Source organism: Arvicola amphibius, chromosome 2 (genome assembly GCF_903992535.2).
Source record: "Arvicola amphibius chromosome 2, mArvAmp1.2, whole genome shotgun sequence".
NCBI classification, from domain to species: Eukaryota; Metazoa; Chordata; class Mammalia; order Rodentia; family Cricetidae; genus Arvicola; species Arvicola amphibius.
Window position 1 is genome coordinate 92,621,274 of NC_052048.2, and position 136,520 is coordinate 92,757,793.

A 136,520-nucleotide genomic window follows, 5' to 3' on the forward strand; every position below is an offset into this window, starting at 1 on the left:
GAGCAGTAAGATAGAAACCTGCTCAGGTAAAGGACACTACACACCCCAGATGTGAGAGATAATCACCATGAATTTGCTCTGCACCCTTCTTCCCCATTCAGCTCACTATGACAAATGGCTCCAGTCCCCTTTGCAAGATGGAAGAGTCATAACATAGGTATGCCATATGGTCAGACCTTTCTGCCTTTACTTCATTCCTAGATCAATACATAGGTGTAATGTTCAGGTCAAGGAGTTAGGAAGTGTAGTGACGAGGCGAGCATGCAGTTAGCTTTTCATCAACACCACTAAAGTGTTTGGTGGCAGGACCTCTGAAAGAGCTGCAGAGTTTTGCAGCTAAAGCTGAGTCAGGAAGCCTCTCTTAGATGAGAGCACTTGCTTGCCTCTGGCAAGCAGAGCAGACCCGAGAAATTGCTGCTACCAAGAAAATATGCTTTACTCTATTCTTTCCCAAGCTTTCTCAAGCTTTCTGTGGATTCGGTTATCCACGTGTGGGTGCCAGGGAAGGAGTGTGAGACCCTCGAGGGTGTTAACTACAAACCAGCCAATAGTTCGACCACCTACACACATTCCCTTCTACAGACCATGCCAGATTTCAGTAAGCGGATTAGAAAGATCATTCCTCTGTGTACCATGGTGAGCTAACGATAGCCAAGGATGCCTAAGCATAGGCTAGACCACAGTGCTTATTTCCAGAACCCAGCCTGCCCCATATGGGGACGAAAAGCCTTGCCAAGTGGCCCTCGTCTCCGGAGGAGCACACCACGCCTTCTGGGAGGTGATTTGGTGCAAGGCTTCGCTGCAGTGCTCATGTTGATGCAAGGCTTCGCTGCAGTGCAAGGCTTTGCTGCACTGTTGGCATTGATACAAGGCTTCACTGCAGTGCTGGAGTTGATGCAAGGCTTCGCTGCAGTGCTCGCGTTGATGCAAGGCTTTGTTGCAGTGCTCGCGTTGATGCAAGGCTTCGCTGCAGTGCTCACATTGATGCAAGGCTTCGCTGCAGTGCTGGCGTTGATACAAGGCTTCGTTGCAGTGCTGGCGTTGATGCAAGGCTTCGCTGCAGTGCTCGCCTTGGAACCCAGAGTGTTGCCCATGCCAGGCATGTGCTCTACCACTGAGCAACATCCCAGCCTGTGGCACCGAAACTAGGAAGGTCAGATCTTTCACGACTGTGCCTGGCGAAGAGCTGCTCCAGATCTCTGCTTCTTTATGTTGCTGTCTGATGGGCATTTCACACCATGCTGGGCTGTGTAGTTGCTCATAATCCACTGCTTTTCTAGAGAGATTGAAGCCATCTTGCCACCACAGGTCAAAGATGCCCAATAATAACAATACCAGACAAAGAAATTAGGGTAACAACAAACACACTGGTCACAATTTAGCTGCAGCTGAATGAAATAAGTTCCTCTGTGTATGTGTGTCTTTTGTGGAGACTTGTCTGTTAGCTTGGTTTTTTAGATCCATTTATTTCTGATGTCTGACTTTTAAAAAAAAAGCCCTTGTCTACAAATTCAATTATATATGCTATTTCAAGATTTTAAATTGGTTCTTCTCCCACCATTCTGAAATGTAGTGTCTAACTTCTTCATCTGGCAATTTTTAATTGGATATAAAGTATTGAGACATTGACCTTTTTTGGATACTGGCTATTCATTAATTTCAAAATTCTTCTTGTGCTTCATTTGAGATGAAATTATTTGGCAACAATTTGATCCTTTGAGAGTTGCTGTTAAGCTTTAATACTCTGAAACAAAGCAGTCTTCAATCTAGGACAGTGGTTCTCAACACACAGGCTGCAACCCCTTTGGGGATCACATATCAGATATTTACATTCCAATTCATAACAGTAGCAAAATTACAGTTGTGAAGTAGCAATGAAATACTCTTATGGTTGGGGGTCACCACAATGTGAGTAACTGTATGAAAGGGTCACAGCACTAGGAAGGTTGAGGACCACTGGTATAGGACCACACACATCCAAAGCATACAGGCCTGAACATTTACACAGCTATGGAAATTGAGGTTTTCACTGTGGTTGCTGAGGCTGTCACCTCTTCCCAGCTCTGGGTGAGCTTTGGGAATCCTTTACCTTTCCTGGATCATCCTACTTCTGCCTCTTATGGTTGCCTCACCAGTATCTGCCAATCATCCTGCACTTCTAACATCCCCAGGGCATGCCTTCGCATAGATGGAAGTGTGTGCTTAGAATGTATACTCAGGTGTCTCCAGACTCCCAGCTCTGATCTGGTCGCAAGGAGACATGTGTCTTTGGAGGCCATTCTCATGTGCGGCAAGTAGAGCCTCAAGCTGGACGGTCCTCATAAGTCTCACGTCTCTCCTGTACCTCAGTCATGGCTCTCCTGTACCGCCTGATGCCCCATGTCCAGTCACTGCTCCATGCACATTCCCAGGTTCTGCTTTGTCTGCTGCTTCAGATGGAAAGGGAAATCCTATCTCATCCCTCTAGCTTGGCCTGAAGCAGGAGTGTACATCGATTTTCTTAGGTACATGTCTTTTTGATTTATTTTTCTGGTTGCCTTAGATATTGCAACATAGATCTATAAGTTGTTGCTGTTAACAGTCAAGAAAAATTATACTTTGAAATGAATGTTAAGGAGCCTTACAACTATGTATTTTCTTCCATTCCTCTGCTTCTCAGTGTTCTTATTGTATATATCTTCTCTGTATGTCGCGTGCCACAATATATTACTATGAGTATTTTTAACTGTTGATACTTACTAAAGCATTTTAAAATAACTTTTTAAAAGGGACTTTTATATTTGTTTAGATTGGGGGGGCTTTTTATTCTATTTTTTATATGCATTGGAGGGAGTTAGGTCCACTGAAACTTGAGTTACAGACAATTGTAAGCTGCCATGTGGATGCTGGGAAGAGCAGTCAGTGCTCTTAACCACCAAGCTGTCTCTCCAACCCCTCTTTATTCTTTTTTTTAAAGTTTATTTATTTATGTGTATGTCTGTATGCCTGAATGTATGTGTATCATTTACATGCAGAAGCCCGGGCGATCAGAGAGGCATACCATCCCTTGAAATGAGGGTTACAGATGGTTGTGAGGCACATGTGGATGCTGGAAAACCAACCCCAGCCCTCCCACAAGAACGGTAAGTGTCTTAACCATTGAGCCATCTCTCCAAATCAAGCTTTTTATTCTTAACTTTAGTTCTAGGGTTTAATCTTATCATTTTGAGGCAATTTATCTGGTTTTTTTTCAAGGTTGTTTTGTTTTAAAGCTATGAATTTTTGGATGCCTGTTTGTCTCCATTTCAGAAGATGCTTTCATGGGGTATAAGCTGAGAGGATTTTCCGCCTGTTCAGAACTACTGCCTGGTACTTTGGGTATGAAATCTTCCTGAGGAAAAGACAGAGTCACTCCTGTCATCGTTCTTTGCTGCTTTAATTAATTACATTTGACATTTTTTTTGTTTTGTTTTCCTGTAATTTCCCATGTTTTCATTCTGTGTTCAGGTACTGATTTTTTTGTATTTAACTAGCTTAGGGTTGACTTTTTTGTTTTGTTTTTTTTTTATTTCTTTCTTTTTGTTTTGTCTTTAGTCCATTCCAATCACACTTCTCCTTCCACCACTATTCCCACCCACCTCTACCCTGCCACCTCCCTCTCCCCAAGATACTCTCCTCCTCCATTTCCCTCAGGAAAAAAGTAAACTTCTGAGGGATATCACCTGAATACAGCATAACAAGATACAGTAAGACCAGACACAAACCCTCATATTACAGCTGGGCAAGGAAACCCAATAGGAGGAAAGTGGTCCCAAGAGCAGACAAAAGAGTCAGAGACACCCCCACTCCCTCTGTTAGAAGTACCACAAAAACACCAAGCTAACAATCATAAGGCATATAAAGAGGACCTAACGCAGATCTAGCAGGCCCTGTGATTGCCGCTTCAATCTCTGTGAGCCCCTATGAACCCTGATTAGTTTATTCTGTGGGCTGTGTTTTCCTAGTGTCTTCAATCTGTCAGAATGGCTGAGAGCGCTGTGTTCAGAGTTGACTTTTTGAAGGACATTGAGCACCAACGTCCTTCATAATTTTCTTTTAAGTTCTAGACCATTTGCCTTCACAATTTTTTTTCTGCATTATTCTTTATCTTCTTCTGGGATTCCAATCCCTATGCAGTAAAACTTTTTCTACTTCCCAGCAGATTTCAATAAGCCTAGTCTTTATTTTTAATATTAGATTAATCATTTGAGAATTTCACACATGCAGCATCTGTGTAAATCATATTCATCCTGTTTTTAATTCTGGTCTTTGAATATCATTTTGGCTACTTTAAATTCTTCTGTCTTCAAGTTCACTGGTCTTTTTCTCTGTTTGGTCTGTTTTGCTCTTAGAAAGGTCTATCAGATCCCTTACTGTTTACATTGTTTCTTTTGTTCCTGGCAACCCCACTTGGCTTAAAACTATCCTTTATACTTCTATGTTGTTGCGGTCACATTAGTAGTTTGTGTGCTTTTCTACTGGACTCTTTAGTCTTTTTATCCTCTGATGTGGAATTCCCCTCGACATGCTGTGAATACCATTGGTTAATAAAGTAACTGACTTGGGCCTGTGCAGAGCAGAACAGAGCTAGGTGGGGAAAACTAAACTGAATGCTGGGAGAAAGAAAGGTGGAGTCAAAGAGACACCGCCACGTAGCCACAGCTGGAACAGACATGTCAGAAACTTGCTGATAAGCCACAGCCACGTGGCGGTACACAGACTAATAGAAATGGGTTAAATTAAGATGTCAGAGTTAACCAATAAGAAGCTAGTGCTAATGGGCCAAGCAGTGATTTAATTAATACAGTTTCTCTGTGGTTATTTCAAGGCTCAGCAGCCGGGAACAAACAAGAGGCCTTCCTACAACAGTCATCGATATCTTTGAGACTTAGTCTGACATTTAATCATCTGTGCTATTTCCTTTTCTGCCTTTGCTGGCTGTGATATTTTCTTGCATTTTCATGTATCTTGCAACCTTTGGTCATATGGCAGACATTTTACCTAAAGTCATCAGCTCTTAGCTCCAGAGGAGAACACACCTTTTCTTCTGTATGTTTTTACAGTAAAGGCCTGAGTCAATGCCAATTGTTTCTTATATGAACTTTGGCTTTGTTCCAGCCTGAGTATGATCTGGCTCACTCCCTATATGGCATCAGTTATTCTGAGAGTGACTTCAGACTCTGCCTTTTTCTGGACTTGGGTTTTGAAGCTGACACAATTCTAGAGGGCTTTTTAAGATTTATAATTGAGTAGAAAGATTCCAAACTGTGTGGAAACTTTTTTTGCTGTGTAGTGTGTCCACCAGATTTATGAATTCTGAGGGGGTTCTCTTTGCTCTTCAGCCCTTGTTTTCTGTGGATTAAGGGTTTGTTTATCCCTGCTGGCCCTGCTCAGGTCTTCAGAAAACAGCTTCACTGTATCCAGTGAATGCCTTATACTTGGTTTACATGTCATCTATTGCTTTGGCCTGTGCTGCCTGAGAACTAGCTCATTAATTCTTTCAGCTCTTTTATCGTGTTTTTCCCCAATGGTGGGCACGTGCCTCTTTCTACCCCCCACAGATGTACTATGTACCTCATGATACTCTCAGGTTCTTGACCTGCCTGGAGCTGTTGGCCCACTCTCTCTAAGAATTCAGTGAAGGCCTGTTGTTAACATCTGCCACAGCTCATGACTAATCTGTATAGCTGCCATATATTGAAATTCTGTTCAAATTTCAGCAAGATTGTCTCTATTGTAAACTAGCTAATATAAAAAGATTTTTATTATTTGAGAATTCTACGCATTTATATAATAGTTTGGATCAAATCCACATCCTATTCATTCTGCTTTCAATCCCTCTCAATATCATATATCTCTCCCTACTTCACATGCTCATTCTTTAAGAAGAAAAAAACTTACTGAGTCTTCCTCATGTTGCCTAATGGATGTGGCTATAGGACCATCTTCTGAAATGTGGATGGACCATATCCACCATATCCCTCCTACAGCAGCCACCACTTGCCAATACCTCCTCAGCTGGGGCTGAGGCATTGTGGATTCTTCCCCCACCCACACTGGGATTAGGGCTGGCTTGATCTTGTGGCGGATTTGTGTGTACACTCACAGTCACTGTGAGTTCATTTGTGCAACAAATCTGTCATGTCTACAAAGTACTGTTTCTTCAGATATCCATAAGGTCTGACTTTTATTCCTCCCAGAAATCTATAAGGGGCATGGTGAGCTAAGGGCCTCTTACATTTTCTACAGAATCGGTCTTTTCTAGACTTTAATCAATTCAACTGATCATATGTCACGATACATACATTTTATGTATATGTATACAATTTAGCTGATCATATATCAATGTACATGTATTTGTATATTAAGCAGCTATAGGCCTTTCAGTTGCTTGGTTTGTAAGGTGTGGACATTTCCTTGTAGGTTTATACAATGAAGAAGGAATAGGAGTCCATACATGTGCTTTTTCTTTTTCTTTTCTTCCTGACTTACCCACAATGTCTAGCTATTTCAGCAGGTCTACAAAAGGAATATATTCAAAAGGAATATACTCATAATAACTTTATGTTGCCAGGCAGAAAAATCAATGCTGCCATAAGACCATCCCCAAGGAGCAGGAATGCTGCTGTAGAGTGCAGTGCCTAGTAGTGTTGGGTCCTAAGTCTAATCCTTACTGCCAGAAAGAGACAGACAGATGGAAAGAGATGTGTACCCCAGTTTCATTTTAGACTTTTCTCTACGGCCAACGTGAATGAGTTCTTGAACAAGTAGAGTCAGATAGGACTTATTCCAATAAACATCTTCCTCACCTACATACATAAATGACATTTTGTGGACCTTGAAATTGTATTTACTACTATATCCTCACTTTCTGGGCAGTATATGGCAGAGAAAAAGCACTTAAGAATCACCAGTTAAATAACTGTTTGACCATTGAACTCCTGAAGACAGATAGGAAAGGGAAAGGGTCACATATATCAAACATCTACTTTGTCTTCAAAATTGTTTCACACACTTTATATCTACATTGTTTTACTTAATCTTTAAACAGTTCTGCTGGGGTTGGGGGGCGCTGGAGAGATGGCTCAGTGGTTAAGAGTACTGACTGGTCTTCCAGAGGTCCTGAGTTCAATTCCAAGCACCCACAAGGCAGTACAGAACTGTCTGTAACTCCAGTTCCAGGGATCTTACACCCATGGACATTACATATGAAAAAATAGTTCTACCAGACACTATTATAATACTTTGATGAACAGGGTGCTAGAGCTTCAAGCCTGTCATGTCAGCAAGCACACAGCTCCACAGAAGCGCACCAGCTTCTGGATCCTTTCCCATTCTAACACTCTGCCTTTTATAAGACACAGCCTCAACCGACTGAGAAAAGTAAGGAGCTGCAATTCTGGAACCTTCCCCCTAATATAGTGAGACATCTTTTCTCAATTGTAATCCTAGTCTGCATCTGAGAAGAAAAAAGGCAAGCATGCACATTTGGATTCTGTTTATTCATTGGCATCCAGAATAATAATAGAATTCAATTTAATGCCAATGCATATGAGTGAATCAAAACACAATTACAATTCTAAATGTCATGCATGTGTCAAAATACACAAATAAAGCCTGAGGCTCATGGTCCAGCAGTTAAAAACTCCTGCTGCTCTTGTAGAGGACTGGGTTTTAGTTCGTAGCACTCATATGATGGCTCATGCCTGCTCACAAGTCCAGTCCAGGAGTTCTGATGTTGTCTTCTGGTCTCCTCAAGTTCTGCATAGACATAGTGCATTTTATACAAGCACACAAAATACTCATACATAAAAAATAAAAATAAATACCTTTTTAAAGGTGAGAATAGAAGAACACACTTTTTAAATAAATGGAATGAAATAAAATAAAAACTTTGGAGGTTAGAAAGATGTCTAACAACTAAAGAGGACTGCTGTCAATATTCCATCTCCAAGACCGACCTGGTGGAAGGAGAGAACTGAAAACCATGACACATTTGCACATGCATGAGTGTATGCACGCAGACACTACAAAACTATAATAAAAAAACATATAAATAAACGTAATTGTTAAACATTTAAGTGCTTCAGTTGTTCTGAAAAGTCTCCATGCACATTTGTAGTTTGACTATATTTATTTTTTAAGGTTTTGTTCACTTAATAATTTTATGTGTATAGGTGCTTTGTCTGTATATATTTCTGAGTATTATGTGTGTGTCTGGAGCCTATAAACGCCAAAAGAGGATCTCAGATCCCCTGAGACAAGAGTTAAAGATAGCTCTGTGGGTACTAGAAACCAAACCTGGTCAGTTCCTCTGGAAAAGCATCCAGTTCTCTTAACCACCGAGCCATCTTTTCAGGCCCAGCTGTGTTATATTGATAGAAGTTTCTGGTTTTATCAAGTCAACCAAGCGTGCACTTCACACAGGAAAGTGAACATAAACTATCATTTCCAAAATCTAGTAACTTTTTATAACTCTTACATAGATGGCTTATGGCATGTTTGCACTAAAGAGATGCTAAAAAGTGTTTTAATATATTGAAATGTGATATTTGATAGTTTTAAACTTCATATAATTCTTTTTTCTTGAAGTAAATGCATTTTAAAATTTTCATAATAACATTTTCTTCATTTTTTAAAATATTTATGTACTTTTATTTTATGTACATATGCATCTATTTCTTTGATACACGTGACTGTGGGTACTCTCTGAGTCCAAAAGAGGTATCTGGCCCATTGGCACTAGATTAACAAGCAGTTGTGATCTGGGCATCAAACTTGGATCTTCTGCAATAGCAGCAAGCACTGTTAACTGCTGAGCCACCTCTCCAACTCCCATATCACAATATCTCTTTTTTTCAAAACAGTTACATGTTGAAAGTTTTAACCTTCCTATAAATAGCCCATTTCTCTATTTTTACTAAATCTATTTCCATCAGAGTGTTACCATTCCAAGCGAATATCCTCCTAATTTTCAGGAGTACCATAAAAGTATGATCAAGCGGTAGTAGTGAAGGAACCTAAATGTCTCAGAGAGGAAAGGGGGCCAACTCTCAACAGCAATCACAGGAGGTCGAACAATAAAACATCCAAAGGTTCTTGTTGCCTAGCCAAGAGTGCCTGAGGAATATATATATATCACTGTGAGAGATAGCTGACAGCACTTACCATGTGGAAATATTTTTTTCTGCCATTACCACTCAGTTTGCTCCACTTAGGCAATTCAACCCACTTCATCTTTGCCTTGATTCCCAGGAAACTCAGTATCAGATTCTAGAGAGAGCTCTTGAGCCTGCTAAATATTGCCTTGCACACACATATATTCATGGCATGCTGAAAACTATATGGAGAAATACGTATTAAAATATACATGATTATACAAATGGCCAGTACACGAATGAAAACATTTAATATCATTAATCTTTAGGGAAATGCACATAAAACACAATTAGAATAACTTCACACCCACTAAGTTCGTTACAATTTTGAAAAGTGGAAAAGGAGTAAAATTTTAAGAAATTTGAATTTTCATGAGTCAATGATGGGAATAGAAAATTGTGCAGTCACTTGAGAAAGCAGTTTAGTATTCCACAATAAGTTGTCATGTGACTCAGCAACTGTGTGGTTTCAGGAGATTTAAAAGCATAAGACCACACAAAATGAATATATGAATATTCACAGCATCATTATCCTAGCAGTCAAAAGGTGGAAAAGAACTGATCATCATCATTCAACCGTCCATCTATAAGAAAAAAATATGAATCTCCTCATTCCACAGAGTATCCGCGAATAAAGAAATGAAGTAGGATTCAGAGGACACCATGGATAAACCTTAGCACATTATGCTGGATCAGTGTAACAAAACACAAAAGGCCACGTATTACCTGATGCCAGCTATATGAAATGCCTGCGATGGTCACATGTGTTGAGCTAGAACTCAGATTAGTGGTACTAGGTTACCAGAGGAAGGGCAAAGTGTGATGACTAACAGGTACAGATTTCCTTAAAAATTTTGGAGGAATTGGGTAGTAATGGCTTTGAAAGCTTGTGAATATAGAATAAAACACACACACACCATGGGTAAGAGGAATTCTTTCAAAATAGCGAGTGAATTTTTCAGAATGTGAATTTTAATTGAACTTAAAATACAAACACACACATGCATGCATGTATGCATGCACACATACAAAGGCATGTATGCATGCACGTGCACACATACATCCAGTGTGAGTCCCTGAAAAAGCTGGTATGCTTTATTTCAACCTCAGGTTTGTGGGGTTTGTCCTTGGCATTCAATTGACTTTGTCAGTTATTGGTGCTTAATTATGCCCCACCATATAAAGAAACCACATTCATGTATTCTTCCCCGGTCAATATGCCTCAGGGCTGGTTTCCGGCATGGCAGTCCTACAAGTAACTTGGTTCTATACCTTCCTGTATATGTACTTGACTGAACACATGTCAGCACTCCCACAGTGTTGCACCGAGGAGTGGAACTGGGAAATTTGCTATTCAGATTCTGTTGATTCTATGCTTGTCCTTGTAAGAGATAATCAGCAAATTCTCAGAGAACCAAGACAGTGATGGAAGCATCCTGAGGCACCCATGAAGCAATGGGATACGCCTTAGCAATGGAAGCCAAGGAGAAATGGTTGGCTCTGGGAACCTGAGCTAGAAAAAAAATGATCTCGGCTGGATGCAAAAGCCAACAGAGGAATTCAAGAGCAACAAAGGGTGCAGTGGGATCCCCCAAGGATAGCGTGAAGCTTAGGAGCAATGGGGTCAAGAAACAGGACCTAGTATTCTAGGGGAGGGCGGGAACAGAGCCTTAAAGCACGAGTGACTTGCCTTCTTCGCTGGCAGAGAGCAGGGTGGAAACCGAAGGAGTATTTAAAGAGACCGATTCTATTGCAGTCCCTGAAATACACTTTGAACAAAACTTTCTTCCAGACTGAGCACTTGCGTTGGCGTTGGCTTCATTACAAATTTCCATGGTCTTCCCCACCTCCACCCCCCCCCCCACACACACACACACATTTGGTACAAGAAAGGACTATCCATAGAGAGGATATGGCTTCTGGTACTATTCCTTTTAAAAATAACTCAAACACCTCATTATAAGAGTTGACTTTGGCATGGTCCCCACGACAGCTTGACTCGCTGCGATGGGGTGCGGCATCTTTGGAAAACCGACACCCTTGAAACCTAGCACCCCGGCACTTTTGGCTGGTTCCTATCTAAGCGTGATGAATTCTTCTGGAACTAGCATGCAAAATCCATTAGTTCTGGCACTAAAGGAACACAGAAGCGAGGTGGATGATCCTGGGAAGACCAACATCTCCTCTGAGGTGGGGGTGGGAGGTGATAATACAACAAAATGGTTAAAGGGATGTGGGCTGACTGGGGTTTACTCTATCACACCCCAGGGAAATTCAATCATTGTCAGAATCCAAAGATTATTGAAATGTGGCTCCTTCTTCCCTCAAAGGCCTGACATTTAAATGAGAGAGGAGGCAAACTCTCAGTGAGCTCCAGAATGATGCAAAATGGCATAAATCCGAATGCAAAAGACAAGCAGCAGGCTGTGGCTATAAACATGAGCGAGCTTCCTCCCTCACTCAGAATGACAAATGCGAGCCTCCTAAGAAAGGAAAATTATCTCGAATAATGAATGGAATTCTACAAATAGAAGGAATCTAAATAGCAAGAGAAAATGCCAGGATGTCAAATCATATACCATATACATCTCCAAAGAGCCCATCCTTCTGCTTATGGATGGTACAGGTGTGCATGCACACATTTGCAGTCAAGGTCAACATGAGCTGCTGTTCCTTGGAACCCATCTACCTTGTTTTTTGAGGTAAGATTATTCCCTTGGATTCGGGATTCACCAATTCAGCTAGGCTGGCTGACCAGTGATCCCCCAGAAGCTCCAGTCTCAACTTCTCTGCACTGGGATTACAGACAAATGTTGCCACCCCAGTTTTCTTGTGGGTGTTGGGGATGGGACTCAAGACCCTGTGCTTAGACAACAGACACTTTGATGACTGAGCCACCACTCCAGTCCTAGAGCAATGATTCTCAAAGTATTGCTTCAGAGCAGCAAGCACCACGAGTATCACTGAACTCTTGGTTAGAAATGTGAAGTTTCCAGGCCCCATCACTGACTCAGAAACACTGGGTATAGGGTGGGAAGGTAGACCCTCCTAAGCCCTTGGGGTGACTAAGATTGCTTTTTGAGATCATACTGCATGGAGAGCAGCATACATGGCGTGATGCAATGTGAGATGAGACTAGAAAACATGGCGAATCTGAATTGTGGGGAGCAAATTTGCAAACTCAGGGATTGGGGTTTTCAGAGGGATTGGGGGTTTCAGGGATATAGGCATTAGGAAGCCACTGTGTAATTTTGAGCTAAGGAGAAATATGATCAGAATGATACACTTCAAAAGGAAAGTTTGGGAGTAAATAGAAACATCAAGAAAGGAAATTAGGTGCAGAGAGAAAATATCTAGATTTTTCCTAGATACACTGGAAAGTCCCTGAACAAAAATGTATGCTTCAGTTCAGAGACATGAGCATAAAAGTCAACATTATCCTTATGAGAGAATAACTTTAAATGAGCAAGTAGCCAGTTTGGAACTGCAATAAAAAATCTCAGACCTTGGCATTGTTGTCTTAGCAATAAAAGAAGGCATTCTAGAACCTACCCAGTGCCCTACATTTCCGTAAGTGCCTTACATACATTATCTCATACAATTAACAGTTACATGGAAGGATTAGAAACTTCCCGACGCTGTGCATAGAAGCAACAAAAGTAGAGACCTTAAAAACTCAAATTGAGGGGGTCAGTAAAATATCTACCTTGGAACTGTAACAAAACTTGTCTTTTTTCTGGCATACCATGCAGCTGATATTATACCTAACTTCTCTCTTGGAGCTTTCTTTGATGGCAGCCAACCCTTAGAATGGTACAAACCCACACATCCTCCACCAAATTTATAATGCCTCTTCAAAAATAATTATGAGCATGCACTAATCATTATGCCAGCCATAGAAGCAGCTTTCCCAAACTGTTTCATTTCTGAACCTTAACTTCTTCCCATGTTAAAACTAGCTACAGACAATGTTTCATGCTTCAATGACCTGGTGGACCCTGATGATACAGATATATGGGACTTTGAAGATCATGTGATATAATGCCATCTTCACTTTCTAGACATAGAAAAGAAACCAAAAGGAAGAAATTTATTTGGAGTATTTATAGAATTTAAATTGGATTTCCTAATCCAGAGACCTTTCCATCTCCCCGTAATCTGCATTGTAATCTCATTATTCATTATTATCCAACACAATAAACTTCTAAAACAGCAGCTGACACACAAGAAGTATAAAATAAAATATTTCTGACTGGATAAATGAAATTTTCATCAATGAATCTCATTCAGTTCTTTCTGGCTAAGTCGTTCACCCATCATTTTTCTAATTGTTTTTATTGAGCTATATATTTTTCTCCATTCCATTCCCTTCCCTTCCTCTCCCCTCCTCTTCTACCTTCTCCCATGGTCCCTATGCTCCCAATTTACTCAGGAGATGTTGTCTTTTTCTACTTCCCATGTATATTAGATCCATGTATGTCTCTCTTAGGTTTCTCTTTGTTGTCTAGGTTCTCTGGGATTGTGATTTATAGGCTGGTTTTCTTTGCTTTATGTCTAAAATCCATTTATGAGTGAGTATATATGATAATTGTCTTTCTGGGTCTGGGTTACCTCACTCAATATGATGTCTTCTAGCTCCATCCATTTGCCTGAGAATTTCAAGATTTTTTTTTCTGTTGTGTAGCACTCCATTGTGTAAATGTACCACATTTTCCTAATCCATTCTTTAGTCGAGGGCATTTAGATTGTTTCCAGGTTCTGGCTATGACAAATAATGCTGCTATGAACATAGTTGAGTACATGTCCTTGTGGTACAATTGAGCATCCTTTGAATATATACCCAAAAATGGTATTGCTGTCAACACAACATTTCTTTTTTCATACTATATAACCTGGCTGGTCTTTCTTTCTGTTACAAAGAGGCAACTCTCATTCTTTAGATTTAAAAAGTAGCCCATTTTGGGCCAAGAAAAAAATCAGAGAAACATCACCCTTCACGATAGCCACAAATAGCTTAAAATATCTTGGAGTAACTCTAACCAAACAAGTGGACGACTTGTATGACAAGAACTTTAAATCTTTGAAGAAAAAAATGAAAAAGACACCAGAAAGTGGAAAGATCCCCCATGCTCTTGGGTAGGTAGAATTAACATAGTAAAAATGACTATCTTACCAAAAGCAACCTACAGGTTCAATGCAATACCCCGCAAAAATTATTCACAGACCTCGAAAGAATGGTACTCAACTGCATATGGAAAAGCAAAAGACCCAGAATAGCCAAAACAATCTTGTACAATAAAGGAACTTCTGGAGGAATCACAATTCCTGACTTCAAACTCTACTACAGAGCTACAGTACTGAAAACAGCCTGGTATTAACATAAAAACAGACAGGAGGACCAATGGAACCAAATCAAAGACCCAGATATTAATCCAAACAACTTCGGACACCTGATTTTGGACAAAGAAGCAAAAAATATCAAATGAAAAAAGAAATCATATTTAACAAATGGTGCTGGCATACATGATATCAACATGTAGAAGAATGAAAATACATCCATATCTGTCATCATGCACAAAACTCAAGTTCAAATGGATCAAAGATCTTAACATAAAGTCAGCCATACTGAATCTCATAGAAGAGAAAGTGGGAAGTATACTTGAATTCATTGGCACAGGAGACCACTTCCTAAAGACAACCCCAGTGGCACAGACACTGAGAGAAACAATTAATAAATGGGACATCCTGAAACCAAAAAAAAAAAAAAAAAAAAAAAAAAAAACTTTTTTAAAGCAAAAAACAAGGTCAACAAGACAAACGGTAGCCTACAGAATAGGAAAAGATCTTCACCAACCCCACAGCAGACAGAGGGCTGATCTCCAAAATATACAAAGAGCTCAAGAAATTGGTCATCAAAAGAACGATTAATCCAATAAAAAAAATGGAGTACAGACCTAAACAGAGAACTTTCAACAGAGGAATCTAAAATGGCTGAAGGACACTTAAAGAAATGCTCAACATCCTTAGTCATCAGAGAAATGCAAATCAAAACAACTCTGAGATTCCATCTTACACCTGTAAGAATGGCCAAGATCAAAAACACTGAACACAACTTATGCTGGAGAGGATGTGGGATAAAGGGAACACTCCTGCATTGCTGGTGGGAGTGCAAGCTGGTACAGCCCCTTTGGATATCAGTATGGTGATTTCTCAGAAAATTAGGAAACAACCTTTTTCAAGACCCAGCAATACCACTTTGGGGTATATATTCAAAGGATGTTCAATTGTACCACAAGGATATGTGCTCAACTATATTCATAGCAGCATTATTTGTCATAGCCAGAACCTGGAAACAACCTAAATGCCCTTGAGTGAAGAACGAATTAGGAAAATATGGTACATTTACACAATGGAGTGCTACACAACAGAAAAAAAAAAATCTTGAAATTCTCAGGCAAATGGATGGAGCTAGAAGACATCATATTGAGTGAGGTAACCCAGACCCAGAAAGACAATTATCATATATATACTCACTCATAAGTGGTTTTTAGACATAAAGCAAAGAAAACCAGCCTATAAATCACAATCCCAGAGAACCTAGACAACAAAGAGAACCCTAAGAGAGACATACATAGATCTAATCTACATGGGAAACAGAAAAAGACAAGATCTCCTGAGTAAATTAAGAGCATGGGGATCATGGGAGGGGATTGAGGGGGAGGGAAGAGGCAGGGAGGAGAGCAGAGAAAAATGTAGAGCTCAATAAAATCAATTTAAAAATAGTTCATTTTATTTCTACATATAAAAAAAGTCTCAGGGCTGCAGAGTTGTCGCCATGGTTAAAAGCAAATGTTGTTACCAAGTACCCGGGATGGGTTCCCAGCACCCACCTTGCTGTTCCTAACCACCTGCTACTCCAGCTGCACAGTAGCCAACATCCTCTTCTGGCCTCTGCAGATGCTGCATGCATATGGTGCCCATTTATGCGTGCGAAACATGCACACACACAAAATGAAAAATAAATTTCAAGAAGTCTCTCCTTCGAGTAACTTTGGAGACTGCATAATGATGTATGCGATTCTTTTAAAGAAAAGTGATACTGTTTACAAGTGCCCACAGCGAAATGAAACGCAGCATGATAAACAAGTGCTCAGGGGTCTACATGAAGAAATACTGTGTTTATCAACTTGATTACTTGTGAGTAGGTTCTTCCAAAGGGCCTAAAACCTAAGCTCCCTCCGGGCGGAGTCAACATCTTTGCTGGCAACAGCTTACACACATGTTTACACAGCTACACTGTTTGAACTGCATTCATTATAGTAACTCATTAACTGCAATGTTCAGAAAAATAGTCTCACTTATCTGACTTTTCTGAGGAAGCAAAGAAAAAAATCTTCTCAAGTTTTCCTTCTTAAAAGGGCTGGAGGCAGGTTTGGATATTACAGTGTGATTAGAATCTAATAAGCAATACATTAATTCTGCAGGGTTGTGTGGCTGTATGGCATGTGAGAATCCTCATCCTGAATATCTACTGGGTTTTTTTTTCCTTCTTTTTCTTCTTTACCTTCCTTCTAGCCATTCACCTGAGCAATACTCCTGAGCTGATATTGTCTGGCAGATCCTAGACTGGAGATGTGTCCATCTGTGTCTGCCTTGCTTCATTCCCTTGCTACTCCAACCCGGTCCAAATCCTTGCAGCCATTCTGGCCATGGCATGACACCCATAAGAAGGTGGAAGAGTAGGTGCTCCCAGTGAAGACAATTCGGTTTAGACACGCTTGGCCTGTGTTTTCTGAGAATCTAGCTGCCCTAGATTTTTTTTCTATTGTGGTTAAGAGAATGACCGAAAACCTCTTGGGGAAAGGCTTCTTTGACTTAATTATCCCATCACAGAGAGAAGCCAAGGCAGGAACTCTACTGGGTCAGGAACCTGAAATCAAGAACTGAAGCAGAGACTATAGCAGAATGTTCCTTATTGGCTTTTTCCCCGTGGCTAGCTCAGCCTGTTTACTATGCAGCCTAGGGCCACCCACCCAGGGGTGTCACTGCCCACAGTGATCCGAGCTCTCCCAAATCAATCATTAATTAAGAAACTGCCCTACAGCCTTGCCTTCATGACAGTCAGATAGAGGCACATTCTCAATTGAAGTCTTTTCTTCTCAGATGACTCTAGCTTGTGTCAAGTTGACAAAACATTAACACACTGCCCATAAGATAAAGTCTAAATATAAAGAGGATTAGACCTGAGCAAATAGCTTCTCAGCAATTAAAAAAGAGCATGTGCTGCTTTTATAGAGGACAGGGGTTCAGTTTCCAGCATCTCCATGGTAGTTCACAACCATCTAAAGCCCCTTTCCTAGGAGATCTGACACCCTCTTCTGACCTCCCCAGGAACCAGGCACATATGAGATGAGCATATACATGCAGGCAGAAGACTCGTATATGTAAAGATAATGAAATAAACGGGCATTAAATCTTGTTTTAAGGGCCTGGAGAGATGGGTCAGTGGTTAAGAGCACTGTCTGTTCTTACAGAGGTCCTGGGTTCAATTCCCAGTAACCACATAGTGGCTCACAACCATCTGTAATGAGATCTGGCGCCTTCTTCTGGCGTGCGGGCATACATGGAGGCAGAATATTGTATACATAATAAATAAATAAATCTTTAAAAAATATCTTGTTTTAAAGACTAGACTCATCCTCAAGTGACTCTGCAGGAGACTCTAGGTAAGGAAACGACTAGCCCTGGAAGTTCTGTGCAAAGAAGCCAAGGAGGTCCTGAGAAGAGGTGCCTGAGCTAGACTGAGATTTCTTCTCTGGGAGAAGGGTTGGAAAAGCTTCTTGGATGGGACAGCAATGATGAGGGAGTTATCTGGGTGCAAAGACAAGGTGGGGACAGTGTTCCGGCAAAGGAAAGAGCTGGGGAAAGCTTGAAGTCCATTAAGGCAATTCTTCTTGGCCTGGAAAAGTGATAGGATCTCAGGAGTTCCCGGTCATAGACGTGCCCTGTGCCATAGCCCAGGGGATATACAACGCTTAGGCTATTTTTGCTCCTTGAAAAACATATCTTGGACCAGAGAAAAGGCTAGCTGATTCCTTTGTGGATGGCCAAAGCGGAATTCTCAAAGGAAGCCTAAGGACCACTTGCCTCGAAACTGTATTAGTTTGTTGTTGTTTTTTAAAGTTGTCCCCACAAAGCACTATATACCTAATGTCATGTTCTTTACTTTGTTGCTCAAATTGTGCCAGCTTTGGCTATCGAGAGGTTTTTCCATTCATACCCAACACCATTGTGTGTGTGTGTGTATGTACAGGTATGTAAATGTTCCCATGGGAGGTGTTCACATATATGTTTGAGCATGGGAAAGATCGGAGGTCAGATGTCACCCTCATTTACTCTTCCACTTGTATTTTGGTACAAGGTTCTTCACTGAATGTGGAGGTTGCTTCAGCTGCATCCACGGGCCAGGAAGCCCCAGAGATTCCTCTGTGTCTGCCACTCTCATGATAGAATTACAGGGCTGGACCATTGAAACTGATTTTATATGGGTGCTGGAGAGTTCGCTTTGGTTCTCATGTTTGCTCAGCAAGCGAATTACCCCACAGGGCCATCTCCTTAGCCCTATCCTGTCCTTTTAACACCTGATGAATGGGATTGTTTATGTCTGTTTCGCTCTGTGTTTTGATTGTAATGGTGGTAACAAGGGCACACACATTTGTCAGATTTAAAGACCGTACATTACTAAAGAACAGGCCTTAATGGATTAAATTATATCTCAATTTTAAATAAAATCAGAACTATGAAATGCCAGTAAGTTAACACAGACTAATGCCTTGATGTACAGACAAATAGAAGAGAACATATGGTATGTTCTAACTACTGGAAATGATGCAGGCACAGGCAAGGGGATGAAATTAAAACAATTTTGACAATCACTTCAAGAAAACTAATCTGCCTCTTGTTGTTTCTTTTTAATAACATTTTATATGACTTTGTAAAAGTAAAATCAATTTATTTATGAAAACTATAATGTTGTATATTCACATTATAGACTTTGTAAATAGCTATTTATCTAGTATCTTTGCATATCTAATGCATCTAGCCAATGTGTAAAGCAGTACAGATTTTACACATAAACAGAATCAAGTCTTCATTTTAAACACTAGTTTAAAGTCTTCCTGTTTGCGGGGGTGACTTCAGACCCATAGAAGACTATGATATCCTGTTAGACTATTAAAGCTAACTCAAGCTCATTATCTTACCAGAATATGAAATTACATTTTTTCCTCTGAGATGGGTATTTAATAATGTATTTTTATATCTAACCTTGAGATGATATATATGTGTGTGTTAAATATATATATATATATAGATGTTAAATGAGAGTTAAAGAGTATCATTTATTTTTATCATGCGTAGACACATTGTAAGAATGGGAACCTATTTCCAGAAACAGGTTTGTATCTACGAAGGACACCCTCTGCTTTATTCTTCTTCTCCTTGACACAGCGAGCAAATATTTACTGGGTGTCTAAGGTCCAAGGAAAGATGCTCAGTCCTAAAGAGCCTGCATGAACAAAAAGGTGCTAGCCAGGGGACTCAGCCTAGTATATATTCAGACAGAGAGCAAGATAGACATAGCCTCTCTGCCCCCCCCCACACACACACGTGCGCATGTGCACACACACACACACACACACATATACACACAGAGAGATGGGGGAAGCCACAGAGCATGATGTACAAATGAGAATAACAGATAAGGACTAAAGAAAGCAAATCAATAGCAACCCCATGGTGGGACTCTGTTATTGGGCGGGGGTCGGGGTGGTGTCAACAGGGCTCAGTGGAAAAGAATCATTCTTGCGGAGGACCTGAGTTGGGTTCCCAGCACCCATCTGATGTTTGCAATCATTTGTAACTCCAGATCCAAGGGAACCAATGCCCTCTTCTGATCTGTTTGGGGCACCTGTACTCTATGTACAAACCCACACATAGACAGAGACAGATGCACATGATTAAAAACTGAACTTTTAAAAGAAATTCTATTCCAGCAGTCAGATCCATTGGATCAATAATAAAAATTAACATATCGAAGAAATACTTGGTAAATAAAATTACTAGAGATTTTCTGAAAATATTTTAGTTTGGTTTTGGTTGTTGTTGTTTAATTTAACTTGTGTAGGAGACTGAGCTGACACCACGCAGGGAGAACTGCAGCAGCAAAGGTGAGATAAAATTCTGTCATTTTAATGAGAGCTGCATGCATTGGGGGTATTACACAGCTCGACGAGCACATCGGACATAAGGTACAAAGGAATATAAGGGATATAGGACATTAGGTTTGCTAGCATTTGGAAGCTGACTACAGAGGAATTCCCATGCCATAATAACAGCCTTGGACAACTCGGCGTGTAATCCAGAGCTAATAGAGATCCTTCAGCCAACTGACTTTAGGAAACCAACACAACGTGGAAAGAGACGCGACTCTGAACGTCTCATAGCCTCGTGGGTATTGGCAGAGCCCGGAACAGGAAGCTTGGCCCTCCCTGCGCATGCACAATGATCTGGAGACGTGCTACAGCCACTCATGAGTCACACTCAGTAGAGCCAGCCTCTGCCCACACATGAAGTCTGGCTCCGTCCCAGAGGAGAGTCACATCTCCAAGTCACCCCTCGGCTGATGGTTCACAGGCCCGGCAAAGAACAGCCCTTAGTCAGGATGATCAGTTCTAGCCTTGTTCCTCCCAGGGACTGACTGTTTGAAACGCCAACTACTGGGTTTGAAGAATGAACTCAAGCATCTCTCCTAAACAAACAATTCCCTGAGAAGTGAGGTGAGAGGAAGGCAGGCATCCTTACCTTCCCGTAGTCCTTGGGCTTGGGGAAAGTTGCTTATAGATGCAAGTTCTCTGCATCCATCAAGATTTGTTTGTTAGAAGTGTGGGACCCACTCTCTGGGTAGCAATCCATCCTCTCACATGAGGGAGGTGGGAGTATTTAAGCAGCCTTTTGTGAATCCATCTGGAAGCAAACAATTCTCTCACGACTTATTTCAAAAGTTTGAATTCTTCTGTGTCAGGATTTTCCTTTTAAGTGGCAGAAGATGGACAGGGCTGTATACTGTCAATTGCGAAGCACTCTTAAGACCAAAAGTTGACCCAAATGAATGAACATAGCTCCCATGTTCTTGAATCAGAAGGATCAATACCTTTAAGATTACGTAGTTTCCTGTATTCATCTATATGCTAAATATAATCCCATTTCAGAAACCCAAGGAGGCCGGGCGGTGGTGGCGCACGCCTTTAATCCCAGCACTCGGGAGGCAGAGGCAGGCGGATCTCTGTGAGTTCGAGACCAGCCTGGTCTACAAGAGCTAGTTCCAGGACAGGCTCCAAAAGCTACAGAGAAACCCTGTCTCGAAAAAAAACCAAAAAAAAAAAAAAAAAAAAAAGAAACCCACCCACGGAGAAGCCAGATATGGCAGTATATATCAGTAATCTTAGCACTTGGGAAGTAAAAGCAAAAAAAAAAAAAAAATCAGAAGGTTGTTGTCTTCCTAGGCTACACAGCAACGTCAAGGTCAGTCTGGGCTACATGACACTCTGACTCAAAACAAAGCAAAAGAGAATCTCAGAAGAGGTTTTATTTGTCTAAACTGTAAGGCTAGCTCTAATAAATAGAGTAACATAAAAGTTATGTGCACCGCCATAAGAGTTTTGAAGAAAAGAAGCAGGCTACAGCATCTACCTAAACTGATCTTAAGACTTACTAGAGCCGGGAGGTGGTGGCGCACACCTTTAATCCCAGCACTTGGGAGGCAGAGAAAGACAGATTTCTCTGAATTTGAGGCCAGCCTGGCCTACAAGAGCTAGTCCCAGGACAGGCTCCAAAGCTACAGAGAAACCCAGTCTCGGGGGAAAAAAAAAAAAAACCCATAAACAAAAACAAAAGACTTACTCTAATGCCACAATTGTTAAGGGATTAAGATATTGGCACAAGCATAGCAACAGCACATAACAGAAGGTCCATAAAAAGCCACACATGACAAAGACAAAGTTATGTAAGACACAGTGTCTGCTTTCAAGAGGTTTTAAGTCTACTAGAGATTATGAGTGAACTAAAAACGATAATGTAGTGTAATAAATGCTACCAGAAGCCGGATAGGGAGCCTCTTACACACCAGAAAGAACCCGGGAAGTTTCACTAGAATAGCTGAATGAAAGAGCGATTGAATTTGCCAGAAGACAGGGTGAGACAGCCGCGTTCTGGAGAGCAACATATGGGCAAGAGAAGAGGCGCAAACGGGCACAAGACGGTTGGGTAAAAATCACACGTTGCTATACAAAGCGCTGCAGGGAGTGGAAAGAGATTGCAGGGGAATGTGAGAGCTACCACACCAGCATCACTGAGCTAAAGGGAGACTGGGATTTGTTCCACAGATTAACAAAGCCGTTGGGGAAATCTGGCACGGGCCTTCGACGTGCTCGTATTTGTGTTCAGAAATATTACTCCATTAGAAGGATTAAAACGTGAATTTGGTTTTATTTAATTAAAACTGGAGGTAGCAAGACCAAACAGGATGCTACCCTAACTGTTTTAGGTGAGGAAGAACTGGAGGCTTCCCCCAAGGCAAAGGCAATCAGGGAGAGGGAGATGCTCAAAAGCTATATGGGGGGAGTGACTGGATGTGGGGTGGCGAAGGAAAAAAGGAACCAGTGACAAATGTTTCTCTCACCTCTGCTTTTTGTTGGGTTTAGCCTAAATAAAGTCTCTGCTTTCATTTAAAGGTGAAAACCTTCAAAGGTCTCTTTCAATAAACAACCTATCCGAGAGCAGAAGCTGGGGGATAACGCTGAGTAGGGTGTTATAGAACCACCTGTGCCATTGTAATGCCACTTATTGAGTCCAGTACATGTTCTCTTTTCTCCTGGCATCCTTATGCCGTACCCACCAAGTACTTGGGAGAATACATGCAAACAGAAGGTGCAGAATGTGATTCTGGCATTGAGTCTCAGCTGGGGTTAAAATGAAAGCCCTCTCAACCAGTAAATGAGACATGAGTCCACCCCAGTCCATGCTCCCTTTCCCAGTCATTTTTTTGAGGCCTTCGCTGGTCTACAGATGATTTATCAGCTTCAAGTCTTGCCAAGCTTGAGCCTAGTACTTTCCAGACACTAGACTATAAATGGCTGAAGAAATAATAGGAAAGGAGCAGAGTTGAAAGGGCCAGTGGGCAACTGTTTTTCTTTAGCTTTGTCTGGTCTGAGTAACCAGCCAGCTGGGGTCAGGCCACCCCACCCTTCATTACTCAAGGAGACAACTCATGTGACCTTGTCTCTGAGCTGTCCCTGGAAACAGAAAAGTCCTCGAGAGCCCACAGCCCCGTTGTAGATAGTCTCAAGATCCTACACCACTTATGTCTTGCTAACCCACCAGAAGTATTCTACTCTATAAAGTTAGCTTGTTTAAAAGGCTGGCTTTGGTTTTTAAAGGAAGGAAAACAGAAAGATGCCAACCCTGTTGTGATACAGATGGAGGAGGGAATGTCCTGTGTGCTGGCCTAGGTGGTCCCTGAAAACGTGGGTTCTGAATATGTGTTGCCAAATCCCTTCCCTGGGAAAAGACATAAACAACATCTACCCCTCTTCCAAGATTCCCAACTTCATGATGAGATAAGATCACAGCAGAGTTCACTCTAAGGATCCAGTAAGTTTACTAGACTTACTTACAGAACAGTGGAGGTAACCTTGAATCAGTCACTCTGAAAGCTGCACATCCAGCATGAATGATGACTCCCCCATGACCCCGTAGATGGAGCCCTCCTGCAACCCTTCCCAGCTTATATACTTCGAGCCCTTCCCTGAGGCCACATGTCATTACAGCAGAATTGCAGACACCAGGTTGAGATACCCTAGTGAGGGCACCATGACTGTCCCCACCCCCTCCTTTCTATGAGAGAAGGTCAAGTGTCAGTAAGCCATGATCCGGTGATCTTTTACAAGTCGGTATTGCTGAACTCATGAAGATGGCTTCGAGGACAGTATGGCACAAGGCTGTGACAGTGAGGGGAACACTGTGACAGCTACCACACCATCTCTAAGTAACAGTGACACCATGAGGGGTTACAAATAAAACAATCACTTATGCTAGTTTCTCCCCCAAATCTCGCTCACTTGTTGCTCCCTGATAACACTGAGGTGCATATTTTCACGATTCAACGAAGACAGGATTTTTGGAAACACTTGATTCTTTCATATAATCTCACTTTTCATAGAATTTCACAAAGTTTTCACTATGTAGTCCAGTCTGGCCTCAGATTTGCAAGGATCTACCTCCCAAGTGCTGGGATTAAAGAGTTGCATCACCATACAAACTGGGAAGTCATTAACTTATACACTTGGGACCTGTTCCCAGTGGGGAGTCAATACACTCATCTTGAAAGCTCATTCCAGCTTCTTCCTCCAATCCCAAAAAAAAGGTTGTGGTCACAGCCCTTACCCATTTTGGGGAATCCCTGATGTCTAAGTCAGTGATAAATGTTGATTTAATGTTTATTTATGTTCGGTGGGAAGGGCGAAGGGAAGGATCTAAACATATGCGTCAGCAAGACATGTGATTAGATGAGGCCGGATCCTAAAAGAGGCGAGATCTGTTTGCAAGCTTAGGGTGTTGTTCACGAGGCAGAAAAATCAAGACAGAGTCCAGGAAATGAGAAGCCGAACCAACCAAAACTAAACGCAGACCAGTCTCAAAGCCCTGTGTCTTACTTCAGGTTGCTATGGGAAAACTACCACATAGTAAGTAGTCTAAACAGTAGGAAGTTGTGTTTCTATAGTTCTGAGGACCTGGAAGATCTAAACCAGGGAGGAAGCTTGGTGGGTCCTGACGAAAGAGCTCTCGTGGGTGTATGGATGCCAATGTCCTTGCTGCTTTCTCCTGGTGTGGAGTAGGGAATGAGGAAGAGGTGCTCTCCTGTCCCATCTCAAAAGGACACCTTCTCCCAAGAAGGTTCTCCTTCTGCAAACGCCTCAGGTCCTGTCAGCCTAACCTTGCCTTTGCTGCTGGTTGAGTTTTCATTCTGTTTTCTATTTTGTTGTTATTTCATTAATTGTTGTTGGTGGAGGTTAGATTTAGGGGTTTGTTTTGCATTTTGGGATTTTTTTGGAGAAAGGATCTCTGATCACCAGGCTGACCTCAAACTCCTGGCAAATCTCCTACCTCCACCTCCCTAGTGCTAGAATAACAGGTGTGAGTCACCAGGCCTGGCCACCATCAGGTCTTAAATTAATGATGAGTCTGCTAATTCACTAATTTATCTGAATCTCTGAGTTTTTTTTTAATTAAAAGGGAATCCAGCAGATCAGCTTTCACCATTTGGTCTGTGTAGTGCAACAGTGGCTGTTTTCACAGTGGAAAAGCTAAGGAGCCAGTAGCTACTCACACCATGAGGCTGCCTGTCTCAGCAGTCACAGTCTGGTACTGAAGGACTCAGAGATTCCTGGAGAGCCACTGGCTTTCAGTTTACATTGGAAGCCTCAAGAAGCTGGATTCTGGAATCAAGGAGGGATGTCCAAGAGCAGAAGCAACGGAACAGATGAACACACCAGAGAGACATGAAAAGTCTCAACGAGACAAAAAGTCAAAACCCTCATTTTCAAAGGCCATACTTAGGTTTCCTTGAGTCCTTGAGTTGGTTTCATTTTGTTTGGGTTAGGTTGGGTTTGGTTGGTTGGTTGGTTGGTTGGTTGATTTTTTTTTGGGGGGGGGGGTCTTTTTTGAGACTGTTTTTACTCTATACATCATTTACAGGCTAGTAACAAAATTATCAGAAGTGTTCCTCAGGGCTGAGATTACAGGTCTAAACCATCACACCTTACTTTGGATTTCAACATGTGGATTTAGGGGATACAAGTGGGCAGTCTATATTAGTTATATACTATACCAGCAAAGTTTACTGCCAGCTGAATCTACCCATGTTCCTAAATTCTCTAATACTCTTACAGTTAATAGACAAAATATATATTAGTCCAGGAAAATGGATCTTAAGAAGATGTGGTGTGCGTTATCTCCAAAGCATTCAAAAGATGGTGCTCGACCCTGAAGCTCACTTGTCTTCTTTGTGGGGATTGGCACATCATATTTTTCAAATGGCAAAGATGCATGAGACAAGAGACTGAGATCTTTAAATGATGGCTTGACAGGGAACTGCCCTCAGCGACTGCCCAAATCACGAATGAGAAATGGATGTTTATGCATTAAACTACTGAGGCTTAGGGATTTGCTTGTTACCATGCTAAAGCCTAGATTAGCCTGACTAACAGAGATAACAAGCAAGAAATCAAATCAGAGACTTGGGCCTGTGTGCTTATAAAATAGATTTCTTCACTGAGTCAGTGGTTGAACAAGAACTGAGGAAGAATTAAAGCCAGAGCCAAGCAGGCCCGAAGCCAGCTTCCTGTGTGTGGAGTCTCACTTTACTGCAGGCTTTCTCCCATGGTACAGGGTAGGGCGAGCTAGCTTGGAGGGTGCTATGTAGCCCATAGACTTTGGGGTGTGGTGAAAGTGGAGCAGGAAAAATCAGAACTGCACCAAGTTTCAGAGTGGGCTTTTCTGTGTACCACTTGCTACCCTGAGTGCTCAAACACTGTCCCTTTGTCCACTACCAACAACTCTGAGTGCCACACACTTCTGGTAGCTGTAAGAGCACCTATGCTATGAGTGTTACGGGAGAGGGTACAGGGGAAAAGGGGAGGAGAGTAGAGAAAAATGCATAGCTCAATAAAAAAAAGCATTCCTAAGGTAAATCCACCTTACTTTCCTAGGGCTGTAACCGAATATGCCACAAGAAGCAATGTAAGACAGGAATGGTCTATTTTGGCTCATGGTCTAAACTATGATACATACATAGCAGGGATATCATACATGCATGGATGCATGCATACATACATACATACATACATACATACATAGCAGGGAAGGCAGAACAGCGGGGGTGATTAGAAGTTCTGCAGGCAGAGGTGTATGGGTGCCTGCTGACATCCATCAAATCAGGAAGCAGAGGACAGGAAGTTGTACACGACTATAAAGCTCAAAGTCCTGCCCTCTAGAGACCCACTTACTTCCTTTACTTAGGCCTTTCCTTCCCTTCCAAAATAGAGCCACCATCTGGGAACTAGTGTTCAGACAAATGAACCTGCAGAGAATATTTTCTATCCAAACCATAAGTGGCCCACTCTACCTTGAACTGGCATCCTAGACACGCCGTGTGCACTAGCAAGCTCGCCATGTGGTCCACATTTTCCAATGCAAAAATCTGAGTTTGAAGACTCCAAAACACTTTGCGAACTAAGTTTCCTTTGAAAAGACTATTTGCTAACATTAAAAGAAAATAATTAAGGGACTGAGGCTGGGGAGATTACTTGGTGCAGACCAGCATTTGCTCTGTATACGTGAGGATCTACATGGGATAAGGAGGCCGCACGGAAAAAGCTGGGCATAGGCAACCATGTTGGTGAGACTATGGGCTTGGAGGGAGGAACAGAGTGAACTGGTATGATTATATTATAATCTCAAAATTGGCATTCTTTTTAAAAGCTGGGCATAGTTAAGTATACCTATGTCCCAACCTGGAGACAGGGGGATCTGGAGAGTTCACTGGCTAGGTAGGTAGTCTAGCTGAAGCAGCAAGTGGTTCCATGAAAGCCTGTCTCAAGTCAATGGGTGAAGAATGATGGAGAAAACACCCAGAATAATGATCTGGCCTTCATATGTATATACAGGGCACATACATACTCACATGCATGTGCTGTAGCACATAACACACACACATACACACACATATGCATATGCACACATGCAAAGAAATTATCGGACTGTTGAACTGAGCAGGCACATGCTAACATTATGCAAAAATTTGAAATATCTCCAAAGCCAAATAATACCACTGGTTCTTTTAAAATGTTACCTATAGGAAATACCCCCCAAGATGAAAAATTTCCCCCACACACACACACATCATAAGCTGACTGACTTTGAAAACATCTATTCCTGCCACATGCCCAAGAAGGACACCTTGAGGAAACACATGCTCCCAATGCTTATATCAGATAATTGGCTGCAGAGATGGGCTTATCTGTGTTAAACGAGAATTACGTGCCCCAGAGTTCCTTTGCCTATTGACTGCTGCACTCAACTTCAGAGACGTTTAACAGAAAAATACACGGCCGCCATAAAATGTTATGCTATTATTGATCTTTTTTTTTCTGTTTGTATAGAAGTTCCATATTTCTCTATCACTTGCGGATCAACCTGGTCCTTTTTCTCTGTACCAAATGTGAGAGTAGTTCAAGGGCTTCACATCGAATTTTGTTTATGTTTCTCTAAAGGGACATTCTGCTTTTTATTAAGGGAGATTGCCTATGAAAATACAGCAAGGATGGCTCTTATAAGTGATCTACTACTGGAATTCAATTCACATGCAACCCTGCACCTATCCTTCTTAAAAGCACCGCATGGCACAGAATAAGGTAAAGGATATGAGCTTTGTCTCAAGGCAAACCCAGTTTTTAATTTCCAGTTCAGAATCCCATCGGCTCTATGAATTTTAACTTAGCATGAGACTTAAGCATTCTCGGTCTTGGGAAAAGCAGGGTATCGGTAACCTATGGGATTTTTATGAGACTGGTACACCCACCACATATTCAGCGACACCTTATCAGAGGGTTAGGAATGAAAGCATCGTAGTGACCTCGGGCTAATGTCTTACAGAGAAGGAACTACTAAGGGAAGAAAGGGACTCACTCAGCTCAGTGGTTGGCTTTCAAAGCTTTTGAATTCTGCTTCTGTGGTGTTCTGGCCCCCACCACTTACTTCTCTGTCCCAGATTTTATCAAAGACATCCTAATTAATAACTCCAGTGGAAGCGTTTTGATGGCTAGCTTCCTGGGCCTCCTACAGACTTTGTAGGCTCAGTATTTCTAAGACTTCCTGCCCTCTACACACCTAAGATCCCCTACTCTCTCACAGCGCCAGGTCCAGCTGATAAGACCTTGTTTGCCTCCTTGATTTCAGTGTACCCCGAATATTTCCCCAGGCTATTTTCCCTTCCATTCTATAGTTCCACTCTTCTTGTCCTTTCTACACAGTCATTCCTAGAATTGAACCTCTCAAACTAGACAGACAGCTCCAGTCTTTCCTGCCTGGACACTCCTCGGCTGCCTCATCTTCCATCCCCTGCCCAAACCTTAATTCTGTGAACTCTACGCTGTTTGCCCATTACCCTTCCTGTGGGTAGAATTACCATCTACCCAGACACACAACAAAGAAGTAGGATTTGTGTTCTAAGCCTGGTTTCCCGCTAGACTCCACCCCTGTGCTTCGTACATCTAGAATCAGTCTGCATTGTGCATCAATAGAATACCACCCTGTCCCAGCTTAGGTCTTTATCGCAAGCCCCGAGAATCACTTCCCCATCCAGTCTCTGAAGACACAGCCTTCACACAAGCAGAATAAACGGTCAATGAGAAGGCTACTCCAAGAGCGACCCTTCTAAACATGACAAAAGAAGAAGGCTGGAGCCGGGCGATGGTGGCGCACGCCTTTAATCCCAGCACTCGGGAGGCAGAGGCAGGCGGATCTCTGTGAGTTCGAGGCCAGCCTGGTCTACAAGAGCTAGTTCCAGGACAGGCTCCAAAAACCACAAAGAAACCCTGTCTCGAAAAAAAAAAAAAAAAGAAGAAGAAGGCTGGGCCAAAAGGCGACTCATCCACATCGCTAAGCTTGCTTCTCGCTCAGCCGACCTTTGAAAATAGCAGCATTCACTTGACGAGACAGGCAGAGCACTGACAACCAGCATTCGTTTCTCGCAGCGCTGCCGATTTGCCTCTGGAGTGGGCCTCCATGTCTAAAAGTCTCGAGCCCCAGTAGGTGCTGTGAAACCCCCTCTGTGGGGTCTCCTTTTCTCACCAGTCCCGCCTGTCACTACGATCAGCTCCATCATCTGTCGCATCCGTCCAGATCTATGGCTGGTCCTCTCTGTCTAAACAAACTACATGACGGGAAGTATACAAAGATGCGTTTTCATCCTTCCTGTGGCCGCTGTTATCCCCGTGTGCCCTGCCCATCGTCACATCTCATGGCATGCACATTACAAAGGAGCCTGACATTCTTTTGCTCATGTTTCAGATTCATGCGATCACAGGTCTCTAAGGAAAAAACGCTAACTCCTGGAAGACAGGGGATCTGCGCTGTCCTGGTCTTACTTCTGCTGCTATTTCTTGGAGACTACTTCAAGAAAAGCAAATGATAGAAGAAAGGGTTTTTTTCTTTTGGTTTGGTTGGGTTTGTTGTTTTGTTGTTGTTATTGTTGTTGTTGCTGTTGTTGTTCTCGTTTGCTGTTTTTAGCTTACAGTTCCAGGTCATAGTCCATTGTGGTGCAGAAGTAGAGGCAGGAACTTCCAACAGCTAGTCAGAGCGCATCCACCGTCAAGAGCAAAGAGTACTGACTGTGTCCGTGCTCATTTCCTGGTGTTCAGCGTGGTCTCTCCACTCTGACGCAGGCCGGAACCCCGCCTAGGGAATGGCACTTCCTACTACAAGCTGGAACTTACGATGTCAATTAATTTAATTAAGAGAATTCTCCACAGTTCCAACCACAGGCCAACCCAATAAAAACAACCCCTCACTGAGACTCCTGCCATGTGATCCTTGTTTGTGTCCTGTTGACAAAGTCACCATGCCATGCACAAAACAGCAGCTCCAGGGGCAAATAAACTCTCAAATCTCAGTCACTTGACAACACTGAAGTTCATTTCCTGCTCACTGGAGACTCTGAGCATAAGGAACAGGTGGCTGTCTCCAACGGCTCTAACGCATGGACCAGATTCTGCCATTTTGAGATGGCCCTGGCACCCAGGGCCTGGGATTCCTCATTTGGAGGTTTGGTTTTCCCCTGATGATGACAGAGGGAGAAAATGCAAGCTCATTTCAGGAGGCGGGAACGAAGTGGGCCACACCCCTTACCAGGAAGTCAGCCATGAGGTCTCATCTGAACTCAGAAGACTAGCTATTTGCCCGAGGTTGGAGGTGGGGAAGAAACCACTTCCTAAGCACCAAGCAGAGCCCTGCCCGCATCATCTCTCAACCTGAGGCAATTACCAGAGGTTGTCTGGACAGACTTCCTTAGTGAGTAAACAGCTGGCCTCTTGAGTTTAAGCAAGTTGTTACTTTATTGTACACCAGGTCTGCGAGAGAGCAAGGAGAGTGACTGTTGGCATGAACACATGGAGTAGAGCTGCCTTTAGCAAGTGCTATCAAAGGCCAAGACAGACACAGGAAGACTGATAGGTAAAGACAGAGGGGGTGGGGCAGGAAGCAAGGCTCACTTTCTTTGTAAGGTGAGCCCATCTCCGTTCTTATGAGGCCTCCATCTAGCCTCCCTGGGATTTGAGACAACTTGACTACTTTATATGTGAAAACAATTCTAAGGCCCCTCCCTCATTCATCCTTCACTTTATAGGTTTTGTTTCCACAAGCTTAAAGCTGAGCAATAAAAACTCTTACATTCCATCTCTAATGACATCACATTGTTCCATATATTTCAGACCCCTAGAAAAATCTTTAAATGTTCACGTTAAACCCAAATAACTTTTTCATTTTTTAACTGAAACCATTTCCCCGTAATCCCTTGATTTCAACTTTTTATGGCACTCTCTAAACAAAATGTAAATTTAGAGCTCACATGGCTTAACAAACAGCCCTTTAAAGGAAGAGTATTTAATAATACAACCAATTGCATAATCCAAGTTCAGAACGGTATTAATAGAAGATGGTATGAGATTCACCAAAAACATATCACACCACTGGGATGTGAAACAATCCATTTTAAACGTTAGAAATACCCACGACCCACTTTTAGGAATGGGACTGAAGCATTCCTTTGTTGTTTCCTGGTTGAAGATAAACTATTAGATCTTTGTTACCTAGTAAGTGTAACATGATAAAACAGATCATCAAATCACCCACAACAGATGAGTTGTGGGAGCATGCAATTAGCAATTGTGAGCTCTCAACTTCATGGGATACAGACTCCAGCTGAGAGGACTCAGCATCCACATCAAACTCTCTCTCTCTCTCTCTCTCTCTCTCTCTCTCTCTCTCTCTCTTTCTCCTTCCCTCCCTCCCTCAACCCATCCCTTTCTCTCTCTCTTTCATTTGCAAATTACCTAAAGAAATGTCTCTCCCATCTCTCCTCACCCCCCTCCTCTTCCTGCCACCTCTCTCCATTCTCCACCATAGACTTTTAGTGCGAAGGAAAACTTCTAGGCAGCAGATTGGGAGGTGGGTGTCACACTCAGATCCAACAGCAGATTTCATCTGCGAGGAAGAGGTCTGAACACTCCCAAGTTAATCATTTCTAGCCTTTCCCATACTTCCTTAATTAAGTGCTGAGTGAATAGGGGAAGAGTAAGTGCCCTGAGACTTCTGAGAGAGAATATCAATGGGACTGAAAATGCTCAGTGACTGTGCTAGTCCTACTTCAATCAAAATTTTCCCAACTAGTAAAACTAAGGGCCACTTCCGGGGCCCTATGGAAACCTAATACTGAAGAAGGTTCCTAAAATACACACATACATGAAGGTGATCTAAATGAAATCACCAAAGAACAGGGCAGCAACTGGACAACTCTCCTCAACAAACAGAGCTTCCGGTGTCAGGAATGAATTACATCCAATTGAGTTGTTGGTCAAAGAGGTCCCATAGGAACCCCCAAACAACCTAAGATATTGCCTAGGTTATTGCTTGCTCTCCACAAACTTATGGCAAGGACATATTGCTGGAAAAAACACTTATACAACTCATTGAATGTGGAGAAGTCAAACCAGTGCCTAGCTACCCAAGGCCTTCACAACTGCAGCCCAGTGTTCATAGTATTGAAAGGTACTCTGTATGCTGCCAAAGGACAATGGTAAACACCAACCCAGCTCCAGACACTTCAATCTACAATGGTGACCTGCCTGCAGGATAGGCGGATACACTGGTGACACAAAGTTTGAGGAGATAACCAACTGATACCTGATTTTACTTAAGGCCTACTCCAGAGATGAAACCCATACCTGACACTGTTCATGTGTCCAATATATATGTCTGCCTTTCCTTAAGGGAAAACCAAATACTATTGTTCTGGAAAAAAGAAAGGAAGGAAGAGAGAGAAAGAGAGAGAGAGAGAGAGAGAGAGAGAGAGAGAGAGAGAAAGACTCCCAATGATATTCTGCCATGTTCATAGATCAGCGCCTTACTCAGCCATCATCAGAGACACTTCCTCCTGAAGCAAATGAGAACAAACAAAACAAACAAGAAAAGAAGTCAAAGAGACAGAACAAGAAATATATAGATGCAGAAAGACACATTTTTACACACACAGGAATCCCATAAAAACACAAACCAGAAGCCATACTATATACACAAAGGATCTGTCAGGTGAGGGGAAGGAAGCCCTAACAAACTCTTATGAGATAAAGAACCCAAAGATGCCACTGAATTTGTTCTGTGTTGACTGCCTACTGCTGGTTTGTATCCCCAGTTAGACTGCGTTGGAGAAAACCAATTTTTTTTGAGAAGTGGTTATCAACTGGAAATACTTTCTGAGTAAGAGATGGGGGCTCGTGTCCTCTTCTCTCCGCTCTGGGACCCCACCTGGTGTGGACCCAGACACAGGCCCTGTGCATGCCGCCACAGTCTCTGTGAGTTCATATATGCACTGGTCCTCCTGTGCTTCGAAGGCCTTGTTTCTTTGGTGCCCTCGATCCCCCTCTGGCTTTTACGCTCTTTCTGCCTCCTCTTCCAGAGTTCCCTGGTCCCTGAGAGAAGGGATTTTTATGAAGACATCCCATCCAGGACTGAATGTTCCAAGTTCTCTTACTCTCTGTACATTGTCTGGGTGTGGGTCTCTGTACTTGTTCCCATCTTCTGGACAGACACCTATTGTGGACACCCAAACAGTGTCAGGTAGGTGCTCCATCTGTGGGAATAAGCCTTAAGTAAAATAAGATATTGGTTGGCTATTCCCTGCCTAGGTCATGGTCAGAGAACCAAAAAAGCAGCAGAGCTATAGAACAGCAACCTAGTCTCCCCATCCCTTATCTTCAGTGTCCTAGTTGGGGTTTCTATAAAAACACCATGACCATAAACAAGTTAGGAATGAAAGGATTTCTCTTGCGTACACATTCACGTCAAAGTCTATCATCAAAGGAAGTCAGGACAGAAACTCAAGCCAGGACCTGAAGCAGAAGCTATGGACGAGTACCTTTTTCTGGCTGGCTCGGTTTGCTTTCCTTCTGTCATCTAGGACCACCTACCTGCTCAGAAGTGGCGCCTCCTCCAATGAGCTGGACCCACCCACATCAATCTTCAATCAAGAAAATGCACACCAGATTTGCCTAAAGGGAGGCATTTTCTCAATTAAGAGTCTCTCTTCCCAGAGGGAGGAGGGATTATATGAGCAAAGGGATCAAGACCATGATGCAGATACCCACAGAAACAGCTGACCCGAGATAGTGGGAACTCACTGACTCTGGAATGACAGCTGGGGGGCCTGCATAAGACTGAACTATGCCCTCTGAATGTGGGTGAAAGTTCTGTGGCTTGGGTAGTCTGTGGGGTCACTGGCAGTGGAACCAGGATTTACCCCCAGTGCATGAACTGGATTTTTAAAGTCCATTCCCTATGGAGCGACACCTTTCCCTGTGGGGGGAGACCTTGCTCAGCCTCCATACAGAAGGGAAAGGCTTGGTCCTGCCTCAACTTGAAATGCCAGGCTTTGTTGACTCCCCATGGGAGGTCTTCCCCTTTCTGAGGAGTGGATGAGGGAGGGAATGGAGGGGAAGGTGGGGAGAACAGGAGGGGAGAGAGGGGGAACTGTAGTTGATATGTAAAATGAAAAAAAAACACTTTTAAATAATAATTTTTTGAAAAGTCTTCCCAAGTGATTCTAGTTTGGGTCAAGTTGATGTAAAACTAACTAATCCATTCAGCTCTGAGGACTCATGGCTCTTAGATATAGCCTCCTCTATACTACCCACCTAGTTCCTTTTTCTTTTGATTGTTAAGATTTTTTTATTAACCATTTCAAATTATTTTTACACTTTAGGGCAAGGCAATGGGTTTCAGTGCCCTTACCTCAAAATGAAAAGTCACCATTTGATTATCTACGCAATTCAGTCTCAATAAAATAAAGTAAATGAGATCATGGTTATAAACTAAACATAATAGGACTCACAGAAGTTAACACTAACATTATTATTATTGAAACACGTTTTATTTTCCTAAAAAAAAAAAACTAAAACTGGTATTTTTTGTATGTTGCTTGCTTTATGAAAATGTCACCAGTTGGTATATTTTCTTTAAATCCTACTCTCTTTTCTTTATTTTAAATTTTTATTCATCATATATATCAACCACAGTTCCCCTCCCTTTCCTCCTCCTGATCCCCCCACCTCCCATCCACTCCTCAGAAAGGCAAGGCCTCTCATGGGGAATCAACACCACCTGGCATGTCCAGTTGACGAAGGACCAAGTCCCTCCCCACTGCACCAAGGCAGAGCAAAGCATCCACCGTAGGAAATGGGCTCTGAAAAGCCAGCTCAGGCACCAGGGATAGATCCTGATTCCACTGCCAGGAGCCCCACAAACAAACCAAGTCACACAGCTGTCACCCATATGCAGGGGGCCTAGCTGGATCCCATGCAGGCTCTGGTCCAGAGTCTGTGAATGCCCATGGACTCGGGTCAGCTGTCTCTGGCCACCCATCTAGTTTTGATTCATACATCAGAAAAATGTTCATTAAGCACCAGCCCATGACTTGCACATCTGTAGAGGGTGCCAAGGACGTCTTTCCTCAAAGGGGACCAGGAAACTGGGTTTATATTCCTTACACCAGTGCTCTCAAATCACCCATTTGGCTTCTGTCTCAATGATACTAAGGGTCTTTGTAAAAAGATTTTTGTTTTCAACCAAATATAAGAAAAGCCGAGTTGTGGGTGTGGAGATGACTCAGCTGGTAAAGCACTTGGTATCTATGCTTGAGGACCTGAATTCAGTCCACGGCACCTGAAAAGCCAAAGCATTGCCGTGTGAACGTGGAATCCCCGTGCTGGGGAAGTGACAAGACCTAACTCCCTACGGCTCTCCAGTCAGTCAACACAGCCTAAATGGTGCCAGGTCCCAGTAAGAAACCCTGCTGCACAGCTCCTGGAGAACGGTGTCCACGCTTGAGCTCCTGCGTCCTTGTGCACACATGTCTGCACACCTCTATTCCCAAACATACACATTTTACACACGCGCACACAAGCAAGGAAAGGGGGATTCTGTAGCCTTGTAAAACTTTGTACAATAATCCTGCTGGAGAAGCATGACATGGGCAAAACTCATACTAGCTGCTCCTCTGAAGACTTGTAGGAAAAATAATCCTAGCGGTTCCAACATCCAGCGGCAGCCCATACTTATGTGTACCTCTTCTTCAGCCACTTAGAAACGTTCAGGGAGTTTTACTAGAGAGAGCCAGGCATTGGGCACTGACAGGCTCACTCCAGGGCATCTCAGGAAGAGTGGGCCGCTTTAAATATTTACAGCTGAGCTAAGACGCAAAACCCACAACACAACAAGGGGTCTGTCAGATGCGTCTCCATTTGTCTGCGGTGAGAAACAACAGAGGAAGTAGTTTTCAATTAGCCGATGGCACAAGCCATGCCTGCGCCCTCGGTGATCATCACTCAGAAGTAAATAAGGTTTACATGATGGGCAAGATGTCCCTCCGTAAAGCCTGTTTGGAGTGAAAGCTACTCTATATTGAAGAAGCCACATCCATGTGGGCGAAAGCGTGAAAGTGTCTGCACTGATTTGAATGAGAATGCCCGCCCTATAGGTTCATGTATTTGTATCCTTAGTCCCCAGGTGAACCGCCTGTTAGAATTAGGAGGTCGGGCCTTGTGGGTGGAGGGTGTGCCACTGTGGATGGGCTTGGAGGTTTCAAAAGCCTGCACCAGGTCCAGTCATTCTCTCTCTCTCTCTCTCTCTCTCTCTCTCTCTCTCTCTCTCTCTCTCTCTCTCTCTCTCTCTCTCTCTCTCTTTCTCTCTCTCTCTCTCTCTCTCTTTCTCTCTCTCTCTCTCCCTGTGTGTATCTCTGTCTCCCTGTCTCTCCCTATGTATCTCTGTCTGTTTCTCTGCTGCTGCTGCAGCTAGCAGACCTGAATATAAAGCTGCAAGGCTCTCAGCTACTGTACCAGCACCATGTCTGCTTGCATGCCACCATGCTCTTCTCTGAAACTATAAGCAAGTCATCAATTAAACACTGTCTTTCTTATAAGTGTTGCTTTGGTCATGGTGTTTCCTCACAGTAATTGAATACTGACTAAGACAGTGTCCTTCCCTCACCCTGGGTTGCTGATACCAGGATTCAGAGTCTGAAAAGAACAAAGTTCGCAAAGAACAGAGACAGGGGAGAGTTTGTTGGAGGCAAAAAAAATCATGTTTGGGTGCAGAAGGGACCCAAGAAATCAGAGAGAGTTAGAAAACAAATACATCGATCCCAAGGAACAAATCTATTGATCCCTCGTTCCCCAGGGAATGTTAGTTCACTAGTGGGTTAACAGAGGCAAAGAAGCCATACAGAAAACCAACTGTCAACAAACACCACACTGCCTTGGAGCCCTCCTGGCTTCTCTCCCCGGAGCAGAGAAAACCTTCCACTCGGTTATCCATCTACCTCTACTCACTGAGCTAACAGGAGTGTGTCCAATCAGGATTCTCTTTCTAAAAGCATAGAGACACATAAACTTCTTGAAGGGTTGCCATAACACAGCCGGCATTCTTCCATAATAAGCATGGCCTGTCGCCTCCGGAGATTTTCCATGGACAGGTCACTTTGCACCAAGGACTACTTCATGGCCAGCTAATGGCTCCTTTTGGGTTCTTCTGTTCAGAACTGATTTCTGATTTTTGCTTGAGGGAGAGTGCTTGACCTCCTCGAAGACATGATTCTTTTGGAGCCTAGCAAGAATAACTGAGGGGAAAGTCAGTCATTTTTGGTGGCAGCATCACAGAGTTAATGACTGTCTTTTTCATTCCGGGACTTCACAGTAAAATCACGGGGCAGGGGTTTTCGATTTTAGAATGTTTAGAAGTACCATGAAGAAAATGAAGGCAAATGAAGAAACTCGGTCCTCTGCCTGGGTCTTCCTGCCCTGTGCCCTCAGCCCAGAGACCACTACTTGCTGTGTTAAGCCATCTAATGCATTCTAATCCATACGTCTAAAGACCATGCTCACTAGATCTAGTATTTAGATACTATCTGATGCCTTATCCTAATGAGAATAAAGAGACCAGCACCAAGTTTGTGCACACACATTGTCCAGTTTTTTCAAATACACATTGTCACATTGCCAGTGAAGTCATTATTCAGTGTTCACATTATAAAAAATATGAGACTGTTATTCACAAATGAGACAGGGAGGGCACCATGATCCTGACCCCTTTCCCTGAGAAATCTACATAATTCCCGAACAGGAATAATTACTTTAGGTTTTCTAAATGTGTCTATCATAGCTTTCCCCAGATGCTCCAACCATGAGGAAGTATTCTTCCCAATATCAGATGCCTTCAGTAGTCTCTACTTTCTTTCCAAATATTTCATACTGTAGTTTAAACAGGTAAGTAGCACCCCCAAAAAGGTGCAGGCCGTTTAAAATTTGGTTCCCAGATTGAGGTTCTGTTGGGAAGTAGCTCCATCATAAAGGTGATTACTTCATCAATGGCTTACTCTGTTGATGAGTTCATAGTTGAATATGCTCCTGGGCCGGGAACTAGAGGAAGTGGGTCGGGGGATTCTTGCCATTGATGGCGATACCTTGGATCCTGTCCAGTGTCTCATGTTTCTGATCTGCTACCCTCACACCATGAGACGAGCAGCTTCCTTACCCTCCCAGCCATGATGTTCTAGTTCACAAGCCTAACAGCCATGGAGATGACCATCATGGACTAAAACTTCTAAACCTAAAATCTAAACAAACCTTACTTTATGTCGATTTTCTTCGGTATTTTGGAGCAGCGGTGAAGAAGCTAAGAAATGCATGCACTAGAAGACATGAGTGTTTCCATACTCCTTGGCATCACCTCTGAGGTGCCTGCTTCTTGCTCTGTCCTGGCTTGGCTGCCCTATAACCTGAATCACCCTCTGAGCTTTCCCCAGCAAAGCATTACTGGAATCACCCTCTATGCTCTTCCTGTACAGCTCTGGCTCCTGTATCTCACTTATTTCTATCTTCCTTGTGATTCATGCATTCATCCTTATAGGGCCTACCTTTGTGAAGTTCCCTACAAAAAGAATACACTAAAAATGGAATTTATTTTGGATTTCAATTTGCCTTTATTTATCTTTATGATGCATTGGCATTTTAGCTAGTTGTATAGTTGGGAAATAGAAATCACTTTTTCTCAAAATGTGGAAGTTACCCCATGTCACCTTGTGATTTCCCACTAATACTGAAAAAGTAAGTTTTTAGGCCTGGGAAGATGGGCCCAGTCTGCAAAGCAATTGTCCCTAAAAGTGTGAAGACCTGAGTTTAGATCTCAGCATGTATGCAAATGCTGGTTGAGTGTAATTCTCACCGTGGAGAAGCAAAGAAACCAAGCCTAAACCAGCCAGCTCGGCAAACTCTGGGTTCAAGTGAGGGATGCCATCTCAATATGGTGCGGTAATCCAGAAAAACATCTGATGCCAACCTCTGTCCTCCACAGTGTACTCGCAGGCACACACACACACAGAGGCATGATGCACACATGTGTACAGATACATACATACATACACACACACACACACACACACACACACACACCCCAAAATAGAATGTTTAAATCTTATTCCTTTTTAAGGTAAACTGCTCTTTTCCTTGGAGAGAAATTCCCAGGACGTGAGATGGGGTTTTGCCTCTCTGAAAACTTCTGTCCTTGAAATTCGCCAGATTGGTCTATGGTTGTTTAAATAAGAAAGCAAATTTGGCTCATCATTTCTGGTCAGTTTTCCTGAATTTTGGGTATATTGTTTGTTTGGTTTTTTTGATTGTTTGTTTTGTTTCGTTTGTTAGCATGTTCTGTTTTCTCCCCTATTCTTTCCTGGCAGGCTGAGAGATCCATCTGAGGCTTCAGAGGTCTTACACTGATTCATGTCTTTTGTTTTTCTGTTTTCCAACCTTCTGATCCAGTTCCCAAGACATTTACTTAAGTTAATCTTCTAAACCTTGGACTCCAAAACAAGACAGAACACCACATATTTGTCTTTCTGAGTCTCAATTTTGTTAATATAATCATCTCTAGTTGCACGTATTTTCCTGCAGAAAACTAATTTCATTCTTTATCTAAATAAAATTCCATTATGAAGAGTGACCAGATTTTTTTCTCCATCCATTAATGTATACCTAGACTTATACCATAACTTGGTTATTGTGAACAGTGTAGCAATAAACATGAGTGGGCAAGAATCTCTGTTCTACAATGGTTAAAGAGCCTGTTAGGTATGACTTTAATGTCAAATTAACACAGGTTAGAGTAATCAGAGAAGAGGGATCCTCAATTGAGAAAATGCCTCCACAAGATTGGACTGTAGGCAAACCTAAAGGCATTTTCTTAGTTAATTGATGTGGAAGAACCCAGTCCATTGTGTGTTGGGCCATCCTTAGACTGGTGCTATTGTAGTTCTAGAAGAAAGCATGCCGAGCAAGCCATGGAGAGCAAGTCAATAAGCCAGATTCCTCCATGGCCTCTACATCAGCTCTTGCCACCAGGTTACAGCCCTGATTGTGGCCCTGCCCTGACCTCCTTCAGTAATGGCATATGATGTAGAAGTGTAAGGCAAATGAACCCTTTCCTCCACAACTTGCTTTAGTCATGGTGTTTCAGCATAGCTACTGCGCCCCTAACTATGACGCCCAGAAACAGTATCGCTGGTACATAGGATAATTCTAGCTTCACATGTTTGAGAGTCTTTCATACTAATTGATCTTCCTAATATCAGTGTATAAGGTTCCTTTTGCCCTCTCATCCTTGCCAGCATTTATTGACATTGCCACCTAGAAGATCAAACTTTCCAAAATGAGTCCTTGAGACACACACTCTCCTACAATAGATAACAGCATGAATCCTTGGGACACATATTTATCCCACAGCAGTAGATAACAACAACAGGGACCCTGGGGACACACACTATCCTATAGCCATAGATAACAGCGAGATGAATCCTTGGGGCACAGGCTATCCTACAGCTATAGATAACAAGACACATCCTTGGGGCACACACTACCCTACAGTAATAGATAACAAACAAGGCCAGGAAACCAGCAGAGCTCCGGAAGCTCAGTGTCCCCTCAAGCCTGACTTGAACCATCCCATCGTCTCCTGTACCAGCAGCTGGTGTTGCTGACTCTGCACTATAAACGCATCTGCACGTCTGTGTGGACCAGGATGACTTGGTTAAGTTGAGATGTTTTTAAATGCACTTCCCCTATGCACTTCCCCTCTCCTCATCCAGTCTGGACTGGCCACCGCATTCTTTCATTGTCTCCATGTGGAGCATGCGGGGAATGGCAATTATGAGGTTTTGAAAGATCCACTGGCACCATTAGAATGAAATTCATCTTCCGAACAAAGAAGACTGCCTTGCTTTTGCATACAAATGAAACCTGCACAAAAGCCTGGGCTAGCTCCCATTTTTCTCCTTGGTAGAGTTCCTGTCTTCGAGAAGTGAAATTTATTGTGAGAGATAGCATGCTTTCAAACTTTGTCCTTTGTTGGAAATACCCTGAGTCCTGCGGAGGAACAGATAGCGCCATGGGAGGCTGAGAATCAGCCATGCTTGTCACAATAATTACAACATTTATGCAATGCCTACTGTGTGCTGGGTGTATTTCCTACATCATATCATTCAATCTTCCAGTAATCCTATGAACTAGGTATTATTGCCATCCCCACTTCTGTAAAAATAAATAAATAAATCACAGACGCATGAAGAGGTGAGTTCATGTATTCAAGGAATACAATAATGACACAGAACTCATAGGCTGCTGTGATCCCAAGCTGCCCCAATACCCCACACATACCCCAAACACTCACTGAACCTTCTCCTAGCAAGAAAGGGGAGAAGACTTGGTTGGCATTCCCCACTGTGGTGTGCCAGGCCATGGGTGTCTAAACTTCACAGATGGTAAAGCGGGGCTTGCTTTGGGGCTCCCTACATGGGCCAATCTCTAAGAGCTAGCTAATGAGGCATCTTTCAGAATGACTTCTTTACGAACGAATGCAATCCTAGCAAACTTCAGCTAAGTGGCAACGTTGAGTATGTTCTTCTGTCTCTGTTAGGTGGTAAGCTTAGGAAATGTCCCCCAACATGAAAGCAGACAGACAGGCCTCAGCCGCACTGTCTATTAGCCACATGACCTTGGGCAAGGCATTTAGTTTTCCTGAGTCTTACCAGGGCTACAGGAACGATCAACTATCAACCTAGCTAATATATCATCTAGCTCCAAAAGGGGTCTGGAGAAAGAGGGCTTGTGAGATATCCACCCCACAGGGAAGGACATCTTACCCAAGCCCACCCATGTCGTAGCTGACTCAGAAGCTAGCAGCAAGGGCACAGCATGAACTTAAGGACTCTACCCAGTTTTAAAGAGTCCCCAGACACTCATTAATTCATTCTGTCACCACAGGATAAGGAATTTAATATTTTGGTGAGTTATCGCTGAAATCCAAAGCCCACCACTGACAAAATAATTTGGAATGGCAAATAAAAGACAACTAATCTGGCTTTTCCATTAAAGTATAAATTAGGAATGATTAAAAAGTAAGGGATATCCTAAGTCACCCTGAATAAGGACACTTTGACCCATCTATCAACCCTATACATTTAAAACCAGGAGCATTGCATTTTGAGCAAATCATCTGGGAGAAGAAGAAATAAAAGCATTCTTCAACTTAAGTGTTTCCTAGTTTTTCTGTTAGTTGTGGTATGGCAAATGCCAGAGAATGAGAGAGATTGCACATTGTTTTGACGGCTCGGGGTATTTGAATATATGACACAAATAACCCGGGACTTGAAAAAGGACAGGAACTCTCTCGCACACGAGATGAGAGTGGAGCAACGGAGCTGCTTCTAAGTACATCCATCACAGACTTGATTTTAACTCTTAGGCAGCTGCTGTCTGGGCAGGTTTGCCCTGTAATAAGCTACAGCTGCTTAGAGCTTCCGCAGCATGGCGGCTGATAACTGTCTGCCTCTCTGCTCTCTTTTCCCATCGAGAGATGCCCCATTGTAGTTGGGGTTTCCATTGCTGCAATGAAACACCATGACCAGAAAGCAAGTGGGAGGAGTTTATTTGTCTTACTGCATTGCTGAGCATCACTGAAGAAAGCCACAGCAGGAATTCAAACAGGGCAGGAACATGGAGGCAGGAGCTGATGCAGAGGTCATGGAGCGGAGCTGCTTACGCCTTTGCTTCCCCTGGTTTGCTAGGGACACCACCTGCTTATAGAAAGCAGGGCCAGAGCCCAGGGAGGGCACCACCCACTCACAGGCCCTCCCCTCTTGATCACTAAATGAGAAAATGCCTTACAGCTGGATCTCAAGGAGGCATTTCCTCGGCTGAGGCTCCTTCCTCTGATGACTCTAAAGCTTACAGTCAAGTTGACACACACTACCACCCCGTACACTCCCCCAAACTGCAGTCTATGGTCAGCTTCACACCTCCCTCCAGGATGCACTGCACCCAGTTAAATGGAATTGAGGTAGCTATTCCATTCGTGGCTGTACCAACACTGACTAAAGCACGAAACAATCCCACACCAGTTTGGAATTATTATTTAAAAGGTTATTTATTTGAGGGGAAAAAAACTTACAGAACGCCATCATACGTGACCACGAAAGGAGTCTAGTCGCCAGAACCGGAGTCCGATCAAGAGAACAAGAGGACGGCTGCGGCCGCTTTTTAAACTGAAAGAGACCACGCCCCAGTGGGCTGGTATCTCAAAGACTATTGGCTGAAGGAGCAAAAGGAGCTCCCGCAGCAATTGACCATGATTGGACCCCACATCAGATGAGGGCAAATGTGCTTTGCTTTTGTTATTTAACTTTTTACTTTGAATATAACTAAATTTGCAGAAACAATAAGCAGTTCTTAGGCAATAAGAAAAGTTTCCTTTACCCATCTCGCCTGAATATTAGCTTCTTACTAACACACACACACACACACACACACACAAAATAAGTATTATGTATGTGGGAAATTTACATGGATAAAATATTATTAATTAAACCCAAGGTCAGTGTCTTAAAGCTGAAAAACATATTGCAATGAAAAACTCATTTCACAGGTGATTCCACACTTAGCAGCTGCATCCGCAGGTGAGTGTGCATGATCCAAAAAGAAAAGGACAAGGGCTAGGAAGACAGCTCTATGGGAAGTGGGCTTGCTGTGCAAACGTGAGGAAACGCCCTGTCTATGAAAGATAGGAACTCTAGGTTTCATCCGAGCCCCTCCCTTAAAAACTAAAGTGGAATGTGATAGAGTAAGACACTGAACGTTTACCTTTGGCCTCCATACAGGCACACAGGGACAATCAGACACATGCGCACATGTCTCACATATGCATACACATTCACACACACACACGCACACAGTAAATGTACAGCTAGTTCTGTGTGATGCTGCCAGCTTCTAGCCTACTGACCTGTCCCAGCTGCTTCCCACCAGCGGCACATTGTACCTGCCCCGTCCTTCTTGTTAAGGGGATATGTTGCTACACTTCTGAATCTTCTTTCCTCTGATACAGGAGAAGTATTGTGGGGTTTCATTTCCATTTCTCTAATCACGAATGAGTTTGTACATTTTTCATCGCTTGAGAACCATCTGTCCCGCTTTAATTAACATCCTAAGGAATGGCACAAAAGAGACTTGGTCAAAACATCCATCCACCCCAGCTGCATGTAGGCAGAAAGTAAGGATCACAAGTTCTCTGCCCCAAAGGTAGCCCTTGTTCTTCTGGCCCTCTGTCTCGGAGCTCTGGAGTGCACTCTGCTACCAGACTCGGGGCCCCATCTTCTCCCTCAGGAAACTCTAATCACAGGCTCAGAAATCAAATTAACCTGGAGTCTTTAAAGCAAATCACCTTTGGGACTCTCAGTTTCCTTATTTCTAACATGAGAAAAAGTGAAGTCTCTCTAGTCCATACAAGAATGGCTGAGACAAAGGCATGTGAAACTTCTCCTCGGTACCCAACAAGCAAGAGACCCTCCTAAATTGTTAGCTCTCCAGCACTGTCCTCCCCACCCACGCAGGCTACCAAACAGCCCATCATGAACCCTGACACCTTCCTGTGCAAACACCAATGAAAGAAGTTTGAATACTGGTATTTCTTGATTATAGATAGGATGGATTCTTGGGAACCAAAACGTAGGCGCTGTGTCATCTGGAGCAAGCAAATAATGGTGGTAGGTGGTGGATAAGGTAGCCAGATTCAACCAATAAAAATCAAAGATACCTTGTTAAGTTTGAAAGACACTGGGAAATAATGGTTTCCTAACCTTAGAAATCTCAAGCATTAGAAATCTTAAGCATTAAACTAGTTAACATTGCGTGTTGCCTCACGGTCCCAAGTTGACATGGTCCATCACAATGAGGAAGGCATAGCAGCAGGAGCAGATAGCTGGTTATAGTCTATATCTAGATCAGAAGTAGAATAAACAGGAAGTAAAGCCTGGCTACAAAAAAATGAAGGCCCGCCCCCATTACGTACTTCCTCCAGCAAGACTCTACCTCCTAAAGGGTCCACAAACTTCCCCAATAGTGTGCCATATGTGGAGAGCATATGTTCAGACACATGAGCCCTTAAGGGAACATTTCACACATAAGCCACAATGAGCATGCTCACAAAAGATAGCCATTCAATGAAACTAAGTTTCCCAGGTGAAATACTTGACCCTTAAATTTGCATTTTGGGGTGAACAATTAGCTGGGGGTCCTATACATAGCCTACATATTCAGCTATCTGAAATTCAAATTTAACCGACTTATGTTTTATCTAGAGATTTGAGTAGCAGGCCTCCCCATCTTTCCTGAAAATCACCTGCTTGTTTTCCAGCACAGAAGGTAGATGTCCCAATCTGTGTTCACTCTGCATAGACTGATACGCGAAGGCAAGAGAGAAGTGAATTATACAGGGAATTGTACCAAATAAAGAGATGCTGCCATGATGAAGGCTTAGCAATTGTACTAAGCAGGACTCATTCAGACACAAACAGTGAAATTCAACCCAAAGGAAAGAGGCCATAAGCATGGTCTATGATATCCAAGGTAGCTGAAAGTCCAGGAGCTGCATTTGGCTTAGATGTGTCAGAACAAAGGGGTTTAATGATGTCATTAAGAGCCATTGGTGTAGTGATATTCATCTATAATCTCAGCACTAGGAAAGCGGATACAGGAGGATTTGGAGTTCAAAACTACCCTCAGCTACATTGCGAGCCTGAGGCCAGCCTGGGGGCTACATGAAAATTTGTCTCTAAAAACCAACACCAAATAAGATTTGCATTTCCTCCATCTCCTAGCTGTGCTTTTCTTTGTCTTATTTAATCAAAATTTCTTACTTAGTCACTCCTCCAGTAACAAGAGAGATGCTCATTGTTAATGAGCCAAGAACAACAGACGGAAAAAATCAACACAGAGATATGGTGACTCAGTCGCAATTGAACTACAGTCTTCAAAATATAGCAACCTGACCTTGCATCAGGCCGTGGAAATAAGATAAAGTCCAATAACCCCTTATTCTGTCTTCCCAAAACAACAATGAAACTATGTAGGAAAATATCTTTATAATTTGCTGAACATTAACAGAAAGCAAAATGATCTTAAGATTCTATTAGTGCCAAAAACACAAAGATATTATCATATTGAAGGAGGTGACTGAAGTCTGTAAAACTCCAAGAAAGAAAGCAAGTATGTGTCTGAACTCTTCATGACACCCTTGCTTCCGTAAACACATACTCTACAGATGTCTGGTTTCTCTAAAGTGGTCTTCTAACTTAACAGTCATATCCTTCGGAGATTTGTCCAGTCTGAATGGAAGAATTCTATAATTAATAAATGCTGCAAGCTTAAAATCACTTGTTTTAATGGGGGAAGAAGAAAAAAACATTTCCAGAGACCAGTCAGCCCTGAAAGCAAACAAATAGCTTAAAATGGTGTCTGGACATAGACGCTAGGATGGAGAGAAGGGAGTCATGCCTCTCAAAGGAAAGATTGATGGGAACGGACAGTAGAACCCATGCAGGCAATTATGCTAGTCTGATGCACAAAAATCCCTCTAGAAGAAGTAAGGAAAGTACCCAGAGGATCATCAGTAAAGAGCATCGCACAGAGCAAAGCCATGGTGCACAGAGCAAGCACAGGAACTCCTGACTCGTCCTGGGTCTAGATCTCAGGTCTCCTTTGCTTCTCTACTGCTAAGAACTCTTTCTCTATAGCAGTGTTTAGGGTATAGGAAATCAAACAGAAGGCAAGAATTGGCCCAAGTTCCTGACCCCGACTGCTCAGAAAGATAGAATGTAGGCGATGCACTTTATAACCAGAAGCATACTAATGGGCTTTTGAAGTTCAATAAAGGGAAAAGTGGGTGAAACCACATCTCCAGGTACCTCAGCAAAGCTGTTCATAAGTTCTGAGGGGCTCTACATGGGCCAGTCTCTGCATGGAGTTGCATTCAAAGGAAATGGAAACAGAATCGTGGTAGCATCAAAGGAAGATGCAAGTCTTTAAAGTGAGAGATGAGCACAAGAGTTCTGTAAAGATTCGTCACCCAAAACCTTCCCTGAACCATTTGGACCAGCCACGTAGGCTCATGACACTCTCAGTCATAAATGCCAACCATGGCAACCAAAGTAAGAATAGAAGGTTAACCACTCCCTACCTGCAAACTGGCTCTGCAGATTGAGCAGGAATGACCCAGAGTTCAGATCCCAGTATTGACAAGTCCCGCGGGCACACATGCTACGACACCCTAATATCTTTGTCCTCTGTGGGTTTGCAAATCAACCAGTCATGAAAACAGCAAATGACCCTTTAATGTGGTTAATTTAAAACACTATCCATCATGGTTATAAAGAGTGATCCAAGATCTAGGTGCTGGGAGTAATCATGCGGCCACTTTATTATGTGTTTTCTCACGACAGATGGAGATACAAAGTTCTCTGAGACACTAAATTCTATCACGAAGATACTACGCTCCTGAGCTCCACAAGCCCTGAATGCCTCCAAAAGACCCTGTTAACAGTGACCACAGCATTGTGAGTCAGGGTTTCAACATGAGAATTTTTGTAAGACACAAATATTGTGTCTATAAACAATATACACACACATATTGGTTTTTAGGACAAGATTTCTCTGGATATCCCTGGAATGTCCTAGAACTCACTCTGTAGACAAGACTGGCTGCTTGCCTCTGCCTCCCGAGTGCTGGGATTAAAGGCATGCCACTACCACTACCCTACTATAAATAATAATTTTAATTCACAGGGTGGCAAAAGTACTTGTTATCCATAAAAGTCCTGACTTAATTTTTAATAGATAAGAGTCATTGTAATGATTGTTCACATTGTATGTGTGTGTATGTGTGTGTGTGTTGTGTTGTGTTGTATTGTGTTTGCAATCCCAAACCTGCACATGCAAATAGAGTTCAGAAGACAACCTTGGGTGGTGATCCTTGCCTTACGCCTTGTTTGAGACAGGATATATTTTGTTCCTTGCTGCTGTTGCCTAGGACAGGCTAGGTGACCTGCAAGTTTCTGAAAACTGTCATTTCTCCGCTTCCCATCTTTCTGCAGGTGCCCTGAAGATACTGATACATGCTACTGCTCCCAGCTTCTGGGGACTGAACTCAGGTCTGAGCTGGTCTTAGCAAACACTTTACCTACTGACTCATGTCCCCAACCCCATCACAGTGTCTCTACTCTTTAGCATGCTTATAGTTGATTTTCAAGTAAGAGCAACAAAGAGAACTTCATATATAATATGGATCCCCAAAACCCCTCCAGCTGGAGGCAATCAGCACATCGGCCTCTCAGACATAATGTCTTCCTGTTCACCAACAGCTGGGGCTCAGCACCTTCATCTATGCGTTGCCCACCCCCATTTCCTAATGAATTCTTCTTGCAGCTTTTGTCAGCTGGAAGCTTTTGTTTCCCATAGAACCAAAAGACTCTCACTGGATACAGGATGCTTCTTCTTCGTGTCCACTAAGGCTCCTAGACCTAAGAAAGTGAGCAGAACTCAGGAGAAGTGCACAAAGGGAAGAGTCCTTTGTCCTAGGGATGAAGGATAATCTAGTTCTCGCTTTTTCCTGAGAAACAGCGTGACGCCATGTGACACCACTCAGTGTATCTCGGGTTCCTCGTCTGTGAAATGCTAAATGATTCTGCAAGGCTTTCCGATTCTGACAGCTTATAATTTTATTTTGAGCTCAGAAAGGGCTGATGGATGTGTTTATTTAAAATTGCTCTGCTCATGTTCCGCTCGCACCCTGCAATCCTACGAAGCTCGGTGCCAACCCCTAAGATCCAGCCAGAAACGGAGCAAAGAAACAATCCAGACATCAGCATAGGTTTGGAAAGCAGGGTGTCTGGGCTTCCTCGAGCCATGCTTCTGCCTCTCCGTCCATATAATACATGAAGCCACCTAACTGCATAGGCAGGACCTTGACCAACAGCGGAGAACATTTGCAAACTCCAAGAAGAATTACTCCACAGGTCATAGGGACAGACTCCCCTGAAATCTTTTTTATTGAATCGCTCTCTCTCTTTCCCCATATTTGGAAGCAAAGGTGTCTACTCATTTCCCATTATGCTTGCAAAGGAGCTCCTAACGTCTTTCCTTCTCTGTGTACCACACCTAAGCAGTGCCCATCAAGTCCTTCCTTAGATTTAAGGTTTCCCCAGTGGACTCTGAGTCCATTTGTCCTCTACTTGCTGGTTCCGCGTATGTTCTGCAACGTTTCCTGAACTAATTCAAGCAAAATTTACCAAGGGTAATGGTTCACTTTGTCAACTTGACCCAAGGTAGAATAATATGAGAAGAGTCTCAATGAGGAATTGTTTAGATCAAGTTGGGCTGCAGGGGTGAAGAGCAATGTTTTGATCAAGCTAACTGATGGGGGAGGACCCAGCCCCAAGTAGCAAGTGCCTTTCTCAAGGATTTGAGTCCTGAATGTATGCAAAGAAGACAAACTGAGCAGCAGGCAGAAAGGCATGTGTTCATTTCTCTCCGTGCTCTCAGCTGTGGAAACAATGTGAATAACTGTTTTCAGTTCCCGCACCTTTGACTTCCCTGCTGCAGTGAGCCATGCCCTAGAAAAGGGAGGTAAAATAAACCCTCTCTCTCTTTCTCTCCTAAGTTGTTCTGTATTTTATCACAGCAATGGAAGCAAAGCGAAGACGCTGAGCGCTTTCTTCCCTTATCCATATGACCAGGGGAGAGAGGCTACCACTAGGAAAATGTGAGAAACACTTCACAACACACTTCAGTTACAGAGTTTAATGATTATAAATGCATGCACTCATCATGCTGTGGAGGGGGGAAAAGGCAGGGGGCTCTTCTGATCCTCTCCGGAAGCAGGTTAGTGACTGACATCAGTCACTGGCTCATGCAGTCTGACTTGTGCCATAGGTAGTAGAGGAATAACGAGAGAAGCAGCTTTTATCCTCGGGAATTCCATGAAGTCCCTTGTTCTGAGGAACAGAGAGTTTCCATAGATGAAGTCTGAGTTTGAGCCGGCACAGTACTCCCCACACTGCCAGGTGCTTAAGTGACCTTTAGTCTCTGTTCTTGGTGACTGTCCTGCTAAAGGACCATCCCATCTACATATCCACCTGATCTCTGCCTTTCTCTGTTCTCCACACTTGAAGGAGAAATTAAAATTCTGTCATGTGACTTCCCAAAGACTCACAGGATAAAGATCAGGATGCTAACTCATCAGGCCATGTCCAGTCTGCCTGGCCACCTCTCAACCTCATTCATTCCTATTCCCAGGCAGCCACCCCAGTCTGACCCAGCAGTGCCCTGGCTTCCCCTGCCCAGGCCCTCTGTATGTGCTGTTGCCTCTGCCTGCCAAGAACATTCCCCTTTAACTACCGTTAACTACCTCTTAACTCATAGTCTTCCTCCAATCTGGATGTGCACCTCACTTCTTATGGGAAGAAATTGTTACTGCATGTTCTCATGCCAACAGTGGTCATAAATGAACTGCTTCACTTATATTTATGGTCCCTTGATTACAGCCCATCTTTCCCATTAGAAGAGCAGAGGTTGGTACTTTGTTTTGTTGCTTCACTCCGTTATCCCGCTCACTAGCACAAAGTGTAATAAATACGAAAGAAGGGAAGGGAAGACTGGAATGTCAATGGCTGCTACAGTGATGTAAGAGGATGCAATTGTGTAAGGAAAAGTGAACAAGGAAACAAGAGCAGCCAACAGATGGAAGCTGGAAGAGACCACTGTGAAGCATGGCATAGAACGTAAATGACCAAAGCACAGAAAGAACGGGCGGGCCAGGGGAGACAAGTCAGCCATTAAGTGCTTTCTGTGCAAACATGGGGATCTATGTAAGCCTAAAGACCTATGTCAAAAGCTGGGTCTGGGAACATGTACTAGAATCCTAGTACTGGGAGATAGAGGCAGGTGACTCCCATGGGCTGGCTAGCTAGACAGCCTAGCTGAATCAAGCTAATAAGAGATCTTGTCTCCAAAAATAAAAGGGATTGTGACACATAATGACACCTGAAATGGTCTAGTATCCGCAAGCACATGCACAAGTATACCTAGGTACCTACACAACATATGCAACTGCATACACACATGCAAGACAATGGCCAGATGATTATGAGGAGAGAGTAGGGTTAATGCACAGGTTTCTAAGAGTATGGGCACAGGTGTATTCAGGGGTGAGACATCAGGAGAGTGGCAGAGGTGAATGAAGCTCAGCCATGAGGACTAGAAGAGACCGTGCAGAGAGGAAGGGAAGGCTTTCACTGCTTCCCATCTTTGGGAAGCTTGGGTTAGCACAAAAAAGCAAAAGTGTTAAGGGTAGATGAGATGGACATTTTTATAGCTGATTTGAATATACCAGAAATAGAAAGAGGGCACATGGGTAAGAGGAAAGGGGAGAAGTAAATGTGTGATGGAAATGCTGAGGGGCAGGCAGGTGGCTAGTACCAAACAAGAGGCGACTACTCTTCAAGGCCTGGAAGACTGTCTGGTCACCAAACACTTGGTCAGTAGAGAATGAATGAATGAATGAATGAATGATAAGATAAGATAAGATAAGAATAAGAAAAGAGGGTAAGATGGGATGGGCGTGGACAGACAGGTGCAGGATTTAGCTCTGAGATACACTGAGTGCTGTGGTTTGGCTCGAGACCACCCCTCCCACTCCAGGCCCAAGTTAAAGGTTTGGTTTCCTGTTTAACACCACGAGGAGATGATGATACCTTTAGGAGGTGAAGTCTGCAGAGATGGCTCTGCAGTGAAGAGCACCTGCAGAGGGCCCAGGTTTGGTTCCCAGCCCCCACATAACAGCACACATCCCCATCTCCAGGTCCAGTTAGTCTTTCTGGTTTGATAAATACAGGGTCACGTCATCTGCAAATAGGAATAATGTAATGTTTTTCTTTCCAGCTTGAATCCATTTTATTTCTTTTCCTTGGCTTACTACTCTAGCTAAGACTTTAAGGAGTATATTGACTAAGGGTGGGGATAGTAGGCATCCTTGTGTTAATTTAGCTACTAAAGTCAGATATGCATATAATATTATTGGACTACAGCTGCCATTCCATATGCGGCGCACTGCAAAAGATCCAAAGTCCCTAAAGACCCCTAAAATTGTCTTCAGATGCACCGTCAGATGTCAAGGGTTTAAGTTCAGCTTACGTAATGAAGCCTTACCTGCAAGCATATTAGTAACTAATAGAATCAGGGGGGACGGAAGCATGTGCTCAATCCCATCAGTCAGCTTTCTCTCACTTAGACAAAACACCTGATTATTCTAGCTGAATTTCAGAGACTCCAGAAGACAGTTGCTTGGTGCTATCACTTTGGACCTTGGTGAGGCAGAACACCATACCAGGGACCATTTGGTGAAACTGAGCCACTCACCGTGTAGCAGTCAGTAAGGTTAAAAGAGAGCTGGTGGGGAAGTGAAAAGAGGGAGGGACAGAGGCAGGGAGCGAGGAATGGAGAGAGAGAGAGAGAGAGAGAGAGAGTAGAGACAAGATACACACTTCAAGGGCATGCATTCTGTGATCTACATCCTCCAAGTAGCTCCTACCTCTGACAGTTTCCATGCCCTCCCCTAATCCATTCAATTATGAACATAATGGACCAAAGAATGAATATCCTTCCGGGCGGTGGTGGTGCACGCCTTTAATCCCAGAACTCTGTGAGTTCGAGATCAGCCTGATCTACAAGAGCTAGTTCCAGGACAGGCTCTAAAGCTGCAGAGAAACTCTTTCTTGAAAAACCAAAAAAAAAAAAAAAAAAGAATGAATATCCTCAGAGATCCTCGCTGCCAATCAGTCCCAGACAAATCTTTAGCTGTCAGGAGACATTTCATGTTCATATGTAAGAAATGCCTACTGAGTACTTGCAATATGAATTACCTTAACCTTGTGAACTGGACCTTGATAGCCTCTTTCCTAAAGTTGAGGAAAAGGAGGCTTCAGAGAAATTAGGTAACCTAATCTTAGGTATCTATTGTGAGGGTGGGAAAACCCAACCCGGAATCACCTGACTCCCAAGGTCCATGCTGGTTTTATTTGACTCACACACATCAACCTTATAACCACTGTATCATTTCATAAGATTTTCGTCCATGAGTGATGTCTCCTTTTCACTAGCATCAGAGCAACACAGCCACATAGTGTATAAAGCTGCCTGTATCATATTTCTGTTGAACAAAGGAGATGCTCAAGCCCTTTCTACGGGGCTGTAGCAGATTGAGCTCAACCCCTGCCAGCTGGGGAACCCGGGGTCAACACAAGAAGACTCCTTAGGGTGGAGTCAAATAGACAATGATCTAATATGGGTCCACAGGTAGACTGGAGACTGAGGGGATGAATGAGTGGGAACCAGAGTGAGAAACAGATGATTTGCCCACGACCCAAGGGCGAATGATGGGTGGAAGTTGGATCCCAGATCATACCCAGATGAAATGGACACAGTAAAGGGCCTGTGAGGAGAGCTTAGCTTCATTCTGTGAACCTTGTGGAGAGCTTGCAGTTCTTGTATCTATGCGCTGCAAAACTATGAAGCAGGCCCAGAGACTAAGGGAACAGGTAAGCATGAGCCCCTTCCTACCAAAGCCAACACCCTTGGGAACCTGGGAAGGGTTTAGAAATCCTACAGACTCCCAGCCATGAGGTGATTCTGTGCCTGTACTGTCTCTTTGAGATCCAGGTACTTGGCAAGAAAGGATAAAGATGAGGATTCTGAGTATTCTGACTCTCATGGATCCTTTTCTCTGTGACACCATGCCTCTCACATCAGGACCCTTTGCATCTAGAATCAGCCAAGTTGACCCAAAGAAGGATGAAACAAGTATCCGACTCAGGGTCTTGCTTTCTGCCTAAGCTAAGATTGAAATTGCACATGCTGGAATTGTCATCTACAGAGAGACTCCCCAGCAACGATGGAGTTGCTGACAGAACTTATGAATCCATCATTAGCTCTTTGGAAACAAGGAGGCTATTTCTTACCAACTCTCGGCAATGAATGTGTGCACCACACATGCTGACAAGCATCTTTCTCAGTTTATAAATACCAGAGCACATGTTCCCACTCCAGTGGGAATAGAGCCCATTTGCCCGCTGCAGACGAAGCACAATTTCATCAGCTAATTGCTACTGGAGAAACAGCTCTGTGCATGCTCTTGTACATCTGGCTTTACAGTACCATGAACTTCTCAATACAATGCACATTCATGCTGGTGGCTGGCAGGATGCTCTTGAAAGGAAAGCTGTGCTCCGATGCTACACATGTTTCAGGAACTAAATGTTCTGTTTATTGATAATTTTTGTTTATTTGTTTTCAGTGATGCACTAAAGTCCACTGGGAACCCAACATATAGCTGTTTCTCTTCTTTGTCTTTCTTATAAGCAAAAAAAAAGTCTCTGGTGGAGTAATACCAAGTGTTTATAGGAATACACTAGAAGCATGCTCATATCTTCACAACTATGATCCTTTTCATATATTAAGACACTGAAGCTTGGAGAGGTGAAGGGGCTACTCTGAGCCTACTCAGAGAAAAAGAAACACATCTAGAACAGAAATAAAAGATCAAAAGATGTTCTGACCCTTAATTGAGTGATCTTCCCCATCTTTAAATCTATTGCATTTCTAACTTTTTTTTTTGGTTGGTTGGTTTGCTTTTTAAATCTTTCCAATTCTTTTGACAGTTTATATTTCTATAATAGTATTTGTGATTCTGCTCTCTGAGGCTTTATATTTTGTAATTTAAAACCTGCATCAGAGGTTTTTCATACAGTTAAACCTATTCAGTTATCTTTGTCTTGATGCCTGTAATAGTTTCAACAGGTCCTGAGCCTTCATGAGCACCATCTGAGATAAGCTAACTGAAGCTATGTATTATATCATGTAAAGCCATTTATGGCTATATACTGTATGCCAAACACTACACTGGGTACTATAAACAGGCTACCCCTTTAATTTTTTCTCATTCCTATGAGATGATTGGTATTATCCCCATATACAAACCAAAAATACCGGCTCATAAAGGCTAAAGAACTTGTCCATAGCTGTGCCCACTGGTGTAACAGGGGCATGGCTATTATGGAGTTAACCAAGTGCTTTCTGATTGAATTTGAGTTCCACTTCACAGGAGTGCACACACACCTGGTCAAAAGCCTATGGTTGAGGATACCGCAGGCATGCGGCTCATGCTTCCCTAATAGACAAGCAGCCTAACTGCCTCCTTAACACTCACACTCAACCCACAGAGTAGTGCCGCTGTCGGCCTGGACCAGAGAAGCTTCTTTCTGCAGGGAGCGATCGCTGATGGAAAGACTCACAAGTGCTCAGATGCTGAGGACAGGTGACACCGAATGCTCAGCCCTAAACAAGACATCTGTATTACTCCCTACAAGGCAGGCCCAGAGAGCATCACAGAAAATGGGTTAGAAAGACTTCGAGAGCCAGAGAATGGATATGAGCCCTATGAAATGCTGCCTTCTGGACATGAAATGACCATTACAATTGGGAGCATGCAGAGGTCCTTACCTGCACAAAATCTGCACACACAAAAAGACAAAGGGGAAGAGGAGAAACTGGTGGGGAAGACAGGAGTCAGAGTGGAGAGGGGTAAGGGTAATGGGGGTAAATATGATCCTAATCAATCCTACTAAATAAATAATAGCAAAGTTTTAAGGAGAACTTGCCCATGATGAAAGACAGAGCAAATATTCAATTCAGATTGTGCAATACAAAACTCTGTGTTCTAAATCTTCACTGCTCCCACTGTTTGTCGTTTCTAATGATTAAGATGCAGAGATGCTAGCGTAGCCCTAGAATGCAAGCTGCTTAGTGGTTGCATATCTACCGTGAGTTGTCCTCAACTCCGGATGTAGGAGCCTTTAAAGACATCCAGGTCCCAGTCTCTAGTAGCTGCAACTGCCACCTATATCACAAAGAAACTGCAGATGGTGTGTTAAGGTTTTTAGGTAGGAGAAGTAGCAAGGGGGCGTGACACAGAGATGTGGAGGCAACGCAGCCACAGAGAAACAGACTAGTGTCACATGGCAGCAGGCCAAGGATGCCGGCAGCTGTTGGAGGCTGACAGAGGCAAGAAGCAAATTGTCCTCCTAAAGTCTCCAGCAGAACAGCCACCTTAGTTTTAATCCCTACATCTCAAGTTCAGAAGCAGAAACCAAATCTCCATCACTTCAAATCACCCAGTAAGTGGTAACTTATTACAGCTGGAATAGAAAACACATAGGCTTGGGGAAGTTGTGAGGGGCTCAGCTGAAGCACTGACCTCACTTAGGTGTTCAGAAAACTGGGGGAAGCTTGATACTTTCTCCCTCCTTTTTGAAAAAAATGAATGAAGATACTGGACATCAACTGTGAGGCACGACACACATGTGCAAATATGTGCGCGCGCACACACAAGAACATGAACACATCAATGTATGGTATGTGTGTGCGTGTGTGTGTTTAAATAAGAAAAAAAGAGGAAAGACAGAAACTAGAGCTCTGTCTATGAAATAACTAGATAGTAAGCACCATGCACTACCACCTGAGACTAGTATTCACAATACTGAGGAATTATTACAGTTTTCTGTTTTATTGATAGCATTGCAATTTTGTTCAGATCAAAAGAAAAGAATTCTTTTCAAGAAGTTCACTGAAATGGTTACAGATCAAAGGCTCCTTGCTTCAAAATGAACACGGGAAGGAAGAAGTGTTTATTTCATGCCATGGGAGGTATGAAATAAGTATCTAATGAGCTGGCATGATTGCTGAAGTTGGATAATAGGCATGAGGAAGTATGTCATATCATTCTTGATACTTCAAAACATACAAAATTTTCATAACGGAACAAAAAATGGTGGAATGGGGCGACAGCTCGGTGGAAAAGGCACTTGCTGCACAATCATGAGGGCTAGAGTTTGGATCTCTATAAGCAGGGAAAGTATGGTAGGCACCTATCATCTTAGACTCAGGAAGCAGAGACATGGGACCCTGGGAAAATCTGGCTAGCTGGACTAGTCAGAACTGGTGAGTTCTGAGTTCGGTGAGATACCTGTCTCAAGAGACAGAGAATAATTGAAAAGACACTGGACATCAACTTTGAGACCACACACATATACAATATATGTGCACACACACACACAAAAACATGCACACACATTTATACCATATATACATACACATATGTGTAATATATATATATATATATTGTGGAATATTAACTTAAGCTGTGTTTGTTTATGCTGTAGAATATTTGTTTAATGATGCAAAGATGTGTTGCATTCCTTTATACTGCATTTGTTTAACTCTGTGAAGCTGTGTTACTTTACCTGTCTAAAACACCTGATTCTTTCTAATAAAGAGCTGAATGACCAAAAGCTAGGCAGGAGAGAGAAATAGGCAGGGCTGGCAGGCAGAAAGAATAAATAGGACAAGGAGAAGAAAGAAGGGGAGGAGTGAAAAGGGAGGAGAGGAAGATGCCAGGGGCCAACCACCCAGCCACACAACCAGCCATAGTGTAAGAAGGAAAGAAAGGTATATAGAACAGAGAAAGGTAAAAGCCCAGAGGCAAAAGGTAGATGGGATAATTTTTAAAAAGCTGGCTAGAAACAAGCCAAGATAAGGCTGAGCATTTATAAGTAAAAATAAGTCTCGGTGTATTTATTTGGGAGCTGGGTGGTAGGCCCCCAAAGAGATTTTTAAAAAATCAACTAAAGTGCATGTGTATGTGTGTGTGTGTGTGTGTGTGTGTGTGTGTGTGTGTGCGCGCGCGCGTGCGTGTGTGTGCACGTGCGTGCATGCGTGTGTGTGTGTGTGTGTGTGTGTGTGTGTGTGTGTGTGTGTGTTAAGTAGGAAAGGACGGGAAAAGGCAGGAGCCAGAGCTGTGACTATGTTCTAGTATGGATTTGGTCTTTATGTTGCTACATGATCTTGAGCAATTCATTCTTCTTCCTCACTGTAAAATTAAGAGTGGTGTGACCTCTGACCCCTTCCAAGCTGCCCCCAGTGGTCAAGTCCCATGACCTTAAGCAGCCCTTAACCATCTATGACTTGTTATCTCCCAGCTCAGACCTCCACTCTCCTACTCCCCTAGATGCTCTGGCACCCTGCCTGCAAAGGACAAAGTTAGCAGATGCCGCAAACGACCAAGGTCAAGCTACCAGTAATGCAAGAACAAATCAAAGTCATGCACCCATGGCTTCTCACGAAACCTTTCACCCAGCCTGGCTCCCAGAACTCCAGAAGCCGTCACTCCTGCCACCAGGCGCAGAGAGGTGGGCAACCTTCTGCAAATGCATTTGACAGCTGAAGCTTTAAGGTAGCCAACTCCCAGGGCCCCAACGACAGAGTGCAGACCTCAAGGGCTAGGACTCCACTGGCCGACTCCACTGGCCAAGAGCGAAAGATTAAAACTGATTCTTATTATGCAAATCTATAATGTAAACAAAGTTGGAAAGAACAAAGCCAGCTTGGGCAGAATGTAAATTATCAAGTGCGGGGGGGGGGGGGGGGGGGGGGGGGGGGGGACGACACACAAAGGACCCTAGCAATCACTCCCTCCCCTCCAGATAAGAACACCGAGTGTTCCTCATTTCCCCATAGCACAGCTACAAGCCATGGGGTGAATAGGAGACTCCAGGCTCCCCTGCCCAGTTCCCACTATGCTAGCACCCACACTTTGTCTGAGAACTTAAGAAATACTTTTTTTCCTAATAGAAGGCAGTTCACAACACTAAATTGAACCATATTGAAGCTGTTGCTATCCTATATCAGAAATAATAGATATTGACAATTCCATAAGGTACAAACCACCCTTTTCTGGATGTTGGCCAACATTGCTTAACAGTGCCGTGAATCAACCCTTAAAAAAATAACAGCAGAGGTCTCCAAGCCCCAAGGCAATGACTAGCGTAGTATGACCCTCCAGGTGGGGACAATGGCAAGTGCTCCCCCAAATCGGTAGAGTTAAATATAAAATTAACACAAGATGGAGAACCGACATGTACATAGCACGTGAGAGACCAAATAGTTGTGAGGAAACAAAAGCAAGCAAAACCAGAAGGACGAGCAATCAAAGCTCTACCTCCACCAGACAAAAAGGGGTAGGAGGTAGGAACACCACAAGGTGAAAGATACTACCACTAAAACTGGGGGTTCAGCAAAAGGGGAGAAAGAGAAAAGTGGAGGTAGAGATGAGCAAGCCATATATATGCAGTGGGAGGCAGCCTACGAGGGAACAGGGACCTTTGATGATACCAGTAAAGGTTTGGTTGCCAATTGAACTCGGCCAGGCTCAGGACAGACACCCCCAAACAGCTCTGGTGTATCAACTCCTCCGGGAAGCTGCCCCCTCCGTCCTTCCTCCTCTCTCACCCTACTCATCCTTCTTTTTCTCTGCCCCCAGAGTGAAGAACTAGGGAGGAGATGAGCCCTTCGTGACCATCCACATCCCTAGTGCTGATGATAAAACAAACCAAGCAGAAAGAGCTCACAGAGTAAGACAAAAAAAAAAAAAAAAAAAACCAAAAAACTGAGTGAGTTATAAGGTCACAAACACTCCCTGAAACCATCAGCTCAAATGAACCCCAGGGGTCATCAACACAGAAACATCATGGAGTTTGTCTGGTTTCCTTTGCTGCTAGCTCAGGCCCTTGGTCATCCTGTGAGGTAGGTGTTTAACCACCAAGTCCACCCTTCCAGAGAGAACAGGCCTCTGTCTCTCTCTGTGAGAGAGACCAGGGTGATAGGGAGATCTCTGAGTGATGTAGGAGGAAGGGGATGAACGATGTGAGCGGGTACAGGGGAGCTGGAGAGAGGACCAGAGAGGAGTCCCAGCAGACACTCAGGCCACGGGGTAACCACTGCAGGATGCCTCCGGAGCACAGGCATGAGCAGTTCGACTTCATAGGGACTCGAAACCTCCCCTCGGCTCCCGCCAGCTGAAATCTACTCAAATTCCCAGAGAACTAGTTTTTTCACTGTGTCTCCTACTCGGTGCCCCTCAGGGCCTGTAGTAGCGTCACGATGATTCTAGAAATGCCTGTAAATAACTCTGTCTGGCTTCAGGATAAGCAACGGAAAGGTGCACAGGCCAGGATGTGCCTTCGACTCAGGTCCAGGAAAAATCAAACTCTGGGACACTAGCTGCTCCTCTTCTCTTCCCTCTTCCGGAGCGACTGTTCTGTGGTCACTACAAACGCGCTACCCCACCCCCTGGGCAGGTGTGGCAGTTCAGAGGCCAGCTTTGGAATCTGCGTCCTTTAGTTCAAAGCCCAGCTACGTTACCCACCATGAAAACTTACCAAGCCAACCTCAGCTTCTGCATCTTGAAACGAAGGCAAAAATAAACTCTAGGTGCTGGCAAAATCGCAAGAAGATAAAATGAGATTACGTCAGCAAAATACTCAGGTCTCCTGTTTTGGCTTCTGATGCTGCTGCACCTACCATTACTGCAACAATGGCCATATAAACAGGCTTCGGTTACTTCACAATTAGTCAGAAAATCATTCATAAAACAGGATCCCAACTCCTACTTTTATGCTATAAAACTGTATTTATGACATCAAAAAGGCATTTTGGTTGAAAAGTTTTTCCCAAATGAGTAGAATTCTGACAACACACTCATGTAATAAACATCAAGTTCCAAAGCAAACGATTTCTTTGTGTCTGTCTCAGACGTCACAGACATAGTAAGTAGAATAAGGAGTTCTATAGGTTCTGACAGACTGTAGATAGGCTTTCAATGAGATGCATCTCCACGCATAAAATGCTGCCCAATAAACCCCTGTGGCTTCCCCATTCGAAAGATTTCAACCAGCCTGCCAGGACCAGTTAGCTTCTTGTTACATCTCCAAAATGGAGTCTGAGGTTCCGTTCCCTCCACATGGGATGGAACTATGCTGTTGGTCTGGCAATGGTTAGTGTGCCTCCTTTTGTGGTATGGAGTTTCCGTATAAAAGCGGTCATCCGTTTGTCTATGGCCCTTTGAAAATGCTGGCTCATCTTATGGCTGCGGGCACCCCTGCCTTAGAGATCCAGCACTCACTACTCTGCATGATGATGCCCATCTGTGTGGGTGTGTGTATTCCTCCCTTCCCCCAGGTCCCTTTAATCTCCAAGTTTTATCCTGAAAGTACAAATTATTATAGAATTCAAACTGCACTGGAAATACACCTAGATAAGGTATATTGTTCATTTATATAGCTCAAGCACCTACGTGTTTAATCATTTTAATTACTGTACATGTGGCAGAACAATTTGATTATTAATGCGTTTTTCTACCTACCTAACATAAGCATCTGGAACAAAAAACTAGCACATCATTGGGTATATTCAAAACAAAGCACACATGCACATGCAGATACACATGTGGGGGGTGCACGTGGGTGCATATATATGTAAAAGTCAGAGGACAATCTGGGGTTTCATTCTTCAATGCCATCTGTTTCTTTGACACAAGGTCTTTCACTGTTATGTGGTTCCTCAAGTAAGCTAGGCTGCCCAGTCAATGAGCCTAACTCTGCAATCACACACTTGTAATACCATGCCTCACTTTTTTTTTAACTGTAGGTTCTGAGGCTAGAACCCGGGTACCCATGAGAGCACATTACTAACTGAGCTATCATCTCAGCTGCCATGAAAACATTCTGGATATCGCAACAGGAGCATTTCCCTTCTGTGGTGGTCGGAATGAAAATGGCCCCATAGGCTCACAGGGAGTAGGAGGTGTGGCCTTGCTGGAGTAGGCATGGCTTTGTTGGAGGAAGTGGGCTACTACAGGAGCGGGCTTTAAGATCAAAGAAGCTCAGGTCTTGCCAGTGTGTCTTAGCCTTCTGCCTGCAGATCAAGATATAGAACTCTCAGCTCCTTCTCCATCACCACGTCTGCCTGCATGGTGCCATGCTTCTCGCCATGATGATTCTGGACCTAAATCTCTGAACTGTAAGACATACCCAATTAAATGTTTTCCTTTATAAGACAGCCATAGTCATGGTTGTGTCTTCGCAGCCATAGAAACCCTAAGACACCGTCTGATATTTACTGGGATAATAGAATATTTCATTCTGATATTTATGGGATAATAGAATGTATTTACTTGACATAAAAACATACAAACACAGCATTCTCCATACTGAATTAGAAGTTTATTGAGCTCCCAATTCCCATGTCTGGAACATGAAAATGGATTTACATGCATTGTCTCATGTTGTAGATCTCACATGCATGTCATCTTCAGTCAGCTGGGCCTCTGCTCTATCGTCAGTAATTTAGAGTTAGCTCAATGTGAGTGAATGGTAAGTACAGAATGATGCATAAGCCGTAGCAATAAATCCTTCCCAATATCATTTACTTTTTTCCCCAAAAAACCATATTACAACTCTCTCTTGTAAAAAATAAATTTCAGAACAAGACATTTAATTGACCTCACTTGAGAAAAATAAAGATAATTCTATCAGTTCAGAATTCAGCAATGAATGTCCAACTATGGCTAAAAGGTACACCCTGAGAATTAAATGATTTATTTGAACAAACCCATTAAGGTTTATAAAGCTGTGTTAACCTAATGTCAGGAAGGGACACAAGATATCGGTGCAAATGCCCCTGCTCACTTTGTGGTAGAGTTCTCCAGGGATGCGGTATTGTAAACATCCTCATTGTCTTCGATGCTAGAAGCATCTGTGGAGTCAGGCTCGCTGACCACGATGCCAATGGAAGACAGACTGGTAATGAAGGCATGTACTTGCTGTGCATAAACATCCCTAATGTTAAAGTAAGGTAGCTCGGGACACTTCTCCGGTGGGTCCTCACTGCACTGGTCCACATCCATGTCCTTCTGCTTCTGGTAGTACTTGGAAAACTTGTTGAAGATGATGGTGATGGGAAGGGCTACCACCAAGATGCCACAGATAATACACGTGCTTGCAATGATCTTCCCGGCTAAGGTTATGGGATGCGTGTCTCCATAGCCCACGGTGGTCATACTGATAGTAGCCCACCACCAGCAGATAGGGATGCTGGTGAGACTGGATGCAAGTTCATCCTTCTCCACAGAGTAGATAAGCACGGAGAAGATGGAAATCCCCACCGAAAGGAAGAGAAGCAGTAGGCCCACCTCATGGTAACTGTGCCTCAGCGTGGCCCCAAGAGACCGAAGCCCTACCGAGTGCCGGGCAAGCTTCAGAATTCGAAAAATCCTCATGAGTCGAAGGATTTGGACCACCTTGCCCATGTTCTCAATGTCCTCACTCTCTTCTTCCTTGGTGTCCACAGCCAACGTAGCATAGAAGGGAATAATGGACACGAAGTCGATGATGTTCAGAGGGTTTTTCCAGAACTTCTTTTGAGAAGGGGCAGCGACCAGCCGGATGGCCAGCTCACCAGTGAACCAGGCAATGCATGCAATCTCCACTCCCTCCAGCACAGGGTCATCCACTTCTCCATCCTCATTCTGGAATTCTGACATGCTGTGCACACACATGGCCACGATAGACGCCAGCACCACGCTCAAGGAGGAGATGGCAATGAGCTTGGCCGACAGGCAGTAAGCTGGGTTTTCCATTCGAATCCAGATTTTCTTTCGGAGCTGACCAAATCTCAGCTCATCAAACTTCTCCAGTTCTTTCTCAAACAGAGAGGATTCTTCGAAGGAGGAGTCCGTGCTCACATCGTTGCTTTTCTGGTCCCAGTCCTTGTCATGGCTTTCTTCCTTTCGCTCCTGGTACCGGCTGCTGCAGCAGGAGTCAATGAAGAGCTCATTGATACCCCAGTACTCGATCTCCTGGCAGAAGGAGAACACGCACAGCTCCTCCATAACATGCAGCTTCCCCGTGTAGTAAAAGTTCAAGACGTATCTGAACAGGGAGGGGTTCCGATCAAAATAGTACTCTTTGTCCGCCACGCTGTAGTCATCACAGAGCTCGAGAATGGCCTCCTCGGAATGGCAGGTCAGCAGCTTCCCCAGCCTCGTGTGAGGGAACCGCAGGAGGGTACTCTGGTCCACAGACTGCTTAAAGCCCCCCACGTTCAGGTTGACAAGTTCCTCGTCTTGTCCAGGGCGATGGAAAAACTCACCAAACACCATGATGGACAGAGGAGGCAGAGTGCTGGCCAGGAAGGGAGATGCCCAAGATCACATTGCACCTGGAAGGAGCACAAGACAATATTAGCCTGTGCCCAGTCCTGCCACGTCGGGACTTATTTTTAATCTGCCCTTTCCAGAATGATGAGCTGCACTGAAGGCAAAACAGGAAGTGCATTGAGAAGAAGAAAAGCACATTCCAGGGGTCTCTGGAAGGGCTTCAAAAACTTGAGCTTAGAAATCTAGTTTTATAAAAGAAAACCTACAGCATCATTTCATGAAACCTAATTCCCTTTTCTCTATTAAACACTCAGATTTCATCTTTCATCTCTCTCTCTCTCTCTCTCTCTCTCTCTCTCTCTCTCTCTCTCTCTCTCACACACACACACACACACACACACACACACACACACACACACACACACACACGGGAAAAGAGAAAGAGACACTAAAAAGCAATTTACTTGCACAATATAAACACGTCTACAGTCTCGACCATGACGCTCTTGAGAAGTCAGTTGCTGCAGGGCTTGTAGCCTACATCTCTCCATCCTAAACTTGGCCGCCCACCCAGAGAGTGCTCTCCTCTTCTCCACATTTGATCCATGGGAGACAGAGATCAGCTCTTACAGAGACTGTGGGTTTCACTTTATGCTCCAGCGATGTGATGTTTTAGGAGAGCCCATTATTTATGTTTGGACACTGACACTCAAGAGGATATAATTATCTCCCCGTAATTAAGCACCTTATATCTTGCAGATATCATTACACTTTCCAGGATGGGGTTTCAGGGCTATCAGTGTGGAAAAAAACTGGCTGGGAAGACCTTTTCAAGTTAAACATGCTCTCTGTTTCCTGACACACACAGTCTCTTCTCCCATCTCTGCCCTCTTCTCATGGTTACCTGCACAGCATCATCCAGAACTATCACTCCATCTATGGTCCACACTGGTTGGGCTCATGATCTGCTTTCAGTTCTAACACCAAAGTATATCAGATCCATTCCTCAAAGAGAAAATATGGGGGAGATCTAGAGGAGTAAAGATCTGTTTTTAATTTAAGAATATGTGTATGTGGCACATGTGTACAGGTCCCCTTGGGAGCCAAAAGAAGGCATGGATGGCCTGGATCTAGAATGTCAAGCAGTTGTGCACTGCCTTCATTGAATGCTGTGAACTGAACCCAGGTCCTCAACAAGAGCAGCATAGCTGATTAAACAGAATGGGAAAGGGAGCTCTCAGCAGAGGGATATCCGAGGTGGGCAGCAGGAGGGCTATGAGGGGACCAGTCCATCAGTCTGGAGAGATTGGATTTTATTCTGTTGGCAAGACTACAATGAACTGAGTTCCCATTACAACCTGACGCTGTCACCTACAAAGTTTATGCTCAAGAACCATGGAACTGAGTTACAAGAAAAAAAAATCTATCTTAGTGTTGGTACCGGAGTCACTCATAGCTCAGCCTTCCGAGCGCAGTCCATGACACTGTACAGGGCCCTCACCATGCTCCTTGGACACCAGAACCATAAGCAAAAACAGCCTTCTTGGAAACTTGAAAACCAGTAATAAAATATCGGTTCCACTGAGGGAAAACTGAAAGACCTTGACAGGGAAAGGTGACGTACATGAGAAAGGGGTGCACAGCACCAGGGTAAAGCAGGGGCGCAAAATAGATGTGCTGGGAGCACTGAAAAGAGAAAGCATCAAGTTCTGGAGTCTACAAAGCAAAACTGAGAGAACACGGCTCTTGGTGGAAGAGAAGAGAGAAATTCATAGGCAGGGTAAAGGGAAGTATACTCGCTAATCTGCTTACACTTGGGAACAGTAGTGTTATTCAAGGAGACAAAGGTCGGGAAGGAATTTCTCCTATGGTCAGTAAAAGCTGCCAGTAAGAGAAAAGGTTCCTGATCTGAAAGAGAGAGGGATTCGGCACAGGTCATGTCACAGCCTTGAAACAGGGCCTCTGCCATCCAGTCCAGGAGAAAGTCTACAGTCATAAAAAATACTCAGGTGTTTGCCTCCTAGACACCAACGCTTCATGAAGCCAAAGACCAGGGCATGGCTAATGTATCTTTTAATAGATCTGCTGACCCCTTCCAAAAATTCAATTTGCCTTCCTCGGCTTGCTGTTTTTAATTAGGGATCTTCTTTGAAAGGCCTAAGTCAGGGCTGTTGCCTTGGTACAAATATTTATGTAACGTTAGGTCTCCGCTGGCCAGGACAGACTAATGGCACATAGAGTTGGAAAATGTTCCAAGGAGCTTGTTCAGCTGAGCTGACACTAAGATTTTAATGGAAGCTGTCTTCTGGCAGATTCTTTTTCATCTTAGTTGTCCTTGGATCCCACAGTGACATAACATTTCATGGCACTACGGGTATATAAGGGTCCCTTAATCAGGGCCTGTAATTCACCTCTCTAGTCTCTCCCTAGTGATTTTTCTAAAGAACATGATCATCCATGATGCCCATACTCCCACCATATCCTTCTGCTTGGTCCTCCCTGGTGAAGGACACCTTTAGTCCACACTGGTGAAGGGAAGGTCATCAGGAAGTCCATCCATCCGCTCCACAGAGTCTCATCATTAAGAGCAACACGCATCATAAAACCAAAGATCTCACTGCGGGGAAAGGGACTTTCAAAAAAGAGACAGAAGAAAGCATTGCCAAACCAGCTCTAACACTGAAGCTCCAAAGGCAAGTTCGGATGTGCAGAGTTAGGACTGGATTCCTGGACTGCAGTCGGACCCACAGCAGTCCACTTGGAGCAGGAAAGATGAAGTTTCTACCTTTACAAATTGCACATAGAGTCTCTATATGCAGACAGTCTTTCTTTCCAATTATGGCACATCCTTAAAGGCTTTTTTTCATCCTGGGAGTTAACGGATATGGAAACAAACTCTCTGAGTTGAGAAGCAGAGGCCTAAACAGGGAGCCTGGTCCTCTCCATGCTTCCATGTTCCAGCTCACACGCTCAAGATCACATGGATAAAGCATGCTACTATACAGCATCACTTCCAAGGATTCAGGCTAGCATTTAGTATTATAATTAACATATTTCCTTTATTTTACATACCAACCACAGTTCCTCCTCCCTCCTCTCTTTCCGTTTCTTTCCACGACTCCCATTTCCCTCCTCCCCATCCACCCACTCCTCCTGAGTCTCTATTCAAAACTGGGCAGACCTCCCATGGGTTTGACTATAACGTGACACGTCAGATTTGAGGTAGGACTGAGCTCCTCCCCTTGGGCAAGCATGGTAAGCAGGTTCCCAAAAGCCAGCTAACCACCAGGGACAGGTCCTGGTCTCACTGCTAGGAGTCTTACAGAGGGACCAAGCTACACAACTGTCACACACATGCAGAGGTCTTTGGTCGGTCCCATGCAGGCTCCCTAACTGTTGGTCCAGAGTCCATGGGCTCCCATGAGTTTAGGTCAGCTGTCTCTGTGGGTTCCTCTGTTGTGACCTTGAACCCCCTGCCTGGTATAATCTCTCCTCCCTTTCTTAAGGAGGTCTCCCAGAGCCCAGTCCAGTGTTTTGCTGTGGATATCTCCATCTGCTTCCATCAGTTACTGGATAAAGGCTCCGTGATGAGAATTAGGGTAATCACCAATCTGATTACAGTAGATGGCCAGTTCAGGTACCCTCTCCACTACTGCTAGGGGTCTTAGCTGGGGTCATTTTTGTGGATTCCTGGAAGCTTTCCTGATACCAGGTTTCTCCCTACCCTCTGTCCCACCCACAAACTGCCTCTTACTCCCAGCCTGCCCAACCTGCTCCCTCAAGTTCCCATGTCCCCACCCCGACCCCCAGTTTACTGAAGAGATCTCTTCTATTTCTCCTTCCCAGGGAAATCAATGCATCTCTCTTTGGGAACTCTTCATTATCTCAGCCAGCATTTATTAAAATCCATTCATTTGCTCCTTTCAGAAAACATTTAGTGAATCATAAGTATACCTCTGTACTACGTGATACAGCTCATGTTTATATACATAGGCAGTTACATACACTTGGCATCTCCACACTGGAGAATTTTACCAAGTACAAATCAGTGGGTAAAAGTACTTGCTGCTAAGACTGGTAATGTCATTTAATCCTTGGGACCTACATAATAGGGAGAATCAGCTCCCACAAGTTGTCTTCTGACCTCCATCCACAAAGAATGACATGTTTGTGTGCACAAACTAAATAAATAAGCCCTCTTTAATTAAGAAAGATGCATGTATTGCGGTGATATACACAATGAAAGATAATTTAAATTTAAGGTAAATATAAATTATATAAATATAAAACTCAATTCAAATATAACAACTTGAACACATTTCCATTTTCTTTTATATTGGCACAGTAAAATGTCAAGAAATATGTTTAATTATGTAAGATTTGGATGTTATGCCCAACTAGTAACATCTGCTTTCTTCTTTCTTTTTTTTGTTTTTTGTTTGTTTCTTGGTTTATTTGGGGGGCGGTTTTGAGATAGGGTTTCTCTGTAGCTTTGGAGCCTGTCCCGGAACTAGCTCTTATAGAGCAGGTTAACCTCGAACTTACAGAGATCTGACTGCCTCTGCCTTCCGAGTGCTGGGATTAAAGGCATGTGCCACCACTGCCTGGCCATCATCTGCTTTCTTAACCATGACAATGTCAACAAGGTGCTGGGCTTCATGATTGAGAAGATGGCTCAGCAGGTAATGCACCTGCCTGAAAAGCATGAGTATTCAGGTTCAGATCCCAGCACCCAAACAAAAGCCAGGTGAGTATGGCAACCCATCTGTAACCCCAACTGCAAGAGAAGCAGACATGGGGGATTCCCCAGAGCAAGCTGGCTAGCCAGACTATGTGAAACAGTGATCTCAGGGATAACACGAGATCCTGACTCAACATATAAAGGTGAAATTTCATAGAGGAGGACACTTGGCATCAGCCTTGGGCCTCCGTGCACACACAAGTACACATTCACCTGCATATATGGACCACACACATAAACAAGTATATACACTCACACAAACATACACACACATAAAAATACATGCGAAAGAACGAAGAAAGGAAGGAGGGAGGGAGGGAGGGAGGGAGGGAGGGAGGGAGGGAGGGAGGGAGGAAGGAAGGGAGGAGGAGGGAAGGAAGGAGGCAAGCAAGCAAGCAAGCAAGCAGTTCAGTGTTTTTGGTTCTGTTGGGGTTTTTTTTTTTTTTTTTGGTTTTTCGAGACAGGGTTTCTCTGTAGCTTTGGAGCCTGTCCTGGAACTAGCTCTTGTAGACCAGGCTGGTCTCGAACTCACAGAGATCCGCCTGCCTCTGCCTCCCGAGTGCTGGGATTAAAGGCGTGCGCCACCACCGCCCGGCTCTGTTGGTTTTTGAGACAAGGTCTCCCTATGTATCCTTGGCTGGCCTGAACTCACATAGACCAAACTAGCCTTGAACTTATAGAAATCCACCTGCCTCTGCCTCCTGAGTGCTGAGATAAAAGGCCTGGCCCAGAAGGTAAATCTTTTTCATTTAAGAGTAATAATATCTTATAATTAGGGAAGTGTGAATTTTGATGTATGATTGGGAATTAAAACATAGACTAAGAAACTTAAAAATGCATGTACTGAATATGTGCACAGCTTCCTCCTGCCATTGTTCTCTGAGCAATAGAGCAGAACAACGATTGACACAGCACTCACAGCATCTGAGGTGTCAATCATTACCTAAAGACCATGCAAAGCATTCAGGAGAGCATGCATGGGCTTTATGCAAATACTACACCATTGGTGAGCACCTGAGGATTTGGGTACCCGGAGGGGTCCTAGAAACCAATGACTGTCATTATACAGTGTGTATGTGCACACTGTATAATATATGGTGATACATAGATATATGGTGAATAATACATCTACTAAATACAAATACGGACCAACTAACTTATGAGCCATAAATAGGTAAATTTTTCTGATTCAAAAATTCTAGTTATGTGAAAGTAATTTTGTATGGGGAACCACAGCAACATAAAAATGAATTATAGGAAAGAATGCCACATACCTCACACGGAAGAGATGTAATGCACTTAATATATGAAGAGGGTTTATTTTTTAAGAAGAAATTGAACTATGATATTGTGAGAAACGAACAAGACGTGGGAACAGACAGTTCATAGACAAAAACCACACATGCGACCGAAGTCAGGAAAATGCAAGTTCAACCTTCCTCAGTTTGCGTGTGAAAAACCACACTGACACATCACATCTAACGCACCAAATTGGAGCAAGATCCAGAAGCATGTTGTCTCCATGGAGTGCGGGCTAGTCTGTGAAACAAGCCTCTTCACGTTGTGCTGGGAATCCAAAATGAAAGGGAGCCCCCAGGGAGGGGAACTCGGCAATATGTGACAGACTGGTGTAGGCTTTTACCCTCTGACCTGGTAATCTCGCTTCTAGAACTTTCTGCCTGAAGTTAGACAAGCAAAGCACTTGTGTGTAACTGGAAATGGTCCAAATGTCCATCAATAGAGGAATGACAGAAAATAAATTATGGTCTACTTCTACACACACACACACACACACACACAAACACACACACACACAAAGGGAGAAAGCAAAGCTTAGAAAACTGTCAGCAATATGCAGCAATTTATCTAAGAAAGAAGGTAAAACTGGGCCTAAGACATAGCTCAGCCAGGGGAGTCACCTATCACCAAGTCTTACAACCTGACTTTTGTAGGTAGGTAGATAGATAGATAGATGACAGATAAATAGATACTTTAATAAAGAAATCAAAAGAATGTAGTGTGATTATATACATACATTCATGTGTGTATTTACATGCGTATGTGCTTATAAAAAGGAAACAATAGTAATGTAAACAAAAAAACATAAAATGTCTATAGGGCATAATGTGAGAAAGTAAACTCAGGAACCATATTAATGTCTACCTAATTATGAGACAAAATTAATTTAAAACAAAACAGGCATTTTTTTAAAAAATCAAAGATTACTCTATCTCAAATTGGTAGTGTAACCTCACATAGATGAATTACTTCAACGAACTGACTGTACATCCTATTGGTGTGTAGTCTAGGACCGAAATAAATAGCAATATTAAAGTATTTGTAGCAATCACAGGTATATACTTATTTTTTTCAAAAGTATTTTATTATTATTTTATGTATACAGGTGTTTTGCTTGCAAGTATGTCTGTGTACCCAGTGTATACCTGGTACTCCCAGAAGCCAGAAGGTTCTTGGAACTGGATTTTTGTGGGTTCTGGGAATTGAACCCAGGTACGCTGGAAGAATAGCCAGTGCTCTTAACTCTTAACCACTGAGCCATCTCTCCAGCCCTATATACTTATTCTTAAATATCTTAATTCTTAAATTCTTAAATACATAGGATCAAGCACATGAAGTGTTCTGTTAATGTCCTTAAGCACCCCAAGATTTTAGGTACAAAAATAAAAATAAATGTGAATATAAAGATCAAAGAAATAAAATAAAAGCTCTCTGTTCCTTAGTATGAATTGGAAATGACAGCATAAACACATGATTTACTTTTTGTACATGGAGAGTCTTATTTCTAGCTCTGTGTACCAAAACAAAACAACAACAACAACAACAAAATGAACAGAAACAACAACAAAACCAATAAGAAAACAACCTGAAACAGATGACTAGAGGATGGATGCCACTTGGGGGCTCATCTCTCTCTCCTTAAAAGTGAGGTACACGGTCTCACCTCTACAGGTGTTCTAGAAGTTGAGTTCTCAGCTAAGTCAGTCCCCGCTTGGGAATCACCCTCAGCCAAAAGAGAGCTGCTTCCCAAAGTCAGAAACACAGCCAGTGACTTGTCTAGAAGAGGCTTGTTATAACCCAGCATCTTATTATATAAAGGTGGTCCACCCAGGTCCAGAGCTCTGTAATAACTAAGTGAGGTTTGTGTTTAAATCCTGCCAAAGTTCGACACCTCGCTTTACTGAATCCTCCCTTCCTCACTTCTTCACAGATGCTGATCAAAGACGCCTAACAAATTCTTCTATACCTCTGCCTCTGTCTATTTTTAGAAAGTCCAACTAGAAACACAGAGGTATTCTAATTTAGTGAGACTGAAAGAAGTAAATACAATTTCTCCCTAAAAGAGCAAGTGTTCCTTGGATGAACAACCAACTCCCAGTCTAGGAATAGGAATATACAAGATGAGCCTGGAGTTTCCTTCTATACCAAGAAACAAGGGAGGCTGTCAAAGACAACGGAGAGTCAAACAGATTTAAAAAAAAAAAAAGAAGAAGAAGAAGAAAGAAAAGCTAGAGAGACTTCCACCTGCTGAAGAGAAGAAACATGGGTCTCACAGGGAAAAGCAAAGATCTTCGACAGATTACGGCATGTCAAATATGATAAAATTCTTAAGTTCACAGCGATGATTTCCCTGCCAGTGCACGTGGGCATGTTTTGTGTGTACACAGCTGCATGCATACACAAGAATATGAAAGCCAGAAAACGGCCTGTCATTACTGAGCACCAACCAATCACCTTGTCTTTTGAGACAGGCTCTGTTGCTTGTGCCTGGAACTCACAAACTCGGTCAGGCTGACTGGCCAGAGCCTTGAGGATCTGTCTGTCTGCATTCCCAATGCAATGCTGAGATTACAAACACACACCACCACGTCTGACCTTTTAAAATAGGTTCTAGGGACTGAACTTGGCTCCTCCTGCTGGCATAGCACGCCCTTTGCTGATAATCTCCTCAGCCCCCACAGTAATAATTTTTAAAAAGGAGCACAGAACCTAGGTTACTTTTGGACCCTACTCAAGAACCAACTCGCTATTTTGTGAAAGTAAAGAGGAAAATCTAATACTTTATCCCGCCTTCCTGTGAGGATTATACTTAAAAAAAATACAAGAGTTAATGAGGGAAATTTTTCTTCATAAAAAAATCCCAATAATTTGAAAACACAGCAGTGGAAATAACCTAATGGCATAATAGAAAGTAATTATTTATATTTAAAAATAAGTTGAGATTTTAAAAGTTGACAGTAATAACTGAAAAGGAGTTGGTGTGACTATACTGAATGTCACAAAAAATAAAATTTAAGATAAAAATTGTTACCACAGTCAAAGAACATTTCTGGTAATAAAAATGCCAAACCATCAAAAGGAAGGCACAAGCACTATAAACATACCTAGCAATAGAGCAAAAAAAAAATACATGATGTAAAAAATAATGGCAGAACGAGGGGGAGAAATTATTGGAATTTCTATATCCCACCTTCAATAACATATGGAACAATTATACACATATCCACAGGGAAATAAAGACGATTCAAACATGATGATAAGCCAACAAGATCTGACAGAGACTGAGCACTCCAGCTAGTAAGAGTTCTCTCTCTCTCTCTCTCTCTCTCTCTCTCTCTCTCTCTCTCTCTCTCTCTCTCTCTTTCTAATGGACATAGAACACTCTAGTACAGACCACAGCAGCTAACTCACGGAACAGCCTGGATAGATCTTAAAGGGCACTAGCCATCTCTCATCACTCTGACAAATTATTGGAAGTAATCAACTTAAAAAGAGAACAGGTTTGTCTAGCTCACCATTTCAAACATTTCAGTACATCATCACTTGGCCCTGGTGTCTTGGAACTATGGAGGGAAAGACAGTACAGCATTGTGGGATGACATGGGTCAGCCTCAAGACAACCAGGAAACAAAGCCAGTAAAACTGAGGGGCGGGTGTTAATATAATATCCTCATCAATAGCACAATTCCAGTGTACTACCTTCCTATGACCATCTCACTTCCTGACAATAACATTACCTCTCAGTAGTTTCATAACCAAGGATCCAGCCTCTATCTGGCATATACATGGTCATTTGAAGACATTCAAGATTCAAATTACAGCATAGATAGATAGATAGATAGATAGATAGATAGATAGATAGATAGATAGATAGATAGACAGATGGACAGATGAATGGACAGACAGAAAAGTACACCAACCACAACAGGATACAATTATACATCAATAACAAAAGAAAATCTGGTAATGATTTTTCAATGTGGAAATAACACTCCTTAAGGACCAATGAGTTAAAGAAGAATTTTTTTTAAAAAAAATGCAATAAACAAAAACAAAAAATCAACAAAGTTAAAAGGTGCTATAAAACAGTGACTAGGAAGAGCATACAGATTTATATACCTATATTTAAAGAAAGAAAGAACTTATATTAAGAACTCTCTCCCTGAAAACCACAGGAAAAGAGGAACATTATGGCCAAATTTAGTACAAATAAAAAAATGATGATTACACTTGAAATGAATGAAACAAAAAAAGAATAGGAATCCATAATATTCAGAAGGCCAAAAACTGGACATTTTTCCCCAAATCAATAGAACTGATCAATCTGTAGCCACACTAACCAAGAAGGAAAGGAAGAAAACCCCAATTAGCAAAACCAGCAGTGGAAGAAGGTATATCACTCACTGTTGGCCTCCCACAAGTAGGAAGAATAGTGAGAGCATTCTGTGAACAAATTTATTGCCACACATTAGATAACCTATGATCTAGAAAAAGTAAATTGCTAGAAGTAGACAACTTCCAGAATATAACTCAAGATGAGAAAGTGAATCTTAATGAGCTTGTAAGATACTTAATTTTCAACTTTACAACTCTGCGTAGAAAAGCTGAGCATCAACAGCTCTGTTGAGTCCCATCCCTCCTTAGCATGGATTCTTGAGCAAACTTTTCCAAAACCATGAAGAGGAAGATGCCCTCCCCAACTCTATAAAGTCAGTACTCCTGTCAGACCAAGACTACACACAGACACGAGAAGGAAATTCAAGACCCTTGTCCCTATGCATACAGATGCAAACATAATCAATAAATCACTAGCAAACCAAATCCAGTAGCATGTCCTAGTTAGGGTTCCATGGCTGTGATGAAACACTATGATCAAAAGGAACATGTCTTCTAACAGTGCTTATAAAAAGCAGTGTGAGGGTAGGAACCCAGAGGCAGGACCTGATACAGAAACCATGGAGGAGTGCTGCTTACTGTCTTGCTCCTTGTGGCTTACTCAGCATGCTTTTCTGTAGAACCCAGGACCACCAGCCCAGGATGGCACCACCCACAATGGGCTGGATCTTCCCATGTCAATCACTAACACCATACAGACGTGCTTATCATGCGATCTTATAGAGTCATTTTCTCAACTAAGGGTCCCTTCTCTATGAGGACCCTAGCTTATGTCACGTTAACATAAAAGTTAATCAGCACAACATATAAAAAGGATTCTACACTTTGACTATTCAGGTTTAGCTGAATGCATGGCTAATTTTATATGTAAATCAGTCAGGATATTAAAAGACACTACCATGTATATAGTCTATAGAAATACCATAATACATTGCATCATCAAATATGAAACATCCCTGACAAATAACACATACAAACAGGAAGTGCATTGCTGGTCACTTGGAGCTGGAAGAAGAGAGGAGAATTGGGATTGTTAATGGGTATGGATTTCTTTTAGGAGTGATAAAAAATATTCTGGATAAGAGAGCCATCCAACCTTATGAATATAGTAAAAACAGAATTATACATTAAAGTAATTTTGTACATATATTATTGCTTAGATTCTGCATATGAGAATCACTTCTCCACCTGAGCCATCTTGCATGGAGGGACACTCATACAGATGTCTGTAACAGTTGACACTCCAGGGAAGGAGTTTTAGAGAATTTGAATGGACAGGTCAAGCTCCCAGTTCCCTCCTCCTGGACTCTCTTGCTCGGTTCAACTTCAACAGTCCTTTGTCTCACTTTCTTTGAGTGCTTATCACATGGTAGTGTCACGCCTTCTGTACCTGAGCCTTCCTCTGCACAAACGCTGAACGTCTAGCCCGTCCACAGCACTGGGCTGTCCTCTCTACACTATAGCCTCTTTTGTTAATGACCTGTCCTTGTCTGGTAAAAGACACTCATTTTTATTTGAAAGAATTCACAAGAGCTATTTCTGTTCTCAGGAAGAGCGATAGCAGAAAGATCTAGATCAGGCCTGGCGAAATTCGGAGGCTCCAATGGCCAAACAGTGAAGCCAAGCAAATAAACAGACTGTTGGGGGACTATAAGGCATTCTTCACAGTTACACAGGGAGACACTGCACAGCACCTCAGTACTTTGGGGGAATCCAAGGATAGACTTACCAGTGTTCATGGAGAAACAAAACTCTGATTTGTATGTAGGATAGCTGAGCTGACCACTAGGCTTTAAACACTATACAACTCTAAAGAAATGTGTTTCTGGGCAGACTGTGACCTGAGCCAGTCTCCTGACAATTGCAGTTGTGTGTCATCCATGTTAAGTTAGACACAATAGGACCCTTACTGCAAGAGCAGTAGTGATCTTTCTTCAAGTCCAAAACTGCAAATGTTAAGAAAAAAGAGTGACACGTCGGGGAAGGAATATGTGTAACACACTAAGTTGGTTTTTGTAGTTGTTTTGTTTTTCTGATTTAAGATACTAAGGTAGGGCCTCATATAGGTCAGGCTGACTTCTGACTCACTAAACACCAAGGATAACTGAACTTCTCATCTTCTTGCCTCTGCTCTTCAGGTGCTGGGAGTACAGGAGTGTGCCACCATGCCGGATCTGTATGCTGTACTAGAGATCCAACCCAGGGCTTCGTGCATGACAGGCAAGCACCTTGAACCATCGCCAGAACTTTCTAAATCTGGCTTTTGGGATGATCACAAACTGATGTAACCTTTCCAGACCCATGTTTGTTTCAACTGCCCATCAGATGTTACAATGAGAAGAATTTCCCCATCTGCGTGGAAAAAGAACTTCCTCTTTTTCGCTACGCTGTAAAATACTTTCCCTTCCTCTGATGACAATGACCCACCGTCAGAGAAAGTGATGCAGAAAGACAGCTCTTACCCGCGTGGTGGCAATGTCACACACTCTGCCCTCATCCTGCACAGTGGAACGTCCATTGTCATCCGAGAACCTTCTCCCTTCTTCCCTTGCTGGGGTATGGTGTGCACACAGGCATTGAGTGGCTCAGAGAAGAAAAGCGTGTGGTCCTCTGGTTGTTCAAGCTAAAGCGGATGCTGTGAAGTCAAGTCCACCTGCAGAGGAGAGCATCAATCAAACTGTCACTCCAAAGTGGAAACAAAACCAAGCCATTTGATCACCAGCTCACTGCTGGTGATGCTGGGCATGTTTTACTGCTTAGATGCAAACCTTCAAGCCCCATGGAACTTCCGTGGAAGAACTGGTCTTTTCCTGTGATGGAACCATTGCTCCACCAGAACTTACAGATAGAAGGAAGGACTCCTAGAACTTGACTACAGCAAAACATCTGGAGCATCACATCTGTCACAGGCCATGAAACATCCAAGATAAGCAGGGCACTGAAGTTAGGGCTTCACTCACTTCCCACACAGCTGCTTCTAAGAGAGTTATTCTCCTAGCCGATCTGTTGCGCTCATAAACTTTTAAATGAATATATGTTAATCCACTTCAGAGGCAAATTTATAGGGGTTACTGTTCTAATAGAATTAATCCCACTGCGACAATTTGAAATCAAAAGATTTTCAAGGGCTTGCCAAATTCGATTCCTCTTTATTTGTACATTGCTATATGTTGCAGATCAGAGATGGTTTCAGGTCCTAATGCAGAGTCCTCCACAAACATGAGGATGGTCCTGCATGGACTGGGGAGTCAAGTTTATGTCAAAACAAACAAAAAGATAACACTGTGCTCTCTCTCTCTCTCTCTCTCTCTCTCTCTCTCTCTCTCTCTCTCTCTCTCTCTCTCTCTCTCTCTCTCTCAGCTAAAGAATGCAAAAATAAAAACTCCCAACCAAGTAAGCCTTGCCTCATGGTGACATTCCCCCATAGGTCTATGCAGGCTGTCAAGCATCTATCCCTTGATTTTTTTTCATGATTTCCAGTCAACACCAGTTCTAAAGGGGGAGCGGGTAGTCATGGAGAAGAAGAAACTATTGATGTTGAGCAGAAGACAGGCAAGAAGTATCTGTGGCTACATCAGGCATTAAACAAACGCTCAGTGTGGTTGAAAACCTTCTAAGGCCCTGGGATCTCACAGGGCACATAGCAACCACTGCAACACCCCCAAGAGCTCACAGGCCCTAGACCAAGTAAACATGTGAAAACAAACATGTCTGAACAAGATCCTGGGGACAGTGCAGGCGGAGCCAGGGAGGAACATAGTTTACAAGCTGGCCCCAACAGGGACACAGCGCACCCTGACACTCTACGGGACTACATTTCCCCATGTAACAGCTAGTCATGAGAAGGAATCCGAAGTGAAATGCAGATCCACGTCAGCTGAACACCTAAGGCGGAACTCTTGATAGGAAAGCAGAGAAATCTCTTTATGAGGATGGAGAAGAGGGCTTGAGAAGTTAAAGGCTCCTTTGTCCTCCTCCTGCCCCTCAGCCTACACTTCTTCCTCTCCCCCCTCCTCTTCCCTGCCTCCTGGTAGTACCTTAGACATCCACCTCCCAAGCAAAGGCAGAAATGCTACAGGGCCTAATCTTTCCTCTCAGATACCTTTCAAACTTCAACATCCTTTAAGAGAAAGGAAAATTAACCTGGAGATAATTAACCCTGAATAGCTTTCATACTCTATACTCATTACCAAAGGAAGACAATCAGGAGTACATGAGCTCTCGGCTAGAAGTCCATTGCTTTGTCCCAGTATGGAACTCTCTGGTCTGACCCAGGGACACGTGGGGAAATGAGCCAAGCCTATCCTCTAAACAGAAACCTGTACCCAGGGAGGCCTTACAGTTGATATGTCATGAATAAATGACATCCCAAACAGCCACTGCCTTCCTGCCACCTAAACTCGAAATTTGTGTGCCTTCCTAGATTTTTCTATCACCTTAATCACTGTCGAATGACAGAGACTGTGGAGATTCCATCTAAAGCATGAAGACTTGAGTCTGACCCCTAGAGGCCATGTAAAAATGCAGGATGTGGTATCCTATCTTTATAATCCCAGCAGGCCGAGATGGGAAGATCCCTGGGAAGCTCCCAGTCAATAAGAGCCTCTGCCTCAAAGGAAGTGGTCTGCATTTGTACCAATCCATCCATGAAGGGGCGTGGTCGATCGGTAGTGAATTAACCAGACCAGCTTAATATAAAATATTTAGCTTTAATAAATGGACGAAAGGAAAACTTACGAGGCAGAGGCAGACAGATCTCTGTGAGTTCGAGGCCAGCCTGGTCTACAAGAGCTAGTTCCAGGATAGGCTCCAAAGCCACAGAGAAACTCTGTCTTGAAACACCAAAAAAAAAAAAAAAAAAAAAAAAAAAAAAGGAAAACTTACAAAACCAGGGTTTCAATGATACAGGAAACAAAAGAGGAAGGGGCAAGCGCACCTGGATCTTTTATCTGTTTTATTTGGCCCCAGGGGGACACACCCTAAACAGAATGTGATTGGCTGAACTTCCCCATCATATCCCACTCTAAGATCAAGAAATGATGGCTAGCATTTTCCGTGTTCCCCACACCACGTCAGGTACATTTGTAAGGCTTTTACAAACGTCTCCGCAACCTTCAACCATGGCATATGCCAAGTATTATTCTCAATGTAGTGGTGGGACATCCAGACCCAAAGATGCTACCCGCCCGCAGTTCTACACGCAAGAAATGGCAGGACCCAGGCTCATCTCACTGTGAAAATCGAAGCTCCTCTAGTTATCATCAGGGAAGGCTGACAAAGGATTGAGGGAAGTGCGCCAAACATAACCCAAAGCTTCAGACTTGGGGGAAGGAAGTGTGGACTTACTCCCCCTTCCTGTTTCACAACCCCACCCCTTCCTGTTTCACACCCCACCCCACGTTAGTTGTGCCGCCCAAGGTCATCAGGGTTAATAAGTTTGAACAAAGATGTCGTAGGTTGTGATTTAGCACAGAACAGGCTTCTGACTTTGCGATACAGTTCCATCCTGGCAAAAACCCATCACACTCCCTCAAGGCCCGATTCTCTCTGCAGAATGCCTCTTTTCACAATAACTGAATTATCTTTGCCATTTCCTCCAGCCTGGCTATATTTCCTGATGAGTTCGCTACAGCACCCAAAAATGTACACAGTGGCAGACTCCATTATTGAGGGGGGAAAGGTGAAGAGTAAGAGACATAGTAGATGCATCCCTCATCCAGACCCCTGGCATCCAATCTTGGAGCCAAGGCCAGAGAAAAGGAAATGGATTGCAAACCAGGTACACAGGAAGGGCTCTACGGATTCCCTCACCATAGATATGTAAAATTGACCTGGTAAATAGAGAAGAAACTCCTTACGGCACTGCAGTTCTGGCCTGTGTCCTCTGTACCCACAATGATTCTGTATGTCTCCATCCCTGTCACACCACATTCTTCTGAACTGTTATCTAGACGGAGAAAGCCGCCAGTGAGGTATAGCATCCCACGAGCGATCTTCATGTTAATTATCCTTGTCATACAGTTTTGCTTCACACATTTTGTTCAAACCAATTCCCCTCTCCCAAGCCAACAAAATTAGAGTAAATTAGAGGGAAAAAAATCAATACAGATGATGAAAAGCCGCTAGGCAGAGGCAGAGGAGGTAACGGGACAGGACAAAATGGCTGCCAATACTATCACCCCCCCCACAGGAAATGCAAATGAAACCATCCCATTCTGCCCCCACAGAGGAGTGTCTCAAGGCCAGATCAAAGGTCAAAGGTCAAACTCTCAGAGGTTTCCTATTCTTAAACACTCCCAAGACCTTCCTTGCTCTGACACCAGGCTCCAAGAGGCACTTCTGGTAAATAGAGACCCGTGCACCTTGCCAACAGGTAACATATGAGCTATGCAGACAATATAATCTCTACCCTTGGGATTTACCAAGGCATAGAATTTAGTAAAGCGGAAGGAGGCTTATTTACAGTTTCCTGTAAATTTTGATGTAAGTCTGTGTCTTCGTCAGGGTTTCTGTTGCTGCTGTGTTCCCCTGACAGTGAACAATTTGGAGAGGAAAGGGTTTATTTGGCTTACATCTATCTCCACATCGTAATTTACCACTGAAGGAAGTCAGGACAGGAACTCAAATCTGGCAGGAACCTGGAGCAGGAGCTGAGCAGAGGCCATGGAGGGGTGCTGTTTACTGACTTGCTTCCCATGGCTTACTCACCTGCTTTCTTATAAAACCCAGGGCCACCAGCCCAAGGGTGGCACCACCCATCACGCACTGGGCCTTCCCCCCATCAATCACTAATTAATTAAATGCCCTACAGCTGGATCTTACGGTGGCCTTTTCATTTTCCCTCCTTTGAGGTGACTCTCGCTTGCGTCAAGTTAACATAAAACTAGCCAGCAGGGTCTGATCAGGTTTTTGATACCAGAAAAATGAGTTTCTGAAGTTACACAGCTGGCCTTGATCTGTGACAAGGGTCCTACTCCTGGTCCAGACAACATCTTGATCTTACAAACTTCCACAGTAGGCATCTCCACTTTGGAACTGCTGTTTCTAGAGGGCAGGGTGATTGTTTCTTGGGGTAGCGCCCCACAGATTGTAGGATATGTCACGGTACTGACACCACCTACTGTATATAATACCGAGGTTATGACAGTGTGGAATCTCTCCCGAATTGGCAAGATATCGTAGCAGCTAAAGACACTTGTCATGGAGGCCAGTGATGTGAGTTCAGTTCCTGGGACCCACACAAGAAGGAGAGAACCAGCTCCCACAAGTTGTCCTCTACCCGCTACAAGCATGCCATGGCATATGCATGTGTATGCGCACACGCACACACACACACACACACACACACACACACACACACACACAAATAAATAAAGCCCAATAAGACATGCTTTTAAATGTCTCCAGTCCCTGTCAAGTACTCTGCTTAGAAATCAAAATTATCTCCAGTTGAGACCAGAACTCTAGAAATGAAGTAAAGGTTCAGACCCCTGTTTGCAACTGGGCATGCAGTAACCTTCCCTAAGGATAGGACCCAGGGACTGTCCTCCAAAACGTATTCCTTTAGAGTCAGTCATGTCGTTTCATGCCGTGATGTCAGTCAACAGAAACTTTAAAAATAAGGAAAGATAAGAGTATCTTTAAGGGCGGGGAAGATGGTTTAGTAGGTAAGGTTCTTGCCACACAAGCATGAGCGCCTGCGTTTGGCTCCCAAACACACAGAGAAAAGCCAGTCATGAATGACATATACCTGTAAACGCAGCCATGGGGAGGCAGAGACAGGCAGGTTCCTGGAGGTCACTGGCCAGTCAGCCTGGCCAAGTAGCTGAGCCCCAGGTTCAGTGAGAGACCCAATCTAAGAAAATCAGCTGGTGACACGAGCCAGGGTCTGAGTTGATGTCCCTGGTTCCCATTACCACGGACAGTCATGTAGATACCAGGGTCTGATTAGCCACCCGAGGTCATTTTGGTGTCCTAGAATCATTCTGCTGCTGGGGCCATAGTGATCTGGGTGGCCAGCACTACCACCAGGGCCATGGTGACATCCTGGCCTGAGGTGCAGCCAAGGGCCATATGTAGGCCTGTGGGCCTGCCCCAGCTGAGGTCTGTATTGATGTCTGTAGCCCATGTTACCACAGGAGATCATAGGAACCATGCATGTTGAAATTCAAGGGCTGTACTGAGCCAGCATTGCCCTTCAATGGCCCTGGAAAAGCTGACCCTGGCCACTGCAGCTGAAAAGTTGTCCCCACCCCTCACCACAAGAATGGGAGAACTAGCCTTGATGGCTTGGGTGTAGAAGAGCTGGCTCTGCCTCTCGCCTGAGTGGGAAGGCAGTCCCAGTGGCCCAGAATGACCAAATCAGCTACACCCAGACCCACATCCGGGGCTTTGAGTTGGCGCAGCCCAACATCTACCCCATCTATGGCTATGGCCTGTGGGAGCACATGAAGGGACTGGCCCTGTGGAACTACAGTCACAGGATCTCCATGACTCAGGGAAACAGCAGGATATCCGAGAGGAGTTTCAGGGGACGTCCAGCACTGATGGTGTACCAGAAGCCAAAGGCCTTGAACCTGGCCAACCATACATTACACAGTGAACATCTGCGAGTAAAGCTGAGTGTGGAGGGGTGTCCTGTGTGACACACTGCAGCTTCCAATGACACGGGGACAGTGAAGAGGTGCGGAAGAGGCAGCAAAGATGGAGGAGCAAAGTGTGGTTTTGTTTGTTTGTTTGCTTGCTTGTTTTGTTTTTAAGTAGTTATTTTAATTTTCTTTTAGGGGGACACTGTGGGATAAGGAGCAGATATGGAAGGACTGGGGTGCATGATGTGAAATTTCCAAAGAATCAATTGGGAAAAATTACATTTAAAAGAAATAATGAGGTGGTAAGTTGTTAAGGATAGCATCTAACATTGACTTCTTCCCTCTATCACATAATCATACAAGTGTTCATGTACCCACACACTCAAACATGTATGCACACATGTGTACACGCATACACACAAATGCACACACATAAACACACTCAAACATGTATGCACACATGTGTACACATACACAAACACAAAAATGCACACGCATGTGCACAAAGCAAATCTAACCTTCCGTTAACTCTCTAAGTATATGTAACTTGAGTATAAGGATAAAGGTTTCTGTCAATGAAAACCTGCCTTGAGTTTCCTTGGATGACATCCCATGCCTATATACTAATATGGCTTCAAGTATACAGCCTGCTTTCTGCAATAACACTGCTCCTACTGAATACACCCACTCCTGGACAAAGCTCTCACCTTGTAGAAACTCAGTGAATATCTTGGAGGGTAAAAAAGTTCAAACGCATGTCAGTTTTGTGCTCTTGTCACTACTCATCAATCACATACCAATTTTTCCTAAAACCTGAGGGTAATAAAATTATAGGAATAATAATGGAAGATGAAATTCCATCCTGCCTGTGTCTTGCTTAACTAATGAGAATTTTCATCCAGTGTTTTGCTCCAATAATATTAAAATATCACAATCAGGCTTCCATAATTGGATTTACTGGGCTGGGAGAATTGTACTGCTATTTAAATCCTCTAATCCAAAGCCATCAGAAGAACACACCTTCCAGTCCATGCTGACAGTGGATCACCACTAATATCCCTGAACTACGATCTTCCTCCAACTCATCAAATCTCAACAAGTACTTTAATAAGAAAAACTCTTTAAAACATAATAAAAAAAAAAAAAAAACTCTGATCGGCCCCAGAAGGAAAATGAAAGCTTCTCAGGGTCTAATATATTTAAGGATTAAAAATAAATTCATAGACGTTCTGGTTTTCAGTGAGTAGCCTATTGAATGCTTCCTAAAGCGAAGTCTCTAAATTCTGCTTGAGAGATCAATCTAAGTTCTTTTTCTCTCTTGAGGATGTGGAATGAGTGAAGGCGAAAGCATCTCCAGCAGTCCCTAAGGCCTGGAGCATGCGTAACTAAACACCGCCTTCTCTCCTCGGGTTCTGTTTCCAGACAACCTCCCCTGTGGGACAGAAGAGCAGCAGGCACACAGCTGAGTCACCTCCCCAAGACAACCTGGGACAGAAAAGCAGAGACCACCAGGCCAGAAGCTGCTTGGGGAGGTGTGCCCACATAGATAGATCATCACACAGACACTGACCCCAGTCAGTCATCCCTGGGTATTAACAGGGCTTTTAAGTCACTCTGAGTGCTCTATGTGGCTGCCACCCTCCCACTGGCCTCAGGAAGGAGCTCTTTTGGCTTCATGTAATCAACCTTGCCCAGGGTGGCTGAAGAAAGAGGTTCCCACTGCAGGCAGGAAGGTAAAACATCCGATTGGAGGCCTGAGATCTTGCACATCTTAATCTTAGCCTGGCCTCTCTCCCTTTCTGGGCCATGAATGACAAACCACGGTGCTGAATCACTTAAGAACAGAGGAAGGAAAAGGCAACAGTTCTGCAGGGTGCAGGGGAACAGTTTAACACAACGGTAATAGCAGTGCGTGTTTACTGTAAGGAGGCTTTGCCTAGGGGCAGTGTAGCCAGAGTCCCACCGCTCACATTTGCAATAGCATCCTGTGCAAATAAATTATCAAAGTGTTAAAGATGCGTGTAGGAAGATGTGCATCATTTATTATTCATAAGCTTATGCCAAGAGCCACCTAGGTGTCCATCAATAGGCAGACCCTATAGCCTGGAGACAGCCATGGAGAAGAGCCCTCTGTGCTAGTCAAACTTGCTGAGAGAAGGGTAGTAGTAACCTCTGGGGTCAGTGGGCCCTGCTCTGTGGGCTTCCATTCTGGGCTCACTTACTCTCCATCGCTCTCCTGTCTTGATTTTAAGTTTTAGTTCCTTTGTTTCCAAAGACAGGATCAAAGTATCTAACCCTGGCTGATCTTTAGGCCACTCTGAATTCCAATCTGGCCTTGTCCTTGTAATGTTCCTACTCCACCTCCCAAATACTGGCTTTGCAGGCACAAAGACACACGGCCTGCGAGTAAATGGGGCTTTTGCATTCATTTTACAGGTGGGGAAAGCAGTGAACAAGGAAGTTCCTAACTCTCCTGAGTCAGTGACTACTTTTAAAAAAGGGGGGGGGGAGGTGTCATGAAGGCCAAGGCTGACATCAAACTCACTGTCCAGCTTCCAGCTTCTGATCCTCCTGGCCTGCACTAGGGTGCTGATACTTCAGGCACACACCACCACCACCCCAGCTCATCATAAACCCAGAGTCTGTGCTGGCAGCAAAGTCACTCCCCCTACCAGCTGGGCTGCAAACCCACCCAAGAGGCAGCAACAACTACTGCACCACGGCTCCACGACCTGAGCTCAAGCCATGTTCCAAAGTCATTCTCCTGACCACTACTACAACTGGCCCCGTCAGAAAAGACTACTGGGATACACTGTATGGTGTGGTCCTGCTTTGGAAACGATGCCTGAGTTGATGATAGAATGACATAAAAAAAAATCTGTGATAACACACACCAAAACGATGTGTGCATTTTTCCTGGATCATAGAATTTGGCATGATTATTGCCTTTGACTCTGCATTTGTCAATATTGTGCCAATGTCTTGAAGAGTGTTAAGGCTTATAAAATACTTGGAAAATGGTTACATCAACATGGAAATTTAAAAGGGCACAAGCAGCCTGGGCCGGGAGTTGAACTGGAAGGGAGAGAGACATAGACCTGAGGGGATTTAAGGCATGAGGGAAACTTACAGACGTGCCAGTGGTAGACTTCTCCACCAGGGTGTCCCTGTGTCCTGAGTAGAATCGCCAGCTGCTTTAATTCATTGAAAGCTGCTTTACCCCATGGGCTGCCTGGAGAGACAGAGGACGAAATGTGGAGCTCACCCTCAGAGCTTACAGGAGTCAATCACAAAGCAAACAGGTGAATAAGGAACTGCCGAAGAAGGCAGAGGCCTGTAAGTTCAGAAGGGGGGATCATCCCTGCTAGAGGAGGGTGGGAACATTGGAGTCAAACCTCTCTGGGCACAGCAGGTGTGATCAAAAGACACGGGATGAAAGGCAGGTCCAAATGGGAGTAATGTGGGAGGGTTTTCTATCTATCTGTTGCTTTCATTGATTAATTAATATAGAAAACTGCTTGGCCTGATAAGTCAGAACATAGGTAGGCGGGGAAGACAGAACAGAATGCTGGGAAAAAGGCAGTGAGGCAGATGCCTCAGGCAGTCGCCATGCCTCTCCTCTCTGAGACAGACGCAGGTTAAGATCTCTTCTGGTAAGCCACCACCTCGTGGTGCTACACACATTAATAGAAATGGGTTAAGCAAGATATGAGAGTTAGCCAGTAAGAGGCTAGAGCTAATGGGCCAAGCAGTGTTTAAATGAATACAATTTGTGTGTAGTTATTTCGGGTGTAAAGCTAGCCATGTGGGAGCTGGGCAGGAACGCAGCCTGCTGCTCCTTCTACATGGGAGAGGAAGCTCCTGCCAAATCAAGGAAGAGGAAAGCCTCGGATAGGTATGAAGCGCGGGTAAGCATGGAATTCAGCTGCAATGGAGCCATGAACTCAAGACCCTGACACAGTTTCTCTTCTTAAAATGTAGAAGAACTCCACCTGTGTGGATCACCACTTTCCTGAGTTAGGATGAGGGATGTCCCAGGGAGAGGAAACTGGCTTACTTGAAGCCATACAGACTCCCCTGAAACAAGAAGTCCATACTGCAGACCTCCAGAAATGCCTATCCATAAGAAAAATGTCAGAAATGGCACACACACACACACACACACACACACACACACACACACACCACAAAGTTCTCCAGGCATAAGTGCTATTCCTTGGATATCTAGAATAGAAAGTGCCCTTGGGCACCTCAGTCCTCAGGAATTCCTGGGATCTGAGACGGTCAATGATTAATTCCAGGAGAGCCATCAAAAACGCACACAGGAACAAAACCATGAACTAGTTTCAATAATTCAACCCTCTTTTCATAGCCTCCTCTGTCCACAAAAGGCAGCACAGGGACCTTAGACGAGGTATACCTTAATTTTTACTAACTCTAACCGAAAATGAGTGATTCCAGTAAAACAGGCTTGTGGTAGTATTAACAATATGGCGCCTGCAACAAATGACATTCTAGATAAACCCCAGCTCATAAGGGTTTCTGCAGGCTCCACGAAACATTACTCGGGCTCATAGTTATTCCGAATTCACAGCAATCACATACCTACTCCTAAGTCTTCTATCATGACTTCATAAAGAAGAACAAATATTGCTCAATCATAAATTGGTTTAAGTATTTTGATGAATGCATTTCAATAGGTTGGGAGTCCTTTATATCCTGTGGCTTTTCTGTTTTGCATCTTGTTTTGCATTTTAAAACACTGTTCCAAAGAATGGTTCGTCGCTTCTCTGATGGCCCTCCTTGACTTATTTTACTCATTGATATTTGTCAGTCCTTAGAATATACTTAGAAATCGGGCTGGCTAGGTAGCTCAATAAGTAAAAGACCTGAAGCCAAACCTAAAACCCTGAATTCAATTCCTAGAACCCATGTTGTGGAAAAAAATTCCCACAAGTCCTCTGATCTCCATATGCAAGCCATGGCACTCATGTATGGGTGTGTGTCAAACGCACGCATACACACCACACATACACACACACATACACATACACAAAATAACTAAAAATACAACGAAACAAAAATTACAGTCTACATATGTACACTGAGAAACACATGCTTTCTACTTGTTTATCTTGTTCATTAGAATTCTTAGTCTCCTGTAGACATCACAATATAGCAGGTGCCTGCACCCCCATCTGAAACAGAATAGGTTCTTAAAAATTATTTGCTGAATCAATTGACAAAAAAATTTTGGTGAACTGGCACTTTTCACACAGCTTGGTCATAAGCTACTGCCATTCGCTGTTAAGTTTTAAAGTTCTCTTGCCCCTTAAGTTAAATGAGAGAAAAGAAGAAAAAAAACACACCACCAATGTGTTTTTGAAATTATGGTCACAACTTCATATAGAAAAATAGCTTATTTATCGGGTACTGCAGATGGGAAACACATTTTCCCTTCATCAGAGACAAGTCAACTGTAATGCACACACATGTAGTGTGGAGTTGTGGGCCGGATTCCCACCGCCCTGCTCCCGCATGCTTAGCTTTACACGTGAAATAACAACACACAAACTGTATTCATTTAAATACTGCCTGGCCCATTATTTTCTGCCTCTTACTCACATCTTGACTAACCCATATCTAATAATCTGTGTAACACCACAAATGGTGTCTTACCGGGAAAGATTCAGCATATCTGACCTGGTGGCTAGCTTCATCTCATCTCTCTTCCTAGGAGAGGCACGGCAGTCTGCCTAACTTAGGAGAGGTGTGGCATCTGACTGAGCCATCTACCTCACTTCCTTCTTCCTGTTCTGTCTACTCCACCCACCTATGTTCTAACCTATTAGGCCAAGCAGTTTTCCTTATTAATTAACCAATGAAATCAACAGATTGATAGAAGACCCGCCTCCATCACACACATATACATGCATACACACAAACGCACATACACACACACACATATACACACACAAACACACACACACATACACATGCATCATTGAATCAAGTGTGTTGTCAAACAAATAAAAGCAAGTAAAAAAATCAGTAATAGGGAATAAAGCTAATAAAAACACACTTGGCATTTTGTATTGAAACTGGTTGACAAAATCATCACACAGAATCTACCAGGCACATCATGAATGAAAATAAGCAGTGTTTAGATTCGCGGCGCTGGTAATAAACCACCACATGGTCACGGGTTCATATAAAGCACAGATAATCAGGTACACCACAGTGAACTAGAGATGCCACGGGAAGATCTAAGCTAGCAACACCTCGTCCCATCTGTCTCCAGAATGGTGTTGTTTTAAGAGCAAAATTGTTTTAATAACAAAAAAGAAAAAGAAAAAAAAACACTTCTTTTGGAATTCTCCACTAACCCTCACTAGGACTGGACACCTCAGATTTTCTTAGAAAACATAGCCAAGGGCTTCGGGTATGACTCAGTGATGGAGTACTGGCCAAGCATTCACAAGGACCTAGGTTCAGTCCTCTGGACTATCACACCCCCAAAAATTTTTACTCAAGGTCAAATAAAGTATAAGGTACTAGATGACATCAGTCACAGACCTGCTGATGAAGATATTCTCAAGTCCTTCAGATATGAAACACACACACACACACACAAACACACACTGAAACCTCACAGCAATACACCTGTGTAGCTGTGTATCTACATGTGTGTGTCTATGTAGTCAGAGGCCAACTTTGGGTATCTTTTTCAGTGACTGTCCATCCTGTGTTTTGTGACAGGATCTCTTATTAAACAAGGAACTCAACAATTCAGCTAGGCCTGTTGGTGAGTGAGCCCCAGAATCTGACTATCTCCACCTCCAGAGCTGGGATTATGTGTGTGTGCCACTGTGCCCATCGCTGTGCTCGTCTTTTTTATCTAGGATTCTGAGTTTGAGCCTCCATTTGCATACTTGCTCAGCGAACACCTTCCCAACTAAGCCATGCCCGTAGCTCTGCAACAGCTTTCTGAAGCCATTTCCTATACTCAACCTTCACTCTTCTCCTGCGACTCCACGTGTGTTTTTGCTGAGGGCGTCTCCAAGCAGCCAAACCCCAAAGCTGCTTCCCAGTCTGCATGGTTGACAGGATAGTGGCGTCTGTCACTCTGGAACTCCCTAGGCCCTGCCATTCCCTAACACTAACACCATTCTTAACTGTCCCTCCCTCTTCTCTAATGACATTTATAAGTCCCTAGGAAATTCAACTTCCTCTCCTCAAATTTTAAATCCAAGGCCACAAATTAAATACCTCCAGGAACCAAGCGGGTGCCCAATATAAGAAGAGGAGGCTCCCTCACCACCATGAGAAGCAGGCTGAGCTCACTCTAGCTCACTACTGTCTTTCACCCATGGGTCTCAGGAAGCCACATGGTCCAATTTGTCAGGAACACACACAGATCTTATTTTTACAAATTTTTTAAACATTTGAGACTATTGCTGCTCATGCTTTAGGATCATGAGCCAAACCAAAGATATTCATGGCCTGGAAACAACTTTTGGCCACCACATGGTCTTCTCTACACCCTAGTCATTCCTCATGACCCCATTCTGTACCCCTCTTCTTCTTTGTGGCCAGTTTTATCTAACCTGCATTTAAAGACAGAGTGTTACAGAGCTGATTTGCAGCCTCTGGGTTCTCTCTCTCTCTTTCTCTCTCTCTTTCTCTCTCTCTCTCCTCTCTCTTTTTCTCTCTCACCTCTCTTTTCTCTTTTTTCTCCCTCCCTCTCCCCCCTTCTCTTGCCTTCCCACTCCCTCTCACATAACACACACATATTCTGGGCCTCTAACCTGCCCCTACTGGACTTCTCTATCTGAATAACCCCCTGGGGCCTTAAACACATTTCAGTCTTCCATTCATTTCAGTCTTCCATTCATTTCAGTCTTCCATTCGTTCTCTGCTTCCACCGCACCTGAACCGCAAATTAGACATTCCGAACTCATGTCTGCCAGATGCAGAAATTCTCCTCACCACCCACACCAATGACACCAAGCCAATGCCAAGGATAAGCACAGCCATGTTCTCTTGCATCTCCACCTTTCTCTGGCCCTCCCTCAGATATCCTGTGTCTTTCTACTGACTGACCACAGTAGACTTTGACCGTGCCCCTTGCTTTCTGCCTGTCTTCATTCCTTACCCCCAAATTGAAACCAGGATTGGATTTTGTTACACCCACACACAGTAGGCTCTTCAGCCTTCAGGATAAACACTAGGTACAGAATGCTTAAAGGAAAAATGCAGCTTCCCCACTCAGTAAGTGGTATTGGTAAAGCTGGTTAAGCTGTCTTGGCCTCAGGTTCCTGATTATTAAAGTACAGGTACTGAACACCGACTATATCTCACATGGAACAGCTAAGAAGACAAAAGAGGTGATGCGGGAGATGTCTGTAATCTGTCAATCATGTTTTAAATAAAACGCTGATTGGCCAGGCAGGAAGTAAAGGTGGGAAAACCAGACAGGGTGTAGAAATGATGTAATGAAAAAAGCAGAATTCTGGGAAGGAGAAAGTTGATTACCCCGACTCCTGTTCAGATCACCGAAGCAGCAGGATGCGATCTGCAACCACTGAAAAGGGTACTGAGCCACATGGCCAACATAGATCAGAAAAATGGGTTAATCAAGATGTGAGAGTTAGCCAGTGAGAGGCCAATCAGCTTTATAACTTATGGAGACCTCTGTGTTATTTCTTTGGGGCTTGCCGGCTGTGGGGTACCAGGTGGGACAGTAACCCAAACAAGCAGGCCTGGCCCCCTCATGTTACAAAGAGGTGATAGACATAGAGCACCCTGTGCTTACATAATAAAAGATCAACATAATGCTATAGACATTGTTATCATTCCTTATCCATCATCCTCATGGGCCTCAACCTAACTCATACCCTAGGACTAATGAAGAATTGCTTGAAATTTACCAAAACGTCCCTGGCTTCTAAGGACTCCAGGTCTCCACACTTGCTTTAGCTGCTCAGAGTTCTGTTGCAGGAGGGGGCAGGACTGCCTGCTGGTGTGGCTCCAGCTGATGGAGCAGGCCCACCAGCCCCTACGTCCATGATCGTCACCTCGTCGTGAAGGATGAAGGCAGTGTAGATGCAAGAGAGCTCAGAGTTTCTCCTCAGCTGGGGCAGCAGCGGTGATCACTACTTGGCCTATTAGCTCTAGCTTCTTATTGGCTAACTCTTACATATTAATTTAACCCATTTCTATTAATCTGTGTATTGTCATGTGGCTGTGGCTTACCGGCTAAAGTTCCGGCGTCTGTCTATGGCGGGGCTACATGGCATCTCTCTGACTCCGCCCTTCTTTCTCTCAGCATTCAGTTTAGTGTTCCCTGCTTATCTCTGTTCCCCTGTAGCTCTGCTATAGGCCCAAAGCAGTTCCTTTATTAACCAATGGTATTCACAGCATACAGAGAAGAATCCCACATCAGCTTGCCCACCAAGACTCAGCTCCATCCTGTTCTCCCTGATCTCAGGTTCCTCCCCTACTCCCCAAATTATGCCTGCTTCACCCCTACAACCACCAGCCTCTGTCTCCTTCTGGTCAGGGTATTTAATTTACTCTCTCTAACAGAATAATCTGTTTCCAGTGCCACCCTGCACTGGAAATCCCACAAAAGCAAGGTGGTCTCATCTTCCTTAATCTTTGTATCCTTAATGCCCAACAAGAAATAATAAATACATGAATAAATTAATGACCCATTTGAATCCCAGATCATACCAGAGAGGCGGGCATATTCATGGTTCACCCCTCACTGATGATAAGGAAACTGAGGTTCAAAATGGCTGAGTCCAAGGGCTAAAGAATGCCTCACTCAGTGTGACATGTTTACCATATAAACATTAGGATCTCAGTCTAGTTCACCAAACCTAGGTGAAAACGCCAGGCATGGTGGTGGTGGTGTGGCATGTGCTTGTGATCCCATCTCTGGGAGGTAGCTTGTGAGCCACACAGTTGGTGAATTCCAGGTCAGTAAGAGACCCTGTGTCAAAAATCAAGTGCCTGAGGAATGACACTCAAGGGTGATCGCTAACCTCCACACATGTACACATGCACCCACATACAACTGTGCACCCACAGAAATGGATGGGCATGCACACATACATACACACAGAGACCAGAGCCCCTGAAGCCATGCTAAGGAAGTGAGTAGAAGGAGACATCATCCTGCCCCATCCGCTGATGACTTCTCTGTCCTCGTATGCCAGGCTCTTGTCCCTAAACAAACTGACTTAATCCCCCTAAATGAGAATGGGAACGATATACAGGACTTTTCATCACCATACACTGTATGAGAAGCTGCAAAATGCCGACAAAGCACCAGAGATCAACCAAAAGAACTATTCTGCTACCTCAATAAACTAGTGCCAGTAGCCTTCTAACAGGGCCTGTCACAGTTTTTCTTAAAGGCCTACGTATACATTGCTTATCTTGTGCCAAACCCTGCCTGAACTGCTTTGCAGATGCTGCATTAGAACTCTAAGACAAAGGTTATTATTCTTATCCCTATTCATCGAATGACAAGACCAGAACTTCAGAGGTTAAAAGCATCCCGAGCCAGAAGAGGAAGGGAGCTCATTCAAAGCCATGAGGAGCAAGGCCCTGTAACCAGTCTGCTGCCATGTGAATACCACTCTGCTGCTTCCTAGCGGTGTGACTTGATGTTTCCATAGACAGATAAACAGACACACAGACAAGTCGAAGTTAAGATTTCTATTGCTGAAACAAAATGCCAAGACCGAAAAGCAAATTAAGAATGAAGGGTTTATTCAGCTTACATTTCCATAGCCCTGTTCATCACTGAAGGAAGCCAGGACAGGTACTCAAACTCTGAAGACAGGAGCTAACACAGAGGCCCTGGAGGGGTGTTGCTTACTGGCTTGCTCCCCAATGCTTGCTCAGCCTGTTTTCTTATAGAACCTAGGACTGCCAGCCCAGGGATGGCACCACCCACAATGGACTGGACCTTCTCCCATCAATCACTAATTAAGAAAACGCCTTACAGCTTGATGTAGGAAGTCCTTCTGTGTACATGTTGCTTTTATTGGTTAATGAATAAAGAAACTGTCTTGGGCCAGCACAGAGCAGAATAGAGGTAGGCGGGGAAAACTAAACTGAATGCTGGGAGAAAGAAGGCAGAGTCAGAGAGAAGCCATGTAGCTTTACCCGGTAAGCTACAGCCTCATGGTGATACACAGAATAATGGAGAAGGGTTAATTTAAGATATGAGTTAGCCAGAAATATGCTTAAGCTATTGGCCAAACAGTATTACAAATAATATGGGTTTTGTGTGATTATTTCGGGGCTGAGCAGCCGGGAACAAACAAGCGCCCCACCCCCTATAACAACAGCTGGATCTCATGGAGCCATTTTCTCAACTGAGGCTCTTTCCTCTCTAAGAGCTCTAGCTTGTGTCCAGTTAGCATAAGACTAGCCGGCACATAATAGAGAGGTAGATGATAATGATAGATAGATAGATAGATAGATAGATAGATAGATAGATAGATAGATGATAGATAGATAGATAGATAGATAGATAGATAGATGATAGATAGATGGATGATAGATAGATAGATGATAGATAGATAGATAGATAGATAGATAGATAGATAGATAGATAGATAGATAGATAGATAGATAGATGATAGATAGATAGATGATAGATAGATAGATAGATGATAGATAGATAGATAGATAGATAGATAGATGATAGATAGATAGATAGATAGATGATAGATAGATAGATGATTGATAGATAGATAGATAGATAGATAGATAGATAGATAGATAGATAGATGATAGATAGATAGATAGATTATAGATAGATAGATAGATAGATGATAGATAGATAGATAGATGATAGATAGATAGATAGATGATAGATAGATAGATAATAGATAGATAGATAGATAGATAGATAGATAGATAGATAGATAGATAGATAGATAGATAGATGATAGATAGATAGATAGATAGATAGATAGATAGATAGATAGACAGACAGACAGACCTAGACCTCGTCACTTCTCTCATTGCTGAAATGAGTTTTCTGAACAAAGCTCCCTACAGAAAGAAGGGTTATTTTGCCTGACAGTGTGAGGAGAAGTCCATCATGACAGAGACAACACAGTGGCTTGTGTGAGAGACAGAGAACTGAGTCCACAGGCAGGAAGCAGGGGTGGTAAAGGCTAGTGCTCAGCTCCCTTTCTCCTTGTCTTCAAGTTCAGGACCCCAGCCCACTGAATGGTGCCACTCACAATTAAGACAAGTCCTGCCACCTCAATTACTCTAATCTAGGTCATCCCGCAAGACATTCCCAGAGGCTTTGCTCATAGATCAGTGGTTCTCAACCTGTGGGTCATGACCCCTTTCGGAGGTCGAACAATCTTTTCACAGGGTCACTTAAGATCATCAGAAAGCATGGGTATTTACATTATGATTCATAACAGTAGTCAAACTATAGTTGTACAGTAGCAATGGAAATAAATTTTATAGTTGGGGTCACCACAACATAAGGAACTGTATTAGAGGGTCGCAGCATTAGGAAGGTTGAGAACCCAAGTGTTAGATCTTGTCAAGTTGACAATATTAATCATCACAGATAGTAGATACATAGGTACACAGATAATTAACAGATCAATAATAAATACAGATACAGATACACAGATAGGTGATAGGCAACAGGGACTATAATAGTACCTATAATCAAGCATAACTACATAGGCTAAAACGAACATCATATTGATATGAACGTCTGGGGTGCTGTAAGTTCTACATCACGGTTTACTATTTTTACCCCTAAATACTACAAGAACCCTAAGCGACATCTAAATAAGAACTAGAGTCCTAAGAACCTAAGTGTTCCCTGCAGTTACCTGATGCAAATCTGAAAGGCTCCAGGCATACACAGGAGAAGTCCCTGTGGAATAAGCCTGGGGAACAGCAGCGTTGGTCCTTAGGGATCCTGTTTTCTCAGTACATTCCAGGCATCCCTGGCTCCATTTCTGCAAAGAACCATCTTGAGTTTCATCCTGCTCCCTTTTAGCTCAGTGGGAGAGGCTAAGGTGACTTTTAAAATGTTGTGAAATAGGCCTTGGGCCTCTCTTACCTCCTCTGGGATCTACGGACAGATATAACAGGAACTGGTTCGGACGAACCAACACTAACATCACTTTTTTTTTTCAAATGGTTCCAGGACACTCCTAAAATCAAAGAAGGTGAGGTACCCCACCTGGAATAAGCAGAAGCCAGCGCCCCCCCAGAAAAAAAATCAGAAATATCTTAGTTAATAGAGCATGTAACTAATTAAGGCCATTCACCTGCCCACCCAATGGCTTCACTGTAGGAAGGAATGGGAAATCACTCCATTGATAGAGCATGTAACTAGATAAGCCCATAATATCTGCCCACCCAAGGGCTATACTACAGCACAAACAAGAAGCTGAGAGCAGGAACTACCATGGAACCCCAGCTGTTTCTATCCACCTAGATAACATCCAAATAAGGACAAATAACTGGGTCAAGGGGAAGCAGATATGCAGCAAAATCTCCACTGAACCCTCTCCAAGAAAAGAGTAAAAGCTGTATAAGGAGGGTGTGTGTGTGTGTGTGTGTGTGTGTGTGTGTGTGTGTGCGCGCGCGCGCGCGCGCGTGTGAGTGTATATGTGCACGCACGTGAGTGTGTGTGCGTGAGTGTGTGTGTGAGTGTATGTGTGCATGCACACGAGCATGTGAGTGTGAGTGTATGTGTGTGAGTGTGTGCATGTGTGAGTGTGAGTGTGTGTAAGTGTATGTGTGCAGGCACGTGAGTGTGTGAATGTGTGTATGTGTGTGAGTGTGTGTGTGTATGTGTGTGTGTGTGATTTCAGCCATTGAGGAACAGAGGCCCCTTTCCAATGCCTCTCAGATCATACCAGCAGAAAAGTGAATGAAGTCATCATGTTCTCACTAATGCCCATACCCTCTTGGCATGTGGCCAGAGGGACTTCCCTATACGTAAATTAAAACGTGCCCATATCCTATGTACACCTTCAGGGAAGAGAGTGAACTCACAGTTCAAACAAAACTGCTTACTACTTATCTGCCCTCAGCACCCACCAGTCTACTTCATGGTCACCCCCATTGCAGCCCCAACAGACCATTTAACGTCACCAGTAACACAGATATCCTCCCATTGGTTCCAAATTGTTGAACCAATTCCCTGTAATGGGAATCTCCTTTGTAGGTAAAGTTTGGGTTTGATTCCCGGCACCTACAAGGTGGCTCACAAACATCTATAACCCCAGTTCCAGGAAATCTGGTGCTCTTCTCTGGCACACAAGTGTACATAGACATGCATACAAGCAAAATAAACACCAAGTTTTAAATTTCAGTAATGAAAAGAAATCAGCTGAAATGCCACCTCTTCCACATGGTGTCACTGCATTCCCTGCTCCCTTCCCCTGACACACACAGATCCCATGCTAAACAGGTAGCCCTACAAATCCACCTCTGCAGAATTGCATTTCCCAGCAATATTGCTGACATTTCATGATATCTGTCTGATTCACAACAGACAAGTGGGAGAAGTCTGGGGAAGATATGACTAAAGGGATGTGCTACTTTAAAAGAAAAAAGAAGCCATGGGGGTGGGAGAGATGGCTCAGTCTGCAAAGTGTCTGCCTCTCAAGCAGAAGGACCAGTGTTCACAGTAGAAAAAAAAATAACGACATCATATTGAGTGAGGTAACCCAGACCCAGAAAGACAAATATCATATGTACTCACTCATAAGTGGTTTTTAGACATAAAGCACAAAAAAATCTCAAATAGTAAAATGGGGAAAGTGTATTAGGAAGGATTTTAAACAATTACTGCAAGGAATACATAGGATGGAGGAAGAAACAAAAGCACACTTAACACTACTGGATCATCAGTGACTCGGCAACTCATTCCCATTGCTAGACTGTTTATTTATTGTCCATGAGTTACCACCAGGTGTGTCTCACAGTTTCACCTGCTTATAGCCCCACTCCATAAGCTTCCTCCACCCAGACATGCTTACACTGGATGCCTGGAAACTCCAGAGTGTTTTTAATCAAATGGGATGCCTGAAAATTTGATTTTTTTAATTTATATTTTTAGGCATTATTTTGTCTAACTATTTTTAAATTTTATAAGTATAACATTTATAAAATTATTTGATGAAATACAATCATAAAAAAGGACCAGTGTTCAGATCCTAACACACATATAAACAGCTGAGCATAGCAGTAAGCACCTGTAGTTACCACCCTAGGAAGGTAACGACAGGAGAATCCCTGGAACTCAGAAACCAACTAGTTGTAGTGATGAGGCAAGCAGGCCTGCTTTTTTAATAATCTGTGTAGCACCATGAAGTGGTGGCTTACTGGGAAGATTCTAGCCTATGTCCATCTCAGGCCAGAGCTTCATGGCATCTGTCTGACTCTGCTTCTTTCTCCCAGAATTCTGTTCTGTCTACTCCACCCACCTAAGGGCCGGCCTATCAAAAGGCCAAGGCAGTTTCTTTATTAACCAATGAAAATAACACATAGAAAGATGACCCTCCCACATCATTTCCCCTTTTTCTGTTTAAACAAAAAAGAAAGGCTTTCACTTTAACATAGTAAAATTACATATAACAAAACAGTTATCAAGCAAGAATTACAATTACAATATTTATATCTATTTTATCTTTTATCATAACTAAGGAAAACTATAACTATCTATCCATTCTTCAACTCCATCAAAGACTCAGAAGCATATAATATTACCTAAGTAAACAAGAAATAAGCAACTTCCAAAACTCTAGAAATGACAGAGACACCTCACTGCCTGTACAGTTACCCAAAGTTCTTCTGTATCATTGGGGCATCCATCTTCAGCCTACAGGCCCATAGTATCCAGCAGACATTTCTATGAAGCAGGAAATTTCAAAGACAGTTCAGTCACTTTCTGCTGTGTCCTGCAGAATGTCTCACAGACACTTTCATGAATCAGGAACCCTGAAGGATCATCTCACCTTTAGGCAAGTTTAACAGTCCTCTCTCTGCAGGTTCTTTGTGTCCAGTTAAGCAGTCCAGGCAAGAGAAGTTTCTTGCCCAAATTTCTAACCAACTCCATAAGCAGCTTCTTCAATGCCCATCTTCCTCTTGAAGTAGATTGGTGCTGCCAGGAGCAGAAGTGTCTCTGTTGTCATGAGAAGTCATAAGTTATTAAAATATTAAATGCCATATTCTGTAGTCTTTGAAAAATATGAAGAATGCCTATCTAATTGAAATATATCTCTATATATCCAGAAAATCGAGCTAACATGACTACAAGCTTGACTATTATTGATGATTATTCATTAACAACCTATATTTCCTAATTATACATTCCATTTTTAAAATGAACTACACAATCCCAATACCTTAATCAAGATCAGAAATACATATACAATATGTTATATATATATAACAAAATTGACCTTAAAATCTATACCAATTCAAATTATTCATATCTATATCATATCCCTCTTTAAATGTAAAAGAAAATTTATAAACAATATCTGGGAATATGGACATAGTTATGTCTCTCCAAACTTCTTCCTGCTGAATTGGGGCGCTGTTATTTAGGTCTTTCATGGTATAACCTGTGTGCTAGGTACATCTCAGTCACCAGTTGAGTGAAGAAATTTTTTGAGGGTGTTCACAGCAACCTTTCAGGAGGTCATGGTCTGTCATACCATATTAGGATAGAAGCAATCCACAGAGTCTCATCCTCTGTGAAAACAAAAGAATCTCTTTTCCAAAGTATCATATCCTTAGATTCAAATTCTGAAGTCAAGATAGCTTTATAATACACATGTTGTATTAGCTTAGCAGACCACACAATGAAATGTCTCTCTGTAATTAGCTCCTTTACAGTCAAAAAATTCAAAGAAAAAACAATATACAGAATCCAAACTGTCTATGAATTTTGCATTTTTTACGTGGCTTATTTTTCTTCATTTTTTTAATCTATAATTCTCTGTACTCTGTCTCTTTAAAGACTTTATCCTTTTTTAAGGCATTAACTTTATTCTTTATATTCTTTTTCTTCTCTCTCCCAAGCCTATGTACACCCATCCAACACTGTGACCCATTTAGATGTCTTTTATGTCTGAATCTATCCTATATTGAATCTGTAATTCATTATTATCCAGGAGTATTTCTTAAAATGTTAAGCACTTCTTAAAAACTTAAGTTGTGCCATGTAGAGGTAATATGATACCGCCTGTTTCCTGCCCAATCTAAACCATAACTGTACTGTTATTATAATTACGATAGTTCCTGCCTGAGATCAGCACAGTCCAGCATGGCAGAGTGAGCCGGAGCCGCTCCTGCCTCAGAGCCATTTGTGCCCCTGAGCTGCACACAGTTCCACGCACATAGCAAGTCCACATTGCCATCAAGCAAGCTGTAACACTTTACTCACACAACCCCATCCAAATTCTCTGTCTCCGGCAAGAGACAGAGGTCGCAGTAGGAGCATGGCCCAGAAAGCCCGCATTTTAAAACTGTGCGGCTTTTTTTTTTTTTCACCTCCAGATAGGAGCCACACTCAGCACTTTAACTCTGAGAATGAGCTTTTTATCTGAGTTACAGCCTACTCTGCCAGGCAGAGCACTGCACAGCCTGGAAACATCTCTCTGTATAGCGGCAGAAATCCGCCATGCTCTCCCGCTTGTGCATGCCTAGAAAACCTGATCCAGTCGCCTGCGCCATTGGCATGGTCTCAGAGTACTTTCTTCCCGATCCCGAGTGGGCATACAAACATCCAGCCCACAAATGCTCCATAGCTGGAGTTTGCACCAGCGGCACAGCCCAGGAAGCTGCATTTTAAAAGGGCACAGCTTTTTTCCTGCTGAGGCTGCTGAGTCAGGAAAATTTCTTTGCAGCATACTGCCAGTAAACAGCAAAAATCTGTATTAAAATCTCTTTCCTTTTCAAGCCCTCTCAGGTTTTTAAGTGGATTTAGTCCATCACATTGAGGTGCCAATTTGTAGTGATGAGGCAAGCAGGCCTGTTTTTCTTCCCACCCGGCTCCCGCACAGCTAGCTTAGCCCCAGAAATAATAACATGAAAAACTGTATTCATTTAAACACTGCCTGGACCATTAGTTCTAACCTCTTATTGGCTAACGCTTACACATTCTTTTAACCCATTTCTAATAATCTGTATGGCCACTTGACTGTGGCTTACAGGCATGAGTTTAACCAGCATCCATCTCGGAGAGAATAGCCATGGCGTCCACATGACTCTGCTTTCTTTCTCCCAGCATTCTCATTTGTCTACTCTGCCTATCTGAGCTGCTGTCCTATCAAAAGCCAAGGCAGTCTCTTTATTTGACCAATGAAAGTAACACATAGATAGAAGATCCACCTACATCAACTAGTCTAGCAGAATCGGTGAGCTCCAGGTTCAGCCAGAGAACCTGCCTCAAAATCCAAGGTGGAAAATCCTGCCATCAGTCTCTGGGTCCACATACGTACACAACCAACACACTCGAACACACACTCATGCATAAATAAATAAATAAATAACAAAGTTAAGATTCGAAAAAAGAGCTTCCCTGGTCAAAGTGGAGCAGAGTAGAGAAGGCTCCTCACTAAGTGACTTCACACAAAACCACCTTTCCTGGGGTTCCAGCAAGTGTGTTAAGAAGTCAAAGTTATTTTTTTCTGCTGTGTAGTATTCCATTGTGTAAATGTACCACATTTTCCTTATCCATTCTTTGGTCAAGGGGCATTTAGGTTGTTTCCAGGTTCTGGCTATGACAAACAAGGCTGCTATGAACATAGTTGAGCACATGTCCTTGTGGCACGATTGAGCATCCTTTAAATATATACCCAAAAGTGGTATTACTGGGTGTTGAGGAAGGTTGTTTCCTAATTTTCTAAGAAATTGCCACGCTGACATCCAAAGAGGCTCTACCAGCTTGCATTCCCACCATCAATGCAGGGGTGTTCCCTTTACCCCACAACCTCTCCAACATAAGTTGTCATCAGTATTTTTGGGTTTTGGTCATTCTTACAGGTGTAAGGTGGAGTCTTGAATTTTGCAGGCAAATGGATGGAGCTAGAAAACATCATTTTGAGAGAGGTAACCCAGACCCAGAAAGACAATTATCACATGTACTCACTCATAAGTGGTTTTTAAAAATAAAACAAAAAAAAGCCCACAAACCATAATCCCAGAGAACCTAGACAACAATGCAGACCGTAAGAGAGACATGCATAGATATAATCTACATGAGAAGTAGAAAATATACAAGATATCCTGAGGAAATTGGGAGCATGGGGACCTTGGGAGAGAGTTGAAGGGGAGGGGAGAGGCATGGAGGGGAGCAGAGAAAAATGTAGAGCTCAATAAAAATCAATTTAAAAAAAAACTGCCAGGAAAAAAAAGAAGTCAAAATTAGGCATGCACACTTTCTGCAGCTATAAAACACCTGAGACTGAGTCATTTTATAAAGGATGGGCATTTCTTTTGCTCGTAGTTCTTGAGCCTGGGAAGTCCAAGAGCATGGTGCAACATCTGATGAAGCCCTCTGTCTGCATGACAGCCCACCAGAAGTTGCACAGAGTGAACCAGTGTGCAAGGTCATTGCTCTCTTTCTCTCCTTCCACACCAATGTTGTCACAGGGGTTCCACATGGCTTCATCTAATCTTAATGCCCTTCCAAAGATACCCACACCCCCAAATACCCTCCACATGAGAATGCCAGTCAGTTTTGCCACACTGTTAATATTGTCACAATTACAATTTTGCAAGACGTGAATTTTGAGAGTCATATGCAAACTATCATAGAAGTTCTTGTTTCTCCGTACCCAGTCTGAGCCCTGACATGTTATGGCATTTCCAGAGGGTTTCAGAAAAATGTTTATTGCTGCTAAACGAAAACAGAGCGTGTTTGCCAAACCATAAATCCTCGGTATATTTACAACAAAATTCTCAGAGGGCCAAGTGTCTTTTGCTGCAGCGAGTTGCCACGGTGACTACTCCGTGCAGTGAAAAACAAGTTTTACTTAACTTTTTAAAAGATAAAATTAATACGATGGCCTGTGTGGTATCCACACCATTATATAAAAAGAACCAAGGAGGAAATTTGTTTATGCTTCAAAACATCCACATCCAGGTAGATGTTGCAAACCATCCTGGAAGGATGCTTTTAATGCTTTACCCAGTCTGCTACAACTAACTCTACACTTTATGAATATGAAAAAATTATAAAATAATGAGATCCCCAGGCAGTGTAAGTTAAGAAAAAATTCTTTTAATTTGACTTATTAAAATGAATTCTCATACCTCCTCTCTGCCAACTCATTTCCTATCTGCATCTATCCCTCTCTGGGTTTCCCAGCTCTTGATATGAGGAAGAATGAGACAGCAGAGAGCAAGAAGGCAAAAACAATCTGCAGAGTGCTGTGCTCGCCAGTCGGCAGGGACACTGGTGGCTCAAGGCCTAAGCACTTCCGGCCCGTACCACCATATTGCAAGAAAATCTTCACCACACAGGAAACAGAAATGCATACTGAACAAACAAAAGCCAGGTGCCGCAGAGTAAAATGTGGTGGCTTTCTTAACCTGATTTGCACAGAGGTTCCCATCTGTGTGCTTCCTACTTCAAATACGTAGGAAAATTCACAACTGCTCTGCACTCACCCACTGGGGTTGTTCCTAAAGAAGTTCCCGGAGATGGGATGGTCAAAGCAACGTTCACGAGACGAATTCGGATAAAATGATGCAATGCTCTCTGAGGTTATCTACATGTGTCAAATCAGCTCACCAGTCGACAACCGTGAGCACTGCTGTCTCCTTTGTTGTGTTTGTGGGTTCGGGTCTGCAGCATGAGTGCACAACCCATGAGAACTGTCCCCCACAGGCTCGGGTGTTTGAACACTTGGTAAACAGTTGGTGGCATTGTTTGAAGAAGCTGTACAGCCTTGCTAAAAGAAGTACATTACCGGCAGTGGGCTTTAAGATTTCATAGTCTCTCCCCACTTCTGATTCACTCTCTTTGCATCACGTTTACAGTAGAAAGTGTGATCTGTTAGCTTCGTGCTCCACCTGCCTATAAGCATGGTTTCCCCCACTCTTATGGATGTCCCCTCTGGAACCATTAGCCAATAAACTCTTCCTATCATGGTGTTATATCACAGCAGAAGAAAAGTAGCTGATACTTTGTCTTATAAGATAGAGTTACTTCCTCCTTTCTATACCACATAGTACCCTAGGCCCAGAGCAGAGGATTATTTGCTAAATGGTCTGAAGCTGGGCCCCATGATCTAATGCCTGCATGAAAGTAGGTTCTGAGCTGTTCCCAAGGAACAGACAAAAGCTAAATGTGTATTCCAGTGCTCTTAACTCTTTCGGTAAAAATGACTGATTAGGTCGGGCGGTGGTGGCACATGCCTTTAATCCCAGCACTCACACTCAGAAGGCAGAGACAGGCGGAGCTCTGTGAGTTTGAGGCCAGTGCCTGGTCTATAAAGCAAGTTCCAGAACTATCAGAGCTGTATCATAGAGAAACCCTGTCTCAAAACTCAAAAAAAATAATTGACAAAATGCATTGGCCCCACTAATGATATAATGATATAATGAAACTGTGCACAGCATCCTTTTATCCTTTTAATTTTACCATCCCAAAGGAAAGGTACTAGCTGATGAGGCAATATTGTGTAACACCTTCCAGAATGTAAGTCTAGAAGAGCTAGGAAAAACTCAGTGTTCATCGCCAAAAAGACACAGCACCACACTGACATTCACTCTCAAACCAACACAAGATGTCCATGAGCCTGCTTAAAGGGCAAAGTTCTCAAGGCACAGAAAAAAAGTTTCATGATGCTACTACTTCCCCATCTTAAGACACTCCCTCCCAACAAAGAAAAACACTGTAATCTTGTCTAGCAACTATTCTTAGAGTATTAAAGATTTTTTTACTTTTATATTGTACATGCGCTACAAGTTTCAAAAGATGGTAACAAAGGATAATGGGATTTGAAGAGACGGTAAGAGGATATGGGGGAGATTGGTGGCTTTTGATGGTTTTGGCAAAGATGGGGTAAGCTAATAGACATGGATGTGTGGATGGATGGATGGATGGATGGATGGATGGATGGATGGATGGAGGTTGGGGGATGGATGGATGGATGGATGGATGGATGGATGGAGGTTGGGGGATGGATGGATGGATGGATGGATGGATGGATGGATGGATGGAGGTTGGGGGATGGATGGATGGATGGAGGTTGGGGGATGGATGGATGGATGGATGGATGGAGGTTGGGGAATGGATGGATGAATAGATGGGTGACAGATGATGGATGATGGATGGATGAGTGGGTAGATTGATATATAGATAGATAATTGATAGATCATTAAAAATAGATATATTATTGATTGATATATACATGGAAGATAGATAAGAGATGATAGATGGGTAGAAAGAGTCATAAATACGTAAAGATGAGTAGATTGGTAGATATATGTCAGATAGATAAATGGAAGGATGGATGCTAGGTATTTGCCAGAAAGATGGTATGTGACAACTAGACAGACAGACAGAAAGATACACAGCTTAATATGAAAGAAAAGATGGATGATAAATTGACACTATTTTATGTGGCATGTTCTTTTATACTTTTGTCCCAGAAGAAATAAATTTAAAAAAAAACAAAGAGGCTTAACCCCAGAACCCAGTCTCACAGCAGTTAATTAGGCAGGTAAAATCTAATCACCAAGGTGATCAGAAGGGACTGTTGTTCGTACACATAGGCAAGCGCCACATCCCTGCTACAAATCCATTCGTGTCTTCATCCTGCCCTCTGGATAAGCCATAACACCTTGAACTTGGCTTAGAGGCCACAGCATGATCTAGCTGCTGCCCCACTCCCCAGGCTCCTCCCAAAAATTCTCCTACAACCTTCTCCCAATGCTTCGCACTCAATTCTCAGCTCGGCATTCTCTTGCTCCAACCCTTCCTAAATGAATTCCTATTTATCCCTTAGAATGAAATGTCTTCTCTTCAGTGATCTCATGCAGTCCCACACTTATAAAACTGGCATCATAAAAACCCACAAGACAACCACTGCCTGGTGTGTGTTATTTATTGACCTCAAAGACCGGAATGTGGAAACGTGCTTGCCAGAACCCGAGCACAACCCGAATGCACAAACCACAGCCTTTAACCACAAAGTCTCCCGTTTCTTTGGCCAATTATCATTTTTACCTCAAATAAATCATAGGGAATGCTTTTATGTTTACCTTGGCACATGAATCAGAGTTTTAGGAAGCCAGACTTTTCCATAGCAGAAGAAAAGGAAAAAAGGTGCAAGCAGCCAGATCCACTCGGCTGGCTACCTTATATCTGCAAACACTACTTGTTGGTTAGTGTCTTCTTGACCAAAAATAAAAAAGTCTTAACACACTGGACATGGAGGCTCACATTAATCCCAGGCAGAGGTGGGTGTATCTCTAAGTTTAAGGCCAGCCTGGCTTACATATCAGTTTCCAGGATAGCCAGGGCTGCATGGAGAAACATACTGAAGAAAACAGAAGAAGGATGAGGGGCAGGAGGAAGAGCAAGAATGAAGAGGTAGATGACACAGCAAATGCATGAAATGGTTCTTTGTATCTATTTCAATTCTATGGCACTAGCTCACTCTCACTCCCTATAACCTTAAATGGATCGCTGAAAGCCCTGTCTTTAAGGAACAGCAAGATAATGGTGACAGTCATGATTGACCTTCAGGTCAGCACACTTTGTTAACCCTGATGTGATGGTTAGTTTAGTTTATATATGTCAACTTGACTGGGTTACTGGGTATCCAGATATTTAGTCAAACAGTTCTGTCAGCATTTCCATGGGGGTTTTGATTAAGAGTAACATTCAGACCAGCAGCAAATTGCCATCCACTGTGTGCTGGCCTCATCAAATTAGCTTAATGTCTGTCTCTTCCTGTGCACATGCACACCACACACACAAACACACACACACACACACACACACACACCTGCCTTTTCTCTTCCGTATCTGTCACCTTTATCACAGGATACCCAGATCCTAGCATGATATACATCACCAACCAGGTACTCAAATTCTTGTAGATCAGAGATCTGACCACATACACTAATGATTAGTTTTAATAAGCATCCAGTAGATGCTCTACTAATGGTAAACAGGACATTTCATTCATTGGGAAGGTCCCCAAGCTCACTGAAGTCAGCTGCTATAAACACGGATTTCTTAATTGTAGCACTGTTGGCTAAAAGCAAGCAGACCATAAGCCTTTATCATTCAACACTTGTGCAATTAAAGGCAATATTTATCCAGTATCTCTTCCAAGAAAACCGTGATCTAAGGCTGTGCAGGATTCCAAAGAAAGTGAGGCAACCCCCACCCCAAACAAAGAAGAAAAAAACTTTACAATAGAGGCTAGTAACTATTTTTAGGTTATTAAAGATTACTTTTATAATGTGCTTATCCTGCGAAGTTTCAAAAGATGGTGAAGAGTAAGCAGGCGGGAGTTCCAAGTCAGCTTTTGTGTAGCCTTACACATTCTGAGCATTTTACAGTGCCCATCCTAACTCTTATTCCGGCCCTGCTTCCTGTAATAGCAGATCCTTGAAAAGGGAAAATAAATAAATACATAAATACATAAATAAACAAACAAACACACACACACACATTCACTTGGTCCTCTCCTATTTACTACTCCCCTCCCATTGTCCCCACTCAGCACCAGACCAAGGTCAGAATGCTTTCCGGGCCGAGGGCGGCACTGCTCATTTGGTGGAATACTTGCCTAGCATATGTAAAATCTGGGTTTCCTTCCCCAGCTCTTCATAACTGGGGCATAGTGGTGGATGCTTCTCATCCCAGCACTCGGGAGATGGAGGCAGGAAGTCCAAGAGTTTAAAGCTATGGGTCAGGTACATAGTAAGTGTGAGGTCAACCTGGGATACTTAAGACCCTGACTCAAAAACCAAAGGAAAGTAAAAGGGGGGGGGGGTGAGTTGGCTTCAGAATAAAATCCAAATTCATCCACCTCTAAGGACTCTCAATTGGAAATGAGAAAAAAGGGGGGTGGAAAGGTACGGGGTTTGGAATGAGGAGACATTTGGCTATGTCTATGTACAAGGTTTGTCCCCTTGATCCTACATCCCTACCCTGTTGTGATTTAACATAATCAAGATGTCCTGAGGACTGCGATGAGACAAGCCTGTAGAAAGATCCTTCCAACACTAGGTTAGGGAATGTGGCTGCCACCGTGACTCTAACCAGGTATTATGCAGTTAGCATCCTGAGCTATGCGCATATTTACCTTGAGTCTTCAAATCCACAAAGATCACATCTCAGATGCCACCTGCCCTCCGTGCCCGAGGCTCTGAATTTAATGAATTTGATTCAGAGATAAAGTAGTCTATGGTTCTGTCCTAGGTTTCTCATCTATTATCTGGAAACAATGGTGATGTTTGCCTCGCTGGTGATTTTTAGGTCCTGTTTACCTTCCATTCAAATCGGTCAGTCAGTAGTCGATCGAGAAGCAACTCAGAAAGACAGAGCTTTTAAATTCCAATCGTCGAGGTTCCTCTTAAGGTTAAGACACAGAACGTGAAGTCACTTGATAGCCACAAACCTCCTCTGCCAGTCAGCCCGCCAGACTCAATGTGAGATCCCACTGAGGAAAGCCTCGGGACTAGACTCACAGTGCAGGGCCTCCCTGTGGCTCTCCAGGCAGACCGCTGCAAACTTCCAGCTTCACATTTCCCTAGCTGGGTGGCTTTGTCTCCCATTCTCCTCATGTAAAACAGAGCAATGACAAAAGCCTACCTCCTGTGGTTATCCTTGGGAATGAAAGGAGTTAATACGTGTAAAAAGCCTTAGTAACAATATTAGCAATCTAAATCTTTGAAGCTGACCGGAAAGGACAAGTAATCTCCATCAAGGAGCCACAAAGAAGCATTCACCAGGGTTGGTCATCGTTCTCTTTGACTCCTTACACGTATTACACACAAGAGGGCTCGGGACGTAGCCCAGTTGCTAGAATGTTTGCCAAGCATACAGGAAGACCTGGGAACCCCAGCACCATATAAACCAGGCATGGTAGCAAGCATCTGAAATTGCAGTACTCACAGGCCAGTCATAAATTCAAGGTCATCTTTGACTATATAATGAGTTTGAGATTAGCCTGGACTACAGGAGACCCTGCCTCAAACTTTTAAAAGGGATATGTCTCACTAGTGGCATGCCAAGGCTCCACCATCCCAGTGCCTGAGAAGCAGGAGTAATAAATAACACGACCTATCTTCCTCTCTGCCTGAATCTATCCTAGACAACTATCCTTCCCTCCTAGTGAAACCTCAGGCCACCTTCTGGCTGGCCTCTATCAGACTCCGAAAACACCTACAGGACCGCCATGCACTGCAAGCTCCCACATCAAGACTGCAGAAAAACAAAGTACACAAGTCTTCCATCTTCACATGAAACAATCCCCAGCAAAGCACTTAGCAGAGTATCCAGCCAAAATCTGTAGGCAGCCAATAAATGTTATCTATTTCAAATGTTACCCATTTTAAAAGGAAGAGGAGGAAAGCCCTAGGGTACCTGTTCTCTCCAAGCTAACACACATCCCAACACCATGCGCCACACAAGAGCAGACTGGAGTCTGTGGAAGAACAGAGAGAAGCCATGGTTTTCTGTAGAGGGTTACTTCCTCTACAAGGAAAACTTCCTCAGTCAGAAGAACAGGAATCTCCTTCTCTCCCCTTCCCAAAAAGAAAAGAGGGAGGAACGAGAAGACCCTTAGTTGGGGCTTTGCTGGCAAAGCCAGATGTGATAGTTACTTTTAACTGTAAATTTGTCACAGTCTAGAATGACCTGGGAGAAGGGCCTCTGAGAACTTCTGTGAAAGACTGTCTCAATTACAGTCATGGATGTGGGATGACCTGTCCACTGTGGGCAGCATCATTCCCTGGGCTTGGGGTCCTGCACTGAATGAGAAACCAAAAAGCTAACCGAGCCCAGGTAGATATGTATTAATCCATCCCTCTTTGCGCTTGACTGTGAATATAACGCGAGGAGTTCTCTCAGCCTCAGGCTGCTGTGACTTCTCCGCCACACGGGGCTAGAGCTATAAGCCATATACACTGTCAAGCTGAGTCACGTATCAGAGTATCAGAAAAGCCCTAAGACGCCAGAATTTCAAGAGTGCTGAACAAATTCAAGACAGCTTTGGACTTCCCAACTTGCTCTCCTAGGTAAACCACACACCTAGGCTGCCTTCACTCGTGGCTGTGTTTAGGCAGTATCGGTTCCCACACAAAATCCCATTAATTTCCTTAGCATGTTCACACAACCGGCTTTAGATTCAGAGACCTTAATCGCTTCAGTACACCCTTGTCTCCATCCCAACCCTGACAACTTCCGGTCCAGAAACGACAAACAGTGGAAGAAGAGAAGCAAGGAAGGCAACTGTGAGGCCGGACTAACTCCGGCATCCTTCACTGGGGCGGGCCGCGTGCACTCTGAATGAATCGGCCTCCTGAAAAGAGCTCGGGACCCAGGGACATAGTTCAAGTCCAGAATCGGCAGATATTCTTTAGCGGGAGGCAAAGAGCAGGGGGCAAATGCTTGCTTCCTGCTTCCCATGGCAGGTATTTGCAAGAAGTGTAGAGGAGTAGCCCACAGTCCTAACCCGACGGTTATGCAAATAGTATAAGCAAATATACGCAAAGAGTGGGAAGGTTTCTATCCAGATTCCCTCTTCACCTGTCTCGCCGCCTTCAGTAGACAAAGCGAAAGAGAAAACTCAACAGCTTGGAAGAATCACAAGCCCACTCTCCCAGTAGGACCAGAAAGAACACCTCCGTCCTTCTCCTTAAACACCAGGACCCCTCAAGTCACTCTTATGGGTGGAGGGAGTTCTTGGCCGAATTCTGTCTTTGCCAAAGGCCGCTCAAATTAAGGTATCACCTTGGTCTCTTCAGATAAGACAAGTGTGTACGGAAGGGGAAACCAAGGACGCAAAGGGTGCTTCTATCCCAAATCAGACAGGAAGGGATGGGGTGGGGAAGAGAGGGGCACAAGGGGACATAAGCTCTGCAATGCGAAAGGCGCCCCAGTCAGGCTCGCCGCGGCCCCTGCCGGCAGGTCTGACTAGTTCCAGGCACCTCCTGAGGTCTGATAGGAGCCACCAGCAAAGATGAAAGAAATTAGAGTTCCTGACCCTGAGGGCCCACCTCGCGCCACTACTGCGGATTCAATTGCGGAAACTGTGGAGACCATTCCATATGGGCCCAGTGACCCCCAAGCCGCCCCACCTAGAGCGCACTGACTGTTCCCGGGCACAGCGCTGCACCAGGGCAAGAGCCCTGGGTACGCTCTTGCCTGCAACTGTCGTGGGGCGCCTTGCAACACTGCAGGGCAGAGAGGAGGGGGAGAAATAGCAGAGAAGGCGGAGCAGGAGGCCCGGGAAACACTAACAATTGCCAGGAAAGCGCCTCCTCCCGAGAAAGGAAAGGAAGGGCTTCCCGGCTTAGGAAACGCCCCGGGGATGCCCCCCACGCGAGGTGCCGCCTTTCCTTGGCTCACCCATCCTCTACCCTCCAGTCGGTCCTGCACTTCACCTCCTACCCCAAAAGCCGATCCTAGCTCCCTTTCTCAGGCGTCCAAAGAGACCCACACTCGGTTTGGGCAATTTGCAGCTTGCGCAACAGGCAGAGTCAGGTTCCAGCGACGGCAGACTCCCGGCTCCCGGACTGGAGGATGGGGAGGAAGCCGCAATCCAGGCGCCCAGCAGGATGCAAAAGTCCCTAGTCAACAATGACCTGTGAAGTCGTGCACCCGCCACCTGAGCCACCGGGGACTAGAGCAGCAAAAGATGGGGAAAGGTACAATAAAGTTGAGGGGTCGCATGGAGAAGTGACACGGACGCACGGGGAGGTGGAAACCCTAGCAGGTACCTGCAGGAGTCTGGAGTCCTGGCGCGTCTGGCTGGCTGGGCTCTGCGACGCTGCCTGCCCGCGCTGCAGGGATCCGGCCTCTCCGCGCGGCCCCGCGCCCGCCGCCGCGGCGGCAGGAGAGCGGGTTAGCCCGCTCGGGTCGCTGAGTCCACGGATCCCGCCCGGCGGGAGCTGGGTGCCTAGAGAGGCGGGCGGGACCGGGAGGGACCGGGCGGGGCCAGCCTCTCAGTCAACGCCCCGCTGCTCTGTGCTCCTCCCGCCGCCTGGCGTCCAGCTCTCAGCCAGGGTTCCCCCGGCCCGAGGCGCGGTGCGGCGCTCGCGCACACGGACAGATTTGGATTGAGGGGGTCCCACTACGAGCCGCATGCACCGATGGTTGGACCCAGACACAGCAGTGCGAGACTTGCATCGCGATTCAGGCCCAAAAGCAGAGTCACCTCGGGAGTGTCCCGCCCTGCCCCAGAGGGAGGTCAAGGTCATGTCCCGTGCCACCCACCTTGAGCGCGCCTGGTAGAGAACCGCAGTCCAGCCGAAGAAAAATAACCTCTCCCATGGCAGGAGCAAAATGCCTCTCGAAAGTCGTAGCCAAAGCAACACTTCACAAAATTGCCAGGGTTTTCTTGAGCTGTTACGAGGTCCCAACTTGTTTTACAACAAAGTGTGAAAGAAGAAACGACCCCGTTTCTGCCACTATTTGCCACCACCCGCTCCCTGAAGATTTAGACACAGTGTGGAATGAGATGATTTGCTTCTTTCCTCGACTTACCAAGTCAGAAGAAATGGCTGGACACATGCACCAAGCGTATAAGCAACATAGGGAGAAAGGAAAGGAACTGAGTGGGAAGGGGAGGAATGGGAGAGGGAGTCACTGGGAGATGGCTCTGGCCAGGGTTGAAATAACAACCAAGGACCTCTGCAAGGGCAGCGTGTGGTCCAGAAGACACGCCTGGCCGCTCCGCACTGGCACTGAGCAAAAACACAACCAACAGCCCGGAAGAGAAATGGGACGCGTGGGGACCCACCCCCGCGCTCCCCTCCCACCCCCAAACTGCAGATTTTTAAGTTGTGCAGACATGCAACCGTTCCTCAAAGCCAGCTGCTCTGAGTTGTAAGCGCCCAGTGTTCTCAGGGTTCCCACCAGACATCACAAGCTCTGCTGGAGCCCAGCACCCCTAATCCGGACTTGATGACAATCACCGCAGACAGGAAACTAGCCAAACCTGCATCTTTACAGGGGAGACAAGAGAGATCCACACAAAAGAAGAAAGATGCTTTTCTGACCTCATAGAAGCACCCTGTGGTATCTGCAGGCTTTCTGTTTGTTCCTTCTCTATCAAAACCCACGTTGAGAGTCAGAGGAAAAAGAGCACTAGGTTTCAAACAGGAGGAGCCTACAGCTTATTTTTTATTACATTGTATTTATCTGTATGTGTATGTGTGAATGCATTCACACCTTAGCATGTGGAAGGGGGACTTGGAGGACAACTTTCAGGGGTTGGTTCCCTGCTTCCTGTGGATTGAACTCAGGTGATCAGGCTTGGTGACAAGTGTCTCACAAGTTCCTAACTTAAGAGGAGAGGGTCCCAAGCAGCTGGCAGAAGACACTGAAAACCCTGGAGACCCTGGCTCCGAGAAGGCAAAATGAGGATGCAGGCCATAATAGAGCCTATTTGGACTTCTGTCCCTAATATCTTTATTATTTGGTCCCGCTCAAGCCTGTCCCTCTGGAGTCACAGAAAGCCCAAGGCATTTGCTCTGCTCTTTGTACGTGTCTGTGAAAGGTAATTTTCATAAACAATTCATCATCTTTAATCTAAGATCTAAATTATTCTAAATGTTTGCATTATATCAGCATCATGGAATCAATGCTCCCGGATCTCCCCCCAGCAGTTAGGTACCCCAGCTTTTAAAAGTACAGTGTTTATCCCTCCCCCCAGTCCAGCCTTGTTTGCCTCAGAAGGACAAAGACAAAGCATCAGTCTGCGGCCTGTGGAAGGCATCTGCAGTGCAGAGTGGGCAGTGGGTCCTTCTCCTGAGATCTGGGTGGCACCAGTGAGGAAAAGAGATGGTACAATCAGACATTGTCAGGGAAGGTCCCTTCAGGAGCCAGGCACAGAACGGGCGAGCATACTAGAGCAGGGTGTGCAGGAGCTCACCAGTTTAAGTCGGTAGGTCTGCCACTCTCCCTCTCGTCTTTCTGGATCCCAAGTGATGAAGCCACACAGTCCTTCGGCTCTGGTTTGTCACCTGTAAGGGAAATTCCTTCCTCACCTGGGGCCCAGGTAAAGTACATGAAGCAAGACACAGGAAAGTGCATTTGCTCCAGAAAGTTCATGCAGACAGATAAATTCTCTCTGTGTCTGTCTCTCTCTCTCTCTCTCTCTCTCTCTCTCTCTCTCTCTCTCTCTCTCTCTCTCTCTCTCCAGACCATGAACTCATATACTCATATCTGTCCTCCACCCACACAAACCTGTCCTTGATTTTTCTCTCTCAAAGTCCAAATGGCAGAAAACAAACAGGATATCACCCCTGAAGGTCAGATGGTACCAGTTCATCTCTTAAATAGGGACAGGTCTCAGGTAGGAATGAAGATGCTCTCATTTCAGGGAACAGGCTAGGGAGTGAGTGTGCACTGGTAACAATGCTCAACATGTTGGTGCCTCGTACCCTCTCATCCCCTCCACTCTGTACCCTGCTGCATGAATGTCACTGTACCCAACGGGAGTACATACAACGCCTCCCTCAAACCACCAGGCTACTAGGGTCTGCCTGCATCAGTGATACCCTATTCCCAATTGCCTCGTCCTTCCCTGCACAGATGGCTGCTTCGACCCCACTAACAATTAAGGTCCTCTAGGATGTTCCTTTTCCCTCATGGGTTATGCATCTCCTCTCCACCAGACCTCAGCACCCTGGGCTTCCCTGCTACACGGCCCCTAACAGGCTGACGTTTAACTGTCTATCTTCCGCTGGTTACGGAGCTCCTTGGTAACCACGTTTCAGGGACCTTCTGGAGGATCTTCATGTTCGTGCAGTGAATGACTGAAGGCTCTGTCGCGGGGCCCACAAGTTCCATCTGCTCCTCGTGGGTACTTTGGTCTTTTGTTCCTATGCTGCCTTTTGCCAGGTAAAAAGAAAGCATGAGCCTTCACAACTCTCATTCTGCTTGGTTGCTGGGAAGCTCGGAACTAAATTTATATAAATTAAATTTAGCTCTTAATTAGCTGAAGTATTCTTGCTACAGATTATTTCAATGATAAGCACACTTCCTTTATGGAACAATGGTACACTTACCTATTGCCTTTTGGTGTGGTATTTTGTTGTTGTTGTTGTTGTTGTTGTTGTTGTTTTAACAGATTTAAAGTTTTATATTCTTAAAGGTCCAAGGACTTGAATTCTAATTCCCCTTTGCCTCTGACAAGCTCGGCAGTATTTCTTCCCTGGCTAGCTCTTTGGGTTTGGACCATACGATATTCATGGTCTTTGCCAGCTCTAAAAGCTTTATACTTCTATAGATAAAAGGAGAGAGTTTATAAATTATTAATGAAAGAACCCTGGGAAAGAATATGGCTCAAGTCTCTAGGCACAAAGGAATATACCCCTCAGGTAGCTGGAGACACCCTTCAAGGTCCCCAGAGAACCAGTCAAGGTGAGTTCTACAGAGCATAGTGCCCTGGCAGAAAGCCTTGGTTAATACACACTGTATTCCCTGGGGAGGGGGGTATCCTTTGCTCACTCAGCCAAACAAAGACTTTGACAGTCAGGCCATGGAACGCCCTAAGGGAGGGACCCTTCAGGTGGCTACCGCTTGACTTATAGCCCCCTCTCAAGCTTTTCACACCTTTCTGTCTGCGTTGCTCAGCCCCTCATTGGCCTTCCTATGTCCGCCATCCTGACCCCTGAGCCTTGGCCTTGCCTCTGCCCTGCACCTTAATGTTTCCTTTCTGCTCTTAAAAAAAAAAATCATTCTTCATGTGCAAAGTAAAACCCAGTGTCACTCATCTGAAGTGGCTTTCTCTCACTCGTTCTTAAGGTATAGATGGGAACTGTCCCCCCAAACTTTTTTATGTTGAATGCTGAGAGTTAAAGAACCTTACAGGACAGGTTCTAAGCCTTGGGATAGGAAGGAGACCCCATCCCTGCCTCTCTTTCTCCCTGTTTCCTGCTTCTATGTACATTCCCACCACCATATTGTTCCACCTTGCCACATGCCCAGAAACAGTGTGGCTCAGAACACTGAAATGTGAGCGAAACTCATCAGTCCCCTTTAACTCATTTATGCCAAAAGGTTTTTTTTTTTTTTTCACAGAAATTACGAAACTAACTACTACTGCAAAAATTGGTTCCAGGAGCAAGGTCAGGACTATGACTAAACCTGGCCATGTGGGTCTTAGGACTTCATAAATGATTTGGGGAGGGGATAATTTGCCAGAACTTAGAGATAGAGGCTTAAAAAATATTCTAGACCATTGTAAATGTAGCTTGCATGTGACATTTTGTGGAGGTTATCATCATGGTGGGACATGGTGGTGTGCAGACAAACATGGTGCTGAAGAGGTAGATGAGCGTCCTACATCTTGACTTGGAGGCAACAAGAAGTAGTCTCCAACTCTGGGCATGGCTTGAGCATATATGAGACCTCAAAGAGCACCTCCACAGTGACATATTTCCTCCAGTAAAGCCATACCTCCCATAGTACCTTTGGGGGTCATTATTTTTTTTTAAACCACCACAATGAGCTAAACTAAATCTTTCCAGGACTGGATAAGCACTTACTGCTCTTGCAGAGGACCCAGGTTTGTTTGTTTTTTCCAGCACCTTTATTAGGTGACACAGAGCCATCTATAACTCCAGTTCCAGAAGATTCAACACTTTCTAGTTCCAAAGGCACTTGTACCCATTTGATACACAGAAACTAATACAGGCACAAGCACACACACATAAATAACGACAAACATTTTTAAAGATAAATCTTTCCCCTCTTGTGTCATTTATATCAGTATTTTGCCCCATCAGTGAGAAAACTAACTGATGTTCTCGTGGGAAAAATGTAATTGTTTTCTCTACTCCTCTCCATTATACCTTATGCAAAACTCATTAAAGTTACCTTCTTGTACTACTGTGCATTATTTTTCATTTGGACGGAGTCTCTTGTGTTGAGCTGTGAGCTTCTTAAGGGCAGGAACTACGTGATGCCATTTATGTCGGTATCTTCAGAATCCATTACAATGCTCAGTGCACTAAGAATGAAGCAGATGATGGATAGTTGGATAGATGGACCTTTCTGAGACTGCATAGAAAGATTCAGAAAGTTGCATATGTAATGGTTCTTAACTTGGTGTTTTTGTGGGACTCCTAACAGTGGGAGCAGAGGTGTCTCTGCCTCTTTCACCTGCACTTGGGATCCTTTTCCTCCTACAGGGTTGTCTCACCCAGACTTAATATGGGGGTTTGTGCCTAGCCTTATTGTATCTTTTTTAATAAAAAATAAAATAATAAAAGTTAAATAAATAACTTATTTATTTTTATTTTACATGCATTGGTGTTTTGTCTGCATGTTTGTCTGATCTTGGAGTTACAGACAGTTGATAGCTGCCAGGTGGGTGCTGAGAATTGAACCCAGGTCCTCTGGAAAAACAATCAGTGCTCTTAATGGCTGAGCCATCTCTCTAGTCCCATCTTATTGTATCTTGTTCTGCCATGTTCAGTTGATATCCCTGCACAGCTGGCTCTTTTCTGGAAGCAAATGGAGGAGGAGTGGTTCTGGAGGAGAGGAGAGGGGGACTCAGAGGAGTAGAGGTAAAAGAAACTGTGGTCAGGATGTATCATATGAGAAAAGACTAAATCTTAAAAAGAAAATAAAATTATGCAAACAAATCAAGCCAGGGACATCAAAGACCACCAATGTTAACTTCCTAATTTACCCCTCCCCCTCAAGGGAGTTCTGTACCTTTAATAGCCTTCATTTGTGGGCTGGGACTTAGGGTCTAGCTCCTACTCTAACTACAAGAGTGAAGGGTATCTCTAGGACAGAGACTGCGGAACACATCCAAGCGGGCTTTCTGCTTTCTCAGTAGCACTATCTACAGTCACTGCCTGAGTGACTGACTCTTCCCTCTTAGCTGGAAAGATTCCAGTTTTAAACTGAAAGTCCAACATCCCAGGAACAGCACCATCAGTCCAGGGCAAACCGGGACAGTTGGCCATCCTCCTAGGTATATTTCTGTGGAAGATAAAATTTTCATATTCTGGCATTCCATGAGACGCAGGAAAGCATATAACTGAAGTCTTCGCAGTGGGACATCGGTGGAAATGGTGCATTCAGTTTCTTGAACATACCCTCAGAGGAAGTGGGGAAAGTCCCTACTCCCTTTAGACTTCAGTCTCTTTGAAATGCAAAAAAGACAGCTGGCCATAAACTTGCTATCTGGATCCACAAGTAAAAGCCATGTAAGAAAGGAAGGCAGTGCAAGAACACAGGCAGGAACTGAACTTCCTTCATTTAATCAAGGGGTATAACTTGTTTCTTATTTAAATTATTGCTATTTGGAGTTTTATGTTACTCGTGGATGAATTCCATGTGCTCCTGTAAGTGTGTGTACATGTTTGTGTGTTTACAGGTGTATTTGCATGTGTGCTCACATTTATGTGGAGGTCAGAGGTCAACATCATGTGTCTTCCTATATTGCTCCCTACCTCATTTTTTGAGACATGCTATCACTAAGCCTCAAGCTCACTGATTCAGCTAGACTAGCTGGCCTGTGAGCCACAGGTGTCCTGCTGTCTCTGGGTTGTCATACATGAATGTTAGCATTTGAACTCAGGTCCTTAGGCTTATGTGACAAGCACTGTCAGACTGAGCTATCTTTCCCCTGCTGGAGAATGCATGCACTTTTATACACAGAGTTCTCCTGTCCCAGATAACCAACTCAGAGACTGAATATGAATTATAAATACTTGGCCCATAGCTCAGACTTGTTATTAGCTAACTTTTACAGTTAAATTAACCCATATTTCTATTTTTGCTTTGCCACACGGCTCATGGTTTGTTACCTCATTTTTTCACATGTCCTGCTTCCTGGACATCTGGCTGCCATCTCTCCTGACTCCATCCTCCTTCTTCCCATCATTCTCATGTTTGGCTTTCCCTCCCAACTTTCTGCCCAGCTACCAGCCTATCAGCTTTGTAATTAACCAATAAAAATAATACATATGGATAGTGTAAAAAAGGATTGTTCCACAGCGCACTTTTAATTGATCTAAGTGGCAAACTGTCTTTCATCTGACTCTTCTCTTGTGTTCCATTAAACATGCTGGGATGTTTTAACTCTATCCCTAGTGGTCTGTGTACAATTACTCAGTCTCATTATTATCATGTGCCTTATCCATACATGGCATCTATTCTCTAGTGATAGATATATAGAAAATTCCCTAAATTCTCCTCCACAAGCAACCCTGGAACAGCCCTGAACACATTACCTTGTACACCTGTGAGAATTTAAGGGGAATATATATCCAGAAAGGAGATTGGTAGTCATAGGGTAAGAGTGTAGTCGATGTGTACGGTAAACCATTTCTATATTGATTGATGAATAACCATGTCCTTCCACCTCTCAAGGATCCTCCTGAATTTTCTACCATGCAGAAACCACAAGGCTAATATCTGTACCAGCTAAGGCTGAAGGTACTGTGCTTAATATCTTGATCTTCACCTATGAGTATTCACATTCTTAGTGTGACCCTCGTGGACTTCAATTTGACATACAACAACCCAATGTGAACACCTCCCTGAAGACTTCAGTCTGGTTGTTGTCTTATATTTAAGAAATTCTCAGAAGCATAGAGCTCCACTGCTGCGTCTGTCTATATTATTAAGTTGTATTCTGTTCCATCCTACACCAGCTGTGGAGTCAGCAGGCTGATAATCTTCTTCTGGTTGTGTCAACACTAGACACAGATGTCCCAGCATGTGAAGGATGCCCAGATAAGCACCTTGAGGTTCAGTGTCGTTCTGTCCCTGCTAGCTCTCTCTATCTCTCCTCTCTCTTTCTCCCTGACCATCACTCTCTCCTCATCTGCAGACATTCGTCCATGGAGATTCAAGTAAGACAACAGCGTTGCAGAAAAATTTAGAGCCATGGAAATGTCTTCTGACATCAAACTTCACATCACGCCAGTGTTGCCTTAGAGCTCTCGTTGTCTCCTTTTGTTTGATATAAAATGAAGACAATGGTGTTATACGTAACATCTGAAATTCTACATGCCACATGGACCTCTTTGAGCTCCCACAGGGACCCAGAGGCTTAACTGGAGGTCCTTTGCCTCATGTGTGCCTCCCACCCAGTGGGAAAAGCAATCTCCCTGACTAGTTCTGACAATTGGAGCAACTGTACCTGACTTTGTCCTAAATCTAAAAGAGTTTACCTCCCTTCCTGACAACAGAACTACTTAACAAGTCCATCATCTCTTGGCCAAAGATAAAGAAAAGCAGTTTACTTACTTACCACTGGAAAGCCTGATCCCTAACAAGTCTGCTTCTAAGTACCACCCTGTGCAGACCTGTGGCATCCTTCTTTCCAGGACTGTGAGTATAAGTGACTCGCCAACTGCCATCAATATCATATGTCCAAAGTCCAGTGTTCTGTGCTCATCCGTCTCATGCTATGACGGCAGAGGAACCATAACTGGTAGAGTGGGTGGGAAGTGATCAGAACACATGCTTCCGTAGTTGGCTTTAGTTGTCAATTTGACTGAATTAAGAGATGTTTAGAACGGCCGAGATGTACCTGCATGTATCTATCAGGTGTTTCCAGAATGGATTGGCGTGTGAGACAGGGACTAAAGGAGAAGGAACAGAGACAGCACCCTCCAATGGGTTGGGGGCCCAGATGGAAGGAAGTTAGAGGAGGAAGAAGCTGGCATACACATGGCAACCGCCATTTACTTTCCTAAAGACGTGAAGATATCACTGCCGACATCTTCCTCAGACATCAACTATCAGACACCAGCTTCTTTACTTCCTTTCCCAGAGTTGTTGGGCCTCATGAGGCCCAGGGCATGAGGCCGTGTGTAACTTCCTGAGCCTAGCTCGAGTTTGAAGACCTCTCTTTGGCCATGACTTCTGCATATGAGTGACTCAGCACAGCCCATTTGAAACCCCCCTCTGCCCAAACACTGCTAATGTGGCAGAATAGTATTGGCCCTTATTGGCCCCACCTCACCCCTCCCAAGACTCCCCCAGCCTATCACAACCCTATATGAGTTCCTGACTAATACAAATAAATGAGATCCTGCTTTGACAGACTCCTGAATCAGTGTGTTTCTCCCTGGTTGGCCAGCAGGGAGGTCTGGGTCATCAACACTCACCATCCCACTCAATCTCAGGGAGAGACTGGCGGGATCGGCTCTGCCTCAGCCCTATCTGCTGGAGAGCCCAGCACAGAGTGAACTCAACACTAGTGGTGCCCCAGAGAACTTCTAGGTCTTCACCACTAGATTGGGACTTTGGGGGTGACCAGTTTCTTGGATTGGAGCATCCACCATGCTCTCTGCCTCTCTGGCAGGTGGGTGGTTACTACTGACTACCCAGCCTCCTGTGGTGAAGCTGCCCAAAACTCACCCTGTTGCTCTTGAGATCTCTAACACAGATGCTTATCTCAAAAGCATTTTAAAGTTAAAGTGGGTGATATAGATAGAGAACTCAGCCCTTACTGAAGCTCATGCAAACCAAAGGGAACACAAATAAGTGGATCACAGGCAGAATGTGGGTGTTAGCCAGAGGGTGAAGGAGTGCTGAACCCTGGCTGGGAATCTTCCAGGAGCTTTCTTAATAGGAAAAAAAAACTACCTCCAGTGTTGGTGCATATCTATTAATATCTGCACTCAGAACGTGGAGGAGGGAAGATCAGGAGTTCAAGGTCATCCTTGGTTGTACAGCCAGCAGGAGGCCAGCCTGGACTAGATGAGATCCTGTCTAAAACAAACAAAATAGCTGAATAACTTTCTTGTCATTTTAAAAAAGGAAATGATTTCTCTTTTTCTTGGCACAATGAGAAATGTTGTTCATAACTGAAATGGTAACAACTCAGACAGAATACGTTACTGCATTCCTGGAACCTGAAAGATCTCAGGATAATAAAATGACTGCTTTCTACTCCTACAGACCCCACAACCTGAAGAAGATGCTAAGTGTCTCTGGAAGCCATGGCAGCTTCAGAAGATAAATCATCAGGGGCTGGGTGGTGATGATGAAGTGACCGCCTAATCTTCACAGCAAGCCACCTCATCTCTCTTTGCTACACTTGACTTATAAAATGTGGGTGTTGAACTTACTAACATACCAGACACGAAGCTGAAGATGGAAGCTCAAGACTCAGGAAGGAAGATTCGGATAGCAGACTCCTTCCTCTAAGTCCTATAAGAGCTCAGGATTCCATAGGCTGATATCGTGTGCCACCACCCTGAGTCAGAGAGCCCAGGTGGCCTTCAGGGCTACAGTGTTGAGAGATATGGGCACTGTGTAATGTGACAGGACTGTACACGCCACTCAACGTCCATTCTTCTCAGCTGTCTTAGTAAGAGAATACCAGTGCTTATGGGTAATCACATGTAAACACCTTATGTCCCCTAACCTCTCCTGCCACCAGTATGGCCATATCAGCTCCTACAGTCAGATGTAATCGTTTATGTTTTGTGATGCTTCCAAGGGGCCTGTTTTGAAGGAGAAAATATAAACTTTCCTCCAACTTCCTGCAAAGACTACAGTGAGACAGCTAGCATTTAACAGCCACTGGGGGACAATGAGAACAAACAACACACCCTGAAGATAACACAGTATGAACTAACAGAATCTGGAGACTTCCCCAACCACAAGACTATTACATTCATGATGCATGCTTCTTTAAATAGAGAACAAACTGATGATGTAGTTGTGACTCTGTGTGTGTGCACACACATGTGAGTGTGTGTGTGTGCATGTGCATGCATGCGTGTGTGCATAAATGCCGTTGATCCCAATCTCAATTAATACAGATAATATTTAACATTAGCATTACAAATAGCCATCCTTTTTCGCTTCTGATGTTAAGAATTTTTAAATGAAAGGCACTTTTAGGATTTAATTTATTTTTAGTTATGTGTCTGTGTATGCATCTATGTGTGGGCATATCCTTTAGATCCTCTGAAGCTGGAGTTACAGGCTGCTATGAGCCCCCAAACATGGGTGTTAGGAACTGAACCAGAGTCCTCTTCAAGACCAGTACAAATTCTTAACAGCTAAGCCAGTTCTCTGGTGCGGCTGTTTTGTAAAGCTAAGACTCCAAGAATATTTTGAACTTCTAAGATGCCCAGTGCTGTGGGGATGCCAAGCAATAAAGGTATTTTCAAAACTGCCTTTGGTGGAGCCAGATCCATTGAATAGGTTCAAGTAGCTTTATGACAGAGAAATATGGAAAATTCTACCTTCCTCTGAAATAGCAGGTAAATTTCTAGAACTGCAAATCAGCTGCATAGTACTTAGGTCCATATGTAGCCTTGTGGATGCACCTATCATGTGCTCCCCAACTTAAAATGGGCCACAATCCTAATAAAGACATTGTACATTGAAAATATCATCAGTCAAAACTGCACTTACAAGCCAGTGAGGTGGTTCCATGAATAAAAGCACTTATTGCAAAAGTCTAACGACCTGATCAATCAGTTACAAGAGCTGTTCAACACTGCATTCTGACTTAGGTTATATGTTAGACCATGGAGTCTCAAGGAGTCTCGACGGGTTCCAGAAACCATGCGAAGGATCAAACCAGCCCCTGAAAGTTCTTGTCTGGCTTTCACACGTATGATTGGAATGCATGTACCTACACACATGATAATAATAAAAAAAATTTAAGGGCATTCAATGCCCCTAACCTAACAAACATGAAAGCTTCACCCAGTTTAATTTAGGCATAGTCAGAGCAGTTACACTGCCTATAGTTGGGCAAAAATCTTCCAACACAGTGGTTCTCAGCCTGTGGGTTGAGACTTCTTTTACAAGGATTGCCTAAGACAATTAGAAAACACAGATATTTACATTAGGATTCACAACATAGCAAAAATTGCAGTTATAAAGTAGCAATGAAAACAATTTTATTGTTGTGGGTCACCACAACATGAAGAACTGTATTAAAGTGTTACAGTATTAGGAAGGTTGAAAAATCACTGGTCTAACACATAGGCTACACACAGGCTAAGTCATGATGCAGTTTTGAGTAGCTCTTGTAATTGATTGACTACAGTAGAAATGGGTGGAAAAACAGGTTTCTATAAATGCATTCTGCATTATCATAAAGTTAAACAGAAAGTCATTTTTCCAGAGTGTTCCTAGGTGGTTACACATACACACTGCCACATCTTAGTATCCATACCCGAGAGAAGGCTCTGGGGGACTTCCCATAATGGCAAAGGCCCCAGATTTTTCTTTCATCAGAACACTAGGCTCTGCTGAGTTACTATTTTCAATAACCTTGTATATAAGTCTGCGATCATTAGGAGCGAGAGCTGGGAAGAAAGCCTGGTTGCTGTTTTGACTTAGAAGTGGATGCGGAGAGATGGACTGGCAGAAGAGCATGAAGAAGATGCTGCCCTCCCACACACAGATTCCAAAATCAAAGCAAGAATCCTCAGAGGGTTTGGCCCTCATGATGACCCATCTTTATGGTGAATACTTCCTTAAGAGTAAATTAAGCTCCTACTTGAGTCCGTCCTCTCCCCAGGTCTCTTCATTCAGAGAGCTCATGGGTGGGTTCAGTTACTATTTCTATATTTTGATACCTCCTTGAACTCAGCATCTAACTTTTTAACTCAGCCTTTTGGGAACCCATTTGAGCTACACAGTGTGCTAAAAACTTGGAGAAACATGAAAAATCCGTGATCTCTGCTCTCAAGACTGCATTCTAACAAATAACTTATCGAGGAATAAATATTGAGAGTTAACTTTCAAAAAAGTGCTAAGGATGACTACCAGAGCTGATGCAAATATAAAATACCACTTGATACCTGTTAGAACTGTGGGGGAGCCAGGCAGTGGTGGCGCACACCTTTAATCCCAGCACTCAGGAGGCAGAGAACTCTGTGAGTTTGGAGGCCAGCCTGGTCTACAGAGTGAGTTCCAGGACAGGTTCCAAAGCTACAGAGAAACCCTGTCTCAAAAAAAACAAACAAAAAAAGCAAACAAACAAACAAAAAAGAACTGTTGGGGAAATCTCAGTTTTCTCACCCACTCTTTGGAAATAATACTTTCTATCCTCAGAACTTATGAGCAGATAATTCTTAGTACTATTTTGGTAGCACTAAAGGAATATTAAGGATATACTTAGTAAGAATTTGTACCAAGAATAGACTCAAGCCCCTTAAAAAAGAGCTTAAAGGGATGAGCTCATTCCCTTCTTCTCTTCTACCGTGAACATGCTGTATGGAAGACACCATTTTGGACACAGAAACAGGACCCATTGGGACCTTGTGTTATTCTTTTGGTCCCCGCCCCTTTCCACGCCCACTCCCAGCGACCTCTGGTCTCTTGGAGTCATCCTCAATCTCTTCCCTCTCTCTCTTCTCACTGCCCCCTTTTGCGTGTGCACACGCTCTCTCTCTCTCTCTCTCTCTCTCTCTCTCTCTCTCTCTCTCTCTCTCTCCCTCTCTCTCTCTTGCTCCCTCTCTCTCTCTCTCTCTCTCTCTCAATAAAGCTTTATGTCTATTTTTTGTGTCTGTGCCATTAACCCGCCGCTGCACCGCCTATTCACACGTGTTCCGCAGGACTCCGCGCAGCTACGCGCAGCTATCCAGCTACTAAGTCTTTAAGAATAAAAAAGAAGAACAACACCTTGGTCATTCCAACTTCTAGAACCACAAAAACAAATGCATATTGTTTACAAATTGATCATAGTTGTATATTTTTGTAGTATACAAAGAAAAAAACAATCTGAAACAGTCATCAAGGGACTAATTTACAATTATAGTTTGTTCTTCATAAGTAGCAGAAATCCATTGATTTCAGGATCATTTCCTAGCTCTCTCATATACAAGCTGAGGAGCTTGCATGACTCAGCTTTCATTCATTAATTCATTCAACCAATATCGAAAGGTCTATTGAGTAGTGAGCAAACTAATTAAGGCTACAATTTTGCCGTGACAAAACAGAGTGAGGGTAATTCTAACCTACAAGATTTTCTTGAGGCTTCAGTGTCCAGCAAAGCACAACAGGGAGTAATAAACATGCATTACCCTCAACTTTCCTTCCAAACCCTTCGTAATCAAACTTTTTTCTTTGTGTATAAAGAGTAATTCCTCATAAACAAAACAGATTCTGACTTGGAAAATGAAAATCATCAATATAAATCCGAAATAAACTTCAAGGCATACCCTTCCACTGGTGTAATGAAGTCCTGAGATCTGAGCGGCCTTGCTCAACTGTATTTTCATTGTGTATAAACCATTCCAGAGCATACTTGGCAAGCACTGTCGTATGATGACAGAGAGGAACCCTCTAGGCTAGAGGACCAGATGTACGATGCCCAGACAGGCTTCCCACCCAGACAGAGGCGCTACACTTTGATTAAAGTTTTCCTCCCCGTCAACAAATGCTTTCTGACATTAGCATAACATCTGGCTCAGTGCAAAAGCCTGAGACTATTGAATGGGAATTTCAAGGTACAAATTTGTGATAGTTCCCCCCACCACCACCGTCAATGGCCTTAGAGCAACAGAAAACAAACTTGACAACTCCAGGCAAATCTAGAGATTATATTATAGAGTTAAATTCTGTGAACTTACAACCTTCCTCTCTTTCCCCACATTTTGTTGCTTCTCCTTTGAACTATGTATGGCCCAAGAAGGATGCTTGTCACTCTGGCATAGAGGAGGATGGAGTGAAGGGTCCACTATGGCCTGTGTCGGGATGGACCTCCCACTGCTTGACTGTCCTCCCGCACCATGGTTGAAGACTGATATCCACAAGCCCTCTGGACCCTCAGAAGGAATCTTCTGGTCCTTCACAACTCTGACTTCTCTGCTTTTGGTCTATCAACTCACAGACAGCGCCGAAGTGCAGAATTCAGAAACTCTCAGCTCCTTCCTTGCCACTGTGTGAGATGCGAAGCACGCCTTGAGGGTGAGCCATGAGGGAAATACATTTATCACCAGGTCTAGTGCTGGACTCCCCCTCCACTTTGCAGTCCGTGTGATCTCCTTGAAAAGAATTAGGACGAGGCACATGGAGCATAGTGCACAAGCCAGGCTAAGTCTATTCCACAGACCAGGCGTGCACAATCTCAAGAAGTAAGCACAAGCAACAGCCCAAGAGACAGTTACGTCTACATTTCAGATCCATTCTGCATTACTTCTAAAGCCTCTGGAACAGACAGCTTTTGCTGTTTTCTTCTCCCCGTGATTGACAGGCCCATGTGAACTGATTCGCATTGGAAAAAGACAATGGTAGCTTCCAGTTCTTTACCAGCCTTCAGCAGGGCTTCCATCTCATGACCTTCCAAACAATGCCAAATACCAGAGACAGATGTGGTTAATGATGTAGCTCTGAGCCTCAGACACCTGCGGAGGTTTTCCCAGTTCTCGTGTCTCTTAATGGATTGTACCGAAAAGATGTGTGCAGTGACTAAAAAGGAGGCAGTGAATTGAGGAAAGGAAAGAACTCAAATGCTGTAGATTCGTGAGCTGAGGAACACCAAGCCCCTCCCCGCCACAAGCAATGGCTTGTGGCCTTTATGCATCACCTACCTCTTCCATATATCGATGTCTCGGGCTTTTTGCAAGCTCACCCTATTTGTTACACAAAGTTCAGGTGAAGAACGAGTTCTAGTCTGTCGCTATCAACTGACTTCTTGTATATGTTAATTTCATTGTTTGTCTGTTTGGTTTTCAAGACAGGGTTTCTCTGTACAGACCAGCTGTCCTGGAACTCACTCTATAGACCACGCTGGCCTCGAACTCAGAGATCCACCCACCTGCCTCTGTCTCCTGAGTGCTGGGATAAAAGGTATACACCTCCATGCTCAGCTCTGTATGCTAATATTGGTATGTTTTCTCCCGTCCCTCCTCTCTGCCATTTCATGCCTCAGGTCCCAATTCTTTTAAGCATTAGTCAGAGGCTTGAAGGTTTCAGTTCCTGGTTGTTTTAATTTTTTAATATTTTTAATTTTTATATGCATGGGTGTTGACACCTGTGTACCCCTGGCTTGCCTGGTGCTTCCAGAGGCCAGAAGAGGGTGTCAGTGAGCTCCCCTAGAACGTCATGTGAGTGCTGGGAACTGAACCTGGGTCCTCTGATGTGGGGCTCTTCACCACTGAGCCCTCTCTCCAGTCTGCAATTTCTGGTTTTAACTTTGTCGATAATGACAGAGGAGTCCGCCCCCAAAGACTTCCCAGCCTGTGGCTATCTAACTAGCTCATATTCTCAGTCTCTCATTCCAGAAAAACCACTCAGCCACCCTTCAGCTCAAATGTTGTGCTAGACGCAGATACCTCCATGTGATTATAACGATGGAATGCTCCCAACGTAACCTGAGATTGCCATCTTCCTCCCCTTCTGACCAACTCTCTCAGAGTTGAATTCTACTCTCCTTCTCATTGATCTTGATGAACTCTGTATGGGAAAGCCATTCCCGATTACTCTTTCTTTCATTTGTAATTTGTGTCTGAACCTTGGCCATGCTGATCTCTTTCTGTTAGAGTCTTTTTATGGGCATAGGTTATATCAAGAGTTTATTTTGCAAGTCAAAACTGAGACTTGAACTTTTCTTCCCCCTTATTTTCCTATAAAAACAACCCCAGTCCTCCCTCAGGCCACAGTAGACTTCTGACTAAAGAAATGAATGATTGCATAAAAAAAAAAAAAACCTTCTAGCCAGGCAGTGGTGGCACATGCCTTCAATCCCAGCACTCAGGAGGCAGAGGCAGATGGATCTCTGTGAGTTCGAGGCCAGCCTAGTCTACAAGAGCTAGTTCCAGGACAGGCTCCAAAAACTACAGAGAAACCTTGTCTCGAAAAACAAAAACAGAAAACAAAAAAAAAACCCTTCTAATTAATATTTTAAATATTATCTCAGGCTGGAGTTGTAGCACAGTCGGTGGAGTGTTCGTTTACCATACACAATGCCCTGAGTGCCGTCCTCAGCATCATGTGACACCAGGAACGGTGGAATTTCTATATAAACCTCGCATTTAAAAAGTAGAGCCAGGTAGACCAGAAGTTCCAGGTCTGCCTAAATCTCTATCTCAAAACACAGAAAGAAAAAAGAGGAAGGAAGGGAGGGAGGGAGGGAGGGAGGGAGGGAGGGAGGGAGGGAGGGAGGGAGAGAGGGGGGGAGGGGGGGAGGAAGGGAGGGAAGGAGGGAGGGGACAGGAGAGGGAGAGAAGGAGGAAGGGATAAAGAAAAAAAGGAACAGGGGATGAAGAAAGAGAAGGAGAGAAAGAAAGAAAGAAAGAAAGAAAGAAAGAAAGAAAGAAAGAAAGAAAGAAGAGGAAGGAAGGAAGGAAGGAAGGAAGGAAGGAAGGAAGGAAGGAAGGAAGGAAGGAAGGAAGGAAGGAATATACATGAACCACTCATGGTGCATGGTTTCTCCTTTGGGAATTAGTGAAAATTTTTTATCAAATGGTGACTTTTACCAGAAGAGAACAGATCATTTCCAGGTGCTTAGTAAAACTGACTCAGAAAGCAGCACATAAACTCAGCCATCTCAAACACTGGTCAAGAGCACACAGAGAGGTCCGCAGCCACTTAGACAAGCCTGTTGCCTTCCAGTCCTAGTCCCTCACAGAGGAAGACCTCTCTTCAGCCTCCGGGGCACCTCAGCCCACACAGCAGAGACATCTGTGGTTGAAGGGTATACTGTGCCCAAAGATCGTTTCATTTTATTAGATGTCTTACCTTTAGTATTCTAGGTAACATTTTGACTTAGAAGTTCTATGGACTAGAAGGCTGTATAGCTACAAACACCCCATCATGAGAATAGAACAAAATCATCCTCTCAGAATACAAACTGAAAATTTTTACTGGCATTTGGAGTAAAGACCCTGGCTCCAGGAATCTCAACAGATGAGGTTTGGCAGTACCAGCTACAAATGCAATTACTGGGGAAAGGTAGAGAAAGAAAATTTAGTCAATGTGGTTACACTGCAAAAAACAAACCCATAAAGGGGTTCGGTAGTTCCAAGTCCAAGCTTTAGGTTTAAGAAGACTTGCCCATGCTCAGTCATTTTCTTCATCTATCTCCAGGTGGAGGTTCTATGGTGATATGCAAGAAATTCATCAGTATGGCTATAGGAACTGGCCTTTTCGGGCTCCCTCTCCTCAGCTGCCAAAGGAATTAGCTGGGGGAGTCTCCCTGGAAACCCGGGAACCCCTCTAGAGTCAAGTCTCTTGACAACCCTCAGATGGCTCCCTTAATTAAGATATATGCTTCCCTGCTCCCATATCTACCCTTCCTGTATCCCAAGCATCCCATCCCTCCGAGCTCCCCCCATTCTCCCCTTCACACTTTTCTCTCCCCATCTTCCCTTGGCCCCGTCTCGCCCCACCCTCAAGTTCCCAATTTTTGTCCGGCAATCGTGTCTACTTCCAATATCCAGGAGGAGCCGGTTGGTGGTGGCGCACGCCTTCAATCCCAGCACTCGGGAGGCAGAGGCAGGCGGATCTCTGAGTTTGAGGCCAGCCTGGTCTACAAGAGCTAGTTCCAGGACAGGCTCTAGAAACTACAAGGAAACCCTGCCTCAAAAAAAAAAAAAGAAAAAAGAAAAAAAAACCAATATCCAGGAGGATTACTATATGTTTTTCTTTGGGTTCACCTTCTTATTATCTTCTCAAGGATCCTGAATTATAGGCTCGATGTCCTTTAATTATGGCTAGAAACTGATTATGAGTGAGTACATCCCATGTTCATCTTTTTGGGTCTGGGTTACCTCACTCAGAATAGTGTTTTCTATTTCCATCCATTTGCATGCAAAATTCAAGATGTCATTGTTTTTTACCGCTGAGAAGTATTCTAACATGTATATATTCCACAGTTTCTTCATCCATTCTTCCACTGAAGGGCATCTAGGTTGTTTCCAGGTTCTGGCTATTACAAATAATGCTGTTATGAACATAGTTGAGCAAATGCTTTTGTCATATGATTGGGCATCTCTTGGGTAAATTCCTAAGAGTGGGATTGTTGGGTCCTGGGGTAGGTTGATCCCAAATTTCCTAAGAAACCGCCACACTGCTTTCCAAAGTGGTTGCACAAGTGTGCATTCCCACCAGCAATGTATGAGTGTACACCTTACCCCACAACCTCTCAGTTCCCAAGGTCCTGATGAGGAGCAGAAGGAGGGAGAATATGAGAAAGAAAGTCAGGACCGTGAGGGGTGCGTTCACCCATGGAGACGGTGGGACAGAACTAACGGGAGATCACCAACTCCAGTTGGAATGGGTCTGATGGAACATGAGACCAAACTGGACTCTCTGAATGTGGCCAACGGTGGAGGCTGACTGAGAAGCCAAGGACAATGGCGCTGGGCTTTGATTCTTCTGCATGGATGGGCTCTGTGGGAGCCTTCTCAGCTTGGTTGATCACCTTCCTGGACCTGGGGGGAGTTGGGAGGACCTTGGTCTTAACATAGAGTAGGGAACCCCGATGGCTCCTTGGCCTGGAAAGGGAGGGAGGGGGCTATGGGTGGAGGGGAGGAGATGGAAATTTTTAAATATAGAAAAATAAACCATTAAAAAAAAAAGAAGACTTGCCGGGCGGTGGTGGTGCACGCCTTTAATCCCTGCACTCAGGAGGCAAAGGCAAGCGGATCTCTGTGAGTTCAAGGCCAGCCTATTCTATAAGAGCTAGTTCCACGATAAATTCCAAAAATACAGAGAAACCTGTCTTGAAAAACCAAAAAGGATAAAAGGAAAAGACTTGGTTCAGAGACTGAGAAGCTTGCACCATTCATCAGCCTTGGTCAAATTGTACTCTGATTATTGCCTCAAACTGTACTCTGATTGATTATTACCTCAGTCTCAGTGCTGCAAAGTGATTCAAGAAGCCCTGATTGTTTGAGAAGACAGTCTAGCTCCCAGGAGGTGATTGTTTCTTCCAGGGAGCTGATCCCATCGTGGGGTGATCTGTCTATGGAGCCCTGCAGTTAGTTCCTGTAGGTTAAAGATAGTGACTGGGCTTCCTTTTGGAGGAAGTCTGCAAGAAAACTGTGTAAAAGCTGGCAGTTGGGATATCTCAGTTACCCTTCCTTTGTGCCTTCTGCCTTGAAGGGAGGTGAGATGGGCTAGGAACCCCTCATACTTGTTTTAGATAGATGCTCCTTGAATGGTTTGTGTAGTTACATGCAGAATAAAGCAGGTGGCTGACCCAAAGTAAATGATATGGATTGAAAATGAAGGCAGAGATGCCAGCTTTTTATCCTGCTTTTAGCTCCAGACAGGCCCCAAAGGAGAAGTCAGAACCACGCAGCAAAAGCAGCTTCTAAATGCCTCTTATAAAATAAAATAACAGGACGAGTGTTTGCTTTGTTTCGTCAGCTCTTTTTCTCTCTACTTATCCAAGCTCTCAATAGCAATGGTAATTGGGCCAGTGAAGATGACTTTCTAGGTGATGACTTGAGTTCCATCCCTGGGATCAGCGCTGTGAAAGGAGAGAACCACCTCCTCTAAGCTATCCTCTGTCATACACATGCGTGGCATGGCATACACACACATACTTCAGTAAATAAATGAGAGCAGGGAGGAGCAGCAATTACGTCCATAGTCACTGAGTCTATAAGGTTGACAAGAGCAAAAAGGAAAAAAAGTGGAGTCTGGAAAACTAAAAGGGAGCCATTTACCCCCTAAGGATGGAAGCTCAGATTAGGACTATCAGCCATTTCCGCTTTCTCCCAGCCCTTTGTGTTATTAATGAGATGCAAACACGGGCACCCGGTGGTCAATGCTGTTCAGGATGCCAGTGGTGACATCTGGGGACAGATTCTACACAGTTGCTCTTTGTGATCTGCCCTTTGTGACCCTCCAGACCGACCTTGATTCTCGTGAACCCTGTCAGCTCCCAAGAAATTACCCTTTGATTAAATTAGCCAGTCATTTTTTCGGTTACTTACAACTAGGAGATTGATCAAATTGGACACCAGAGAGACCCATTTCTTCCTCTGTACAGCTACCCGCATCTAGCAGACTCTCTGGCAAGCTTTGCATCCTCCCTGTCTTGGCAGGCTGGAACAAAATGTGAGGATTATAAACCTAACCCCTTGGCTGTCATTCCTCAGGTTCTACCCTCTTGTTTTTTGAGACAGTATCTCCCACCAAGTAGGCTAGGCTAGCTGACCTATAAGCCCCCAGGATCTGCCTGCCTTTACTTTCCTAGTAATGAGATTCCAAGTGCATACTACCATGCCTGGATTATTTTCATGTAGGTTTTAGGATTAAAATCAGTTTCTCACATTTTTAAAAAAGATTTATTTATTTATTGTCTATACAGTATTCTGCCTACATGCATGCCTGCAGGCCAGAAAAGAGCAGCAGATGGTTGTGAACCACCATGTGGTTGCTGGGAATTGAACTCAGAACCTTTAGATGAGCAAGTGCTGCTCTTAACCACTGAGCCATCTCTCCAGCCCCCCAAGTTCTTATACTTTTGAGAAAAGCACTTTACCAAATGAGTCTTCCCCCATCCCACTTCCATACTGATTTGTTTTCTATTGCTGTGATAATCACCGTGGGAAAGCAATTTGGGGAGGAAAGGGCATTTTACAGGTTATAGAGAGTCCATCATAAAGGGAAGTCTGAGCAAGAACTTAAGCAGGAACCTGGAAGCAGAAACCAAGCAGGAACCACAGAGGAATACTTACGAGCTCCCTTCTCTGACTTACTCAGCTACTTTTTCTCATATGTAATCCTGACCCAAATGCCCAGGGATGGCACTACCCACAGTGGGTTGAACTTTGCTGTATCAATTAGTAATTAAGAAAGTGCCCCACAAAGTGGTGACGCAAGCCTTTTATTCCAGCAGTTGGGAGGCAGAGGCAGACAGACCTCTGTGGGTTAGAGGCCAGCCTGGTCTATACAGTGAATTCTAGATAGATAGGACTACACAGAGAAACCTTGTTATAAATTAATTCACTAATTAATTTTTGAAAATAAAAAGTACTAACGTGAAACCTGGCACCAGGGAAATTCCCGGGGAATCTACAAGGATGACCCCGGCTAAGACTCTAAGCAATAGTGGAGAGGGTGCCTGAACTAGCCTTCCCCTGTAATCAGATTGGTGATTACCTTGATTGTCATCATAGAAACTTAATCCATCAAGTGATGGAAGTAGATGCAGAGGTCCACAGCTAAACACTGAGCCAAGCTCCCAAAGTCCAGTCAAAGAGAGGAAGGAGCAATAATAAGAGCAAAGGGGTCAAGACCATGCTGGGTTACCCACAGAAACAGCTGACCTGAGCTAGTGATAGCTCATTGACTCTAGACCGATAGTGGGGAGTCTGCATAGGACCAAACAAGGCCCTCTGAATATGAGTGACAATTGTGTGGCTTGGGCAGTCTGTGGGGCCCCTGGCAGTGGGACCAGGATTTTTTCCTAGTACTTGAAAAGGCATTTTGGAGCCCATTCTTTTTGAAGGGTTACCTTGCTCAGCCTAGATACAGGTAGAAGAGCTTTGGTCCTGCTTCAAAGTGAAGTACTAGACTTTATTGACTCCCCATGGGAAATCTTATTCCCTCTGAGAAGTGAATGTGGGGTGTGGGAAAGGTGAAGGGTGTGGGAAGAAGGCAGGGAGTGGGAACTTGGACAGGTATATAAAATGAGAAAAGATTGTTTTTAAAAAATAAATTAAAATAAAAAAAGAAAATGCCCCACAGACCAATGTGATGGAGGCTATTTCTCGATTGAGGTTCCCTCTCCCCAGGTGGCTTGGGTTTGTGCCAAGTCAACAAAAACTAGTCAGCAGACCACTGCCCTCCCCCCAAAACATTCCCATGTCTTTCTCTGGACAGAATGCCAGGACCAGGCCTCTGAAATCAGTACTAGTGTATGACAGGCTTTTAAAGCCACCCAACACTAAGGTAGAATCCTTTCCTAGTCATTCTGTCAAGGTTTGTATTGATGGAGCTATAGAGAGGACTCTGCTGATACAAGCACTCGCTGCTCTTGCAAAGGAACTAGATTCTGTGCCCAGCACCCGCACAGGCCCGCCCACCATACCTCTCAATATCCGAGCCTTGTGAACTAGAGATAAATCTACAAATGCAAGTTTATTTCGATATTCACCCGGATTTGATTCCTGTTCACTGCTAAGGGAGAAAACCTTCCAGATTGAGGCTCCCTCTAGCCTAAAGGCATCTGCCACTGATTTGCTGGGAGACTGTGGAATTGTCAC

At 43.7% G+C, this 136,520-nt stretch overlaps 1 protein-coding gene across 3 annotated transcripts; it reads right to left on the bottom strand.

The window, feature by feature from the left end:
- Positions 1-63,156: 63,156 nt before the first annotated feature.
- On the bottom strand, positions 63,157-113,285 carry Kcns3 (potassium voltage-gated channel modifier subfamily S member 3). Of its 3 annotated transcripts, XM_038319633.1 has the most exons (4): positions 113,121-113,285; positions 87,250-87,351; positions 77,994-78,184; positions 63,157-65,158 (listed from the first exon to the last, which is right to left on the bottom strand). In XM_038319633.1, exon 4 carries the CDS (start codon positions 65,097-65,099, stop codon positions 63,624-63,626), a length of 1,476 nt encoding a protein of 491 aa, XP_038175561.1. In that variant the 5' UTR covers positions 65,100-65,158; positions 77,994-78,184; positions 87,250-87,351; positions 113,121-113,285; the 3' UTR covers positions 63,157-63,623. The 3 variants fall into 3 exon arrangements, with proteins under 3 accessions (XP_038175561.1, XP_038175560.1, XP_038175562.1); XM_038319632.1 differs by lacking the exon at positions 87,250-87,351; XM_038319634.1 differs by lacking the exons at positions 87,250-87,351; positions 113,121-113,285 and adding an exon at positions 100,154-100,179.
- Between the last annotated feature and the right edge of the window lie 23,235 nt (positions 113,286-136,520).

Excerpts from the sequence above, each read along its gene's own strand:
- Kcns3 (XM_038319632.1), bottom strand. The coding sequence starts at position 65,099 with ATGGTGTTTGGTGAGTTTTTCCATCGCCCTGGACAAGACGAGGAACTT.